The sequence below is a fragment of the Cyprinus carpio genome, chromosome B1, assembly GCF_018340385.1.
Source record: "Cyprinus carpio isolate SPL01 chromosome B1, ASM1834038v1, whole genome shotgun sequence".
Lineage (NCBI taxonomy): Eukaryota > Metazoa > Chordata > Actinopteri > Cypriniformes > Cyprinidae > Cyprinus > Cyprinus carpio.
In genome coordinates, this window is record NC_056597.1 from 36,151,240 (window position 1) to 36,273,690 (window position 122,451).

Genomic DNA, 122,451 nt, shown 5'->3' on the forward strand with positions numbered 1-122,451 from the left:
CATTAATCCACCAATGACTTAAGCTGTTAACTTTTTTAACATGGCTGACACTCCCTCCGAGTTAAAATAAACCAATATCCCGGAGTAATTCATTTACCTCAAACAGACACACTGACTGAACCGAGCCAGATAACGAACGAAACATTGACTCGTTCTCGAGTCAAGAACCGGTTTGCGGTCAGTTTTCGGATCACCGGTAGTGATGGGGAAGTTCTGTTCTTCTCCGCGAACCGGTTCTTTCGGACAGTTTGATTCAATAAACCGGTTGCCGAAAAACGGTTCACCAGTTCTTTTGCGCTCGACGTAATGACTTCATTGGCGATGATTGCCCTTGATTGAAGCCTTCGGTTTACCCCCCCGCTCATAACATTAGCACAGAATCGGTTCAGAATCAATCACCAAAAGAACCAGTTCAGTTCAGACGCGCTGTGGTGTCAGTCTGAATCACCCATGCGCAGTATCATCAGCTCCTCGGTTCTCGAATCGGACGCGTCCGACAGAAACGGTTTCTTGACTCGAGAACGAGTCAATGTTTCGTTCGTTATCTGGCTCGGTTCAGTCAGTGTACTGTTTGAGTAAATGAATTACTCCGGGATATTGGTTTATTTGAACTCAGAGGGAGTGTCAGCCATGTTAAAAAATTTAACAGCTTAAGTCATTTGTGGATTAATGCTTATTCTTGACGCGAACTGTTTCAAACGATTCAGTTCGATTTGGTGAAACTGGTTCAGAAGATCCGGTTACATCGAGTTATTCGTTCGCGAACCGGATGTGAGGTGAACGAGCTCATAACAGACCCGGGAGAGAAGTCAATGCTGCCTGAATAAAGTAGTAGTTTTTGATATTCTTGGACCAAAATGTATTTTCGATGCTTCAAAAAAATTTCTAACGGACCCTCTGATGTCACATGGACTACTTTGAAGATGTTTTTATTACCTTTCTGGACGTGGACAAGTATACCGTACATACATTCTCAATGGAGGGACAGAAAGCTCTCGGACTAAATCTAAAATATCTTATACTGTGTTTCCAAAGATGAACGGAGGTCTTAGGGTTTTTGGAACGACAGAGGGTGAGTCATTAATGACATAATTTTAATATTTGGGTGAACTAACCCTTTAATCCAATTTTAAATGGCTGTGTGCCAATTTAAGGCACTTGGTTTATGCAGATGATAGTCGAGTTGTAATTAAGTGCATGGTATCTTTAGTAACATACCTTAAAGTAAAATTGTACAATTAACAGCAACTAACTGGCTTTTTTTTGTGTGTGTGTGTGTGTGTGTGCTGTATTAACTGTGAATTTTCAGGACAATTATTTGCAGTATATGGCCTTATAGGTAACATATACTGTATGACAATATATACTCAGAGTGGGCAATATATGTCATATATTACATTTCTGTATAGGATATATCAACTTTGCTGCATTATGTAACAGCCACTAGAGCATTCACGGTAGTTTTGTGGCAGACTGACAGCTGTGCATGTGCTTAGCGTGTGTCTGTATGAGATGGAAAGGTGAAGAGATAACTCACTCTACCGACATCTGTTTATATCTTTCTTTTATTCTTTTTCTGTCTGTGACCTGAGTTGGATGCTTATGTACATTTTTTTTCCCCTCACTCATTCCCCATGTATGTGGTCAGTTGTTTTGATGGCGCTTGAGGCGTTTTATTAAACTCAGGGGAATATGCCATCTTCTCATCTCCCGTGCATTATTAGCATCACACAGTTTTCCTATCTGGGCTGCTGAACATTTCAACTTGGTGTTACATCATGTTTAATCACTACAGAGACATCTGACCCAGCATCATATTCCAGAAGATCTGGCCCCACGGTGAGGAGCTCTCAGGGCGGCTTCATGAGCGCAGAACATCTGGAGCTCATCCGAAAACCGTCAAAGCAAATTTCCAAATAGATGTTGTCTGCATTAACAAACTGCATATCTGAACTGTAGACAAGAGTACATTCTCTCCTGCAAAATCTCTTAAAAACGACATTCTGTGACACACAAAACCAGTAATATTTTTTAAAAATGATACTGCGATTTGGGCGTTCTCTAGCGGACCACTCGCTGTAAGCGGGAGTGATACGATTACAAACTGTTTTTTTTGAAACAGCTGTTTGGAGATCTGATATCACTCTAAGTATCACACTCTTATCAGCCAGTCAGGTTCAAGACCAGAAATAAACTGTTGTTCTGTATTTTCGCACTGTAGTATGTATTGAAAACTGAATCACTGACAAATAAAAAATCACCAGAACAGATGTTTGCACGTGGTGAATAATTTACTACTATAATAACTGTGTATTTTAAAATAAAAAAAAAATAATAAAAAAAAAAGAAATCATAAGATCACACTATTGCGATTTATTTGTTTGTTTAAGTCAGTAGTTTGCCAAGCATGTCCAATTGCTGGACATTTCTTCATTTGATGAGAATGTGTTTACAGCACTGGACTGCTGGTGCATGGCAGGCCTGATTTCACATCATAACACAATCATAGATAGATAGACAGACATATAGATAGACAGATAGATAGATAGATAGATAGATAGATAGATAGATAGATAGATAGTATCTGAGATGGTACTGGTTTCTGTTGAAGCCTCTGAGAGAGAGGAGACTGTCGCCTGTTCAGGATTTGCATAAAGGTTTAATGTAGTGTCACAGGCCTCTTATCAACACACAAAAGAGGAACAGAAACTTAAGTGTAAAACAGAATTCTATGATCTTAAAAGCAACAACAAAACTCATTTTAAATAATAACTCCAAGCTGAAACAAAAAGAATGATCCCACAATTGCATTTGTTCACTGACTGAAGGAACTCAGTATACTGTGGACAAATCCTGTCTGAGAAATGAAAAGCTCCACTGCATGTCCGAAAGTTGCTATGAAAATTCGTGAAAAAACTTTGCATGTTGTTCTCTTTTTAACTTCCTCTTTTTTTCCCTTCGACGCTTCACTAATTATTATGCACTGGCCGTATGCTGTTTTCATTGCCCCTGTGCTTTTTATAATGAGATTTTTTTTATAATTGCTTTTACATTATCAAAATACTCTTTGAAATGGAATTTAAACAAAGCTGAGTTTTTTAAGCAGAGTCTGAGACGTAAATGTATGTGAACTAGAAGGTAAGAGCAATAGTTTTCGTCTAATGCCTTGTGAAAAGACTTCTGTTCTTATTGCTATCACCTTCATCCCTGAAAAACGGTAACCTTCCCGAGAAGAATCTTCTCTGTGTTTGCTGGTGCAATACATGTTTAACTGTTGGATTAACCCGAGGACTTAGTCACAACAATATATTGCAGACCTCTTTTTTTTTTTTTTTTTTTTTTTTTTTTTTTTTTTGATTGCTTCTATTGCCCTCATAAAGTTGCCCCCCTTGTAATTTACACCCTAAGTTAAAATTATAAATGAATATATAAAATGAAATATATATTTACCATATATATATATAGATATATATAATATATATATTATATATATATATATAATATATATATATATAAATGAATATATAAAAAATCATTAAATAAATGTCAAAAAAAAAACTTTTATATTTATTGCCATCTTAGAGGGCAAAAATCTCACAATGGCCTGATCTTGTTTCTTGATGGCCATTTCCATGAGATTCACCTAAAAATTTAAGGAAACTAGAGTCACAGAAACTAAAATACCGAGGCACGGGGTACATGGATTGTGTTGCAGGTGTTGCTTATTTATGGTGATGTCAGTCAGAATGGCTCCTCCTCTTCTCTCTGATCTTTTTCTGCTTATGATTCACAGTGAGTCAGGAAAAACTACATTTCTGCTTTTAAACATCCTCTAGTTTTATAGAAAACCCTGTTAATTTGAATAATCATATATCAAAAAAATTTCAGATGTTTTCAGTGAAAATAGTTTGGGTCGTGTGCAGTTACACTCATTCACACATCTGCTGCACTAAAGAACTCATCAGTGATGTAATGAGCGTGCAGTTATACATACCCTAATAGACATCAGATCATGAAAGTGTTCTGGACTAAAAACCCTGAAACATGGTAAAGAGCCTCCAGATCTGTCTGAGGACCCTGAATACAGTCAGGAGGCTTCACGTTCTGCCCGGGAGATAAAACAGAAGAACGCACCATCAGACTGAACGTAATGTGACACAGAAGGAGGATGAAAAATGAGGCTACTGTTTCAGATTCATCACTGATAAACTTGGTGACAAATGGGACCTTGGTCATCCAGGAGTGTATCTTACTGTCACAGGTGCCACTACACTATGATATTAAATTTTCAACATAATGCACAGAAGAAGACGTGAAACCCATCATCAGAGCTGTATGACAGCAGCACTATATATAATGTGTGTGTTGTGATGTTTTCAGATCTTCAGGTGGAGTCTCCTGAGAGAGTGACAGAGGGAGATTCAGTCCGTCTCACATGTAAAAGCAGCTGCGCTCTGACTGACAGAGCAACATGTTCATCTGGTACAGAAACTCACAGCCATTAATGAGAGAAGAGACAGAAACAATCAACTCCTGCTGCAGTCAGTCAGAAGAAGAGGAGGATGCAGGTCAGATACCAGCTGTGCTCCTACAGGAACACACTTACATCTCTCTGCTGTTCAGCTCAGTGTCACGTGTGAGTACAGAATCAATCATATTTTTTGGCCCGACTGATGCTAAATTTTGTTTGAATATCACACAACAAGAGAATTCAGATTATATAAAAGTTTTAGGCTTTCAGCTTTATTGTGATGCGTCCCTTTAACACATTTCTGTTGAGCTACGTATATAGTCACATTGCACCTACATATCTACTAACTCTCATTAGAGTATGAGTAGACTGGTAGGGTGAGGGGTAGAATAAGTTACTTATAGTCAGAAGAATGTCTGGGAGAACCATCACAGAGTAAAAGAGTGAGCAGATATTAATCAGACAGTCTACTAATACTAATGACAGTTTGTTGACAAGTAGGTGCAAAGTTATTTATTGTCAAAAGAGTGCTCAAAAGGGCACGAACACTAAAATAAAAGTGTTACGAAAGTAAAAAAAAAAAAAAAAGAATTAGAAATGCAAAACGTTTTTTATTAATAGGACAATCCTCTTCCTGTTTTGGCATGGACGACGCTGTAGGCTGTGATGTTCACCCCGACTCATTTTATTTGTTTTCTGTGCTTATTATTGCTGTTAAGTTTGTCACAAATGTTTCGTGTCTACTGCATGGGTGTAGATCTCCAAACAATTGCTTCTGATTCGATCACTTTATGCGAGGAGTGGATGGTGGGATATAGTGCACTGGTGCTGGTTTACTGAGTGTGTTTTTCTGCAACTGCCACGTTATATATGTCCGTCTGCACCCAGTTACCTCGCTATGGAAAAGGCCTAATGGGGACACAACAAAGAAGGGCGCGGAGAAAGTAGGAAAGCGAAAACTTAAAAAAAAGGACAAGGTGGACGAGCGGCAAGTGTGCATTTTTAAAATGAGACTCCTAAAAGCTGGGGACTTTTTAATGATGCTCCAGACCATTTATATCTTCGTTCTAAGATCTTTCGGGACGTCCCTAATGGGTTTTGGTCCCTCCTCTGAGCCCCCCCTTGAGAAAACTTACATGGGTCGCAGTGTGTAACGTAGCGCTGTGCACCTGAGCCTCGCCCTCTGCACCAGGTGTTGTTTTCGTCACCCGCTGAAGATGGCTTTTGATTAATGCCTGTTCCTGTTCCCCCCCCCCCCAATTTCAAAACAAGTAATTTCTGCCTCAGTGAAATATTCACTTACAAAATCCTGGATTTTGTGTTGACGCTGACGGAGACATGGGCAAAAGGAGCAAGCGAGAGTTACGGCAGTACATGTCATCTGATCGATGGTTCTGCTCCTGTGGGATTGTTCTTTTATCAGCACTTCCTAGACTCAATGCCCACATTGCCCAGAGAAACCGTCGAGGAACTTGCTGTGGTTTTTAAAAAAGCATTGTATTTCGCCAGTCAGTGACTGCTGGTGGTACGTACGCTCATTTGAACTAACAGATGACTAAGGTGTAGTCGCTTCAAACTACACTTTTATTGTATTTTAGTATTGGCCACCTGAGTACAGCGGGCCTCTTTTCTTGCTAGAGAATTTATTGACTTTTCTATCATCCATTATTAAATTGGACAGACGTGTGGTTTCACACGTGGATGATGAGTGTCCCTGTATGCATGCTTATGAATTTTTAAATATTATGGCAATCTTTTAACTTTAGTCAACTTTGGTCTTCTTGTTCCTACTCAGAACAAGGGTCATACGCTCAATCAAGTTTTCGTCATCATGGTTTAAAACACACTGGCACTATTTGTACTGAAGATGTATTATGTTAGTGATCACAAATGCGTTCTGTTTTATTTGGATCTTGCTTTTTTGTTGTTAACACGAGATCCTGTCTGCTTGTTTTTTTTTCTCCCTGTGAACTTTCATCCTCCTTTTTTGGTTACTCGGCTTTTTTGTTTTTTTGCATGATTAACCAGCGTGCTGTTGAGAATTTCTCAGCCGCCTTTGACTCAAGCTCGGTATATTATCTCAAATGACATTGATGCTTTACGGCTACAGTAGCGCTTTAATTGAAACATTGCATCCTGCTACTGGACAGAGTGGCTCCTTTTCAAAACGCGACAAACCCCAGTGTTAACACCCATCCTGTGGATAAATGATGCCATCCGCTGCTTTCAGACGTGTTTGTCGCGATGACTGAACGTCTATGGCGAAAGCGATTCAGCTCCCAAGCCACAGCCTCCTGCACATCTTAGAGAGCTCTTGTTCTTTTTTTTTTTTTTTTTTTGATCATACTTAACCGAGATGATTCAAGGATGCTACAGCAATCTGTATTTTATGAAACTGATATCTTCGCCTGCACCAAAAGGAATCCTAAACCTTGTTTTGAAACTGATTTAACAATATTTGTTTTGCTCCTGCCTACATCTCTGTCCCTGTGTTTTCTAATAATAGACTGCAATCATTTTGTTGCTCTTATTTTGTGGACAAGATTATGGCTGTCAGGGAAAACACTGCATTAACCAGCAAACCCTCTTACATTTACCCGACAAAGTCCTGTCCAGTTTTGCACGATCCTTTAGTTCCCATTTCCCTAAATGACATGCAATTAAGTTAGTGGGCATGATGAAACCCTTCCCAAAGCCCTGTGGATATTTGCCCTACATATCTGTTTATAGAAATCTATTACATCTATAGATAGTAAATCTGCCCAGTCTATTACCATCTATTGGCCCATGTGTTGGTTTCAATTATAATTTGAATTTGGCCGACTGAGTAAATTGTTTGAATATACCACAACAGAGAATTCATATTACTAATGTAAAAGTTACGGTTTACTTGTATTTGATGGTCCCTTTAACACACATTGAACTATAAGTAACTTTGCACCTACTATATTTACTGACTCTCATTAGAGTATAAGTAGACTGCGTAGGGTTAGGCTGACATGCATACTCGCAAAGTTACTTATAGTCAAATAGAATGTCTTTTGGGAAACCATCACAATAAAGAGTTTAGCAGATATTATTTGTTTCTTTCTTCTCTAAAATCTTAAAAAAGCTTAGTGGGCAATGCAGTCTTAAATATGGTTCTGAAGGCTCATAATACATGGTGAGAAATTCAATCTGGCTTTTATAAAAAACCATTTCGACGACTGAAACTGCCCTCCTGCTTCAGGGTCTCCTTAGGGACCCTGTTCCTCTGTCGCCTGGGGTGTGCTACAAGGTTCTGTGCTTGGCCTCTGCTGTTTTAGGTCTGTCTTATTTAGCTTCCTTTTGACAAGATTATTAGTAATAAATATATCTATCATTGTTATGCCGGTGACATCCAGTTATATATTTTTCTTTTAGTCCTGATAGAGTAGACAAACTGTCCCTTCTGCAGAATTGTTATATTAAATGTATGTCAGATAATTTTCTGCAACTAAATAATGATAAAACTGAGGTGATGATTATGCCCCTGACTTATTTCTAATATTAGGCAGGCTATGGGGGCTTTATCATCCTCTGCCTGCAGTGACATAAGAAATCTGGGGTGTCCTTTTGGACAGGGCTATGTGTTTGAACAGTCATGTAAAATCTGTAGTCCCTTCATGTTTTTTTTTTTCATTTTTTCATCTTAGAAGCATTGCTAAGATTAGATCTTGGTTTAAAAAAAAGAGATGGAGATGCTTGTTCATGGATTTATCTCGGTTACAAACGTTAGACTATTGCAGTGCACTTGTTTGAACAAATCTTCTATGGATCACTCCACACAGTTGTACAGAATGAGGCTTGCAGGCTTTTGACTAGGACCAGAAGGGAGGTCGCACATTACTCCCGTGCTTAAGGCCCTACATTGACTTTCCGTTGGTTTTAGAGTGAATTTTAAAATTTTGGCCATTACTTATAGAGCCCTGCATGGTCAGGCACCCAGGATCTATTACATGCACACGTCATCTGGCCAGTCCTTTGAGATCTTCTGGCCTAGAATTTAAATATATTTGCCAGAACAAGTCCGTGTTGACTGTGCTTTCTGTGTCGTGTATTTGTACAGATGGTAATTAACTTGTTTTGATTTTAATTTTTATTGTAAAGCACTTCGTGACCTATGTCTGTGTGAAAGGTGCTATATACAATAATTTTTACTTACTTTTTACTATATTTTCTTTACTATTTACTATAATTTTTCATTTTCATTTTATATTGGACCTTTAGATCCTTCCCAAGGATTCGTTTTTAGCAGTGAGTCCATCTGGTGAAATACTGGAGGGAGATTCATTGACTCTGAGCTGCAGCAGTGATCAAACCCACCTGCAAAATCAACTGGTTTAAAGGAGGAACATTTGTAGGATCTGGAAGAAACTACAGCATCTCAAACATCAGCTCTGATCACAGTGGAGAATACAAGTGCAAGTCCAGAAATAAACATGGACAGAAAGACTCTTGCTGCTGGTGACTTTACAGTCACGTGTGAGTTGATGACCATGTGTACACTGTTCAAATTTCCAAAATCATCATATTTTCTAATAGTCATTGAGACGTTTCCTTTTTGTTCTTTTTTTAGATCCTCCAAAAAGCATCTCAGTTTCCATAAATGGATCTGGTGAAATAGCGGAGGAGATTCAGTGACTCGAATCTGCAGCAGTGATCAACCCCACCTGCAGAAATCAGACTGGTTTAAAGGAGGAACGTTTGTAGAATCTGGAAGAATCTACCGCATCTCAAACATCAATGCTCTGATCACAGTGGAGAATACAAGTGCAAGTCAGAAAATAAACATGGACAGAAAGACTCTGATGCTGTGACTTTAAATGTCACGTGTGAGTTGATGACCATGTGTACACTGTTCAAATTTGCCAAAATTCATAATTTTCTAATATTATTGTGACATTTCATTTTTGTCCTTTTTAGATCCTCCAAAAACAACGTTTCAGTGTTCATAAATGGATCTGGTGAAAGAGTGGAGGGAGAGTCGTGACTCTGATCTGCCAGCAGTGATTCAAACAAACCACCTGCTCTGAACTTCAGCTGGTTTAAGGAGGATCAAAGCTCCTCTGTTGGATCTAGGACAGAGTTTCAGTGCACTACAGAGTGACGCTTTCTACTGGGAGGCTCACAATCAACAACGGATCTCAGAGATCAGAGGCTGTTACTGTCACTGTACATGGTGTGTGTATCACTGAGTCATTCTGTGACTGGGACAAATATTTCTCTGCTATTGATGAAGCTATGAAAAGAAGAAAATGTCTGTGGGGGGATCAAAGAATTATAAAAATCTGATTAGTAATTAAAGTAATTAATTGTATTTTATAAAATTTCCGAAAGACAGCAACATTTGGTGCAAGGCTCCGATTCGGTGTTTGAACAGTTCCCGTTAAGACACAACTATAGATGCATTTAGTGCTGCTTTCCTTTTCAACATTGTATAATCCCTTTTTGACAGTTACGATTTTCTTTCTATATATGCTTGCCCCTGTGAGATGCGATTCAGATTCAGAATGGTCCAATGACGTCACATAACTGCCAAATTCAAACTTAGCTTTTTGCGCTTTTGGCTGGCACTGAGCCAGAGATGGACGCGCTCTGTGCTTCTCATATAATCACAACTATAAAGTGTTTTCAACCACATGTTGATTATTTTTGGTTTCAGACATTTGAATACACAAAATTGCTCCCTGGTAGCACGTGTATCACAGGTTCATCTGTAATATGTCTATAGGACGTTTCCAATCAGATATTTTTTAGATTGTTTGCTCATCTGTAAAATACCTATACAACCATACCAAAAATATACAGACGTGACCTTATTAATGTCTTTTAGATGTCTATGATTTAAGAATGTAATGTAAAAACTGCCAACCTTAAAGATGCCATAGATATGCTATCTAAAATACATTTAGACTTTGTAAAATACACACAGATGTTAATGGCAAGCAGCAATAACATCCATTCAAATGTAAAAAAAAAGGGGGCGGGGGCACCAGGCATGAAATCTTTGACCATGAAGATAAATGCGAATGTGTTAGAATGCAGCTGTACACTATGAATCATGGTTTTGTTTTCTCACAGTGTATAAAGATAAAACAATTGATTGTCTTGTGACTTGTCTTGTTGTATTAAGGAAGCTTCTGTATGCGGCTGGTGGAGTCACTGGAGGATTGGGAGGTTTAATCTTCATTTTCATCATTGTGTGTGGCTCATGTAAGTTCATGTTTGTGTGTCAGGAAACACAGTTAGTATACCAAACTTATTTCCTTAATGCATTTTAGATGATTCTTTTTTGCAGGAGGAAAAAACCAGAGACCTAATCACAATCGCACAAAATCAGGTAAATCAAATTATCAACGAGTATAAGCAAATGTTATACTCAAAGGTATTAATTATTTTTGCTGTTAAATACAGTTGTAACAAGTAATTTTCTTTCATTTTAGGATGATCTTTATGTCAACGTAAGAAACAGCTCACAATGGGTCTCTGTCTGAATCTGATGCCGCGAAATGCAAAACGATGCCTTGTATTCCTTAATTACTCTCAGCAATTTCAGTCACAATCAGACTGAAGAAAAGGCGTTCTGCATTCTGAAGATACAGGAGAGGTCCCAGTATGTATCTGTCCTGTATCATAGAAACAACGAGATGAAACCAACCGGAAGAGAATGAAATCCAGTACCCCAACATTAGAAAATACACAGACTGATGACTGCAAGTGAGGTGAGAACATAGCATAAAGAACATTTACCATATTTAGATTGAATCAGAACACTTTGAGCACTTTCGAATGTTGTTCCTGCTTTGGTTGAGGTTGTATTAACTTGCATCTGTAAGGGTCATTGATGCAATGATATCTCTGCTATAGCCATTTCACAGATCTACTGATCAGATGGGTGGAGGATCAATCAGTGATTTACAGCGCAGTCAAATGATCAACAGATCAGTTTGGTGAAACTGATCTGCATGTTTACATCGCCCTCGTGTGCTGGGACTGTGGCACTGCTTGTCTGAAGCTGGAATGTCATGTCTTCTTTTTAGTTTTAGCTAAGCACTGGATTATTCCTTGTTTTTGCCAAAGATCAATTTCTCTCATTGTCCTCTGATCAGGAGTTGCTGAAATACTAAATCATTTGTCTAGTTTGTATGAAATCTAAATCTAACCCTCCTGACAAAATGTTGGTAAAAGCAGATTAAATTTTGGCAGAGGTGTGAAGTCCAGGTGTCAAAAAGTAAATGTCCTGCCATATGTTTATTCCACCCATGAACATACGGCAGGACTTTTACTTTCTGACCCCTGGACTTCACACCAAAGATACATAATGACTATGTTATTTGAATATACATTATTGGTTTTGGTAAACCAGCAAATAGAATAAACTACCTCCTCCAATTTGTATGAAATTTGGCAATGTTTTTGTCGAGACACTTCGGACAACAACTTGTGGAGATAAATTATCTGTCCAAAAGCCTTTGGTGGAAATTTTCATAATTCTACAAAATCATTTTCATGACATGCCGTGAGCACAATATCCAAATTTTATCTTAGTATACCCGTTGCGATATACGCAGTAACTTGTCCTATTTGATCTGATTGTGTTAATAAGGATGTCTTTCAAATCGCACAGTTTTTCCATTGTTACTTGTAATTAAGTATTAGTTAAAAAGGCCCATTTCCGTCATTCAGGCATATAAATAACACTGGCGTTGGTCAGTACTTTATGTTTAGTGTGAGTGACTATAAGTCTCACTATAGCTTCTGTTGATTGTCAGGTAAGTGAAACCTCTGACTCCTCCTCCCTCTTATCTGCTCAGATTGGACACAAATGCCTGAATAAATGGGCAACCTAAAAATGTGTTTTAATTTTTCCGTAACGTAATGTTATATATATATATATATATATATATTATATATATATATATATATAATATATATATACATATATATATATCCATACATACATACATACATTATATATTATATAAGATATATATATAGATATATATATATATATAATTATATATATATAATATATATATATATATTAGTGTTACGAGCCAAATGTGTGACTAAAGAAATTCAATTGAATTAAAAAAAATCAAGCAAAAGCAGCCACAAACCACAAAAAACTTTTGCAGATGTGTTTCGACACAACATGGAGATTTGCTCATCAGACGTGCGTATGTGCTACAATCACCAGGAAACACCAACACAGCCACTGTCGCATTTGCCTATTAATGGATTACCACAGAATCTATAAATAATAGCTCTACACGTGGCCCTCATAATGTCAGCAAGATGTATACACAAAAAAAACTCCACTCTCCTCAGAGCTTATTTGAGTATGCACTTAAAATAAACACTGAACACTGCATTTTTTTTTTTTTTTAACTGTAAGGTTATAAAACATGTTTGTTATGGCATAGAAAACACAGCAAAAATGTGTTAAGCTTGCTGTTCATAGTTTTGGTAACATAACCTTGTGGTTATACCGGGTACAATCATCTAACCATTCCATCATTGTAGCCCAATCCACTGATTATATGGGTGTGTTTGTAATTTTAACATTATTGTTAGTGATGGGAGTAATGAACCTTTCCGAAGCTTGGAACTCAACTGAACCAACTGTTTTTTGCCAAAATGAGTCACTGTTTTCAAAGCGTTCAAAAGACCACACACTAGTGATGCCTGCTTGTCAATGTGTGTATATCAACAAAAACAAACTTCAGGCTAAAACATGCATATAAACAGCTTTAAAAAAAACCAAAAAAACATTGCAAATGTTGTATTGAATTCGAAATGCATTAAAGGCAATAAAAGAAATTATAAAATATACCGTATAAATCTGAGTCCCTGTACAATATGTGGTTTTTAAAATTTTTTTTTAAATCGTCATATTTTTTACTGTCACTATCAGAGGTTATAAAGGAGAGAGGAAAGGGGAAATGACGCCGCTCTGGTTATAAATGAGGCTGCTAAACCTTCCTTGTTTCTCTTCATGTATCATTTGCTTTCAGCTGATGCGTTTGTCCTGTGCTACGGTATGACCAGTTTCTTATCAGGGTTTTGTGTGTTTGTTTATATACTTTCAATGCTTCTACACTTAACAAAAAGTGTCTGTTTTATTAATTGTTTTTCACTCAGAAATTGCTAGTAAATATCACTAACTAATTACAATTGACAAATTTGAGGTAGAAAGACTGAAATATATTTTTCTTGTTTGGATCTCAAACATATTGGAAATTCTGTGTTGCAGGTGTTTCTATGGGTGAATGTCAAGTCAGAAATGGCTCCATTCTTCTTCCTCTCATCTTCCTCTCTCTGATTCACAGGTGAGTCTCTGCTTCTCAGTAGGCTTGTTCAGACGTTTCAGATTTTTGTGTCCTATCCGATTGTGTATCCACATATTTTCATTTCCTTCTTATCTTGGTAAATCCTTTTCAGCAGTCTGACCACTCAGATTGGATTAAAAAAGCGTATTTGTTTTTCACATTCTCACGCCACGGAAAACGTAAATACGTCATATGTTTTATTTTTTTTTATTTATTTTTTTTTTTGTAGCAGGCCTGTCACAAAATCGCTGCAATATTCAATTGTAAGCCTATGGGCAAGACTTCCGGAATTAATATAGCTGATTGTACAGCAAAATGACAATAAGAATAACAACGTGCACGTAATGGTGTTCACATAATTAAGATACATGCATTAAGGTAACGACACACCCATCATTGCAATCTCAGAAGCAGGCAAAACAAAGCTTTTTTGTACCAACGAAAAAATAGCTGTACCACGAAGATGATGACAGCAAGGATGGCCAGAACTCACTAAAAATTTAAAATTCCCCCGCACTCCTATATAGGCCAAATCCGGTGGATCATTTTTGTATGGCAGACAGGGTTTGCCACGAATACTTATTTTTCTTTTTTTTTTTGTGTAATTGGACAATCCGTTTAAACATGTGTGCTGTTGGGTCATATTTATATTATTTCTTCGCGTCGCCGTGTTGATAAGGTACGGAAATAGTGCATCATATAAATTTCATTGAAATGCTTGTAGTGAATATAATTATCTGTGGTTCTTAAACGTATGATAAAACTGCTGACTGAATGTTTAGTTTTAGTGAAGGAGTGCCACGGGTGGGGTAGAACCTTGTAGCTGTGTTATGATCGATCAATCTGCACAACAGTGACCTCTAGTACAAAAATAAGTATATTTGAGGTCGGTATGGAAATTTACATACAATTAAAGTTTTTGCTTATTTGTAATAAGGGTCATCTGCTATGCACTCTTTTGGGCTATATGTTGACTGGAACAGGTGGGGCTTTTAATTGGTCACATGCATACTCATGCGCAACACCTGATGTACTAGAGCAGATGCTTTCAAGTTATGCATTTGTAACTGTATTTTTTTCCAACTGCACTACATGATTTTTATTTCTACTCACAATGGTAAAGACAGTGGGGTTTTGTAGTTCAAGTAATGTAATCGTTAATGAGCCAAACCACTGTGTAACATCAACTAATGCAGATAATCCCAGTGTAATTCTTAAACTTTGTTATTCTTGTTAGTGCAAAATCTTGGTTTATTGTCCCCACACTACATTTTCTGACGCCCAGACTCCCGTCCCTCAGCAATGTTAAACTGATCCTGTTCCCAATGCAGCCTTCTAGTAAGCCTAAAGATCTGGCTTGAATACTCCTTAAGCGCATGCATGCTTTTTTTTCTGTGTTGTTGGCCGGTGTTGCGTTCTTATAATAGATAATAGTTCACAAAATCTAACTTTTCAAAACGCAATAAAAGAACTAGAACATTACAAAAAATATATGGGGAAAAAACACACACCCCCACACACATACACCTATAGCCCACCTGAAATCTCACTTGTCCCACTCTTCATCTTAAGACAAAATATAATCCAGTGTAAAGGCCCAACATGTTGTATGTTGTAAGACAACATCTGTAATGCCAAAATTGTACTGTAGTTTATAAAAACCAATGCCAGATATTAAGAAGAACAAAAGAAAGCTACAGTACACACAAATCAGATGGTGAGCAGTTCGTGGCATACACAGTGTGGGACAGTTTTAGTACATCTAGATCAGATTCTAAGCGAATATGCACAAAATTGGATTTCTGGGGTTTTTTTTGACAGTGTAAAGAAGGTTTAATGATTTGCTGTGTTGTGCTTTCAATTATGTATATAAAGGAACTGGGTAGTTACTGATTTCCATGCCTACTCTGGATTATGTAATCAAGATTCCAAAAATTACGTATTTAGATTATATCACATTTTAAAATACTCATAATCAAGATCACAATTGCTTTTTATTGATTACATTTAACAATTACATTACAAACATTACAAAAATTCACACATTGACATTATTTCTTATTTACATGTATGCAGGGATTTCATGTTTTTTGGAAGTCAGTAAACAGATTACATTTTATAAGTAATGCTACCACTGTAAAGGAATAAACCAAATTATTTCTCTTGTATACCATTGGAGCCAGTACAAGCATGAAGTCTGTTTAATCATCTGCTCCAATGCTTTACTCAGTATCTCATTTCTAATGTAAATGTAATGGCTAAAAAAAAAAACAATGCCTATCGCTGTCCAATATTGATTGCTATTACTGACATTTGATAATTTTAGATTTAGTGCTCACGTATTTCACTTCCATTTTTCACAGTGTTGCTGGGTATATCGACCGTGGATATGCAGTATATGCTAAATTAATGGAGTAATAGCATATAAAGCTCACCGACAACAGAACGTGAGATAAGAAAAAAACGGACATGATTTCATCTAGTAGCTATCTCTGCTCATGTCGAAAAGCGCTGCCCTTTTTGTTTGCATCACCTCCCAGCAGACACACGCGAGCAGACATGAGACATCGAGAGGGCGCTCATCGCCTCATCATCCAACATCACCTCTGCTGTTAAACACTAAACATATTCCTCACTTCTTTTGTTTGTCGGACTGACACTGAGGTTGCGACCATGAAGTGAATGGATCTGTGCATCACAGTCATCCCATCACACGATCCACTCACTTCTGCCCAACATTATGATGCTTTAATTTTTGCATTTGTATTGTAATAAACACCTCTCTGAGACCTGCGTTTATGATGAGATCTCCACTTTTTTATTTCAAATCAGCTTACATATTTTATTTTGCATGTTCATTTTGTTTTATTTAAACCTCCATAAAGTTAAGGTTAATCCATAATCGAAGAATTTAAAAATCTGAGTTAAAGATTATGGTGCAACAGGATTAAGTTACAGCTGTATTTCGATGAAATCCCTGTTGTTCTTAAGCTATTCTGTTACGTTAATAAAAAAAAAATAATAGAATTTTTTTTTTTACTTTTACGTTTTTTTTTTTTTTGTTTTTAACTGCTTGTCTCTTGTCCTTATTTTGGCACCAATCCCTAAATTGAACTATGTCAAACATACATCTATCTACCTTTGATATGGTTATTTCTATTAGTATATGGTAATTCTGATACACTAAATTTGGTGCAAAAGAGCAACTAATTGATTTGTTTCAAGACTTGAAGCTAAAAGTTGATGACTTGCAAATTCGACTTGGACTAACTTGTCTTGACTCGGGACTTGACTCGAGAAGTGATTGCAAAGACTCGAGTAATTAATTGTGGTCTTGCAAGAACAACGACTTGGTCACAAACCTCTTCTAAATATAACTTTATTGGGCGTCGCTTCAAACCCGTAGACACTGGAAAACAACAACCCAGTTAACAGAGATAAAGTAAGTCCACGGCTACGGAAAACCACAGACTTGGCAACAATACTACTCACAACCAAAGACCTTCAAAGATCTTGAGAGACTACAGTACTGTTTAGTAACTGGTGCAAATCTTTTCTTCTTAGGAATTCGTGTGCTTTCAGGGGTGGGTGGTTCTGAAAAAAAAAATTTGGGGTGTGAATTACAGACATTCACAAATCTGTGCACTAAAGGACTCATCAGTGATAATGAGCTGCAATTATTATCATACCCAGCTGGATACAAGATCAAGAAAGTGTTCTGGACCAAAACACTTGTTAAAGAGTCACAAGATGAAGCTGAAGATACAAGTGAAGCTGAAGATACAAGTAAAGATGAAAATAAAAGTGAAGAGAAACATGAGGAGTCTATAGATCTGTCTAAGGATCCTGAATACAGTCAGAGACTTCAGTATCTGGGAGATAAACAGAAGAACTGCACCATCAGACTGAGTCATGTGACACAGAATGATTCACACAAGTACTATTTCAGATTCATCACTGATAAACCTGATAAGAAATGGATTGGTGATCGAGGAGTGAATCTTACTGTCACAGGTGACTATGATGAGGTTTCACTCTTCTTCTGTGCATTATGCTGAATAATAATCAGTGTATGACAGCAGCACTAGATATAATGTGTGTGTTGTGTTCAGATCTTCAGGTGGAGTCTCCTGAGAGAGTGACAGAGGGAGATTCAGGTCCGTCTGACATGTAAAAGCAGCTGCGCTCTGACTGACAGAGCAACATTCATCTGGTACAGAAACTCACAGCCATTAACTGAGAGAAGAGACAGAAACAATCAACTCCTGCTGCAGTCAGTCAGAAGAGAGGATGCAGGCAGATACAGCTGTGCTGTACAGGAACACACTTACATCTCTCCTGCTGTTCAGCTCAGTGTCATGTGTGAGTATTTGGTCGTAATTTGAAAAGTTTTAAAGTTTGTTGACTATAAATCTGAAAAGAAAATATTATTTCATAATTAGCTCATCACCTGTGAAATTTTATAAACATTATTTCCACATCCTAAAATGAGTATCTTCTGACAGGAAAAACGAGAGTAAAAAATAACATGAGAACTTGCATTGTTATTGTGACCAAACGGAACACAACAGATATTCAACTGAAAGAAGAAATTATGTACATAATATTCTATGAGCAGTTTTTTTTTTTTTTTTTATCTTTTATTTTTCAAAACAGTTGAAAAGTCAGAGTAAACTGCTGCATGCACAAGTACGGGACCAATAGAGTTTCATAGATTTTCATGAAACAAATAAAATTTCAGTTTCAGCTTGATGTCAGTATCACATTAAATGTATAGAGTTTGGTTTCTGACAACAAATTGTTGTGTTCTGTGTTTTAAGATGTAGTCTTTGTGTTACCAGGTAATAATTATTATGTTTCGGTTGCTTAAGACACATTTGCATTGTAGCTGGCACAGTGGTTAATTTCTTGTAGTTTGTCAGGTGTAGGCCATTAGATAACCCAAACATATAACTTAAGCTTATTATATTGTTTGTTTTTATCATAGTTTCAACTAACCTAACAGCAACCAAAATGCAATGTTGTGAAAAAACTATTTAGTTCCCTAAGTTGACGACGACACTGCGTTTTCTAAAAGGCAGCGGCTATTTGCACTAAGTGTAAATAGCATATTTTCTCAGCCATAGATGCTATTTACACTAAGTGCAGATAGCAATAGACTATATTTACACTATCTTAAAAAAGCAGGATTTTCTGCTATTTATAGGCCTACTACTTACTGCAAATAGTGGCAATTATCTGCACCTCAGTATTATAATACATTTTAAAACAGTATGCAGTAATAACTTTTGAGTGTAAATTATAATTTTAATTCAAATTATTAAATGGATGGCACCTTAATGGGACAATAATGCCCTCCCTAAACTACCCTAACCCTACCAAATATTTTATTTTCAACTTTTTGATTATGTCCTTCATTTTTATTGAAAATAAATGCCTTTCTGATGTGATATGAGATTTGAAAAGGAAGGAAAAAAAGGTAAAAGGCAGATTTGAACCCGGGTCGATCGCATCAAAAAGACAACACTTCACCACTGTAGCTGATGTTTGTCTGCCGTCGGTTATAGTATTGTTGACTATTCCTACAACACATTTGTGGACATTCTGTTTCTAAAAGTCACTTAGTGTAAATAGACATTCCGTTTCTAAAAGTACTGTAGTCTTTTTTTTTTTTTTCTAGACCCTCCAAAGAACGTCTCAGTGTCCATCATCAGTCCATCTGCTGAAATAGTGGAGGGAGATTCAGTGACTCTGATCTGCAGCAGTGATTTCAAACCCACCTGCAGAAATCAGCTGGGTTTAAGGAGAATCAGAGCTCCTCTGTTGGATCTGGACAGAGTTTCAGTGCTCTACAGAGTGGACGCTTCTACTGTGAGGCTCACAATCAACACGGATCTCAGAGATCAGACGCTGTTATTGTCACTGTTTCAGGTGAATCAGTTAAATATTTCTGCAGAGCATTTGTTAGAAAAAAATATGAATGATTGAATGCATGAATGTGTCATTTCCTGATGATATGATGAATCCTTAGCTCACTGATATTAATCAGTTTGTATTGACATTGCAAGGGTAAATTTCCTGGAATTTCCATTCTTATACAACGCTTACATATTACACTGGCTTGTACACTGGCTGACATATATTTTTAGTCACCACCAAACATTTTTCTGATTTTTGCATCTATGCCTCTATTGGCATATATTGTTATTTGTACAGACATAAGATCATACTTTAGTTTTCATTCCTTTTCAGAAGGAGAAAAAACAGTCTGTACACAGCTGTTGCGATCGCAGCCGGATGTGGAGTTTTATTTCTCATCTGCATCATCATGTTCATGAGGTGACCTGTTTAATAATGTGTGATGGTGTACTCATTAATAATTATTAATGTGGTGTTTGAGTTTACATGCTTATCTCTGCACTACAGGAAGAGAAAAAAGTGCAGTGTCTGACGTCAGGCAGAAGCAGGTCAGAACACAGAAATAATTCTGTTTCTGTCATGACAATGAAATCACTTCATTATGTCGTGTTTCATAAAATTTGTTTTATATAATTTTGGATCTGAATCCAGCTCGTCAAAGAATGAGAAATCAGTGAAAATGAGCTAAAGGAATGATCAGGTGATTTTACTTTTATACTTCATTTTTCTGAGAGGTGTCGGCTTCTCTCTCCAGGTTCACTGTGATGATGGTCTGTATGCCAGAGTTTCAATCAAGAGACCCAGCGCAGATCAGACCGCAGGAAAAACCATAAAGACAGTGTACGCAATGATCCAACACGTCAAAAACAATAAGAGCAATGAGAATCTGACAGTGCACCATCCTGATCCAGCTGCGAGGTGAGAGACAAAATTGGCTTGAGTCACGTTTTCTTTTTATTTTGAAATGTACTAATTGCATGATCCCTCAGAACTGACTGACCTTTGATTGGCTCCTGCATTACTTGTGGTGGATCATAAATGGTCATTCACACTTATTAATACAGTATTTGACTGTGTTGTTCCACAGATCCGATGCGATGGTGGGTAAATCAGTGATTTACAGCAAAGTCAATTAATCCAGGACCTGTCACATGGATTGAAAATGAAGCTGGACTCCAGCTTACAAAAAAAATACCTACAGCAGCTTTGAATCAGATGTTTAGAATAGCGTTTTAAATGTGTGTCAAGTCACATGACATTTTCTCCCTGTCAGTAGTTGAACAGGAAGTACTGCTAAAACATACCAATACCACAAACTAAGAATGTCCATGGTGGTTATTTACATGTAGATCATTTTAAGACTGTGGTCTGTGATTTGGGGCGTCTGTGTGGAGAAGTTACAACCTCAGCTAGCTGCATTTAAACGCCTGTCGAAACACTTTCTGTTAATAGCATCTTTTGTAATGTTTCCAAAGATTTGCGTAATTTTCCATGAATTGCAGTCTCTGTGTTACGTGTCTTAGTCACTCTTCAGTAAGCATCCGTTTTTGTCTTTTGTGTCTTTTTTCATGCTTCATAAAACATGTTTGATGCTTTGACATTATAATGCATGCATGTGTATTGGTGTATTTTAAGATTTAAATAAAGTTTATATAAGTATGTTTTTGGTGATGTTCTATCGGTGTCTGACATTAGAAATACACAAATTCGTTACATGTCCATATGCTATGGTTTTTGTATGTTGGCAGAATGAATGATACACAGCAGACAATCGAGTCGTGTTAACTCACATTGTTTTTACTCTGAACTGTTAACTTCAATACATCACTTTATGAGTCACCACTAGAGGGGCAGGCTTATCACAGAATGCTGATACCCAAAAGTACATACATTACGCTTTCCTCCTCCCCTAGATTAATCAACCCAAGAAACAATAAATGCGTAACTATAAACTTACTGCATAACATTTACAATTAACCTGAACAATGTTTCCAACTACAACACAACTACAAATCAAGCCTTTGGGGAGGTTTTCTACATCTCTCAGGATAACGTCTCTGTGAACACATCTGGTTTATCATTGTGCGGTTCAGAATCGTTCATGTTAACTGAGGTAAGAGGGACAGTCTCAACAGCATCATTGACATTGTCATTTACATCAGGGACTTTGTCAGGTGAATCAGGAACAGATAACAGCGAGGATTTTGTCTGACGATCCACCAGCTGATCTGCATGCCGTCTCTATGTGTTGACTCCAACCTTTACTGTGTACTGTACATCAAGGGTCCAGTTCTGGTGGTGATGGTACCTGGCTGCCACTTTTCCAGTCTGTAGTCGCGTGCTAAGACTTCTTGTCCTACTTGGAAGTTTCTTGTTTGTCTGTTGTTCATGTGCACAAATTGTTTGTTTTCCACATCTCGTCGAACATCGGGTTTGATGAGATCCAAGCGAGATCTTAAATTCCTCTTCAGGAACATCATTGCTGGTGTTTGACCAGTCGTGGAGTGGGTGGCATTTCTGTACATGAAAAGGAAGTTGTCTATTTTGTATTGGAGTGAGATGTTGTCATTGTCCATGCTTTTATGCTTTCTTGAAGGTTTGTACAAACCTTTCTGCCAAGCCATTAGTGGCAGGATGGTATGGTGCGGAAGTAATGTGCTTGACTCCGTTCAGCTTCATGAATTTCTGAAACTCGTCTGAGACAAACTGTCGTCCATTATCCATGCATATCTGTTCTGGCAGCCCGTTTCTGGAGAACATTGTTCTTAGCACAGAAACAGTCTTTTCGGATGTGGTTGTCTTCATTAGAACAACTTCAGGCCACTTAGAATCCTTGAATGGTCCAGCAAAGTCGACATGCACTCTTTGCCATTCCCAGGGATGCAAGGGAGCTAATGGTGGAGAGTTCTGGGTCCTCTGACATCCTGGACAAGCCTTTGCCAGATCCTCAATCTGTTTGTCGATTCCCGGCCACCACATGTAACTGCAGGCAAGGTTTTTCATTTTTACAGTGCCCAAATGTCCTTCATGCAGTGTGTCCAACATCTTACTGCGCAATTTAAAGGGAATGACGACTCGTAAGCCACACATTAGAGTTCCTTGACACACAGAAAGCTGTTTTCTCCTCGCTGCGAATGCTGGATACAGTGAGTTCCCTTGTGTCGGCCACCCCCACAGTGATATCATAGACCTTAAACAATGTTGGGTCATGTGCGGGTTTCTCTCTGAATAGTGGCATTTGTCACAGGAAACTCACAATTGAGGTTTGAAACACACAAACTGACTCCATCGAGGTTTGAAATCTGCATCAGCTGTCAACCTTAGACTCTTCTGTGACTTTAGTGGATCAGCGTGACAAGCCATCAGTTTGGTTTGGTGCCTTTGTACTCGATATCATATTGGTGAGCACCCAAGAAGAGTGACCAACGCTGCAGCCGTGCTGAGGCCAACGCTGAGACCCCCTTCCGAACATTGAAGATCGAGACCAAGGGCTGATGATCTGTGATCAGGGTAAACCTTTGACCATACAGATAATGGTGGATTTTTTTTACACCCACACGAGACTAAGTGCTTCACGGTCTATTTGTGCATAGTTACGTTCTGCTGTCGTTAGTGATCTAGATGCGAAGGCTATCGGTTTTTCAGTGCCATCTGGAAACTTGTGTGACAGCACTGCGCCAATTCCATATGGTGATGCATCGCACGCCAGTCTGATAGGCATAGATGGGTTGAAGTGTGTGTCAGCACTACATCAGAAGTTATGAGCCTTTTGGTCTCTTGGAAAGCTTGTTCACAGCTGTCCGACCATTTCCACTGTGTCTTTGTTTGCAACAATGCATTCAAAGGATGTAGTACAGTGGAGAGGTTGGAAGAAATTTGTGGTAATAGTTCACAAGTCCGAGATATGATCGCAGTTGAGACACATTTTGTGGGTGTGGCGCCTTTAGCACAGCTTCAATTTTGTCTTGTGACTTGTGTAGACCATCTTTGTCTATCACATGACCACAGTAAGTAATCTGAGACTTAAAGAACTCACATTTTTCTTTGTTGGCTCTTAGTCCATACTCACACAATCTCATCAGCACCCGTTGCAAGTTTTGGAGGTGATCTGAATCATCCTTCCCCGTTACAATGATATCATCCAGGTAACACTGCGTTCCCGGGATACCCTGCAACACCTGGTCCATTGCTCTCTGCCACAAAGCAGGGGCTGAGGCAATTCCAAAAACAAGACGGTTGTACTGATAGAGCCCTTTATGTGTGTGTTGATGGTCAAGAATTTCTTGGATTTCTCATCCATCTCCATTTGGAGGTAAGCTTGGGCTAGGTCAATTTTTGAGAAGTGTTTCTCCACCAGAAAAGGATGCAAAAATGTCTTCAATGCGTGGCAGGGGATACTGTACTGCTTGAAGTGCTGGATTAATTGTCACTTTAAAATCCCCGCAAATACGCACATCTCCTGCTTTCCCCTTTTTGATCACTGGGACTATGGGTGTTACCCATTCACTCCATTCAACCTTTGTCAGAATTTCCATTTTTTCCAAATTATCCAGCTCTGCCTCCACCTTGGGACGAATTGCGTACGGGACTGGGCGAGCTTTAAAGAATTTTGGAGAAGTGTTTTCTTCCAACTCCAGATTTGCTTTTATTCCCTTAAGTGTTCCTATTCTTTTCTGAAACACAGGTTCTGCATTTTCTAAAATTTGCACTAGGGTATTTTGTGTCTCTTTGTTATTGACTTGCTGGGACACATCCAGGTTTTTTATTGTGTGCCAGTCCACAGGTATTTTCCTCAGCCACTCACGTCCGAACAATGCAGGCCCTCCGTTTTCCAACACATACAAGTTCAATTGCTGCTGATTTTCTTTGTACTTCACAATTACTGGTAATTTCCCTTTCGGAGACACTTTTTCACCAGTATAGGTCTTTAATATCACTGATGTGCTTTGTAGTGGTATTTTTGAGAACAGTCGCTGGTAATCAGCTGCTGAGATGACCGATAAGGCTGATCCGGTGTCAAACTCAATTTTGAGTTTGACTCCTGACACTTCACAGAATGCTGATACCCAATAGTACATACATTACACTGAATGTTGATGGTTTTGTTCTGTAGCCTAACGTTACCTGAACCAGCTTGATCACCGCACGGTTTCACCTCGTCAGCGCCGATGATGATTTTGAGACGCCCCTCTTTATTTGATACGTTTAAACAGGAAAATACTGGACATAAAAAAATCCCTCTTTTTAACAACGTGATTTTGTCGCGCGCCATTTCTGAGTCAGAGCAAACACTTCTGCGCATGTGCAGAGTAAAAGCAGCGCTCATCATTGGGGGAAAAAATGATCCCAATGCGTTCTTCAGTGTTCTTAGAGCGATTTTTAAAACATTTGTGTTAACAAGTCAACTTTAACCTGATGTGTGACCGCAGAAAAACAATGTGTTCAAATTACACTGATTTTCAGATCGATTTTATTCAAGTAGGTAATAGTACAGGAGGAAAACAATTTCAGTAGAGATGTACTTACCTATCCTGTGCACCAGAGCGCAGTGTATAGTCTATGAGTAGAATGGTTTTTGAGTGCAGTGCAGTCCTCTTTAATTTCTGAAACCTGACCTGAGGTCTCAATAAATTAAAATAATGCAACAAATCATAACGGACTGTTTATGTATAACCAAACATTATTTTTTAATATGACAAAAAGTATGACACTGGAAGCCTTGCATAATCAAGTTACAAATTGCAAGCGCTCTTACATTAAAAAGGCAAGTGCACAAAAATCTCTCTTGTAAAAACTATAAAAACTGAAACAAATTAAAAACAAAACACCATGAAAATACTGATAGTTATCAATCATGAACTAAAACACGTTTGGTTTGTAGATATGCATGACTTCACAAGCTGAGGTTGGTTTTTCTTGGGTTAAGGCTAAACAGCAGCGTACTGTTGAAACAAACAATTGAGGTTGTATTGATTTTACTGGCTTCCAGCAGAAACCACAGAGACGCAGAGACACAGTTTCTGCATCAGGTCAGTGCTGTTAATAATAACCCGTCACACACACTCAGAGTCACGTCTGAGTTATCTGTGCTTTCATTCCAGCCGTGCTTGAGACAGCTGAGCGGGAGAAAGTCTTTAGACTCAAGACAGATCAGATGAGAGCTGGGAGATCAGCCCACAAACGATGGGAGGAACAAAACCCTGAACAATCACATAATGACCATGGAAGCACAGTTATGACATGGTTCTGGTGGTCCAGTGTGAGATGAATAGAGGGACATTTGCCCAGGATATATGCGCAAACAAACACCAGATTTGCTATCTGAAAATACTCTAATGCTCTAATCTGCCAATAAAAATGACTTTAATTTCTTAATGCATGCTCCTGGTCTTATTGTGAATGATTCATTAGTGCATGTTATTTTCAAATATAAGTATGCAAATATAATAATGCACAACACTTAATATGAGCCTGGCACAGTGTGCTATGTTATTGAGAACTGTAGGCTAAAGGTGGCAAAAAGTGAACGCCAAGGACCACATGCATCTGCAATGCATTTCTAAAAGCAGAAATAAGTGATTTGTTTGGTTAACAGTGTTTCTCTGTGGACATTTAGGCAACTGGTCTTGGTTAGTTTAACAGAAACATCTCAGAAGTGGGAAAAACTGCTGAAAAAATAAACATTCTCTTTAAAACAAAAAGCACTGATGAATTGTGTATTACAATACCAACGCATTTATTAACGCAGCAAACACAAACCGTTTCCTTCAGAGTTCTCATGCGTTCATTTTTGGGAACCAAATAACATTTAATGAACGCTCTCTGTTGGTTCTTTTTTAATCCAGAAAAAAACCTTCCCAGAATATTCTAGGAGACAATAATTAATTAGCTGGGAAGAAATAATAATCATCATTATTTTGGCCATTTTGATATAATGTCTTAAGATCTAACCTAACCTAAATTAACACACAGAATTATTCATACACAATAACCATATTTTCTCAAGGCTTTGTTCAACATTATTTAATTTCATACTTCAAGCTTTTAAATCACAGTACTCAGGGGGTGCTAGAGTTTTCTTCAAATGTATGTTTGATTAAACCAGATGTGTTATCATTACAGCTAGCTATATATCAACATTTGTCTGGTAGGGTTAGATTGATAATTGATTAAACCAACAGACTGTTTACTCAAAATCCTGTTATGGCGTTCAGGTAACATACTTTGAGCAACGACATCATGGCTTGTGTAGCTGAACTCGCTTGCCTTCACATGATAATATGAAAATTTCACAATTTTCTCCACAGTTGGACAGTTTGTACAGAAAACTCCCAGCAACACAAACACAGAAAATGACCATGATGTTTCTATTAGGAGTGTTTTATTCCAGACTCGGAGTCCAAGGAAGAGAAACAAACACACACACACACTCAATCTCACTCGTGAACACATGAAAACAGTCCCAGACGTCAGTCAGAAGAATTGACCGCTCAATAACAAAGCTTTAAACAAAAGCAGCGTTCATCGTCTCGCAGCAGCACACGCGTGCAGGCAAGAGCTCATCACACGGATCCGAGTGTTACCACACACTGTCTCTGTATGGCTTTCAGACGAATCAAATCAGGCAACAAGAACAGACAGAAACACACAAACACAACTTCTGTCTGTAACCAAGAACAGCAACTTCAGGGAGGACTGATGACTTGGATCTGACTTAGAGCCATCCATCTGGAACCACTGGACATCCCGTTTGAAAAACCTGAAAAAACAAACTCAGGCCTCATTTCACCCCAAAATCAACATAAATAAAGAAGAAAGATTTGGCATAAAAAATTAAAAAATTAAATTGTGACGTTATTGTAAGCAAAAAAAAAAAAAAAAAAAATCCCCAGTTTTAAAAATATTATTATTTAAATTCAGCACTACAAATAGAGCAATTATATACAACTATTTCATTATTTAAATACTATGTTGCTGTGTTACTATGTTACAATAACAACAACAAAAAATAATAATGATGATGATGATGATGATTATTATTATTATTATTATATCAGTAATTTTAAAGTAAATTAAATATTGAAATAAGTGAAATATTTTTACATAATGGTAGGATTTAATTAAAATTTAGTTTATGCTGATTAGTAGTATTACTGCAAAATTAAAACATTTGACAGTAATAAACCTAAAGAAACCCCAGCTGAAAATTATGAATTATAAATTAAAATGAAAATGTAAAAATATAATAATATTAATAATTAAAAAACTCTGGATGAAATGCAGTAATGAGAATTTTAGAGGGGCAATTTATTTAATTATTATAACAATTATTTCAAAACCTGGTTATAAAATAATCCAACTTTTATTTAAGTATCCTAAAGGTAATATTTATTTTTTTTGATTTTGGGATAAAATGTGCCCTTGGACCAAGGCATGTAAAAAATTTGTCAGAGTGGGTTCAGTTCAGCAGAGGATTGTTGTGTGTGTCTCAGTCCGTGTGTATGTGGCAGGGGTTTGTTCCCTCGTCCAGAGCTGCGTGGTACAGTCTGATGAAGTCTTTATAAAGCGGAGCACATCTCAGCCAGGCTTCCCCGAACCGCACGGCTCCCGTGAAGAGGAACTCGCCCTGTCCCGCTCGCGGGCCGCACTGCTGCGGCATCTTCACACGACCCGTCCACCGGCCGCACCCCCGCCCCCCGCCGCCGGACACAAACACACGGCTCTTCTGACGGTACACGTGACTCAACGACACCACCACTGACGCCTGATCTTCATCCTCCTCCTCCTCCTCCACATGATGAATACTGCCGCGCACCGCTGAGAGACAGAGAGCAGTGACAGAGATTTACCATGATTTACAGAATAAACATCACAAACTTTAATATCTGAAACCTGCTGCAGCTGACATAACACAACTAACATTACACAGGCAAAACATGCATGAAGTTTTTTCTTTTCTTTATTAACTTGTTTTCCAAAATTCAAGTTGAGTTTTTTCCAACATCTGAAATGTGCTGCGACTTTTATTCCAAAGTGGCTTAAAAATGCAATTAACATCAAGAATGCAAAACTGGTTTTATTGTATTAACCAGCACAACTTATTTTGTAACTATGTTTTTTAACAATGCAGTTTTGACTCTGTGTGACTTAAGGTCCTTTCACACGGAGTCCGAAATTTTCTTGTACGTTTTTTTTTTTCATTTTTTTTTCGTATGCATCATTCGGAGGCATTGATGCGAAAACTCGGAAATTCAAACCTAATCTGAATTTTTTTATGACGGATGAAAATTTCAGAGGCATTGTGTAAACATGATTGACACAATGTGAGGTCATATTTATTTTTTAACGTGCAAAATTTTCGGACAGGAATTTCAGACTCAGTGTGCAAAGACCTTTCAGTCAGGTATGACTTGTTTCCAGGAAAATATGGTACATTATGGCAGGGAAACTAATAGTTTAAAGCAGTAAGAAGCAGATTTGTCTTACCAAAGTCGCTGGTGCAGATCGCCATCAGCAGCTCGTCATCAGCGCAGGGTCTGCATGAAGCTAAAAACACACACACACACACACGTTAAATGAGTCTGAGACTGCAGCTGTGTCACACACATGCACACACACACACACACACACACACACACACACACACACACACACACACACACGTTACATGAGTCTGAGACTGCAGCTGTGTCTCACACACACACACCGCAGGGAAATGGAGACACATTTCCTCCTCAGACGCGTCGGGCCTGTGCTGCGTCACACCCGTCACACTCCAGCTGTGTCTGAGTCCTGTGATCTCTGACCTTTGCCCTCTGACCCCGTTCAGATATTATCATCATTATCTGCCTTTCCTGCTTCAAACCCGGCATCTGACTGAGATTAAACCACATTACATCATGCTAAACATCTGTAAAAATAAACACATGTACATTTAAAAAAAGGCTTTTATGGTTGATTTGTATAAAATATTTGAAAAGTCTACCCAAAAATCCACCAAATCATATTAGAGCTCCTCCAGTGCCTAATACTTTTAAAGGCTGTGTATTTGTGCTCTTTATAGCCTTTTAATATTTTAACACAAGTTTGTTTTTACTGTTGTAATTGTAGTTTGTGTTACTTACAATCGCGTCGCCCAATTCACGTCACTCCCATCGCCCAACGCGAATTTGCTTCTATTCACGTATTTGCAAATGACTTTGTATGTAATCTACTCAAGCAAATGATTTAATTTGCTTTTGGTGTGCACACACCATTACACTTTTAATATAAACCATAAAAATGCATTGTGAGAACCAAACGTTCTTGCACATCCAAAACTGATTCCTCAAAACAAATGCATTAAAAAAAGATTGACACTTTAATGTTATAGGTGTATTAATGTTATTTAATGTTGATTAAAACTACTATTTCATTTATTATAAAAAATGTTGCAACAGGCTGTCATAGTTCACTCGAGAGAGTCATATGTTCTGATGAATCAGCAAAGGATTCGTTACAATGATTCAAACAGATCAGAAGTGAATCAGACTACACTGGTTGTGCTGCATGTTTCTTTTTGCATGTTTTAGAAGATAGTATCTTATATTTATCGTCTTTTCTTCATCACATTCAGTTAAGACTCACAAACTGGGTAAAATGTAAACGTAAAGCATTGATCTCCAGACTCGCCCTGTGAAACGAGTCAGTGTAAATGTGATTTCTCACCTGATTTTACACATGAAAGCACATTCAGACTCACACTTGCATACAGATCCCGACTCAAAACCGCTCTAAAACTGCTCTTTAAACGACTTTCAGCAGCTTGCACCCGCGGCTAACGGCTCATTAGTGTGCGGAGCTGAGATTGTGATGGGGAAGGGACTCGTTCTCTCTCACGAGCACCGCAGACTTCAGTTAAAGGGTCAGTTGAACCAACAAATCACAGTTTGATAGCCCTATGATGAACAGAATGGGATTCATTGACTGAAAATCTGGGCTTTTGGTCACATGGATGACTTTTATGGTACTTATTTGGAGCTTGAGCTTGTATAAATCAGGCTCCACTTTCATTGCTTTCAAGAGAACAGTTTCAGACATTCCTAAAAAAACCTCTCTTTAACACACACACACACACAGTTTTCTCCCCTGTAGACTCATCAGACGCCTGTCCAAGCGTGAGTGTGAGTGAGACCAACAGGTGAGGAGCTCAGGACACCTCAAGACTTACATGTTTATGAGTCTAAACTTTAAAGCCTCTGGGAATGGAGCGGGAAAAGAGAGGGGGAAGGGAAACAAAAGAAAAAGGCATTCTGAAGGGAACTCCAGGTAGCTAAGTGGAAGAAATGAAGGACTAGTTATTAAGATTTCAGTATTTAGCCTGTGATTCTCTACAAAGAGAACTGAATTATATCATTCCAAACCCCTCTTGAAACTATTACGCTCCTCTGTTAGAGCTCTTCTCACCTTCACAGACAACACAACAGCGTCTTTCATATCAAACCAACCAATGAGAGTGGACCTCAGCGAGCATCAGACCAATCAGACGCAGCGCTGGCTGTGATTGACAGCTCTACAGGCTGCTTGACCCCGGCGGGACCTCCTGATTAGACTGTTTATTTTCTTATGTCAGGCTGAACATGGATCTGGGGGAGCGGCGGGGGTGGATGGGTTTGTCTGGGGTTTAGGTTTTACAGGGTCAGACGTTTTTACAAGCGCTCTAAACCAGTCTTTCATGTGAATGACGGCCATTTGACCGACAGTATTGTTATTCGACCCCCCACACACAACACTCCCGCTCTCTCTTTCACATGTATTCCTGTATTCGCTAGAACTAAGTATTATGGTGCATATTTATCAATATTGTATTTTTTGATTATATAAAATTCAGTAACAATGTAAATATTATAATGATCACATTGGTGATCCAGTTTCAGACCCACTCCTTATCGGGAATATAAGACTGAAAAAATAAATAAATAAATAAAAATCAGTGAATCAGTGCAGAACTGATTATTCATTTTGCATCCTAAAAAAAAAAAAAAAAAAAAACAATACACAAGATACAGTGTAGAAAACAACTTCAACAAGTAGGAAAAAAGCTTAAATAACTTTTAAAAATATATAAAAATGACAAACGCACAAAACAAAATTACTAAAACTTACACAAAAATGAAAACAAATATATACAAGCATCTTATAGTATGTATTTAATACTGAAATACCATTGTCAAGATGTCCAAGCGTGGTATTTTACATGTTTTAATTTTGTATTCAAAATAGTTAAATATTATTATTATTTTTCGTATTAAAAAAAATAATATTGTGCATTGCTAAATCGGTATATATATATATATATTTTTTTAATAATAGTAATTTTGTTTATTGTTAAATTGGTGTATATAAATAAAAATAAAAAAAACATTAAATACATATTTTCTGCATAAATTAAATGAAAATTGTGTAATAATCATGTCTGATTATATTGTACTTCTAGCATTGAATGTATGTTGTCAACAACGTGATTATGTTTGTGATTATGATTCTTTTGTCTGGGAAAAATAAATAATAATTAAAAAAAAACAAACAAACATGTTTTAAAGTGTCATTAAACCCCTGTTTCAGCACGGGTCTTTCACACCTTACATCTGAAAAAGACTCCAGAAATGGGCGTGTAAAACTGTAAAACTTTTTCCCCTTTTCCCCTAATAACAGACACAATGAGTGCTATTGCTGTTTTCACTGATGTGCAACCTGTTCATATGAGTTAACATCTCAGAAAACTGTGTTTAGGGTTTCAGAACATTTTAAAGGGATTTCAGGTAAGTGTATAAATATCGAGGTAAAGTCTGAATTGAGAGGTGTTGTTGTCAGTACCTGTCTGTGAGTGGGGCTGGTCTCCGGCTGGCGTGTGTGTGGAGATCAGCTGGTACTGAAAGGCAGTGATTCTCCGGCTGATGTCCCGGCGGGCCGAGGCCTCCACGAACAGCGCCCCCTCCTGCAGAGAGAAGCAGCGCACGTGTCCGGCCGCCTGGTCCTCCTCCGTCAGCAGCAGCCGCAGCGCTCCGGCCCGCTCCACATACAGCCTGGCCCCGCGCGAGTCCGGCCGCGGCTTGACGCAGGCGCGCAGGTGACCCTCCGCAGACGGCAGGTTGGGCCTCAGGTTGACGATGACGGCTCCTGGGGGATAGAGCCACTCCAGAGAGCCTTCGGCGCAGCGCAGGTACACCTGCTCTACGTCCCGCGCGTGAAACTCGTGCATCAGACCACTGCAGACAGAGAGCACAAACTAAGCCTTTCACAACAGAGACATACTGACACAAACCCTGCTGGACAGTCCTCCTGTAGAATCACAGCGTTTCAATATCAGACGACTTCACACAGACTCCAGGAGAACTGAAAATCTTATCTTGAAATTCATGCATTTGCTTTGAAATGACTTTAAAAGATTTTTTTTTTCCCCCGGTCAAGAGACTCAGAATCATAGCTGTTTTTAAAAAACAGATTCAAAATATTTAATGCAAAAAGTACAAATAAAATAATAATCAGATGTTTTCCACATATTTTTCTACTAAATGAGAATAAACTAAACAAAAACTTAAATAATACTCAAACAAATGTAAACATAAATAAATAAAACACATTAAAAATACTAATAAAAATGACAAAAGCACATAACAAAATTAGTAAAACTTTAAATAATTTAATTAAACAATTGAAATTATTTAAATTAATGCTATTTTAATAAATAAGAAAATGTTAAATTAAATATTTAATATTAAATACAGTATTTATTAATATTAAATACTGTAATATAATAGAGAAAAAAAAAACTAAAATACCACTTGAAAGACAGAATGTTTGCATTCATTATTTTATTTATATGCACCAATTTAGCAATACACAATTTTAGCAATACAGGAAAAAAAGAAAAAATACCTTTAGAATGTAAAACTTTCCAGTGTTTTTCTAGTATTGTAACTACTATCTGGTATCATTTACCATAATATATTTTGAATTATCTTCATATTTTCATAGTTTAACTACTTTTATGTGCTTTTGTCATTCTTATTCCTTTTTACAACATTTATTATTGTTATTATTTTACTTCAAGCCAAAGAGGAACGAATTGCTCGTTTTTTAAAACGACTCTCAGAAATCTGAGTTTGACAAATTGTGACATCCACAGCTTTGATCCCGTGACCTGCTCCTCATCAGGAGAGATCAGGTGTCAAACGTGTGAGATATTAGCTCGACCTGAAGCCATGAAGCTTATGGTTTATGAGCAGGATTACATGCAGACGACAGATATGACACAAGCTGTCATCCAGATGTGACGTTTTCATTTTCCCCGCCAAAGCGCTTTCAAGTGGCTGTGGTTTGGCTTATTTCGGGATGATTACAGTGTCTGTTCTGGCTGGATCGAAGAAGCTTTGAGATTTACACTCTTCAGGTGTACAGTATGAAAAATGATGACCTCCTTCTATTTTTAAAAAGCATCATTGAAAGTCCACTTCACTTTACCAGCTGAGTTTCTTCAATACCATGGATTTAAAAAATAACTGGCTGATTCCAAAATACAGATTGATCATATTCCTGCATTTCCACCAAATATTGAAGCACTGGGTCTTCAGGAGGGTGAGTGAATGATGGCTGGACTCCAGCTGGGGTTCTGGATGGCCATTATAATTAAACTGACGGGGTTGGGTTTCTGCTGAAATCAGTGCCAAATGTCCTCAGAGGAAAAGCCGAGTTTCGCACTCATGACCCCGAAATTCCCTCCCATTTCATCCGGCTTGTTTTTAATTAACGTTATTAAATCATTTTCTGGAGTCAATTAAGCTGTGCGGCGCGTAATCGAGGCCAGATTCGGCGCGGTCTGCTTCAAAGAGTCAAATGAAGGAGTTGAAAGAAAAAGTGCGAGTCAGCTACTAAACCAGAGAGAGAGAGAGAGAGAGAGAGAGAGAGAGAGAGAGAGAGAGAGAGAGAGAGATATGAACGTCACCGTGGGCGCAGTTTTTCGTCAGTCATTTTTCGCTTCAGCGCTGAGTATTCGAGTTCATTTTAGTGAATCGATTCTTTCGAACGGTTCATTTTTTTTAATTCGTGAAGCGTTTTGCGTATTATTTTCTTGAAGTGACAAAACATATTGTGACAGATGCGATCTAATGATTCACACGTTAACTTTTTTATTCTCAAACAAAGCTGTAATCCAGCAGAGTAACAATTTATGAATCAGCCTTCGCGAATCTGAATCGTCCCGGCGGCAACAAGAAGTGGTTCAAAAGAACAATGGGTTCGCGAATCAGTGTCTTCAGGTAAAATGTAATAACTTGTCCAATAAGGGCATGCCCGGACCTTCCCCATTACCTAGCTCTCACAGGATTTCACGATTTAAACCCATGCATTTACACTTCTTAACAGTTATAGAGTATTGCAAGTCTTAGCATTTAACATTTCTTTGCATGACCAAAAAACAAACAAACAAAAAAAGTAGACTAAAACGTACAAAAGTCTTCCTTATATAAACATGCATAATGATCAACAGGATATTTCTTCAAATATATAGCTTGTTAAAAACATTTTGTATGCAATGCGATCATGCGAAGTACTATGCAATAATAACAAGAATGATAATAGTTTTTAATGTGCAGTTAGTTGTTGTAAGCATTTTCTGCGGACAGATTATTGTAAGACCTTTATAATGATTTAATTTGAAATACAATGCAAGGCTCACCTTCCTCTCCAGTTGCACTGGTCGCTGGAATATTGTGTACATCCACACAGGACCAGAGCTGATAACAGAAAGAATAAAAACATGCTCAAACCCCGACAATCTCTTCCAGTGTGTAGAAGATCTCAGTCCCCGCCGCTCTGGGTCACTTCAGAAACATGACCGGATCAAGAGCAGACAAATCCGGGATGAAGAGCATGACTGCGCGTGAGTCTGAAGCCCAGACACTGTTAGTGAGTCCCGCAGAAACTTTCTCCCTCATACAAACTCAAGCCCGCCCATAACACACACACGACACACCTCTAAGCCACGCCCCCGCCAGCACTCCGCGATCACCAAGCATTTACCTGCACTGCTGTTCAAAATCTCGGATCAGTAAGATTTTTTTTTTTTTTTTTTTTTTTTTTAAGTTTCTTATGCTTATCAAGCCTGCATTTACTTGAAAAAAAAAATAATTATAATAATAATAATAATTTTGTGACATATTATTGCAATTTAAAATAACAGTTTTCTATTTTAAAGTCCTTTAAAATATAATATATTGCTGTGATCAAAGCGGAGTTTTCAGCATCATTACTCCAGTCTTCGGTCTCACATGATCCTTCAGAAATCATTCTAATGTGCTGACTTATAATCAATGTTTGAAACAGTTAACTGCTTAATATTTTTTGGGACCTGTGTTATTTTTGCAGGATATTTTTTCAGGATGAATAAAAAGTTAAAAAGAACAGTGTTTATTCAAAATAGAAATTTTGTGTTACAATACCTACCATTCAAATGTTCATGTTCAGGGTCAGTAGCATTTTTTCTCTCACTTTAAAAAAAAAGAAAGAAATTAAATTAATACTTTTATTCAGATGTGTTAAGTGGATTAGAAAAGATTAATATTTTCAATAAATGCGGTTATTTTTAACCTTTTTATCAAAGAATCCTGAAAAAGTATCACAGGTTCCAAAAAAACAACAACAAACAAACAAACAACAACAACAACAACAACAACAACAAAAACGGAATCACAGGAATAAATTATATTTTAAAATATATTAAAATAGGAAACCAATATTAGAAAATGTAATATTTTACAATATCCTTTTTTTTATCAAATAAATTTAGCCTAGGTGAGCATAAGAGTCTTCATTAAAAACACTGAACATCATACTGATCCTATCCTTCTGAACAGCAGTATTCATGTTCATTAAGTCCTATTTAAGCCTAAAACTTAAGTCTATAACCTCATTTAGTTGTACTGTGGTCGTACCACGGCACCGAAGAACACTACATGATACAACATCCATCTACAGCCGTACTGTAAATAACACTACCACATGTCCAAAAACATGGGTACTCCTGTGTATTTGTAATTGTCACAAACAATAGGCTACTAATACAGCGATATAGCGAAATGTGTTGCAGGCTCACTGGCGAAAGATATAAATAACGGAATATATGCAGTATTTGAGTTTCATGTGCAGCACATGGCATGGCTTTCTTGTAGGGTGTGTGACTCAGGCGTGTGTCTCGAGGCGGCTGCGGTTATTCTGGGCTCTATAAACACTGCTATCAGATGCTGCTGAGTCGCGCGCTGTTATTACGGCTGCACGCGCCTCGCGGGACACCGACCGCTCACCGCGCACCGAATATAGCCCCGTAACACGAGCACAAGACTGATTCAGTCCGACTCCAAGAGCTAGAAAAAAATAGATATAACATATGCATTCACAAATCATTAAATATTACTATGGTATTCCTAGTAAAATTAAGAAATAAAATTAATTTAATAATATGATTAATGAATAACAGCCTAATATAAAAAAAAAATGGACGGTAAGAAGACAATACTCACATTTTTAACAAAAAAAGGTGTATGAGATGGTTGTGTTGTGTCAGGAGATCCAGTGTTCAATCTACAGACGTGTTTATTTAAGATGGTGTGTGTGTGTGTGTGTGTGTGTGTCACCCTTCAGATGAGCTCTGACCCTCCATCTACACACCATCCTAAATATTTACAGGCCATGAACTGTGACCAGACCCACGCACCATCACCTGACACACACACAAACACACACACACACACACAAACACACACACCTACAGCACACGCTCCATCACCTGACACACACACATACACACACACACACACACACACCTACAGCACACGCTCCATCACCTGAGACACACACACACACACAAACACCTCAAAAGACACAAACAAACAAACACAAACACACAAAAACTCAAAAAACACCTGAGACACACACACACACACACACACACACACACACACACACACCTACAGCACACGCACCATCACCTGACAGACACACATACGCTCCATCACCTGAGACACACACAAACACACACACACACACACACACACACACACACACACACGCTCCATCACCTGAGACACACACACACACACACACACACACACCACAGACACAGACACACACACCTACAGCACACGCTCCATCACCTGAGACACACACACACACACACACCTACAGCACACGCTACATCACCTGAGACACACACACACACACACACACATACAGCACACGCTACATCACCTGAGACACACACACACACACACACACATACAGCACACGCTCCATCACCTAAGACACACACACACACACACACACACACACACACACACACACACGCACATGCACACACACAGACACACATAGGAACGTGGCCGCTGACCTCAGATAATGTCTTAATGCAACACACACACACATTCCAGTCTCTCACACACACAGAAATGAAGGACTGTTGAGAGGAAGAGAGATAAAACTAACCAGACCTGTCAGAATCTGTCAGGAATGATTAAAGTTGGCTGCTAACACAAACACACACACACGACAAAAACATGACAGAAACCAGTTTTAAAAATCCTACATTTCAGAAGCATTTGAAACAAAATATAATACTAAAACAGTGATAATTAAAACTAGTTAAAATCGCTGAAATAAAATATAAATAAAATGCATATATTAGATGAAAACTTCATCTAATGAGAAATATTGGCTTAGAAAATAACTATAAATTAAATTAAAATAAGTTTAAGCTGAAGTACAAAAGCTGCTAAACATACTCTATTCTAAATATTGTGAATAATAATAATAATAATATCAAAAACTACAGAAAATTATAGAAAATAAAATGAAAACAAAATATAAAAAATAAAATAGTCAAAATATGAATAAATACTTTAACAGTAAAAATTGTATGAATTGTATGAAAAATGAACTGAAACAATGGCAGGATCACTGAAGTACAGCCTCAGACTGTAGAAAATCACAACTCTGTGATCACATACACTCAGATTCTGCCTCAGCCTGGTTATTAATCATGAACTGGTCAGGAGTGGAAACTGCACTTCACCATTACCTGCTATAATTACACACAGCTGAACATCGTCAAGTCACCTGTTCGGGGTAAACTGCAGTATTTGCCACTCAATCTCGCTTCAATAATGTCTTAAACATGGACTGAGTTGCTGTACCACCCCAGCGCTCTCTGACATCAAGAGGACCTGACTGAGAGCAGCCAGCAGCACACTCTAGTCAGTGTGTTGAGATGGATGCGTCTGTGGGTAAAGGGTTTATTCTGAGCGTCACTCGGGAACAATGGAGAAATCCAGTGACACGGGGCTTCAGGAATGCACACAGACACCTGAGTGTGTGTGTGTGTGTGAGTGAGTGTGTGTGTGTGAGTGAGTGTGTGTGTGTGTGTGTGTGTGAGTGAGTGTGTGTGTGTGTGAGTGCGTGAGTGTGTGTGCGTGTGTGTTTGTGTGTGTGTGTGAGTTTGTGTGTGCGAGTGTGTGTGTGTGTGTGTGTGTGCGTGTGTTGTGTGTGTGCGTGTGTTGTGTGTGTGTGTGCTTGAGTGCGTATAAGTGTGTGTGTGTGTGCGTGTGTGTGTTGTAGTGTAGGTGCTAGAGGGATGTGAGAGGTTTCTCAAGCCGGTAACTCTGGGAAGGACAGCAGGAAGCAGTTTCCAGCTCTCACACACATTCCACAGTTTTGACTCTCCTACAGTCTGACACTCATCTGAAGAGGGTTTCTTTCCTCCAGCTCTGACAGAAAAGGTTGTGTGTTCTTATAATCTCATTAAGACGTGACTCAGTCCATTATGAAATGGTTTTCTAGCAGAAAGTGTTGTCAGCTCCTGCAGTCCCTGAGCTTTCTCTGTACTGCAGCCCAAGCACAGCGTCTTCAGCTGAAATGATAATAATGGACTCCCTCCTTCAGCTGCAGCGAGCGCAGGTTTCCCTCCAGGACTCCCTGTGTCATGTCCTACACAGATTACACCATTATAAATACACACAAATATATAAAATACCTGAATTAGTAATCATAAAAGTGTTAATAAATAATGCTTTTATTCATCAAGGATGCATTACATTGATCAAAAGTGACAGTAAAGACATTTTTATATTGAAAAATATATATATTTCAAATAAATGCATTTCTTTTCAACTTTCTATTCATTTCAGTTTCCACAAAAATATTCAACATCGATATTAAATAATCTTGAGCAGCATATCAGAATAATTACTGAAGATCATGTGACTCTGAAGACTGGAGTAATGATGCTGAGAATACAGCTTTGATCACAGAAATACACCACACACCTCAAAATATATTCACACAGAAAACAGTTATTTTAAATTGTAATAATATTACAGATTTTTACTGTATTTTTGATCAAATAAATGCAGCCTTGCTGAGCAGAAGAGACTTCATTCAAATGAATCTCACTGCCCCACACCTCTGAGTGTCAGTTAATATGCTGTCTATCTAGGGCGCAGACGGCGGTGTGAAGTGTGGAGAAACAGCTGTGTGTGTGATAATATCAGATCCCGCCGCAGTTTGATTAGCAGGAAAACACAGAAGATGATTGTGATTGATACGAGCCTCACAGTCTTTTGGACCACAGCCTGTGTGTGTGTGTGTGTAGCGGGCCGATCTTAAGAGAAAAGTAATTTCCTGTGTGCTATTAAAGTGTGTTTTCACACACACACACACACACACACACACACACACACACACACACACACACACACACACACACACACACACACACTCACTCACCAGCTTCACACACACAGACACACACAGACACACAGACACACACACACACACACACACACACACACACACACACACACACACACACACACACACACTCACCAGCTTCACACACACACACACACACAAACACACAAACGCACACACACACACACAAACACACAAACGCGCACACACACACTCACTCACACACACACACACACACTCACTCACCAGCTTCACACACACGATGAACGGCGGTGATGCGTTTGTGAAGTGCAGCACAGGGATCCTGGGTTTGGGCCGTTCCTGAGAGAAACAGAAAAACGAGCGAGTGTTTAACCACAATATCAGCGTTTCACTGTTTAATTATTGGTTATTAATAAGCTCAAGTGAGGGTTCATCTCTTCATCTTCAACACAAAGTGATTGTTCCCGTGGTGTTTGCGGTGGTTTTGGCTGCGGCGCTGTATGCTTTCGTACGCTAATGTGGCTAATGATGGATTTCCCAGGAAATTAATTAGTCACCGCATGTACTTCTGCAAACAGCTGACGGCTAATCTGCGTCTGAGCATAAACGCTGATTCATTACTAACATTATATTTGCATAACTGATCACTATTCTGCATTTCCATCAAGCACGTTCCCATGAACATGTTCCCAGCTGAAACCCAGCTGTGGTTATATCTCTATATTACTGAAGCGTATATAACCAGTATAATTCTGCATTAAAGCGAGCGGCGAGTGTTTGATCATGAAGAGATTATAATGAACTGAAGTGACTCACCTTCGACTCCTCGTACGTGTAAAAGCCTTTATGAATTTTGTTCTCATCTACATCACAGAAGGCTTTCACCTGCGATCACAAACACAGACAACAGCACAATACAACCTCTTCATTTACTGAATATCAATTATATTTTACTATTATCTTTTTATTAATAAATGAACAAATAAAAATAAATTTAAAAATATATATATATTTGTGTATTTTAAAATCTGTTATCTTTTTCTGTTATCTTCTTGTGATTACAAGTCCCTTTTATAATAATAATATGTATATTATTAATATTTTTATTTATTTTAAAATGTTAGTATTTTTAATTCCTAACTAATTAATAATAAGTGTGATCATGATGGTTTTTCATTTATTTTAATTATTTATAATTCATTATTATTTAATAATTGTAGTATTTTAAAGTGTATTCTGTATTTCCTGACATCATCACTTGTGTCCAGCAGTGCTGTGTTTGGGTCCGGTACCTTCTTCTGATTGGTGGCACTCAAGCTGCGGTAGAGTCTGCGGCCCTGTTTCCCAGCGTTCCATACGGTGAACGACTCCCATTGGCTGAGCACTCGCTCCTGCAGGAAGTGGACGCGGTGACTCCAGATGGTCTCTCTGAGAGCAGAGGACAGGAGACGGTTAATGAAGTCTCTCACATCACTCACACACTGCAGCGACGGTGAAGGAAGCAGAAACGCTTCAGGTGGAAACATGCACTCATCTCTCACCCTGCAGCATCATAAAACCCTGAAATCCATCAATCAGTGCACACACACACACACACACACACACACACACACACACACACACACACACACACACACACACACACACAGAGCGAGACTGACAGACAGCTGCGGCCCGCTGGACCCACGGAGAGAAAAGGAGCGGAATCCCTGAGTCAGAGGATGCCACCCATTCCAGACAGAGACAGATAACACACACACACACACACACACACACACACACACACACACACACACACACACACACACACACACACACACACACAGATGAAGTGACCCGTGAGAATATGAGGATCCTGAAATATTTTTTCCACTGATAAACTGTAACCAAAACAACATTCAAGCTGAATGTGTCACGCAGGATTATAAAACACATGTGCTTTCATTGCATGTCTGGAAAATAATTTTTCAATGACTGACAGTCATAATAATAAAAAAAATCAATTATTCATTACAATTTTTTAAATATTTAATAATAATAATTTAATATTTTAAAAGTCCCTTCAGTCAATACATATACAAACAATATGTAATTTATTCATGTAATTAGTTTGATTATATTTAGCTATTTGTTTATTTTTTAAGTCTCTTCAGCGTTAACTAATAAAAAAATAACACTAAATATTATTTATTTATTTGTTTGTATTTATTTATTTTAGTATTTTACATCCCTTCAGAATTTAAAATAATTTATAATAATAATACTAATGCTAATAATAATGTTATTTATTCAATTATTTTTTAATTATTAATTATTATACCTTCAGTATTTTAAATAATAACAATACTTAACTGCATTTATTTATTTGTTGTAATTAGATTATATTTAGCTATTTATTTATTTTTTAAGTATCTTCAGTGTGTTAACTAATTAAAAAATAATACTAAACATTATTTGTATTTACTTATTTTAGTATTTTAGGTCCCTTCAGTATTTTAAATAATTTATATTATGTTATTTACTCATTAATTTCTAATTATTTTAATTAATTATTTTTAGTTATGAATTTTAAGTCCCTTCAGTATGTTAAGAATAATTTATAATAATTAAGTCACATGAGAAAGAAAACAAAAACACACTGATAAACTGCATTAACTGTATTCACGTGCAGTGCTCATCTGGAAGTATCTGGCATGCCTGTGTTTCTTTGACTGACAGCAGTGTGTTGCAGTAGTGACTGTAAACAGACTCACTCCAGCACTGAATGAGTAGCTGCGTGTTCATGATAACGATAAACCAGCAAACACTCGTCCACTCGGATCACGTGACCTCCGCGACGGAGACTCTGGTAGAAGAAGAGCAGATCCTCAGGAACGCCCTGACGGAGAATCAGTTCAGATGAAAGACTGACCAAGAGATTCACAACAGTTCTAGCAGAAGAAGAGCCTCACCTTTCCTCCCTCGTTAAACAGACCCACTTTCTCAAACCAGTCACGAGAACAGAACCAGGTGGGCATGATGACCGTCGGCCCGTGAGACGTGTACACCTGATGCAGGACAGAAATCAATGCTTCATTCACTGAAGATGCACTAAAGTGATGAAAAGTGACAGCAAAGACATTCTATTTTTAAATAAATGCTTCCCATTCATCTGTGAATCCTGAAAAATAACATGCATCAGTTTCCACAGAAATATTTGGCAGCACGAGTGTTTTCAACACTTATAATAAGCAGAAATGTTTTTGAGCAGCAAATCAGCATATGAGAATGATTTCTGAAGATCATGTGACACTGAAGACTGGAGTAAAGATGCTGAAAATTCAGCTGTGCATCACAGAAATACATTTTAACAGATATTCACATAAAAAAAAAATTAAATTCTAAAAAAAGTTTCGGATTTTTACTGCATTTTTGACCAAATAAATGCAGCTTTAGTGAGTAGAAGAGATTAAAAATAAATAAATATATACATAAATAAATCTGTTTTCGTCCACCAATCAGGATGTTTGGTCTCCATTTCTCACTGATGTGTTTAGTAGCTCCGCCCACAGTGAATTCTCATTGGTCCAAAATCACTGAACATTAAACATCAAATATGTTCTGACGGTCTGTGATTGCTTTGCAGCACTTCAGCTTACAGTCTGTACAGACCAATCCTGTCACACAGCGTCTGGCACCATTAACATGCTCTCAACACTGTCTAATCACACACACACACACACGCACACACGCACACACACTAGTCTGATGAGTTTACTTTGGCCCCATGTGTTCAGACCAAGAGTTAAAGATCAGGGAGAGCTAGACACTCAGGACCTTACACACACACACACACACACACACACACACACACACACACACACACACACACACACACACACACACACACACAGAGAGAAAGAATGAAAGATGGAGTGGAGGGAGGAAAGACAGGAATATTTCAATGATGACAAAATGGATGAAATCAGTGATGTGTTTCAGGGCAAAAAAAACAACAAAAACCTAACTAGAGCACTGGGATCTGTGTGCACTTAGGGATGGGCGATATGGACTTAAAAATATATCATGAGATTTTCAGCTATTTATTGCGATAATGATATAAATGTCGATGACTCATATGCATCCACTGAGAGACAAAAAACCCCCGTTTCTTCAGAAAGAAGTATTATCTTGCCTATTATTACCAAAAAAGCACATAGGCCTGTTTCATAACAGAAGTAACAGAAGTGATGCAATCCAAATCCCTAATAAGGGTGATTCCACTTATTTTGTTTTCGATATGATACCCATACCGATACTGCTCAACTGAACTTTTTTAAATTATGACATTTATTAACTTATTACATTACCAAGAGTAAACTGGGTAATGATACCCACTTATATTTATATTTGAAATGCATTTTAAAATTCAATACGCCTTAACTGCAACATATTAGGTTCTATTTTTGTTTACACATGGCTAGAATATGCTTACTGTAGTGGTAACCTTGGAAATCTACAAATACTGTAATTGAACTACTGTCACTTTAGTAAAACCACGGTTGATATTCATAAGGGTGACAGGCTCGCATAAGATGCAACCTTTTTATTCTGATAGTGTATGATTTATACTAACATTACAGAATAGAACATGATCAATATGAACTTTTAACATTCAGTATGTGTTATTCGCTGTTATTCAAACCATCTTGGGTATTTTTATACGAATAAAGTATATTTATAATGCAATGATAGTTGATATTGGCTTTATCATTTTATAGAATGCTAAAAATAGCTGATTTCTGCCTCATTTCTGTGATAAGAAGCCATGTCTGGTCACAATCTCTGTGTTGGACAAAAAGGTGTGTAAACAGGCTCATGTGAAACAGTATCGCACACGTGCTACTGTAGTCCATTTATTCATCGCTCAGACTGATTTTTTGTCACACTGCCCTAACCAAACCAGTTCCAGATTGAGGCAGCTCTACAAGGACGAGTGTGTGTGAGTCTGTCCGTGTTCAGACTGAAGCTGGAGCGAGTGTGTCGTGGCGGAGATGTTGCCCGCTGGACACTGTGTGTGTGTTTCACTGGATAACCTCGTCTGGAATGTGCAAACACACCCAGGAGAAACACGACTCCTTTCTCAGTGAACAAGAACATGCGGAGGAGAAACAGATTTTCATGAAGGAAAAACAAGCGTTTATCTGTCTAACACATGTTGCCATGGTGTGCCAGGTTGCTAGGGTGTTGCTATGCAGTTGCTAAGGTGTTCTGAGTGTGTTAGTGTGTTGTTATTACTATGGTTTTCAGAATGGTTGCTTGTTGCTGCATCCAATCCCTAAGGTGTTGCTAAGATCTCTGAGTGGTTGCTATGCAGTTGCTAAGGTTTTTGCAGTTGCTAGGGCGCTGTGAGCAGGGTGTTGTTAGGATATTCTGTGTGGTACTTAGACAGTTAAGAGGGTGTTTTGCATGGTTGCTAGGGCATTGTTAGTTTGTTTTACTTGTTGTTAAGGTGTTCTTAGCATGTTACTGTGGTTACTATTGTTTTCCATGGTTTCTGTGGTGCTGTGAGGAGTCACATTACTAGGATGTTTTGAGTGGTTGCTAGGCAGTTGCTAGGGCATTGCCAGGCAGTGCTACAATATTCTAAATGGTTGCTAGGGCACTGCCGGTAGTGCTGTAGTGTTATAAGTGGTTGCTAGGCGATGTCAGGACACTGCTGGGGAGTGCTACAGTGTTCTAAATGGTTGCTAGGGCATTGCCAGGCAGTGCTACAGTATTCTAAATGGTTGCTAGGTGACTGCCGGTAGTGCTGTAGTGTTCTAAGTGGTTGCTAGGCGATGTCAGGACACTGCTGGGGAGTGCTACAGTGTTCTAAATGGTTGCTAGGGCATTGCCAGGCAGTGCTACAGTATTCTAAATTATTTCCAGGTGGTTGCTAGGGCAATGCCGCGCAGTGCTACAGGGTTCTAAATGGTTGCTAGGCAGTTGCTAGGGTGTTATTAGAATTTGATGTTGCCGGGTAAAACAGCACTGGTACTTTCTCTCTGTTTGGGATGGTAACAGGAGTGTTTTGGGGATGATTTGGGAAGGTTCCACACATCGGTCTGACCTCACGACCCTCGGGATCCGTTTCCCGCCAACATGTGTGACGCTTTACGCTAACGCACTGTTTCCGTGGAAATATCTGTCTTCAGGTACACATCCTGTTTCTGTGGTGACCTGCTGACCGCATGGCACGCGACCCCTCAAAACACAACACGCCTCGCCTTTCCTCACACACACACACACACACACACACACACACACACACACACACACACACACACATCCTGAATACAGAGATCAAACAGACAGTCATGAAAGAGACACACAAACTTCAGATCCGCTTCCTTCACTTCCTCCATAAAGTGCACAATATTCTGAAGCAAAAAAAAGTACCTTTCATTAATATTTTAATAAATGTCCAACCAACTTCCAAAAATCAACAAACATGAAACAAATAAATTCCAAAACTACATTAAACCAAAACCAAAATTACTAAAAAATACTGGTAACTAAAACGAAAATAAAGCTGAAACAAAATAAAATATTAATTTTAAATGGAAAACTAAATGTAGAAAAACAGAAATGTTCTGTCATTCTCTGAAATAAATATTTTTGAATGAATTAACACTAAAAACTAAATTAATACTAAAATGCTAAGCTAAACAGAAATATAAAAACTCATAAAAAAGACAAAAACAATTAATAAAACAAACTAACATGAGAATAAAATAAAAACGAGGCAGGATCTGTCCACCAGTGGTTGATTGGATGTTGAGATGTGGGCGGATCTGAACGTGAGCTTGGATTGGATTATAAAAAGGGGCGGAGTTTAAGATGACTAAATGATTAGAGAAGAACTGCTTATGATATTTGATTAAACATTACCAGGTCCAAAAAAAAATTGAAAATAAAACTTGTATTGATGCATCATTCACAATAAGATCAATAACATGAATGAATGTTGATTTGATGAGTGTGAGACCTGTGTGAGGAGCTGCTCTGGACTCAGAGAGTTGATCCATCTGGTGTAGCGCTCAGTGGAGCCTTCAGGAACACGACACACTTTACAACCCACAATCTGAAAAAACACACGCACACACACACACACACGCACACAGACACAAACACACACGTGCGCACACACAAACACACACACACACGTGCGCACACACACACACACACACACACAGAACATTAGTGGCAAATATGGGATATAATGTGTTTTTTTTTAAAGATATAAATACTTTTATTCATCAATGATGCATTAAAGTGATCAAAAGTAACAGTGAAGGTTTCTACATTTATAAATGTGTGTGTGTAGAGTAAAGACAACACAAACTCAAGTTACACCCTAAACCAACACACACACACCTTCACCAAAACACAACAGCCGCTTTCACTGGTCCGCCTCATTTCCTGTCATGTGATCAGTTGTGCTCTGTTTGTGTAGCACCGCCGCTCCGCCCGCTGTGACCCGGGGTCAGAGGTCAAAGCAACAAACCCAGCCCTCAAAAAACACTGTAATAATAACTGCTGGCCCTCCTGCTGATGCTGCTCATGACCATGTTTACTGTCATGCTGTATCAAACTGGTTCATATTTCAAATATTGTAAAAATATTATTACAATTTAAAATAGCTGTTTTCTATGTGAATATATTGTAAAATCAAATGTAATTTATTCCTGTGATGCGCAGCTGTATTTTCAGCATCATTTCTCCAGTCTTCAGTGTCACATGATCTTCAGAAATCATTCTAATATACTGATTTACTGCTCAAGAAACATTTCTGATTATTATCAATGTTGAAAACACTATGTTTCAGGATTCACAGATGAATAGAAAGTTCAAAAGTACAGCATTTATTAAACTTCTGTAACTTTATAAACGTCTTGACTGCTTTTGATCACTTTAATGCATCACTGATGAACTAAAGTTTTAATTCCTTTAAAAAAGTGCGTCATTACTCACTGCGTTTGGATTCGCTGCAGCAGCTTCATACTGTAGTCGCACTCTCTGAGGCCTCATGATGTCATCCTGAAACACACATCATCATCATCACAAGCATCAGTCAGGAAGTGTGTTTTGATGTGCATATCTTAAAATAAACAAGCTATACTATAAATCAACAACATATATATGTACATGGACAAAATGACTGCACTTTCTTATTTTTAAATATTCAGTGATTTTTAAAGCAGAATGACGCCTTCGGTTCATTTGTGACCATATCATAACCTCCATCAGCGGATCACCAGGGCGTGTTTTATATAAAGCAGCATGTGGTTTTCTCCTAAGGAATCTGTGTGTTTAAGTGCCGGCAGCTCTGTGATCTGGATTCCTGGCGTTCCTCTGAACCTCAAGGAGAGCTGGTTCTGGCCTCTGGAAACCAGCGCACGGAAAAATCCCTCCGAAATAACCGGCCGCCGTTCCACAGACAGCAGCCATAAAACCACCGACACACAGTAAAGTCAACAGAACTAATGGAGCTACATCTGTAGGAGTGTGTGTCAGGATTATGAGAGGCGTAAATCACAACCAGACACACTTACAACACCAGAAACACCCACAAACAGCAGAAAGTACAGTACAGTGAGAAGCAGAAATCATCTGGACTTTTTCAATTACTACAATCTAGCATGATTTATTCGGCCTCATAAGTTATTTTAAAATTATATATATTATTTATATATTATATATATATATTTAATATATATATTTTATATATTATTTTAACAGTAGTGTTAATTTACATAATATTTTAATAATATATTATTTTAATAATGTATATTTACTACAGAATATTAAATATTTTGAAATAGCTTTTATTTTTTTATTTTCTGTTTCAGTTTATTTTAGGGTTAGAAATGCTGTTACGTGTTTTTGTTATTTGTATTAGTTTTTCCTTTCCCTTTTGTATTTATTTCGGTTTTTCAACTTATTTATTTAGTTAACTTAAGTTTCACATTTTTTTGTATTGTTTTTAGTTTTTTTTTTTTACCCAATATTTCTATTTTATATCATTTCAGCAGATTTTCAACAAATGAAAACAATTTAAATAGCTTTAGTTAACAGTAATAATAATAAAAAGTTTTTTTTTTTTTTTTTTATCTCCAAAAACACCATGAACTCATATAATGCTTTGAGTGAGAAACAGACTGAAATTAGGACTATTTTTAAAGAGTTTTTTGTCTTTTTGGCACTTGATGGAGTCGATCGCTTGTATGGAAATGAGCAGCTTGAACACTCAACTAAACGTCTCCTTTTCCGCTCCACAGAAGCAAGAAACTGACACGGGTTTGGAACGACCTGAGAACGAGTGAAGCATGAGAGAACTGCTCATCTGTGTGAAGCGCTGCTGTGAATCTGAAGAGCGAGGGAAGGCCTGTTAGTCTCGCTCTCACGCTCTTTCTTGCGACAGAGCTGGACGTGATCGGCTCCAGCGGCTCCGCAGGAGAGACTCTCGCTGACACATCAGCTTCACGATCACAGATCTGATTACACAACATCACTGCGAGGGCACATGCTGAGCAGTACAACACTAAATCACTAACACAACCATATATGTTCGGTCTTATCGTCATTATGGACTGCGCTGCCAGCAAACGCAGCACAAAAACAACAGAATTCAATGGAAAGCCTCCAGTATTGTGTGAATTTCTCATGAATTTCACACACACCGCAGGGGACTCACACACTCAATCTAAAGCATGTGTTTCTGTATCGAGTATCTCAGAGACTCACTGGCTCTCCGTAAGAACAGATGCAACAGATGCAATCGTGAACCCAACAAAAAGGTGGAATAGATTTACATGCAGATATGAACATGTTTTGTCTCCTCACACACGCTTCAGTCATTCACTGAGCTCCTCTGACAGCTCTGTCAAACACACGCCGTCATCAGGAGTGTATTTACACTCACAGGTGGTACATCACACACACACACACACTCACCGCGTCCTGAAAGCAGAGGAATCGTCCAGAGCTCTGACGCACCGCCTGGTTTTTAGCAAATCCAACTAAAAAACAAAAACAAACAAAATTATACACAAATGTGATAATTCATTTGTTTCTTGATTAATCTATTACAAATACTACTAATGCATCTCTATCGTACAATATCACACCTAAATACTTTAATAGTTTGCTTTGGTCAATAATTATTTAAACACACACACAGGCAGCACTGATTAAACTATCTCATCTCAAATATATGAGCCTCACCATCGAAATATTACTTCATATTCTGCTTTAAGAAAATAAAGCCAATTTTTTTGCAGTGCAATATTATTTTCTTGATAATGAAGTACAGATCTCCCCCCAAATCTCATTAAAATATATATTTTTAAAAATTATAGGTGAATTACATTTTCAAGTTTTTATATTTTTCGCAGTATTTATTTTATTTCCTTTCATTTTTTGCTGCTTTGAAAACACTGCATTACAATAATAATAATAATCATTATTAAGAATAACAAAGTAATGGTCCTTTATATATAAATAGGCTTTGTTTTGTTTTGTTTTTTTATTTTGGGGTGAAATGTGGCCCGAAGACTCGCCTCAAAATTACAAAAATAAATAAATAAAAAAAATATATATTATATATAATCACGCAAGTAGGCCATATATTACATAAACATGCTGACAATGTTCTTCTTATTAATCTACTTTTGTAGCCAATAAATCAATGTGTTTGAAACAGTTACTGAAACAAATTACTGTCCAGTGTATGGAATCTGATGAATCAAACTGAGTACCAATGAATCCTTTGTCTTGTTTTGCTGTCAACCCAAATATTCCCTCTCTCTCTCACACACACACACACACACACACACACCTCTTTCAGCATTAACACACACGCAGCATCATGACTGACAGGCTGCCGTCACACTCATCGCCTGTTTCTGTGTAAGATCTGCTACATTAGTTGAGTTAATCCGGTTAAGATGGCCTGCGCTCTCTCACACAGATTTCAGTGTGTGTATGTGCGTGTGTGTGCGTGTGTGTGTGTGATGCTGAAAGCTCGGTATGCTGAACAAGGAGAGACTTTGCGCTCCCAACAGCAGCAAAAACACTGATAAGAAACTTCTTTTGATTCCTGAAGCGCACGGACAGAGTGTGTGTGTCTGTTTAACGTCGCATGAGCTCCGCACATGTGTGTCATGATAACCGAGTGAATGTGAAGACAGGAATGAACACACACACACACCTCCGCGTGGGCTGGATGAGCTGTGGCCAGAGATCAGCATGGGACGACCTCGGTCCTCGAACCTCTGCCTCCATCTCTCCAGCAGCTCTCGAGAGTTATCCTGACACACACACACACATGAGACTGTGTCATAATCAGACTGATATTCATATTCAGTATGAGACAGTGCAGAGTGTGTGTGTGTGTGTGTGTGTGTGTGTTTACCGTACTGCCGTCGTCGTACACGGACAGCTCCATTCGGTCCAGGAAATCCTGCTCCAGTATGGCCTGCAGACACTCGTCCAGCCAATCAGACGCATTAAACACGGGCATGATCACCGACTGAACAACAACACAACAGATTAGAATAGAGAACTACAGAATAGAATAGAGCACAATAGAATAAAAGGGAACAAAGTACAGTAAAATAAAATGCATTGAAACAGAATACAACAGAAGAGCGTATAATTGAACAGAACAGAATAGAACAGAATAGAATAGAATACATGTAATAGAAATATCAACATCAACAGAATGGAACATAATACAGCACAATGAAATAAAACAGAATAGAGAACAACAGAAAAGGAATAGAACAGAATAGAATAGAACACAACAGAATAGAAGAGAAAGAACACAATAGAAGAATAAAACAGAAAAAAAGTGCCGTTAAATAAAATACACTGCAATAGAATACAATAGAACAGACTAGAGTGAAGTGAAGCAAATAGAACAGAGCAAAACACAATAAAATAGTACAGAGTAGAATGGAATACAACTGAATAGAAGAGACAGAACAGAACACAATACAAGCATAAAACAGAACAAAGTACATTGAAATAAAATTCACTGCAACAGAATACAACAGAATAGCGTATAATTGAACTGAATAGAACAGAATAGAGCTAAGAGAATAGAATAGAATACAAAGGAATGAAATAGAACATAGTACAATAAAGAAAAATATCAGAAAGGAAAGGAACAGAATAGAGCACATTGGAATAGAACATAACAAGAGTACAACAGAACAGAATATAGCACAACATAATATAATATAGATGAACAGAATAGAATAGAATTGAACAGAATACAGTACAACATAAAAGGATATCAGCACAACAGAATGGAACAGAATAGAGTACAACGGAGTAGAACAGAATGGAACAGAACACAATAGGATAGGATAGAGCACAGAATAGAATAGAATTACCATAATTCTCTAATTCATATATTACCATCCTTAACCACAAGTGTGGACATTTTCCACTAACATATCATGAACGCAACAAAGTATCACAGTTATTTTTATGGTCAATATCATATTTATTTATTTTCACTTTATAATTTTCACTTAATACCCAACAAACGTCACGCTGAACTAAAGACTAGACTTGATCTTTGGTTGAACTCACCACTGCGGCTCTGGCGCCCTCTGCCGGGTCACAGCGCTCGTGAGACGCGCTCGCGGTGCAGAGGCGCTTTGACTCGGGCTCGGAGTCTCCGCCGGACCCGTGTGTGTCGCTCATCTCTCACACACATACACACACACACATGTGCAGCGTTGCTCCAGAGCTTCTGTTCACACAGACGATGTTAAACCTGAGCTCACTGCGCCTGTGTTTCCGCGCACGTGTGCGAATATGCGCAGGCGCACAGATCACTTCCGCTTGAGGGCGGGAACTAAGAGATGATTGGACGAGGGAAAACGCGGACGTGCATTTGTTTCGACCGAAGGGCTGTCACTCAGCAGGCGCAACTCTGATTGGACGGAGGAGAAGGCAACGTCACACGTGACGCTAATTATTCGTTTACAAACAACGAATTAAAAATAAAACAAAATCTAAACTATTTAAATAGATAAAAAATTTTTTAAGACATTCTCTAAATTAAAATAAATTACTGAAAAACTAATAAAATACGAACATATAAATAAGAAACATAAATAAATATTTAACAAATAGTTAAAAATCAAATAAATGCAAATAATTTAGAAATTAATTAATAATATAGTATTGTGTAAAAAATAAGTAAAGATAACTCAAGAGAACGAATAAAATAAAATAGATAAATTCTATATTATGTAAATATGAATTACATCAAATTAATAAAACTTTTTTTAGAGGCATTATTTAATAAATAAAATAAAATAAATCAAAACAATGAACAGAATAAAATATGAATTAAAACTAATAATCCTATCTCTGCTGTACTCAGGACCTGTTGAGCCGCTCATCTGTCCTTACCTGCTCTTGTTTACCGTTGAGTGAAAGTGTGATGAGCTAAAATCACACACACACACACACACACACACACACACACACACACACACAAATGTTACACTTTATAGCTGTAAAGGATTCTTATTAGCATATTTAAACACTGTACAGCTCGAAGCGTGTGAACGTTGCCGTGTCCCCGGGGCCCTTCACACGTGACCTCAGCGGACAGGTAGAGCCAGTCAGACAGGTGAGGTCCTCAGAGCTAGACCTCACCTGTCCCAGACACCTGTCACAGCACCACAGCACAGCAGAGCAAGGTAAGAAGAACATATCAATCCAACAAACTCAACTCCTGAACATGTACTAGGTGTAAAACAATACTTAATAAAACAGATGTGCTTTACTTACAGCTTGACTCAGCGAAACCGACCTGTTTAGGTGCTTTTTACATCGCAGTAAGATAATATAACTATATATATATATATATATATATATATATATATATATATATATATATATATATATATATTAATTAACAATTATCTGGCATGCCTGCTAAAGATCATTGAATTAATTACCTGAAACCTTATTGAGTTTGCTAAATTTCATAAATAGTTGCAAGGCTAACACACTGAATTAAACACGCAGTTTTTAAACAGAAAGACTGAAAATGTTAGTTTCTTCTAAAACATAACATTTTAGACATGGAGTTTGTTTTTGTGCATTTCTAATAACAGCTGCTGGTACTATAACTTGAATTAACAAACAGAAAAATAAATGAACTGACAAAGAACTTTGATGAAGACCTCATTATCATGATTTTACAGCATGCAGTTACTCTAAATTGGTGTAAATTACGTTTATCGTGGCTTATTATAAACAGAGTAATTTTCGAGGTGTTTATGCTATTTTGAGAAACACATGTGGCGTATATTGAAGCAGTAGCAGAAGTGTCTCGATGTAAATCAGAGATTAATCGAGAGGCGACACACGAACAGAACTAAAGTCTGCTCTGAACGAGGAAAGATAAAACAGAAAAATAGAATAAAGCGTCCTGTTGGTCAGCTGTTGAGCGTCTGGACGCAAATGAGCGTGACTATCAAGATGTAGATGAACGGAAGCCTGCTTTTCATAGAGCTGCTCTGATTCAGACTCATTCATCACCTCAGGGTACAGTTTCACCACTGCTTTAAGCGTTTATTCAAATGCCAGACTGAACTTTAAAGGTGGGACAGCAATTATTCAAATGAGCTGCTGCAGGAAAAACACATCAGAGGACATCCTGATAAAATGTTATGTAGACTATATTAAATGGTTTTGTGGATATATATATAAAGTTTGGGATGCTTTTATTCAGCAAGGATGCAATAAACTGATCATAAGTGAGAGTAAAGACATGTACAATGTTACATAAGAGCTCTATTTCAAATAAATGCTGTTCTTTTGAACCTTATTCATTGGTGAATCCTGAAAAATAAAATGCATCATGGTTTTCAAAAAAATATTGTGCAGCACAACTGTTTTCAACATTGATAATAATCAGAAATGTTACTTGAGAAGCAAATCAGCATATTAGAGTGATTCTGAAGATCATGTGAGTAATGATGTGCGCATCAAAGAATAAATTACATTTTACAGTTTTTTAAATGTTTACACACAAAATCTTTGTCACAGTTTCTGAAAGCTGACACTCAAACAGCAGAAACACACACCAATTCTCAGATCTTGACTCAGTTTTCAATTTCATAAAACACTTTTTGCAAAACAGCACACAATTCTCTATGTAACACACAAAACTCTAACAGGAATTGGTGTTACGGCAAAGGTGTTTGCAAATGTTTGCTTTTGAGGTGTGTTTGTGATATTTTGAATGCAGTGCTTCATTTTGCAAGAGATGTGAGGCATTTTGCATTTTGTGTACAATTCTTGGATTTGTGTGTAAAGTTTTGAAAAAAGAGGCAAAGTTTTGAAAAACTGTAACAGATATTCACATAGAAAACAGTTTGTTTAAATTGTACTAATATTTCACAATTTTACTGCATCAGATAATGCAGCCTTGGTGACCAGAAAAGACAAAAAAAAGTATGTTTTTGGATGTACACCACTTTTACACAATCAAACCGGTGATTTACAGTACTTAAAGATTCAACAGAGCATCTCTCATTATTAAAACTGATGTTTAGACAGCAAAAAAATAAAAAAAATTCTGTATGAATTAAAGATTTCAAAGCAGGATAATGAAAAAAAAAAATGTACTTGTACCATTAATGCACATCTCAAACATCTTTCTTTCCCACAAGTAATCACAAACTAAACAGAAAATGATAAATAAACACAATAACAATATAGTAAATAATTGTAAATATATGTAAAAATCATGTCTTGAACTCGGGTGTCCAAGGTTTAAATGTCTCATTCGTCTCTTTGTAGGATAATCGATGTGTTATTGGTTGGAAAGAGGGTCAACTCTTCATCCTTCTCTACAGTCGTAGGATCATCCAGCGCGACCCCCTGCGCTCTCTCCGTCACGATGAGCATCGCTGAGAAAGCGCGCAAGCCGAAGAAGCCTCACTACGTGCCCCGTCCCCCCGGCAAGCCCTTCAGATACCAGTGCTTCCAGTGTCCCTTCACCTGTAACCAGAAATCACACCTGTTCAACCACATGAAGCACAACCTGTGCCACGCCTCCATCTCCGTCAGCTCCGGCCGCCGCGAGCCCTCGAGCCCTGAACCCTCACGTCCTCCAGACGTCTGCGAGGAAACCTCATCTCCTGTGTGGAGACCCCAGGTGCTCCGTCCTCACGGTCCCGGGTCGGTCTGGAGGTCTCCAGCCACTCTCCAGAACGAGCCGCATCTGCAGGAAAGAGCGGAGGGTTTTCCCTGTCATCCGGGCTTTCGTTCCCACGCCGCTCCTGCAGGTTTCCTCCCGCTGTATCCTCACTATCAGCCGTACATCCTCGGACTGTGTCCTCAGATGTTGTTCCCGATGGGAGAGGAGTGTTTGAGGTACTACAACTTGATCCCGGCTCACAGCTACGGTCCGCCGGAGCAATCGCTCCCCTCCCCGTACTCTATGATGTACGTGGGCTCTGCGTATGATCCGTATGCGCTCGTCGTGAATCTGAAGGAGGTTCAGGTGAGTCCACAGATGGGACGCTCTGCTGCCGGATCTCCTGATAGACCAAACCCGTCCCACGATTCACAGCACACACAAGATGAGAGGGGTGCAGCACCAGCCAGCCAATCAGAAGAGAGGGGCGGGGCCATAAGAGCACAAGAGGACAGGAGACTCCCACAGAGGTCAGAACTATTAAATTAAATTAAATTAAATTAAATTAAATTAAATTAAATTATAATCTGTAATCTCACTGAGGTCACAAAGAGGTCAAAGTAAATAATTCATTTAATTATACATTTTATATGTACATATTAAGTTAATTATATACAAATGTACAAATTATTATTGATATCTCATCAAATTAAATAAAAAATTATATTACAAATTTAACAAACTTCCTGAGATCAGATCTAATACAAATTATTTATTTTATAATTTTTTTTTATTACGTTTACAATTTGTTTGATCATCTATTTAAAACATAATAATCATAATTTTACAAATGACTGATAATTTGACAAAGTATTAAAATGAAAATTACATTAAAAAATCTCCCTGAGGTCAGATCGTTTACAAATCACAAATTATTCTACAAATTATTACATTCATTATTTTACTATGTAATACATAATAAAAATCCTACAAATCAATAATAATAATTTCACAAAATATTCACATAAAATTACATTAAAAAAATTAAAAATTCTCCCTACGGTCAGATCTTGTACAAAACAATTATTTATTAAATGATTAATTTTTAAATGTATTATAATTTTTGTATTATTTAAAATCGTATTTAAAATGACGATTATATATATATATATATAATATATATATATATATATATATTATATAATTATATATATATATATATAATACATTCTGTATTATTTATTTATGATACATTATTATAATAAATACAAATTGAATTGGAAAATTTAAGCTCAGATCTTTTATAAATAATAAAATTATTCATTTTGCAATTTATTATAATTTCTTTATAATTTATGCATTTATAATACAAACTATTTTTAAATTAATAGTTAAAAAAATTAAATAGTTAAAAAGCAAAATAGTAAAAAAGGAAATATTTTTACTAATTTCTTGTTTCTGTGCAGGGCATCCTCTGCATCCAGAAAGATGGAGAGAAGGGGAAATGACAGTAAAAATGACAGATTTGATGAGGATATTTTGGTTCCTCTCAATCTCTCCAGGAGAGACAGTCCTCTGAATCTGTCTGTGATGACTCGATCAGACACCCAATCACCGAGCAGCCTGATGAATGAGGGGATTGTGGGTACAGTGACATCACAAGAGGACGATCATTTATCTGTAGAGAAAACAGCAGCGTTCGCTCTCTGTCAGCTGGCTCAGTCCAGCGTTTCACACCTGAGCAGAAACATCAGTTACTCTGATTCAAGTGTCTGTCAGGAGCAAGAAACAAACCTTCTGACCTCAGCCCAAAGTCCAGCATCTGATGTGAGCGAAGCAGCTTCCACTGACTCTAAACCAACTCCAGGTGTGAAACCAGGTGGAGCTGTAGAAGACTCCACCCCTTCCGCTGATGATACAGAAGTCTCCGGCCCCTCATCAAATATTCCACATCAAACATGGACAAAAAGACAAGGAAAACACAACCTGAAGAGAAAACAGAAGCACAACCTGAGGAAGAGAATTTGTCATTAATGTCAGAAAATCAACACAAAAACCTAAAATAAATCCAGTAAATGAGAGACTTTAAATGTTTCAGGGAAACTCAGCTCTTATAAACTATCATGTGAAGCACGGAATCATATGTATTTATACTTTTTTACTCTTAAAACTAAGAGGTTGAGGTTGAAGTTTTCATACTTGAGTGTGAAATAAAAAAAATGTTCTAACTGGTCGGAAATGACTCTTTTTGCATTCATAAATGTTTCAAACCTGCTGGAAGACCATTTAAACACAGGTCTTAGCTTCAGCAATATCTGCGCACAAATGCAAATCTGTTTATGCCAGCATCACACATCGAGTGAAGCAGGTGCATCTGAAACCTGATAAACCGCTAAAAACCTGCAGCTACAGATAAAAAGATGCAGGTTCAGACGTGCCTTCAGCGAGACCGTTAAACCTATCTCTCTCTCTCTCTCACACACACACACACACACACACACACACACTGTAAGACACATTAGCGCTCTAACAGATCAGAATCACTCACTGAAGGCCTTTACAATTACACTAGGGCTGCTTATTAAAGGGGTCATATGATGCGACTTCAATTTTTCCTTTCTCTTTGGAGTGTTACAAGCTGTTCGTGAATATATAAGATCCCTAAAGTTGCAAAGACTCTTTATTCTTTGATATTCTTTATAAAAGTTCAGACTCATCTACGCCCACCTAAAACTCCTCGTTTAAACATGCCCCCACATCTCCACGTCACTGTGTGGGAAGAATTGCATAACAGCACTCAAATGAAAACCAGTCAGGATCTGGTGTGACCACCATTTTCCTCACGCAGCACAACACATCTCCTTCACATAGAGTTGATCAGGTTGTTGATTGTGGCCTCTACAATGGCTGTGTGAAGTTGCTGGATATTGGCAGGAACTGGAACACGCTGTCGTATACACCGATCCAGAGCATCCCAAACATGCTCAGTGGGTGACATGTCCGGTGAGTATGCTGGCCATGCAAGAACTGGGATGTTTTCAGCTTCCAGGAATTGTGTACAGATCCTTTCAACATGGGGCCGTGCACTATCATGCTGCAACATGAGGTGATGGTCGTGGAGGCTGAAACGCCTTTGGAGATGGCTTATGGTAGAGAAATGAACATTCAATTCACGGGCAACAGCTCTGGTGGACATTCCTGCAGTCAGCATGCCAACTGCACACTCCCTCAAAACTTACGACACCTGTGGCATTGTGCTGAGTGATAAAACTGCACATTTTAGAGGGGCCTTTAATTGTGGGCAGCCTGAGGCACACCTGTGCAATAATCATGCTGTCTAATCAGCATCTTGATATGCCACAACTGTGAGGTGGATGGATTATCTCAGCAAAGGGGAAGTGCTCACTTACCCAGATTTAGACAGATTTGTGAACAATATTTGAGAGAAATAGGCCTTTTGTGTACATAGAAAAATCTTTGAGTTCAGCTCATGAAAAATGGGGGCAAAAACAAAAGTGTTGCGTTCATAATTTTGTTCAGTGTATGTCTCCACTGGATGCAACAAATGGCTCGTTTGTAATGGGTTTTATTGTTTTTGTCTTGTCTCGCCAGTGTTGTGACCGAGACACGCATCAAAGTATGGCAAGGGGTGTAATATTTCTGTCACACGTTCAACCAATCACAACACACTGGATAGATGGCCAATCGGAGCACACCTCGCTTTTCAGAACGATGAGCTTTGTAAAAAAAGACACGTTTCAGAAAGGCTGGGCATAGAGGAGAAAAAATAATGTACAGTATGTGGAAAAAAAGTTTTTTTTTTCCCCTTAAACCGCATAAACACATTGCATTACAACAAAATAATGTTCTTTTTAGCAACGTCAAATGACCCCTTTAAGTTAAGCCGTGTTTTGCCCTCTAGTGGAAGTAGAAAGGAACTTTCAAATATGTCATTAAACAACCGCTTATTCACCACAGTAAAAAAAAACCCTATATGAATAAATACATAGTGTACTGGGAAGCCGTTTCGACAGCTGAACATCTGTATGTTTAAAAACAGCATATAATTGTTATGTTAAGAACAGCAAATTCCATTTGACTACTTAAAGGCTAGTTCATCCAAAAAATTACTCACCCTAGTGTTGTAAGACATTCCTTCATCCTTTACAGCCTAGATTTCTTTCCTGTCAAAAATTAAAAAATGGTGGCACTGGTACCTGACTAGGTCTAGGCTATATCTGATAGAAAATAATGATTCAAATGGCTAATCAATAGAAATATTAAATACAAAATACTTATATTTCAATTATAATTATTCATATGTGCCAAATTTTCAGACATACAGTGTACAATTTTCTGAAATCGCATAGGGACTATTTGAATTTGAACTTTTCAAATGTTAAAAAGCACGTTAGTATGAATATGGGTAGTATTTATAAATGAAATTCGGACTCACTACATACTTCACTGCCATTCATAAATCCTCTCCCGTGGCCTCATGGGACTGTAAAGTGTCCATCAAATGCACACTTCAGAATCTTCAGAAGTAGTAGCTCATCCGGGTACTCTTCACCTACTGTTTTTTAAATTCAGACTTACTCTATAGCAGGGAAGTATTCGATTTCAGACACAGCAACAGTGTTTAAAGAATGATGTTAGTGGAAAAAAGAAGTAATTCTCACCTCGCATTCATTGTTTTGATTAGAATCACATCCATTCAGAATAACTTTTTTCCCCTGATTTGTCGCAGTGAAAAGACAACTTGACATGTCTAAATATCAAACTCATTTATTTAATTGTACATCACTGAAATGTTGATCTATATTCATAATCCATAATCCCACAATCATAATCCCTCTGCTGGACACATGATGCACATATGAGAGCTGAGGGGAAAAACAGCATTAAAAGTGAATAACATTCATTTATTAGTGTCTTTAATATACACCATTTAACTCATAGTAGATTAAATGATTAACCTGGTTCTCCTTTACTAGGACAAACTGGATGGCATACATAATAGCAGTGATTAACAGTAAAGCTGGTACTTGTTCTTCAATCACATTTCTGAGTGGAGAACATAACAGCATCAGATAATACAGCATTGACTTATATTGAGTCCGTAGCGATTATAAAAAAGTCCCTTTCAGACAGACGGTGTCAGTGAGATTTAATTGGCTATGCGGGTTCCTGTGGCACTCCTGAGGTCCGAACAGGAAGTGAGGCGCCAGCCCCAGTGCATTGTGAGACTGTCGGTGAGACAGGCACGTGGAGGAGCTTGTTTACAATCAGTGCCGGATCTTATCACGTGAGATCCATCGATTAAAGGCAACAGAAAAGAAACGATGAGGGAGATGTTTGAGGAACTAGGGGAGGACGGTGAGTTTGTTCCTGGTGGAGATTCATTAGTTCTGTTGTGTTCCAGAATTGTACCCCCATTTAGACAGCTTAGGGTGTTTTTGACTGAATTATTGACATTAAACCCCTCCGTAAGTTTACTAGCAGCATGCTGATCCTGTGCAGCAGATGAGCAAAGCATTGAGTCAACATCATAAAGTCAACATGAAACAACATTCATAATGTTCATAATGTGCCATAATTCTGATATTCAGTTTGGATGTTATCCTTCGGTAGTTGAGTAGATGGTAGAAAGTGGATGTTGCATACCAGAATGGCTATTATTGCTGTCATTTGCATTATATTAACCAGCATTAAGTTACTAACTACCTACATTAGTAGTCTTAAAAATTGCCAGGTAACTATTTATTTATCGGTTAAGATTTATTTATTTATTTTTCCCCAGGCGCCCGTAAGAGAGTTTTGAAAAAGTTTGGAAAAGTTTACAGAAAAACAGTGTAAATACTGTTACAAATAATTAAAAAAATAAATAAAATTGAACAAATAAATTTGATTAAAATAAATTTTAAAATTGATTTGGAGATTTTAAATGAACTAAAATATTTAAATGAATAAATAAATAAATAAACCAAGAGTATCTAACTAAAGAAAAAAACTACATATTTAATTTTTACAGTATAAATTGGGTCTTTAAACATGAAAATATATATCTGTATTTAAAATTTTATAATAGGGTTCTCTTACATGATGATGATTATATTTTTGGGGTCCGTGGCATCTAAAAGATTGAAAACCCCAATTGGAAAATAATATTTGGGTCAGAGCATGTTATCGTATTTTGATTAAGACCAAAATTGTTTTGAAATAACATGCATTGATGACATAATAAGTGCACGATAATACCAGGATTGTGTGTTAGGAAAGTCAGTTTTGATTTCATGTTGACTTTAAACTCGATATAAATGTGATAATCCAGGCTGAGCTATTATCACGCAGAATACAGACGAACGCACGTAAGTTAATAAAGTCAGCCAGCATTAACTGTGTATCATCGTATTGGAAAAGTACTTTCACTAAAAACAGACCCGAAATTGTTCTTTAGGCTTCACATCAGCTCTTCGGTCCGTTCACACTGAAACTGAATCACTATAATCCAGTTCCAGTCTCCATTTCCCATTCTTTAGGCTTTAAATTAACTTTTCAGTCTGTTCAGACTAAAACCAAATCACAAAAATTTAGTTTCAGTATCCATTTCTCATTCTTTTGACTTTAAATAAGCTCTTCAGTCTGTTCTCGCTGAAACCAATTTTTTGTATTCCAGTTTCAGTATCCATTTCTCATTCTTTTGACTTTAAATAAGATCTTCAGTCTGTTCACACTAAAAACCGAATTGCTGTAATCCAGTTTCAGCATCCATTTCTCATTCTTTCATCTTTAATTCAGGTGTTCAATCTGTTCACACTGAAACCGAATCACTATAATCCAGATCCAGTCACCGTTTCTCATTCTTTTGGCTTTAAGGGTGCTTTCACACTAGCACTTTTGGTGCACACCTGGGTTCGATTGATGTTAGAGTTCGGTTCGTTTGGATGATGTGAACGCTGTCTTGCGAACTCGGGTGTGCACCCGTAAACCGTACCCGAGTCCACTTAAAAAGGGTGGTCTGGGGTACGGTTCACGTGAACTTTGGTACGGTTCGCTCCAGATGTGAACGCAATCATAACAAATCGCGGAAGTGAACCGCTATTAATGACGTATTATTGGAAAAAAATGTGTGTTTGTGTGTGTTTCACTCACTTTCCAGACGAGTGTGACTGACGGGCTGCAAACAGAGAGCTCATTTCTGTTCACCTTCAGCGTTCTTTAGATCATTTGCAGTACATTCGTAAGACAGACGTAAGTGCCGTTATGTACTGAAGCTTTGTAAACAAAAGTCACGTCCAAAAAGAACAAAACGAACGGTTCAAAAATGTAAATATATAAAAGTGCAGAGAGCAATGTTATGGATTTGCCGCCTTCTCCTGCGCAGCCGTTACTAAGCAACAGGGTAAACAGCTGCTGGCTTGATGACGCAAACGAACTGCGGTTCGGACCCAAATAAAATACTGTGAACACAGTCCAGCGGGGGCAGGGGGAGGGGAGAGCAATCGAACACCAGGCAAGAGAACCAAGTGTGAAAGCACCCTAAGACAGCCTTTCAGTCAGTTCACACCGAAACCGTAATCACACTGGATTGCTGCAATCCAGTTTCTGTATGGTTTCAGAAGAAACTGCAGTTCCTCAGAGGAAGGGGTTGTGGCTTTGGCCGGGAAGCTGTGTTTGTTGGGTGGAGGGTGTGAGGGGCAGCAGTGGCTGGGGCAGGTTGCTGGGCAGGTCCAGCAGGCCGTGGGGTGGCTGTGTGAAGGACGAGGGCAGAGTCTGGGGCTTCTGCTGCAGGACGGGCAGAGGGAGGGAGGCGCTGTAAGACAGAGCGTGAGCCGGCAGCGGCGATGTGGAGTGAGGACGCATCTGATTCAGAGTCAGTCTGGGCTGCTCACAGTGGAAGGGGTTTGTGGGAGACGGTGTGCTCAGACCTGCAAGGGACACAAAATATCATTAGACTCTTCTGCCCACCAAGGCTGCATTTATTTGATTAAAAATACTGTAAGAACAGTAACATTGTGAAATGTTATTACATTTTAAAATACCCTGTTTTCTATGCAAATATCTGTTAACGTGTAATTTATTCCTGTAATCAAAGCTGAATTTTCAGCATCATTACTCCAGTCTTCAGTGTCACATGATCCTTCAGAAATCATTCTAATATGATGATTTGCTGCTCGAGAAACATTTCTGATTATTATCAGTGTTGAAAAACAGTTGTGTTGCCCAATATTTTTGTGGGGAACTGTCATACATTTTATTTTTCAAGATTCACAGATCTAAAAGAAAAGTTCAAAGAACAGCATTTTATGACGACTAATGAGAAAATAGAAATATTTTGTAACATTACAAATGTCTTTACTGACACTTTTGATCAATTTAATACATCCTTGATGAAAAAACATATTTCTCTAATTTTTTATATGATATATTTGTGAGTTTATTTCTTCTTTCCAAATGGCAAACAGTTTTCACTGGTTTTAAGCATAAATCTCATTAAGTTAGATGCCTAAAATAAAGAAATAACTACTGTGCATTCACATCACTTTTATATATTTTAAAACAAAATGTTTTTTTCTTTAAAATATACTGACAAAATATAGATTTTCTCATTAAAGTAACTTTTTTTAATCACTATTTACTCAATGCTGAAAAGGTGAACGTTAAGAAAACAAATCACATGTATGATTTATGAAATCTGATTAAAAAAGATGATTGTTATGAAAGTTATGATGACCTGCAAAATATGCTAATTATTCTTTTAAGGTCTAAATTAAATTGCAAGGAGTGATTTTGCACTGGAAATGTAAGTGCATAAGAGTACTCAGTTTGAAATAAAAGTATTTGGCTTCAAAAGCATTTAACAAAAATCTAAATTCCCCAAAATAATAAGCGTGTTTGAGTGTGTGTTTTCCTACCTGACAGGAAGGGGTTTTTGCTCTTGACTGGTGGTTTGGTGGGAATGAGTGTGTCCAGATTAACGAGGGAGGCAGCGGTGGGGCCGAGGAACGTTTCAGGGGTCTGGCACTGTCTGGGGGTCACTGCGTCCAGAGGAGGACCGAGACGAGAGAGGTCAAAGGTCTCTGGACTGTCATTCCCCCGTCCGTTCACTTGAACACCCATCACCAGCTCACCGAACTGATCGGCATCTGAAATGAGAGATGTGAATGAACTTCAGCTCAACTGAGAGAGGAAAACGAGTGTGAAGAGGGTCTGGTTTGGTGTGATGAGGACCTGCAGGACTCTCACAGCGAGGACTGAACACTTGGTTTGGCCCCGCCTGCTCTGCTATAGGCTCCTCCCCCTCCACTATAAGCCCCTCCTCCTCTGGAATAGTAAATGGGTCCTTCACACTTGACACTGGAATGAAGTGCAAAGAATCTAGAGATGGGTCAAATGTTACAAATATTTACTTATTTAAAGTGAAAAATTGTGCCTATCAAATAAATAATAACTGCAATATATAAACCCGCAATTCTGAGAAAAAAAGTAACAAATGAGATAATAAAACACAATAAAAAACAAAAACAAATCAAAATGTATCTCACTTTGGTTTTTAGCTGTTGTACCCGGTCGCGCTGGGCTCCTCCAGGCTTTTTCATCCATGTTAGAGGTGGAGTTTGAAGGCGGGGCATCCCAGTGGTCAGGAGGTGATTGGCGGGTTCCCCACGGGTGGGCGGGGCTACTGAAGGAAGGGCGGGGCATCCAGGGACTATCAGCCACTGGGTTACTAGACTCAACTACAGCTGAAACAAACAACCAAATCAAAATACATCCGCACAAAGAATCCTTGAAATATTTTTGTCTTACTGTTTGTTTAATTAAAATATCGAACCCCCCCAAAACAAAATGTATTTTTTGATATCTTTACATTTTACCTTGAAATGTGGTTCAAATAATGTCAGTTGTTATTTCAATGTTTGTAGAAATATTTAAACAATGCCGAAACAAGGTTTAATGCTAAATAGTCTTAACCAGTTAACTAAACACTAATAAATCAATGTTGAAATTTTATCATTTTTTTACATTTGAATATAACCTAAAGAAGCGTTCACACTGTGACCGCAAGATATATGCAGTGATGCTGAGGAATCGTGAACTCTTAGACTGTTGATCACAGTATAATGAGAGCGCTCATCACTGACCGACAGACTCCCAGGGGTCAGAGTTCACGGGGCAGGTGGGCGAGGCGTCCCAGGGGTCGTCGCTGACCGGCGCGGCAGGCACAGGACCGAATATATCCACCAGATCGATCATGGCCGACTGCGAGAGGAAATCAACGGTGAGCCGCTCTGAAGCTCAGCAGATCATGCAGCTGTTGAGTGTCTCTCTCACCTCTGAAGGCCGCGGGTCTCGCTCGCCCTTCCTCTCCTCCAGGGCCTCCTGCATTGGAGCGTCGTCCCCCTGACGGCTGCGCTGCTCCTTCAGGAGACAAAACAAGCTCAGCACCAGAAGCTGAAGCCGATGCTGTTCGTTAGTGCAAGGATTAATTAGGAGGAAAAGAGCAGGAGGTTAATGACATTCGCAGGACATCCACAGACAACACTGCAGGAGAAACACCGCTAGAGATTAGAGAAGAGGGAAGAAATAGTCAGTACAAGCTAAGTTAAAACACGCAAAATACAGTTAAAGGTTAATAAAAGGTTAATTAAAAAAAGGTTAATTAAAAGATCTTGTTAATAATTTAATCCAGTGCTTCTCAAGTTTTTTGACTGAAGGGCCCACGATGGCCAACATATTGACTTGTTTTTTATTAATTTACATAGTGGTTAACTTTTTTATCAACACTGGGAGTATTGATATATTATGTAATATTGTATTAAAATAATCAACTATGATTCATTTTGTGACTTAAGAAGTTTCAAGAACTGTATGTTCTTCAATTAATAATCGCAGTTATTGAGGGAGAAAGTATTTTTTTTTTAATTTAGAGTTCGACTACTGTAATATATTAACAATAATGAAACATATTAATTAACAAATAATTTTTCATTTGATTAAATTTCTAATATACAATTAACAAAATTTCTAAAAAAAATAAACAAAATTTTTTAAAAAATCTATACTTACTCAATATATTTTATTATGAGATAATATGGAATATTAGAATAATATGCAATATTATACATTTACATAATATACATTTCTGTTTACATCTAGATTTAGTTTTTTTCCATTTTAATTCAGAGTTTGACAGTTTCAATATATTAATACGATTTTATTAATAAAAAAAAAAACTCCCCCTTGATTTCAAGAATTCTGTGTTATTCAATTAGAAACAAGTTATTGAGGGAAAAAATACGTTTTTTTTTATTTTTATTTTTTTAATTATTATTAATTAATTTTGTTTTTTATTTTAATATAATGCATATTGTAATATTATATATGGACTAAATCTCAGATGACATTTGTTTTTTTCTTTCGAATTTATAGTTTGTTTTTGAGGCGTCCCGGGTGAGAATCCCGAAACACACGGCGGTTCCTCGGATACCTGCGCAGAGCTACAGGACATCTCCATGACAACAGCTGAGCAACACCGCGAGCGGCAGGCAGTGATTGGCTGCAGTGGAGGGGCGTGTCTGCAGTGGATTTGGGTTAATCAGGGTTATTTTCAGCAGTGTGTGTGGTTTCTGCTCCTCCACTGCATCCTGTGGGAACGCAAATATTCCTGAAACAGCAGCAAAACTCGTCTTTCTCCTCACATTTCCTCTGTGCTTACGGAGCGCTGCACACACACACACACACACACACACAGACACACACTCAACCGGCTCTTGTCAGAGATGGAAACGCTCCGGCTGCTGCATGCTGGGAATGAAAAGCCTCTCAAACAGCACAGAAACTGAAGGCACACAGGATCATTCACAGATCATTTAGGAACCGTCTACTGTAAAGAAGAGTGTGTCAGGATTATTACTGTACACTACAGTTAACAAACCTGAAGTTAGTAGGTTCAAAAAATAAATGTTATCAATTGTACTATAATATAATATTAATAAATACAATTATTATAAAATTATAAATAAAGTAAATGTAAAATGTAAGATCAAAATTGTAAATGCATATATTTTTTAAGAAACCTAACAATGACCTAAAATGATTGTAATATAATAAAACATGAAGTTGCAATATAATACAAGTTATAAGTTATAATATAATAAACATAAATAATAAATGTATAATCAAGGACAAGCAGTTTGAACAATAGATGAATAGATAATATACAATTACAAAAAAAAATTTAAATATATTTTAAGACGGCTGATGGTTGAAAAAAGTAATCTAACAAAACAAATAAATTAAATAAAAACGAATGTCATAAACAGTAATAAGTATAAATAAACATATAATTTTAATTAAAATAAATGTAAAACTACAATTTTCTAAAAAAACCTAGAAATGGCAAAAATTAGTTTAAAATAAATAAAATATGTGATAAATTATAACAAAAAATAAATATTGCATTATTATAAAAAATAATTACAAATATATAAAAATGAATAAAATAAAAACAATGTAATAAATTGTAATAAAATATAAATAATAAACTGCACAATATGAAATAAAAGGAGTATCTCTGAATGCGTGTACCGTGTGTACCTCTCTGCTCATGGCCAGCGCCAGCTGCAGCTGCAGCTCTTCTTCTCCACTCGTCTGCGGTCGAGTTTGCTCCAGATCAGACGCTCGCGGAGACGAGGAGGACGCTGACGGACAGACAGACAGGTGAGGATCATTCATCTGCAATATATGTGTGTGATACATATGACTGATGTTGCTCTGAATGCCATCATAATCCATCATCATCATCATCATCTCACTTCGGATTTTATTATACTGTCAGTGTGTGTGTGTGTGTGTGTGTGTGTGTGTGTGTGTGTGTGTGTGTGTGTGTGTGTGTCACAGCCTCATTAGACTGCAAACACTCAAGCACATGGCAGCAGCAGCTGTGATGAGAAAAGCACTAATTTCATCGCTTTATTATTAGATGAATATGAGGATGTCACTTTCAGACAAAAAAAATAACTGTAAATAGTCTGGGGGAGACATCCTAAACATTTTTACACATGCATATGTGTATATATTTTATTTTATAACAGTTTTCTATTTTATTATTGCTAATTCCTTTTTTTATAATTATATTTCTTTCTTTCTGTTCTCTAATGCGATAATATATATTTGATTTATAGATGTACATTTAAGACATTGCCCCTTTCATGTAAATTAATTTAATTAAATAAAGTTTATAAAGCAATTAATTAAATGAATTAACAGTACTTTCTTAGGTTAGTGTACTGTAATTACAGGTAAGTGCACATACTGTAAAACAAAATGCAACCTTTTTCTTTTTTGTTCAGTGTTGGTTTCAAAATCAATTACATTATTCAGTATCATCACTATAATTTAGTTCAAATATTGCTAAATTAAAATAGCATTTTCTACAGCAAAACAAAATCTTATATTTGTGCCAGATTGTTTGAGGTTTTTCTATCTATCAGATTCTTCTGAATGCTACTGCTGTAAGGCTGTGAATGCTGCCTCAAACACAAACTGAAAGTGAAAGCTAACATGAAAGCATGTGATAACATGAACGAGAGTGTTACAGTTGAAGGAGGTGGGTGATCCGTTCATGCTGGGCTGGCTGCTGCGTCTGCTGGGGTGCGCCGGGGGAACGCTGCTCGTCATCCTCTCTTTGGTCTTGAGCGCCTGCGCCCGCTCCTGTCTCAGACGCTCCTCGTCCCGCAGCAGCGCCACCAGCTGCTTGGCTTTCTCGCGCACGTTCACGCCCTGGTCGCGCCCGTCCCGGTCCACGTACTGGAAGTCCCGCAGCGTCTGGATGGTGAAGGCGTTCTCGCGGCACTGCTGGGCCACGCGCTCCGAGCCCGTCTTCACCAGATAGTCCAGCAGCGTCAGCGCCTGAGCACAGATACACCGACGCATCACTGATCAGAGCACAGCTTCTCAGCCTTTTACTCTCTGCTGTCCAGAGAAATATTTACAGATTTCACAGATAAAATATGTAGCTAAAATAATTTGAATTATGATTGAAATAAATGCCAGGAATCCAATTGTAAGAGGTTAATGTTTTTCAGGGTTTTAAACCAACAAATGTACATTTTTTTCAGCTGTTTGGTTTACTAGATTAAGGTTAATAATGCATATTATTTGTATGTATATGTATATATATATATATAGATATATTAATATATAGATATATATAATATATATATAATATTCTATATAATAAATTATAGTAAATTAACATTTTAACTAAAAGTTACTAACACAGTATAGTTTTTATTTTATTATTATTAAGGCTAAAAATCACTAACCCTTTGATTTTACTAGAAATACATAAATAAATAAAAATAAAACATATTCAAGTTAGACTAGAATTTGCGAATTAGAAATAAACTAAAATAACAATTAAAAAAACAAAATAAGGCTATAAATAACTTCTAGAAATCTGGAAATCTCTAATTAGACTAAAAGTAAACTAGAAATTTTACACGAGCGCTTACACCAGACTTTTAAATTAGGCGAGAATCACACTGTAATCCCCGTAATTTACCAGAAATAAACTTAAAATAATCTAAAATTAGCAATCACTTGAAATCATGAATTTGACTAGAATAAACTATAGATAAATATAGCACCTTGTAAATTAGGCTAAAATCAGCTTAAAATCATAATTAAGAAATAAACTTGAAACAAAATTTAACAACAACAAACAAAAATTAACACTTTAAAATAAGGCTAATAACTTGAAATAAAAAATTAGAGTAGTATACATTTGTTTAAATTAATAAAAATATCTGACTAGAAATCACCAATCTGACTTAAAATAAACTAAAAATAAGTTTTTGATAAATTGATAAAAAAGTCTAGAATATATGTGAAATCAATAACTCTTCAATAAATAAATAAATATATCAATAAAAACTTAACAACAAATCTTTATAGATGTTTTAAGAAAATAAACTAAATAACAGTCTCTTAAAAAAAATCAGGCTAGAAATCACTACAGGCACGCTAGTAATAAGTGATTTTAGCCTGATAAAAAAAGAAAGAAAAGAAACGTGCTAGTTTTTTATTTTTCTTTATTTTAACTTAACTTTATTTAATGAACTTATTCATTAGACTAGAAATTCACTAGAAATAAACGTGCACTTAAAATAACCCTTAAAGACAACTAGAAATCACTACTTGGATAAACTTTTTTCTTCATATGTCCTGATTTTCTGAGACTGTGGGAATCCTGGTTCCTCAGAGGTAACACACAGGTGCTTTAGCATCTGCACACCTTGTAGACGTGTCTCCAGAACAAATAGACACAAACACTTTGCAACTCCAAAACAGTCTTGCCGTGCGTTGTGAGGCCCGCTTCCACACCATGGCCATGCATGGACCTCGCTGAAGGCCACCACGCTGAAGGTCAGCTCGGCGATCATCGGACATCAGCGAGATGGACGGGCCCGGCAGGGGTCATTAGAGGTCGCCTCGCGCACCTTGATCTCTGCCAGCGAGAGTGTGAGCGAGCGGCCGGATCCCAGACGGTCAGAGCTGAGAGACACACACACCGCAAACAAGTTTCTTCTGCTCACAAAGGCTGCATTTATATGATTAAAAATACAGTAAAACCAGTAATATTGTGAAATATTATTACAATTTAAAGTAATTGTTTTCTATGTGAAAATCTGTTAAAATGTAATGTATTTCTGTGATGCGCAGCTGTATTTTCAGCATCATTACGCCAGTCTTCAGAGTCACATGATCTTCGGAATTCAGTCTAATATGATGATTTGCTTCCCATATTAACATTTCTGATTACAACCGCTGAATATTCATCTGCAAAACATTTATGTCATAAAATTTAACACAATTAAATATTCATAACAAGCAAACCCACATCAATTTAAAAATAATAGCGCTTATTTGAAATAGAAACCTTTCGTGACATTAAAAAACACCACACTCACACTTTAGAAAAAAAAAACACACCCCACAAAATAAAAAAAACTCTTTATAAAAATTAAATAAAAAAAAAACAAAAATAAAATGTGTAATAATTATGTTTAAAATAATAATAATTATAATAAAATATGTGTCTAAATGGCAATATTTTATGTGTATGAAATATTTTAATTATACTTTCGTTAACTGAAATAAACCTGAAATAATATATATATATATATAATATTATATATATATATAATAATTATAATAATAATAATAATTAAAATTAAAAATTATCCCTATAAATATAAAAAAATCCACAAATTAAAAAAAAAAAAAAAAAAAAACTAAAACTTTTAACATGTATAAAAATTATAATAATAATAATAATTAAAATTAAAACTTTTGCCTTGGCAACAAATGAATATAAAATAATTTTAGGTCAAGTAAAACTTAAGTTTAACTAAATCTAAATAGAATTATTTACAAGAACTTCAATATATAAAAATGGCAATAGAACATGACAAAATTACTAAAACTTCAACTATATTAAAATATAAAAATATGCTAAATTCTTGTTTTTTGTTCTCAATTAACAATGAACAGAAAATAAACAAAACACATATCAAATATATCTTAATCAATTATCAATGAACAGAAAATAAACAAAACACATATTAAAGAGATGGATTTTCTGAATTTTATTAATATCAATTTTATTTTATTTATTTTTTTACAAATAGGATGTGTTTTTTTGTGTGTCCTTATATAGTCCATGGTCATGTATGAATGACACTGAAGAGGTCAGAGGTCATTTACCAAACATCAGTTGTTTGCTGTAGTTTTGTCATCTGTAGAGGGTTAATGAGCTTTTGAACACATAAACAGACACAGTTCTAATTAAAAATGCCCCGCTCCCTCTTCATTTCCAGTGAGAGGAGCGTGATCACTGTTTTCAGAATCATTAATAATTCAGCTCGGCTCTGCAGTTATCACTCGTGTGAAAAAACACGGCTGCAGGAAGTGGGACGGCGGGGAGAGACGAACATTATCTGTCCAAAAACAGACCCCGAATTTACCTGAGCACCCAAACATCCTGCAGATGGGATCTGCGTTCCTGAGCTCGCAACCTCAAGGTGATGGGTTCGGTCCCCAGTGATAAATGCATCTGAAATGTAGGGCCCTATGATTTCAGCAATGCAGAAAACAACAAACCAACCACATCCACATAACTAAACTACAGTGACAGTGACAGTGACGTGACATTCAGCCAAGTATGGTGACCCATACTCAGAATTTGTGCTCTGCATTTAACCCATCCGAAGTGCACACACACAGAGCAGTGAACACACACACACACTGTGAACACACCACCCGGAGCAGTGGGCAGCCATATGCTGCGGCGCCCGGGGAGCAGTTGGGGGTTCAGTGCCTTGCTCAAGGGCACCTAAGTCATGGTATTGAGGGTGGAGAGAGCGCTGTACATTCACTCCCCCCACCCACAATTCCTGCCGGCCCGAGACTCGAACTCACAACCCTTCGATTGGGAGTCCGACTCTCCAAAATCTTCATTGTGATCCTGCTTTCGGGAGACATAAATACATCTACAACATCTCCAAAACTGTTCTGAGAGTACTGAGCATTTCACCATTTCATCTGAGAGAAACTATATCATATACACTCAGAAACTTAAAAGGTAAAAAGTTTGTTTATTTTGACCAGAAAAATGTTAATACACAACACACAATTTCTGAGAAAAAAAATCATAAGACTATTGTAAGAATCAATTTGAATAAATTAAGTTGTTTTTATGCATTCAAATAATTAACATGTTAAAACACAGAATTCGGTAACAATAAAACATATGGTGAGAAAAAAAAATCATAGGACCCTAAATGTCATTTTTGTTCAACTTTTAATAAATTGATGTGAAATTATATAAGTTCATGTTTTAATCAATTAGACATGCTTTTTGATTAATAAAGTTAAATTTAACTATTTAAAAATTAGTCCAGAAAAAAAACTAAAAATGAAATAAAAACTAAAAATAAATGCACTCCAGAAAAATTTAAGTGGAAAAATTTGAAATTTGAAAAAAAAAAAAAAAAAAAAAAAAAAAAAAAAAAAATATATATATATATATATATATATATATATATATATATATATATATATATATATATATATATATATATATATATATATATAATATATATATATATATATATATAATTATTACATTTATGTGAAATTGTATAAGTTTCATGTTTTTAATCAGTTAGACATGCTTTTTGATTAATACAATTACATTAATTAAATTTTAACTATTTAAAAAGGAGTCCAGAAAAAAATTAAATGGAAAAAACAGAATTAAAAAAAAAAAAAAAAAAAAAAAAAAGACTTTGGGAAAAATACAAAAAAAAAAAAAAAAAAATCACGGGGCCCTAGAAATGCTGCTGAAAGCATCTGCTAAATGAATAAATGTGTCTTTGACTCAGGCGTCACCAACGAATCTCTGTTACCCATCAGCCCACAGATCAGCTGTGAATCACAGCGGCACGTTTGAACCCTCCGCTCTGACTCAATGTGTGCTTCATTCAGAAAACACTGGAGTTCGAAGGGTTAACTGAGCTTCATCTGAAGCAGCTGTGAGTTTGCTGCTAATCACACTCCACAGCAGCAGTGGCACTCACTAAAACTCTTAGTTTTGCATAACAAAGAAACTGGTGTTAGTTGTTTGAAAAAGTAAGTCAGATATTTCGTAAATTTAAAAGTAATCATCATTTCAATGAAAAAAAGAATTCTGGAAATGTCAGTTACAGTTTTTCTTATTCTTTTTCACTTCCAAACACTGTAAATGTAACAGTATTTTACTGTAAAATTGATTAAATGAAATGCCCCAGTGGATCTATCGCAGTTTTTCACCATATATAGTAAGAGAACTGTAGCTTTTTACAAGCTTTTATCATTCAAATCACAATATTTTTTTTGTGTAGCGTCAGCTGATCTGAATGAACATCGATCTCTGCCCTTCATACGGCTCTGCGCTCTTTGAGTTTGTATTTCTGTGTGTGCGGCAAAAACCTAATCCTACACGTCCTTCACAGAGCCTCTCTAAGAGCTCACGCTGTTCCTCAGAGATCATCTACTGTCATTTATCTACAAGAGATTTGTTCTGCTTCTGCCCAAAACCTGCTCATCTTGAACCAGGAGCCGCTAACATCAGCACTTTCCTGATCACTTTTTCAAAACTAGACCAACACAACAAAAGTAGATCACTCTCATTAGGATTAATGAAGACGTGCTCCGGTGTTGAGGAAATACAACACACTTTTAATCAGCTGCATCTAAACCAAAATCACATTATTTGGAAATAACACATGCAAATTGATCGCTTATTTTGTATTTAAATTACTTAAGGTATACGTAACATTTAGGGAACTAAAATGAGTAAACGTTTGGTAAAAATCCTCAAAGAATTGCTGTTATCATTTACTCATCCTCAAGTTGTTCCAAATAAATTTTCTTCTTCTGTTGAACACAAAAGAAGATATTTGGTTACCAGCATTCTTCAGAATATGGTCTTTTTGTGTTCAACAAAAGAGAAACTCAAACAAGTTTGAATCTACATGAGGGTGAGAAAATGATGACAGTACTTTCATTTTTGGGTGAACTATCCCTTTAAATTGTATCTAATATCAGCATTATATTGATCCTCACTCATCCTGCGCTTTACATATCTGCCATGATAAACTAATATCGGTTGAACATTGATGCTTTAAATAACCTGCTACTTACAATTTAGAAGTTGAAATTCCCATTTTAACATTCTCACAACCAAAATGAGCCATTTTTAGAATATAAATGACCCGAGCTGAACATAGAGACCACTGGTGCTGATCTGCTTCTGATGCTTTTGGGAAAGGCAGACCTGGTTCATCTGCTGTAGACATGAGAAGAAAACAACAGACAGCCCATGACTGCGGTCGCTGATGAGCGTGATCTCAGCGGAGACATCTGCTCCACAACACGACACACTTTCATCAAGCAGATCCCCACTGAGACGTTTAATTCTGTCAATGGCCTTTTATGCTTTCCTTATTGAATTATTCCTCTCCATGTTCCTGCGGGGATCACAGATACATCTCACATACATATTAAACAGCCAAAAATAGTTGTACAGCCTGATGCCGCAGAAGAGCATTTATAGGTTCAATAACGTGATATGAATTTTAAAATGATGTCCTGTGATGTCATAGAATATTGAATATTATAAATATACAAGTTTCATGTTTGATGTTATTGAACCTTTTTGTCACAGAACAAGTCCCATAGAAGTCAATGGAACGGTTTTAAGTTTTTATGATGTCATTGAAGTTTTTTGGGGGTTCCGCAATGTTACACCACAATAAAACAGGGCATAAAAATATCCCTAAAAATTTCCAAATAAACACAATTAAACATTTTAATTCCATAATTCCATCACGTCTAGAAACAAGTCCTAAAAATATCATAGAACCTGCTCAAGTTCCTGTGATGTCATTGAACTTTCTGAGTTCCACAATGATACAGAAGATTTAAAGTAGTGTAATATTGTTCTTTTAATATTGTTTGAACATTCTTAAAGGCAGTTGTGAAGTTCTCGCAATATTATGTGCTACATTTCAAGAATGTGGGAACCATTTGTTTTCCACATTTCCCAAAGTCATAATGTTTTAAAGTTTTTATGATGTTAATGAACCTTTTTGAGTTCCACAATGTTATATTTTTATTCTTTTTTTTGTCCATATGGTGTTTTTTTTTTTCATATGGTGATACATTACAACTCAAAAAAATCAAAAAAAAAAAAAAAATTAAGTTAATATAAATGTTTTAGTTACACTTTCCCAATAGTCATGGTAGAACCTTTTCAAATTTATGTTATGCCATTGTAACTTTTGAATTCCACATAAAATAACATTTTAAATCCAAAAAGTCATAGTAGAACCATTTTAAGTTCTTTATGATGTCATTGTAAATTTAAGTTCCCATGGTGTCATAGAACATTTTAAAGTTCTAAATAGTCATAGCAGAACCTTTCCAAGTTGATGTCATAAAACAACCTTTTTTGATGATCTTTACATATTTACTGATGCTTTAAAGGGGTCATATGATGTTGCTAAAAAGAACATTATTTGGTGTAATGAAATGTGTTTATTATTATAATGACTTATACTGTCTTTTTAAGGGCATTGCACCGTGTAAACATTAAAACGTCTACATTTGTGATCGGAGAGACAACAAATAACAGGCACTACTCTACACTGCTCAAAACTCACATTTGAATCATCAGTGGGCAAATCCTTTAAATATGAAACCGTACTTACAGACTGTGAGTCAGAAAAGACGGCATTGTAATCTTCTCAACCAGGATCAGGAAACAGTCCTCCATAAAATGTACTGCACACATCTAAATATTTGGTTTGAACTGTTCTGGAACAGTGTTGAAATACAACTTAACCACTGATTTCTAGTCGTGTCCTCTTTTGGAGGCCAAACAAAGTAGTTTCGCTTTCACAACGAAACACACAGTGTCTTCACAACAACAATACTACAGCCAGAATCAAAGTTATGTCTTCTTTCTTTGAGTGAACATTTGGGTGGTGTTATACAAATCTTCCCACACAGTGATGTAGACATGTGGGGGCGTGTTTAAACGAGGCTTTTAGGAGGGTGTGGACAAGTATTAACTTCTATAAAGAATATCTCTTTGGGTTTGAGACTTTAGTCTTTTTAACTTTAGGGATCTAATCTATTCACGAACAGCTTGTAACAAGAGAAAGGGAAACTTGAAATCGCATCATATGACCCCTTTAAAGAAGGAAGATCTGTTTTACTTTTACTTTGGAAATAGATGAGATCTAAGACTAATACACTAATATGAACAATAATGTAACATCAAGAACATTTCTGAATCTCCATAGAACCATATATCCAACATGAGCATCTCCCACACAACAGCATCTGAGCAGAAATAGCCTCGAGACTGTGTGGAAATGCTCCAGTAGGCCTTCAGCTCCAGCATTCAGCATCACAGAAACACTTCTGACACAGATCACACTCACAGACACACTTCTGACAGCAGACATTGACGATAACGCGCTGACAGATGCACGCGCATCATCTGCAGGGTCAATGAGGAAGATAAACGAGTCGCGCTTACCTGCAGCATCTCACTGAGCAGCAGACACCGATCCACAGAGACAGACCCAGAGCGCGACAGGAGGAGACACACGGAGACCCGACAGTCCTGCCGTCGATGTGTGCGAGAACAATCGCGCGGATGCGGGAGCGTTTCCAGTGATGTGGGTGAGATGAGCCATCTACACACGCTCACACATGCGGCGTGGAGGCACGAGAGAGAGCGAGAGCGAGAGAGAGAGAGAGAGAGAGAGAGAGAGAGAGAGAGAGAGAGAGAGAGAGAGAGAGAGAGAGAGAGAGAGAGAGACTGGTGCTCTGCGCACTCAGCATTTAACCACATCACTGCCGGAGTCTCTCAACAAAGCCGAAATATCACTTTATCTACACATATCAGTCTAATTGGACCGAGATGGATTTATCACACTGCTACCCTGTGCATTGCAAAATTACATAAATCACACTTAAACTAGTACATTGATAATAGGCTACAAAATATAGACCTAAATTCATGACTCAATATTGTGACAGTGCAAAGGTACTGTGTCACTGATTGATGCTCCTTTGTTAATGATAGCGAATTAGTAAAACTTAAGGGAATTAAAACTTAACCTAATATTAAAAATATATGTTTTCCGATCTGTTTAATTAGGTAATACTTAAAGGAAGAGTTATATACACATCTCGAAACGATATTTCTACGTACCTGTCTTAAAGGGGTAGTTCACCCAAAAATGAAAATTCTGTCATTAATTACTCACCCTCGTGTCTTTCAAACCCGGAAGACCTTCGTTCATCTTTGGAACACAATTTAAGACATTTCTGATGCATTCCGAGAGCTCTCTGACCCTCCCATAGACAGCACGGTCCTAACACATCAAGGCTCAGAAACTTAGCAAGGACATCAGAAAAATAATGTGTCCATGTGACATCAGTGGTTCAACTGTAATTTTACGAAGCTACGAGAATACTTTTTGTGCACAAAGAAAACAAAAATAACGACTTTATTCATTATCACCATGTATGACCTTTTTTTAATCTGAATGTAAACAATGGTTTGTCGTGATAACGAATGAAGATTTAATTAAAAAATTTTTTTTTAAAATTTTGGCACAAAAATATTCTCATAGCTTCGGAAAAATTACAGTTGAACCACTGATGTCACATGGACCATTTTACCAATATCCTTACTACATTTCTGGGCCTTGATCGTGTCAGGATCCTTGCTGTCTATGGGAGGGTCAGAGAGCTCTCGGAATGCATCAAACATATCTTCATTTGTGTTCCAAAGATGAACGAAGGTCTTACAGGCTTGGAACGACATAAATGTGAGTAATTAATGACAGAAATTTCATTTTTTGGTGACCTATCCATTAATAAGGCTGTAGCTTCGGTCTGTTGACTTAAATTTTAACCATCACCGGTGGCAACCACATTTAACCAAGCTGCTGGTTTGTCATTAAAATAATCTAAAAAGTAAAAACGACAATTTTTGTTTTTAATTTATTTATTTATCAAGTACAGCAAATGGTCATGGTAAAAAAAGGAAGTATTTTACTTATTTATTTATAAAGGTTTGGTCTGCTATGCTGTATTACTAAATAAATAAATAACTCTTTATTTTAATTATTTTATTTTCTGCATGTATGTTACTGCAGTTTTCATAATATACTGAAGTATTTGCAATTTAAATGTTTATTTTAGCAGAAATATACCGATACCTTTGAATGGTCATTAATAAAGACGGTCAGATAGATACAGCAGGGGATAGTGATGAGAACCAGCTAAACCTTCAGCCTTTCAGACTTGAATCGCTTGATGGACAAGCTTATAGATTATCTCATAGATCATAAACCGAATCATCTCATTCAGTTGTTTCAGAACGAGTAGTTTAGATTTCCAGAACATCCAGAAACACACCAAAGGTTCTTCTTGACAAGGAAATTACATTTACTGACATGTGCAATTAAGATCTGACTCTTTAGACAGTAAATGAAGACAGACGGAAGTACTAATATGCTGTCTGAGGAGTGCGTTGAGTGTCATCGAGTAAATCACACAGAGAATCCACCATCCTCTCCATCAGCATATACACCTGAAACACACACACACACATGACTAAACATGACAGTATGAATCATGACTGGATGTGTGAATGCGTGATCAAACATCACGGAGGAGTGTGTGAGGGTTTGAATGTGTGTCATGACAATAGCTGTGATGTCACAATCACCTGCTATAGTCACACAACTATTATATATACATATATATTACTGTTCATTACTGTTATATTTCTATTTCAAATAAATTATGTTCTTTTGAACTTTCTATTCATGAAAGAATCCTGAAAAAAAGTCAGCACTGATAATAATCAGAAATGTTTCTTTAGCAGCAAATCAGTATATTAGAATGATTGTAATAATGCTAAAAATTCAGCTTTGATCACAGAAATAAATTACATTTTAAAATATGTTCACATAGAAAACAGCTATTTTAAATTAAGTAATTTTTCACGGTTTTTACTGTATTTTTTTGACTATAATGCACATGTACCTGTGTGTGCAGCAGCAGTCTGTATCTGTCCTGTAGTTTTTATTAATCACCACTAAAGAAGCAGTATTCCTTCCTCCCCTCCTCTGGCACATGTTTCCTCATGCTACCACATTCCTACACACACACACACACACACACACACACACACACACACACACACACACACATACACACACACACACAGAGTATTGAAAGCACTATTTGTAAGTGTCCAAGTATAGAGAGTCAGTCTGAGTGTTTATACTGCCGCTGTGTGTGTGTGTGTGTGTGTGTGTGATAGAGTGACAGATCAGAGAAAGAGCGAGAGAGAGAGAGAGAGAGGTTCACACTGTTTTAGCGGGTGTGAAAGGGTGCGGCTGTCCTGCGCTGAGAACAGTTAGCATGCCGCCCACAGAACGTGAGTCAGCGAGAGACGGGCACTGGTGAGTGAGGATCACAAACCACACGCTTCACTCTCTGAGCAACACTGACAACTCAAAGACTGATGCTTGATGGTTACTAGGTCTTCTGGGTGGTTGTTAAACAGTTAAGGTTTTGTGAAGATGTTCTTGGTGGTTGCTAGGGTGTTCTGAGTGGTTGCTAGGGCATTATGTGTTGTTATGCAGTAGCTAAGAACTTCTGGGTGGTTTCTGAGATGTTATGGGCATGTTTTGTTCTGAGTGACCGCTGTTTGGTTGCTAGGGTTTACTGGGTGGTTGTTATGCAATTGATAGGGTTTTGCTGAGACATTCTTGGTTGCGAGGGTATTCTGTGCTGTTGCTACACAGTTGCTTGGGAGTTCTGGGTTGTTGCTAAGATGTTGTTGATGATTGCTAGGGTGACCTGACTGATTGCTAGGGTGTTCTGGGTGGTTTATGTGGTAACTAGGGTGCTCTGAGTGGTTGCTAAGATGTTCTTGACGGTTGCTAGGGTGTTTTGACTGGTTGCTAGGGCATTCTGTGTTGTTATGCAGTAGCTAAGGACTTCTGAGTGGTTGCGAAGATGTTCTGGGTGGAGCGAGCATGTTCTGTTCTGAGTGACCGCTGTTCAGTTGCTAGGGTGTTCTTGATCGTTACTAGGGTTTTCTGGGTGGTTGCTATGAGGTGTTTGTTATGCAGTTAATAGGGTTTTGCTAAGACATTCTTGGTTGCTAGGGTGTTTTGATTGGTGGCGAGGGTATTCTGTGCTGTTGCTACACAGCTGCTTGGGAGTTCTGATTGATCCGATTGCTAAGATGTTCTGGCTGATTGCTAGGTGTTCTTGGAAGCTGTTATGTTGTTGCTTAGTTGCATTGAGTGATTACTGTGCAGTTGCTAAGGTGTTCTGGGTGGTTGCTAAGATGTTCTTGGTGGTTGCTAGGGTAACCTGCAAGGTTGCTATGCAGTTGCTAGGGTGTTCTGGGTTCTGGTTGCTAAGATGTTCTTGGTGATTTCTAGGGTAACCTGCAAGGTTGCTATGCAGTTGCTAGGGTGTTCTGGGTTCTGGTTGCTAAGATGTTCTTGGTGATTTCTAGGGTGACCTGACTGGTTGCTAGGATGTTCTGGGTGGTTTATGTGGGTGGTTGCTATGAAGTTTCTAGGGTGTTCTGGGTGGTTTCTGAGATGTTCTTGATGGATGCTGGGGTTACCTGACTGGTTACTAGGGTGTCCTGAGTGGTTGTTCTGCAGCTGCAAGGGTGTTATGGGTGGTTTATGTTGTAACTAGGGTGTATTGGGTGGTTGCTGTGCAGTTGCTATGGTTTTCTGGGAGTCTGCTATGCATTTGCTAGGGATTTCCGTGTTCTGCTTGCTAAGATGTTCTTGGTGGTATTTAGGGTGACCTGACTGATTGTTAGGGTGTTCTGACTGGCTGCTATGCAGTAACTTGGGTGTTCATGGTGGTTGCTAAGATGTTCTTAATGGTTGCTGGGGTAACCAGACTGGTTACTAGGGTGTTCTGGGTGGTTGCTAAGATGTTCTAATGTTTGCTATGGGACCTGACTGGTTGCTAGGGCGTTCTGAGTGGTTGCTATGAAGTTGCTAGGGTGTTATGTGTGGTTTATGTTGTATCTAGGGTGTTCTGAGTGGTTGTTATGCAGTTGCTTGAGAGTTCTGGATTCTGGTTGCTAAGATGTTCTTGGTGATGGCTAGGGTAACCTGACAGGTTGCTAGGGTGTTCTTGATGGTTGCTAGGGTGACCTGACAGGTTGCTATGGTGTTCAGAATGGTTGCTATGCACTAACTAGGGTGTTTTGGAATTCTGCTAAGTTGATCAGCAGATTCTCTAGTGTTCACCAACAGGTTGCTATGCAGTAACTAGGGTGCTCTGGCTGGTTGCTAGGTGTTTCTCCCGGTCTGTGTGATTTTGTCAGCTTTTTTCTGCTCCAGCAGGTGCTGTGAGGGAAGTGCTGTGTGTGTGTGATGAGGTTTGCTGTCCTCTGCTGGTGAGCAGCATCACCTGCACTGCTCTGGTCTCCTCAAGCTCTCTGACACTTGCACGTCTCCTCTCGTCCTTCATCAGCAGGGCTCCTCTTCTCCGCTCCTCTTCATCCTGCTCAGCTGCGGATCAGCACAGTTAATGTCAGACCTTAGTCTTTCATGGGTGTGTGTGTGTGTGTTTGTGTTTTGTCCTCACAGGTGTCAGTCCAGCTGTTGTTCTCCTGAAGGCCCAGCGAATGTCTCAGTCTCACAGACTCACAGACCAAACCGTCCAGCAGCTCCCTCCACAACTGCACACTGCACACACACACATCATCATCATCATCATATTCATCATCTTCATCACGAGGCGTGTGTGTGTTTCACCTGACGTTCCGCGCTGTCACAGGTGCGTTGTGTATCTGCGGCCGCTGCAGCTCCAGGATCAGAGAGTTAAAGCGGCTCAGACTCATCTCTCTGATCTCGCCATCGCTCTCAGACATGGACAACAGCACCTAGTGGACAAAACACACACACAACGAGTTCAATTAAACATCGTTTACTGTTGCTCACTGGCTGTTGGGACTGAATGGAGGCGGGGCTAATTTGCGTATTCATAGATCCATGTATAGTAAATGAGGCAAAGGTGTAGAGTTACATTCAAGCTATATCAAGGCATGAAAAAATGACTTTCACTAGAAAAAAAAAAATTTAAATATGTAATTTTTATGATCAAAGATGAGTTTTAACCGATACAGATTTGGACTACAGGGGGACTTTAATAAAACTACATGAGCCATGTGCACTACTGTTATGCTGGTCTTTTGTCACTCTCAAGCTTTCAAGGTTATTGAAAGTGCTGCGTGAAGATTGTGTCCCACCAAAGAAATAAAGTCATATGAGTTTAGAGATACATGACAGTGAGTAAATGATCACAGGAACTACACACTTATTCTGGGTGTACAGCTGTTGCACTATACTCAGATGTTATTACTGCAGCTAAAATAATGTCACTTTTTCACATTACAGCTTTGAGAATGTAATTTTTTGCATTAAAGTAATGATGATTTTTAGGAAAATGTACTTAAATGTAATGGAAAGTAATGTCAGAAATGTCATTAAAAAAATAAATATTTTTCTCCCTTTTGGTTTTGGGGCGAGCTGAGCGTTCTTAAAGCACATGCAGTCAGTTGATATGAATGGGGCATTGCTGTGTTACCTGTCCGAGTGTGTTCAGTGACAGATCCCACAGCGGAGCATCTCCTGACCCCTTGACCTGCTCCCACAGGCCCCGCAGCGCCTCTACAGGCTCACGCTGGTACTGCAGCTGCCAGGAATAACACAACCAAAGCCAACTGTAAACTGTTAGAACAACATGTTTCTGCCGCATTCATTTTGGCAGGATGGTCTGTCAGTTCCAGGTTCAATAAGGCTGTTCTCCGGCGGGAACATGAGGGACTGACACACACTGAGCTGTACTAAGAGCCTAGCTGATTATGGCTGTTTGTGTGGAGGCGAGTGTGTGTTTAACACTTAATGTAGCTGATTATGTGTGTGTGTTTAACAAGACCGAACAACGAGCAAAAACTAGAGGAAAAGTCCAAATGTGAGGCTGAAGTTCGTGCATGTCATAGTTTACAGAAGACGTACAGATGACCTCGACCTTCCTGCTTATGCATGGAAAAAAAAAAAAATTATGAAACTTTGCAAAACAAAAACGACTGGCAAATATAATACATGACTCATTTATACAGTGACCTGGCTGAATGACTTTGTTATTACTTCCTTTCATATTAAAGATGATTATTATTATAATGGTTATGAATTAATGCTTTATGGTGCAAATATATACTAGATTGGAAACAGCATTATGTTTATTATGTTGATTAAATGTAAGCATCTTGTGAACTAAAGTGCACCACTGCACTGTTTTGTATTTCTGTATGCTCATAATAATGAGGAGAATCTTTTCATCAAGCAGTTTTCAGGGCTGATGAGGATTCCAAGGTTTTCTGGGTAAATGGTTGGCGTCTGACTCACGGCTGCAGTGAAAGCGCTTCAGCTTCTTACTGTGCAGCACTGGATGATTTAATGGCACTTGATATCTGTACATTATGTTGTCTTGTGAAAACACTGATTGATTTCTTGTCTAAGCTTGTATATTGCAGCTTTGCTGTAATGCATTGAAAGGGACCACAAGCCATGAAGCTGTACTTTAAATTGATTTAAATATATGTTTTTATATCATTTTGGAGAGTGTCAACAATGCATTGTACTCCTTATCATGTAACACACAGCATCCTGTGGCTTTCCCCATCACTCTTATAAATTGACAGCAACAGCAAAATGATAAAATTAAAGTTCATCAAATATTATGAAACACAGACATGAATATTATGTATTATAATTGAATATTACATATTATCTATCTTTTAAAATTTATAGAATATATTATTGTGTGTGTGTGTCTCTCTCTCTCAATCTCTCTCTCTCTATATATGTGTGTATTATATATTGTATGTTATATTTGTATGTAATAAATACATACATAAATTATAATATCAAAATATATAATAAAACATGATATTAATAAAATATTAAATGACTAATTAAATAGTATATATGTATCTAAATATATGAGTTTTATATAATATATAAATATATACATACATATGTAACTATAAAATATAAAAAGAAATATAAAAAAAATCATAATAAAAAACATACTGTTTAAATGTTATATAAAATAAACACTTGACATATAGACTGGGGAAAATTTACAGAAATAATATTGTTATAACATTTATGAAAATCTAAAAACTAAACACAAATATTGTTATTAATTAATTAATCATTTCATTAATATATTTTAGACATTATTTTTTTTATTTAATATATTATTCCATTATATAGTTAAAATGTATTTTAAAAAAAATATGACAGTAAATAATTCCTATAGCAACTGATGCAGCCAAAAACCTGGACTTGTATGCATATCTTTAATTTGTTTATATATATATATATATATATATATTTTACAATCCAGATATATATATATATATATATATATATTTTACAATCCAGCAGCTTTAAACACGGCTCATCCAATCAGATTTCAGAGCTATAAAAATCCGTTTCATAATGTGGTTTTGCCATATAGTGACAGCAGGTTATGAGTGGCGTCCTGCGGTGAGATCGGTGTGTGTGATGGTGTGTATGTTGCTGTGATCACGTACATGAGGGTTGAGTGTGTTGAACAGCTCCTCATCTGTGATGTAGAGATCAGCAGGAGAACTGGGCCGTTCTGGAGTGTGAACTCCTCTCAACAGATCCCTGACCATCCGTCCACACAGCGCCACGGACGCTTTCTGCTCCAGCTCCTTCTGCACACACACACATACACACACACACCATCATTTTAACTTAAAGAATGCTTTCATTGCTTTAAAAGAGACACACACACACACACACACACACACACACACACCTCCAGTGCGGCTCTCTGCAGGGCGCTGTTGTCCTGCTCTAAAGCCACGCCCCTCAGAGTGACCCGCAGTGAGGCTCCGCCCATCAGCACCGGGTGTGTGTGCAGACGCCAGACTTCTGTCATGATGCCCGCAGACGCGCTCTTGAAGATGAAGCTGATGTGTTTAGTGCTGCCGGGCAGAATCACCGCTGACAGAGAGCATCAGATAAGAGTTTACAAGAGAGAACAGAGGATCATCAGATTGAGATTTTACATCAAAAAAGACATTAAAAAAATTAAAAAATACACTAGCGTTCAAAATGTTTTTTTTTTTTTATAAATTAATATTGTTAAACACAAATAGAAACATAAAAAATACTTGTATTTCAAATAAAAACATTTATAATGTTTCAAAAGATATCTAGGTCAAAATAATGCTGTTCTTTTGAACTTTCTATTCATCAAAGAATCCTGAAAAATAAAATGTATGACAGTTTCCACTAAAATATTGGGCAACACTAACATTTTCAGCACTAATAAAAATCAGAAATGTTTCTTGAGCAGCAAATCAGTGTATAAAATTGATTTCTGAAGATCATGTGACACTGAAGACTGGAGTAATGATGCTGAAAATACAGCTGCGCATCACAGAAATAAATTAAACTTTAACAGAGATTCACATAGAAATGCAATATAATATTATATTATAATAATATTTTACTGTTTTTACTATTTTTTTTTTTATCAAATAAATGCAGCCTTGGTGAGCAGAAGAGACCTATTTAAAAAAAATTTAAGGTTTCTGCTGAGAGGAGTTCACACTCCCGAACGGCCCAGTTCTCCTGCTGATTAAAAATTAAAAATCATAATGATTCCAATGAGGTTTCTGATGTCAGCGTGTGTGTGTACCTGTAGTGCTGTTGAAGTAGAAGTGTTGAGTGAGTGTGTGTGTTTGCGTCAGTCTCTCCCAGCTGTAGTAAATCGTAGTACTTCCTTCATTCTTTAACTCCAGATCAGCTCTCACACTCTGTCCTGTGACCGTCTCAAACATCAGCCTGACAGAGATGCCCTCCTGCCCCTGACACACACACACACACACACACGTTACATGCTGTATGAGTGGTAATCTTGTATCTTTATACTAGGATACATGAACCACTAGAGACAACCTTGTATCTTTATACTAGAACGATGAACCTCTTGAGACTGCAGTGTTTTACACCGTTATACTGTGTTACTTTTGAAAAAATCTTATTCAAAAATTTGAATCTGTTCATGTCAAGGCTTAGTTACATTATTTGCAGTTGCCAGGCAACATTTCAAATCCTTTAAAAACAGTTTGTCCAGAATTTTGAAAAAAAAAAAAAAAAAAAAAAAAAAAAAGTTCTGAAGGTTTTTAATACTTCATCAACATGGCAACATTACGAATCAATGAACATGTAGATGGAGTGTCTCTGGCTGGTTCTTCTCTCTGAACTGGACACAGAGTGGTGCTGAGTGACTCATGTGGTGATATAAGATCTCCCTCCTGCCGCCCACCTCAGACCTGCAGTGCTGTTTCTCTCTTCATACCTGGTGGGAGGAAGTGCTGCCGGTCCAGAGCGCCAGATCTCCACAGACCCTGAGAGCGGGACGCAGCTCCACGTCCATCAGCACGTCCTCATACAGCTCCAGAGGAGCTCTGGAGGAGAACACAGACAGGTCAAACACAGAGCAGTCACATCAGGACGAGAGTCACAGGAGACAGAGTCGTACTGGTTCTCCTTCTGCTCTTCATCCTCGTCCTCTCTCTCGTCCGGCAGAGGAGAACGTGAAGATACGGGAAGACCAGACCCGACCACCTCCAGACCATCAGCCTCCTGAAACAACACAGATCAGAGCTCTGAGACATCTCAACTGCTCCTCATACACAACACATCAGACTCCAGCGGAGATGTTTCTCCACAGAACAACTCCTCCACACTCTCTTACTGTACGACCACTAGTGACTCATTTGTGTCTGTTTTCATTTCTCCCAGGAGAAACATCTGAGACACACTACATTAGAGCTGTGAGATAGGTTTCAGGAAATCCACTGAGGAATAAACACTCGAGTGAGTGTTTGTGATGATCAGCTGAGAGGTTTTATTTGAGAAAGTAAATCAGATCTGCAGATGAGCTGCAGAAAAGTACAGCAAGTCAAATAGAGTGAACCCCCCCCCCACACGCACACACGCACACAGATCATCTTCTCACAGACTCAACAAATTAATAAAAAGAAATCACAAAAACCATAACTCAAAATGAATTATAGATACAATGTATCATAAAGAGAACGTGATGGATGGATGGATACAATGTATCATAAAGAGAACGTGATTTAGCTGTCTACCTTTTGAAATAGAGCAGAGGGAGTCTATATGTGTAACAGAACACTAGCAGCTGTGTGCCGATGTGTTCCCAGAGCTGGTGTTTCTGTGAAAATGGCTAGTAATCACTGCAGGAGATGCGTGGATCTGCTCTCCGGGGGATGATGGGTACATGTGTGTGTCTGAATACTAATACAGATCACACTATAACAACAGCAGCAGCAGCCTCAGACTCACACTCGGCCCGTCCAGATGAGTAATGAGTGGAGAACATCACATTATAGCCTGGAGAAGAACTCGTCCAGTATTTAGGTGAATCACATGCACGTGAATGAAGTCTTTTAGCGAGCTCGCGTGAGGCAGCGCTTTTAGCGGCAGCACGTTTCACACATGAAGGTATTGATTGGGAACTGAAACATGTGAAGGAAACACTGCTAATGAACATCTTCAAACTGTCAATCACTCAGGATCTCTTTGCTGTGCTTGAAACGGCTGAATGACTCTTCCTTTTTCTCTTCTTCACAAAAGGACTAGTTGGAAACCCTTAATGTACAGATGCCTTTCACACTGTGTTCTGAAGAGACTTTGTGCTTTCATCAGCTTTATATTACAAGAACATTAAGATTAAAGTTTCTATCATCTTCTATCAACTTATAGAAGTGTCAGTAAGATTTTTTTAATGTTTAAAGTCTGTTCTGCTCATTGAGGCTGCATTTATTTGATCAAAAGTACAGTAAAAAAGTGAAATATTTTCTAGGTTAATATCTGTTAAAATGTAATTTATTGCTGTGATCAAAGCTGAATTTTCAGCATCATAACAGAGTCACATGATCTTCAGAAATCACTCTAATATGCTGATTTGCTGCTCAAGAAAGATTTCTGATTATTATCAGTGTTGAAAACAGTTGTGCTGCTTCATATTGTTGTGAAAACTGTGATATATTTTATTTTCCAGGATTCACAGATGAATAGAATGTTCAAAAGAAAACATTTTTAAATAGAAATCTTTTGTACATTATAAATGTCTGTACTGTCACTTTTGATCAATTTAATGCATCACTGATGAATAATTGTAATATTTAGAAAACAAATTAAAAAATCTTACCATTGCAGTATTTTGTTAGAAATGTTTGCCCTACAGAATCTAAGTGAAATTGACAGTCTAAAAGTTAATTTCTTATTTCTTAAACTAATGCATTTGGCAAATGCTTCAATAGAAAATGACTTATTCAAGGTTACATTTCAAGCATTTCCTGGGAATCAGACCCATGATCTTGGCATTGCTTGTGTCTTTCTTTTCTCTTTGAGTTACTGAATGTGTCTATTTGTGACAGTTTCACATGCTGACACAACCAGACAAATCTACTTCACTTCTCATTAAACAATAACACCAAATATTAATCAACAATTTTAAAATCAACAAACACTCAAGTACACTCACGTTCACATTTTGAGCAGTTTCTGCCTACTCATTAGGACCAAATGTCCAAAGAAGGACAGAAAATCCTCAAATCAGTGACAGCAACTTCCATAAACATACTGAATCAAGTCTTAATGGATGTGCAGAAAGGCAGAAATGTTCAGAAAGCGACGGTTCCCAGAAATCAAAGCGGTGTGTCTTACAGGAGGACTGAAGTCTCTCAGCACGTCCTTGAGCTCATGAAGACGCTGCTGCAGGTACGAACTCTGATTCCAGCCGCCGTTCACCTCCTCGCACCCCACATTACCTACAGACACACACAAACATCACACCGCGTTCCTCATATGCTGTGTACTTGAAGATTGTGTGTGACAGGCTCGTGTTGATCATGTTAGCGTGAGCGTGTGTACCTGACTCCAGACGTGTGCTGAGTGGCTGAGCCACGCGTGTGACGGCGGGACGGTTTCCTCTCTCGGTTTGGGTGAGAGTGGCTGTGATCCCGCTCATCTCATCCCCGTAATGCTGCGGGACGCTCCAGAACTCACTGCCCACACGATGACCCTGAAACACATGCGAGGAACAACCAAATACAACATGAGATTCAGCACACAAAACCTCTTTCATTCGGTGTGAGATTCATGTGCTTCCATGCAAACTGACTTATCCACACATTTGGTCATAAAAATGTTCCCTATGAATCAAACTCATGATCTTGACATTACAGCACCAGCTACTAGTCGAGCTAACTGTGCTCTAGTATAACAAATTTACCTTTTTATTAAAAGCCAATATTAGCCATTATATGTCATTTGTAGCACTTTTTTTTGCCCGCATAATTGAATCTCTGTGCATTTGTGTCAGAGGCTTCAGTTAAGTGTGCAAGTGAAATAAATACAGCTGAACATAACTTTAGGACTAACAGAGCTGGCTCTGATGAATGTGAACAAACCACTGCAGAAGAGTTCTCCACTATAACAGCGCTAAATATAAGCAGTGACTCAAATAACGCCTTCCTGGAAACATTCCAGTTTTAGTCTGAACTCAAGTAGAGAAGATATATGCAGCTGAGGAGTCACAGGATCGATCTCTGCCCACATGCTGTGATATAACACTTAAATGATGCACGGAAACGGTGTGGTGACCTCCAGTGCCTGTGGAGGCCTTCTCTCTGCTCGAGATGGACACAGAGCAGGTCTGACAGTGTAAAGGGGACGAGCCTCACATGTCCTGCGCTAAGAGCGGGCAGCGCTGTGCTGATCAGATCCCTCTGCTCCTGAACCCGTCTGAATGTGCTGGAGCGGTTCATCAGTAAAGACCCCGCTGGCTTCTGCAGGAACCCTGTGAAACACACAGTATGAGATCCACACATGACGACAGGAGCAGCAGCAGCCACCGCAGAGGCCCTTTGTGCTGATGCTTTAGATCAGACAGACATCATCACAACACTCTATTACTGCAAATAATCCTGTTACAAAACACCCCATGTGAAGAGTCTGATTATGTGTTTTATGTAATGACACACACAAATAAAGGTTCGCTATAGGAAACGACCTTTGATTGGGACTGGAGTGGCTGGAGTGTTTCTGACTCATCACTTCAGCAGAGCTTCTCCATATATGGAGACCAGAGGAGACCGGTCTGGTTATATAAACATACAGCAGCCCGTCAGACACAGACTTTTTTGAGATTATAATTTATATTGGGCTTTAGAAACTCAAAATGCATTATTTCAGGGGTTTGAGAGCAGTTTGTCTACATTTAACAAATATAATGATAAGTATATAACAGTATATTTGTATATATGTATGTATATATATATATATATATATATATATATATATTAGGGCTGTCAAATGATTAATCACGATTAATCACATCCAAAATAAAAGTTTTGTTTACATAATATATGTGTGTATACTGTGTATATTTATTATGTATATATAAATACACACACATGCATGTATATATTTAAGAAGAATATGTTATGTTTATATATTAAATATATTTATATATAATATAAAATATAAGAATATAAATATATAAATGAATATACATGTAAATATTTTCTAAATATATAATTTATGTGTGTGTATTTATATATACATAATAAATATACCCTGTACACATACATATATTATGTAAACAAAACTTTTATTTTGGATGTGATTAATCGTGATTAATCATTTGACAGCCCTAATATATATATACACAAACGTTTGGGGTAAGTAAGGTTTTTAAATGTTTTTGAAAGAAGTCTCTTCTGCTCACCAAGGCTTCATTTATTTGATCAAATCATACAGTAAAAACAGTAACATTGTGAAACATTATTACAATTTATAATAACTGTTTTTTATGTGAATATTTGTTCAACTGTAATTTATTTCTGAGATCAAAGCTGAATTTTCAGCATCATTACTTCGATCTTCAGTGTCACATGATCCTTAAGAAATATTAATAATTTGCTGATTTGCTGCTCAAGAAACATTTCTGATTATTATAAATGTTGAAAACGGTATATTTTTGTGAAAACTGTGATACATTTCATTTTTCAGGATTCTTTGATATGAAAGAACAGTTTTTAATCATTTGTATCTTATTATTTATATATTAAACTGTCACTTTTGATAATTTTAATGCATCCTTGATAATTAAAAGCATTAATTTATTTAAAAAAAATAGCATTCTTAGTTTTAAATAAAATAATCACTTTAAATTTTCATAAGAAGCATAAAAAATTAAATGTAATACTCTGACATTTGTTGAATTCTAAAGTAAAAGACTCATATGTATTTCATCAGTATCTTAAGCATGCACATTAATTCTGACAGGCTGAAAAACACATTCTTCACTCTATGAGTAATGCACCAGACAGACTCACGTGAGATGAAGTCCTGCTGTCTGCGTCTCTCTGTCATGTGACGGCCCCAGTGCTGGAGGGCGTGGCTCTGATGGCCCTGCCCCGTTTCTGAATGATCTCCGGCCTTATTGTCCTCATTCTCATCCTCCACCCACAGAGGGGGCGGTTCCTGTCGGTCTGGAATCCTCTGCACCAGCTGAGAACGAGTGTAATGGAAGATTTCAGTAAAATATCTCAAACTTTTAGAGCAAGTATAATGATTACGAGCCTGTAATTCTTTGCGTTCCCTAAAAATATAATTGGCTTTTTTGAAAGGATGTGCCATTTCAGCTGTCTGTGACCCTCACCTCTGTCTCTCCTCGCAGCTGCATCTCTGTCCTGAAATCCTCCAGGCTTCCCAGAATGCTGTGCGGCAGCACCATCCCCTGCACGTCAAACCGCGGCCCACCGGGACCTTAGACATACAGAGAAAGTTTACACTGAACTTCCTGTTCTGACCTGAAGCCACGCCCACTTACCTGCATATTCAGATTGATGGGGCGGGGCAACATCTAGTGGGAGGGGCCTCGCTACGGTGACTCTAACCACTCTGCTGACCTCGTCTGGGGGGCGTGTCTTACGGACGTAAACACGGGTCATCGAGGTAGGCTTCTGGGAATCGGAAGGAGGTTTAGGGACTCGCAGCTGCAAAGAAAAAATAACAAGACATGATATGGAAACACCTCCAGCTGTAACACCAGTGTGAATGAGGGGTAAAACACACACACTCACACACTCTCTCACTCACCCTCTCCAGGTCTTGAGCTGTGATGGCCAGACTCTGGATGTCGTGTCCGCTCAGAGTGGGACTGTGGTCTTCTTCACCCACACATGAGGATGATGATGAGATCTCCTCACAGCCCCCCAGCAGCTTCTTATCTGACACACCAGAGGAGAGAAACCACAAACCCACACACCTGTGAAAACTACTAAACCAGGTCTGTCAAAAGATTTTAATTATATATTGTGATTCATATCAAGATATTGTGACATTTCATGTTATTCATTTAACATTTTCAATTGCTTTTCAAAGAAAGCATACTTTGATTTTTGCAAAAACATGCATGTGTTTTTAAACATAACCTATAATTTGCAGTGTTCAATAATGTTCAAAAGTTAAGATTTTGTAATATTTTGTAATATTTTGCTCACCAAGGCTATTATATGATCAAATAAACAAAACCGTAAAAAGGTGAAATATTATTACAATTTAAAATAACTGTTTTCTTTGTGAATATACGTTAAAATGTAATTTATTGCTGTGATCAAAGCTGAATTTTCAGCATCATTACTCCAGTCTTCAGTGTCACATGATCCTTCAGTAATCAAGTATAAAAGAACAGCATTTATTTGAAATAGAAATATTTTGTAACATTAGAAATGTCTTTACTGGGATCAATTTAATGCATCTGCTGAATAAATAATAATAATAATAAAATAAATAAATAAATGTGACCCCAAACTTATGAACGTAGTGTAAATAGTGCAAATTTACTTTCCTAATCAAACATAAAAATATTCTTAACTCTTAACTTTATTAGACACATTTTAACTCACAAAAACCAACTGCTAAAAGGTCATTACAGTATGTAGTTTCTGTTAACAATGTATATACAATCAAGAGTAGAAAAAAAAACATATACCCACAAAAGAAGATAAACACAAGCTCTGCTAGTGTAAATGTCAGTAAGTGACTATCAAAGCAACGAGACAAAAACACTGACGTAAAGTGATGAGGGTAAATAATCATATCTGACATATGATCAAATATGACAGCGGCTTTTAGCTACGGAAACACCTGAAGGCGTATGGAAACACACAACAGGCCTTTCATATGTGCCTTTTATACTTAGCTCTAGTTTGGGAAACAATATTCCCCCAAAGTGGCAGAAAACCAATTAAAAATGAATGCATTTTAATGCAATATAACAACAAATCATTATATTATATTGGTTTAGGGGTAGGGCACTGGAAATATCATTAGTTCATTATAAAACAATAGAAGTCGATGGAAATTCCCACTCTAGAACAAATGTGTGTTTAGACAGAGAGAGAACAGCACACTAACCACATCAGACCAAACACAAACAAACAAACACAAACTCTACACTAACTCCAGCTGACCACTCACACACACACACACACACACACACACACACACACAGAGGTGACATGCTGTTATATAAGCCTGCACATCCTCAGCGTTCTGGAGACGGACGAGCGTTGCCATGGTAAAACACAATAACTTTTCTCCATTCAAACACACACATCCCAATGTCCTCTGCTGCTGCCAGTCTTTCCATCTGAGGAGTCAGAACATCCTGTTTAGTTTCACAGCCGAGTGGAGAAAAGAGGTGAGACTGATCTCAAGAGTACGGAGGATTCACAGGAGGACAACAAATGAGGGAAAGTCTTATTCTGCTCCATCTCTCTGACAGGAGCATCGTGGACCGATTACGGGAAGTGAGAAAGTGAGGATGACCAAAGACCGTGATGTGCTCATATCATGTCATATTCACACACACACACAGAGAGAGAGAGAGAGAGAGAGAGAGAGATAGAGTCTGGTCAGCTATCCTTGTAGGAACTCTCCATAGGTGTAGTGGATTTTGTACTGTACAAACTGTATTTTCTATTGCCCTAAACCTATCCCTTACAGGATACTTTCTGCATTTTTTACTTTCTCAAACAACAACAACAACAACAACAACAACAACAAACTCATTCTGTATGATTTATAATCTTTTGTACAATTCAATTTGGGTCCATTTAGGTCCCCACCGTGACACGAGACCTCATGAGTCTGTGTGTATTCAGGATCTATAAACCTGCACACACACACACACACACACACACACACACACACACACACACACCAGTGTCTCATGTCACATATTATAAACACACAGCGACTTCAAAGAAGTAAGTTAACGTTATTTGGACACTTCAGACACACTTAGATACGTCTTTAGATCATTTCATTAGACAATAAGCAAGTGCCATTTATTGCAAATACACAGCACAGGTTTGTTATTATTCTACACTGTATATAAACCGAATTATAAACTGCTTGATCTGGTGTCGGTTTATTCCTTGAGGGATATTTGAGAAGGACTAAACATGTTCAGAAGTTGATATTAATATGATAAGTTAATACCTGATGGAGATCTCGTTTCTCGTTTATTAATCCTGCTGCTGGATTTCCCGACACTCGCCATGAAGCCAGACCTCAATCAAACAAACAAGATAACACCTAAAACTATGCTGAACCCCAGCAGGTGTGTTATTGCAGAAAGTTTACACGGATAGAGATCCGCTGCAGCTCTGTTTACAGCGCCTTACTTCCGTGTACAGACGCGTTGCCGTAGCAACGGTGCAGTGGCTCACGCGCGCAGCAGTTCGCGCAAAACAAAAAAATAACACAGTGTAAGATGAGCTAAGTTTAAAGATGAGGACCGTTTTAAAATCTTAGTTGCTGTAGATCACAGATTCAAATGAGGAAAAATAAAAAACATAAACCAACAAAGAAAAACATTGTTCCGAAATTCCATTTGCTTAATTGTTTTTTGTTTATTTGATCAATATCGTGACAATGTTAGGTTTTTTATTTTTGTTTGTTTTTTGGTAGCAACTAAAGTAAAAATGCATATAAAAATGCAATTACTACAAAAAAAAGTATAGTAGCCTACCTAAAAGGCTAAAACGATGTGGCTTTACAGAAAGACATTCGAATGCTGTATTTATTTATTTATTTATTTAAATCATTCATATATATATATATATATATATAACAGACTTTAAAAATGCATGGAAGCGAATTTTTAACGACTACTAATCCTCAACCAAAAAAACCTAAACCATTAATAATAAATTAATAATCGATCAATATTGTGGGGCTGTTACGTGTTTGGAACAAAACATTAAAAATGGAATTCTTACAAAAAAAAGTTATATTATAATTAATATAATTAATATTATATTATAATTAATATTTATAATGGACATGTTATGGATATTTCAAAAACTATAAAAATACTTAAAATAGTGTGGCTTAACGGGACTTCATTCTTTCATTCATTCATTCATTCATTCATTCATTCATTCATTCATTCATTCCTTTTTGTTAAAATGAATAAATAAATAAATAAATAAATAAATAAATAAATACCTGCAAAAAGGTTACCTGCATGTCACTTTGAATAAAAAAAGTGTTTCCCTAATGCATTGCCACGTTCGGTAACTTATGCAATTTGTATTTTAAATGTATAATATTTGTAAAAACATTTTCTAATATATGAAAACGATGAACGATTTTTCCTTTTTACATCCTTTGACACACATGTTGAGTGCATTGATAATAAGTTATGGGGGCGTTTGTATTTTATTCCATAACGCTTTCCATTGAAATGAGTTGTATTTTTCTGTATTTATTTAAACTTACTCTGACCTCATTAGAGCCCAGCAGACAGTCTTCATCGCAGCTGTAGTGCTCATTATGAGAGCCGGGTCTATATCATCGCGCACTGCTCAGGGAAACGTTTTGTTCCTCGCGGATACACGCGCGGCGCACCTGTCAATCACACCGATGACGCGCGCGCAGGTTTATAAGCAGAGCGCCGCGAGCGCACAGATACTTCTCCAGAGCGCACAAGCAGAGGTTGATGCATCCGATCAATATCAAACAGATCTGCCTGTTTTCAATGTGTCCCGTCATGGAGCAGAGCGTCAAAGCGGCCGCAGCCCTGCAGGTGATCCAGACGCGCAGCTCGCCCAGCGTCCTGCTCGCGTACAAAAGCGCGACGCAAAGACTCGGCGCGACCGGGTTCAGCGTCAGCACGCTCTCCAAAGCAGGACTGGGAATCCTCAAACTGGCCACGACGCAGCTGAAGCAGCAGGAGCAGAAGGCGCGGGTGGTGCGCGCGTCCAGTCTGGGTAAAGCGCACCCCGCGTCCGTCGATAAAAAGTCCCCTCTGGACCAGCTGGCCGCGCTTGTCCTGCACGGCAACGCGCGCCTCCCGCCGCTGGCGAACGAGTCGCATGTCGCCAAGCCGCAGAACTGCAGGCGCATCGTGGTGCTCGGCGCGCCGCGCGTCGGGAAGACCTCCATCCTGCGCCGCTTCCTGCGCGACGGCTTCGAGGAGCGATACGAGCCCACGAGTGAGGATTTCCACCGGAAACTCTACCAAATCCGCGGAGAGACTTATCAGATAGACATACTGGACGCGTCCGGAGAGAGGAGCTTTCCCGCCAAGAGGAGGCTGTCCATCCTGACCGGTGCGTAAAAGTTTCTCAAACGCTCTCATCAAGAATACTTTCAGCTGTATACAGCGCTCCTGATGAGATGCTCCGAACAACTCGGTGTTCTTCACTTTGGTCCTTCAGATCAGTCAGTGATTTTCCAAAGCACTATTAAACAGATGAAGAGCTAGACAGTGAAAGGTTATTTGTAAAACCCAAAAGCGTTCTGCTTCCTTGGAATCTTGTTTCTGGAAATATTGCATGAAATATTTATTTGTGTATTTAAAAGTTTCAAACACGCTCTTATGAGGAAAAGTTTGGATGTACAGCGTTCCTGGATTTCTGTATGGCTTGACGATGGCTTTATAATTGCTGTATGAGGTTGCTGGTGTCACATTTGGTTTCCAAAGCACCACACACAGATGGAGAGCTAGATAATAAAAAAGTTATTTCTGAGGGAATCAGGTTAAAACTCAATCAAAGAACTTATATAAAAATAATAATACAATTATTCTATAAACAAACAAATAAATAAATATGTAACAAATAACAAAAAAAACAAACAAAAAAAAAAATATATCACAAATAAAATAAAATGAAATAAATTATGACTATTTATTTTAAATTCAATTAAAGGAAATTAATTCTTGAACTGATGCTTGTTCTCCAATAAACGTAAATCGAGTGAATGAATTTCCAAAAAGCCAACGCGTGTTCATTAATTTAGAACACGGAACATAAATCTTAATTATTGCATAAATACATTTAGAATATTGCAATCGCTTTTAAATCATATAATTGATGATGGCAATACTTTGGAGTGTCAAACTTGAGTTGAATCTAAACTTCCTGTCTGCACTTTAAGTTCCAACAGTGCTGCATTTTTCTTAATAGCCTAGAATGATATGTTTCATATGTCAGATATTGACCCTCTGTCGTCTCTTCTGTGTTTTTTAGGTGATATATTCCTGCTTGTCTTCAGTCTAGACGACCGCAGCTCGTTCGAGGAAGTGCGCGCTCTGCACGCCGAGATTGTCGCGGCCAAAACCGCGTTGCACCGATCCAAACAGAAAGCGTGCGTGCCGACGGTGGTCTGCGCGAACAAAGTGGACTTGCCCTCCGAGCAGCACGCGGTGTCTCGGACAGAGGTGCTCCGTGCGCTCGGTAACGGCTGCGCTCTGTTCGAGACCTCCGCCAAAGACAGCGTCAATCTGGAGCAGGTGTTCGAGGCTCTGGCGCGGCGCGGCGGTCTCCCCCTCGAGACCGGACCCTCGCAGCACCGCAAGGTGTCCATCCGCTCGTACCAGGCGCTGCGGGCGGAGAGAGGGAGCACAGCGGCGGCGTGCGACGCTCCGTGCGGCGCTCTCTACCCGCTGGCCCGCAGACCGAGCTTCGGCACCGACCTGCGGCTGGTCCTCGGGCCCAAAGCCAGCAGAAAACAGAGCAAAGCGCTGGACAAGTGTCAGATTCAGTGAAACAAGTCAGACTGAGAGAAAGAGAACCGCTTTCAACAAAGAACACTGAGGATATTGCAGATACTTTGATACGTGTTTACCAAAAACAGCACATTCTATTCATGGAGATGGGTCAGAATAAGCTTATTCATTCAGTTTTCAGATGATATATAAATCTCAATGAAAAAGAGACCTTTATTACTTGTTTTGTGGTCCAGGGTCACATACTGTATATATAGAATTGACCATTGCATTTTAATCCTGGCCTGTAAAATGCATCATGTTGCATATGCTGACATAGCAAAGCCATTAAAATGTTTGTCACTGATGTACAGAGTCATTTTAATTCTACTCAGTGCATTTTAATGTGTGAGGAACTATGAGACATTTAAAGTAAACTTTAGGTTTAACACCACAGATCCCCACTGTAAACCCCCTGTTGAAGATCTGCCATATTTAATGACTTGAATGAAAATACTGTGATTACGTCTGAGACATGATGAACCGAACTGACTTGAGGCCGCTTTTATCAGAGCCTCGTTTATGTCTTTCTGATGAAGATCCACTGAGAATGATTGAAAAGCCTGTTAAGCGACTGCAGTTTGTCTGAATGCACGAGATACTGTATAATATGTATAGACATTTGAAATAAAACATTTTCATACAAAGCGTGTCGTCATGAGTCAGCCTGATGATTTGGTGAAAAGCTGTACTAACAGATGCCTCCTCAGCCTCGTAATGAAGAAGAGAGAAGTGTGTCATGATTCATTCATTCAAAATAAATGAATAATCGAGAGCCTGTGGGCGTAAAGATGAAATGATAGAGCCTTGACTCTCTCTGATTGCATAAGACCCACAGGATGTGCTGTGAGAAAGAGAGGAAACTATCTATCTATCTATCTATCTATCTATCTATCTATCTATCTATCTATCTAAACCCCAATTAATAAAAACAGAATGCAATCATTTGAAAATATCATAAAGCAATATTTTATTCACAACAGATCATAGAAAACATATAGTTTAAACATATTGCAAACTGAGGAAATGTACCATTTTAAGAAAAATAAATAAGGTAATTTGGAATTTTAATAGGCACAGCACATCTCAAAGAAGTTTTGTTAAGTGTATAAAGTATGTGTTCCTAAAAAGAAACAACTGGAGGAACATTTAGTAAATACTTAGGTTAATTGGCAACAGATCAGTAACATGACTGGGCATAAAAAGAGTTTGGTAGAGCGAGGTTCACCAATCTGAAAGAAAAAAAAAGAAAAACAAAACCTTTCATGAATAATGTTCCCAGAGCTAATTGTAGTCCATTACTGATTGCAGATTACATGATGAAAATTGATGCAACATAATCTAGGTTATTCATTTAGGGAATGTAATCTGACTACTATTTTAGATTACTTTTTTTAATTAAACTTGTTAACTAACAATAGTGATATAAAAAAGAGAAAGAAAATGCATATTTTTTATATCAACATCATAAAATGCATTAAACATTACATTAGTGAGTCTATTGCGAGTGAATAGTGAGTGTAAAACAAAAATAATTTAAACACTTGAACACTAACATATTTATTTATTTATTTACCTGCATGTCACTTAGCAGACACGTATTAACATGCAATGTGTTAAATTATTTTAAATATGAACTTTCTTAGGGATATTTCAAGTAAATATTTTATTTTAAGGGGTTTGGCTGACAAAACGTTTGGGAATCCCTGCATTATATGAACAAACATTAGAAACATTAAGAAGAAGAATTAGCTTTCTTCTCCAGATGTGCGCAAACACATGAGGATTTTTTTTTTCTTTTTTCTTAAGGTGCTCCTGGTACATACATACATACATACATACATGAATACATACACATCTGACATGAGAACAGAATAAAACAGCAATGATATTACACACCCAAAAATACTTTTGTCCAGACTTCCATACTCAACAATTACTGAAGGTCACTGGATATGATGATGACATAGTGATTCACAAATATACATCAGTGTTTAGTAACTTGCATAATTATGTTTCATGGCCTAATTGCTTGAGAGATGCTATTTTCTCTCAAAATTCAGAAGCATGGTTTGCAAAGTTATTTACACAACAGTATAGTCAAATATAAATGGTATAACACACAGTAGGATCTTTAGAAATGAAAATTTATAAGAGAAAATATCTGATCAGCTACAGAACATAATAGCTAAGACAGATGCCCGTAATCTTCGGCCCTCGGGTGGCACTGCATTAACACAGGAATGATGCTGTACTGCAAATCCCTGCATGAGCTCAGAAATCACCGTCTGTGAACACAGTTCACTGTGTCATACACAAATGCAAGTTAAAGCTTCATCATTCAAAGAAGAATCCATATGTGAATATGATCTAAATGCTGTCATGTTCTCTGCTGAGATTTATTGCCGTATTTCTGTGTGTTAGTGTGCTCGGTCTGTGAAGGGTTAATGTGTGTGAGAGCGAGCCAGTTATTTGTTTGTGCACCGGCTGACATTTCTGCAGATGAATAGACTGAAAGGCAGTGGAGGCTGTTATTCATCCTCTGGAGAGCAGATTCATAATTACATCTATTCAGATCTGTGGACACAGTTTTTATCTCCACAGGCAGAAATGATGGTTCAGATACATGAGAGCGCTCAGATGAAACACTGACCCACCGACAGGAGGATGATCAGTGTTTCACTTTCTAAAGATCTTCCTGATGCTTTCATCAACCCTGAACATGTATGATATGGCATACAATTCAAATACTTGCACTATTTCTGAAACACACCGCAAGTATGAACATTTTCATATGAAATACACAAGCGACATTTCTCAAAATGTGAATCAAATAACTAATAAACTACACCACCCAATTTGATACCCTTTTGAAGTACACAATATTTAAGCAAAATAAATAAATCAAATCAAATGGCTTTAGCAAATATATTTTGCAGGTTGAAAAACCTATTGAAAAAATTCATTACAAAATGTACACTGAAAGGCAAAAAATATATATATTTCCAACCTTAAAATATATTTTGAGTTTTATTCTACAGTACATTTTAAACAATTTAAATAATTTTCAATTATACATTTACAGTAGATTAAAAAATGGCCAAAACATGAGTAAATCAAAGTAACTGATATATTTTACAATCTCTATTAGCTACATATTTTTGGTATTGCTTTTCATATTTTGTTTCAGGCTGCGGATCACATGAGGAACTCTGAGACTAACATCCATCACATTCAGCCTCCATCATTCTGTACCTGCACACCTACACACGCATCTGGATCTGTGTGAATGAGTGTGCAGAGAAAGAGTGCTTTGTGTGCGTGAAGGTCAGCGCTGATTGAATAGAGTTCACTTATAATGCAGGAGAGAGAGAGAGAGAGAGAGAGAGAGAGAGAAAACATGAAAAACTGTTCCCCTTAAAACCAAAACATCCAACATCCAATCTTAATTATATAATTCAATCTTTGGACACTATATCTAACATTAAACAACCAAACACACATAGAATAAACAAACAAAAAATTAAAAAGAATATGTGGTTTGATAATGAATGCAAACGTCTCAGAAAAGACCTTGGATGACTTCCTAACAAAAAGCATAAAGAACCAGCCAATCAGACGCTACGGCTCGCATGCTCCAACTGTTTGAAAAATTATAAAAAGCTCATTTGTAACAAAAGAGATCAATATTATGAAGTTAAAATTGATGAAATCGATGAATCAATAGACCAAAACAATTTCTGGAATCTCTTTAAAAAAAATTTACTCAGAGCGGCACAGTCTGGAGATCTTACTTTAAAACTCTTTACCAAAAACTAGAACCAGACCTCAACCAGCCCCAAACTAAAACACAGAGAAAACTAGAAGATTTGAAGAAAACAGTAAAAAATTACCAAAACCCACTGGACATAATTATAACAACATCAGAAATATCAGAGCACATTAAAAAATCTCAAATTAAAGAAGGCATGTGGACAAGACAACATCAGTAATGAGATGCTCAAACTCAGCAGACCCTCAATAACTCAAGCTCTGGTAAAATGATTCAATCTGGTGACCTCCCTGAGGCCTGGTCTGAAGGACTGATCACACCTATATATTAAAAAGGAGATAAACTGGATCCCAGTAATTACTGTGGCATTTGTGTGGAGCAAAGCTTTTCTGCAATATAATAAACATTCCTCACAAGACACAACATCCTAAATAAATCACAAATTGGCTTTTTCCACACTCTAATTAACAAAAATCTAAAGGACAAACAAAGAATTTTTTTACATGTTTTATTGATTTTAAAAAAGCTTTCGACTCTATTTGGCATGACGGATTACTATACAAATTATTACAAATTGGCATTGGTGGAAAAACATTCAATATTATACAATCCATGTATAAAAACAGTAAATGTGTGGTCATTATTGGGAATCTGAGAACAGCGTTCTTCCAGCAGGGTCGTGGAGTGAGGCAGGGATTCAGTCTGAGCCCAACACTGTTTAACATCTACATCAACGAGCTGCAGAAGCTCTGGAGCGCTCCGGCAGCATCCCGGGCCTCGCTCTGCACCACTCTGAAGTCAAATGCCTGCTGTATGCGGACAACCTGCTTCTGCTGAGGGTCTCCAGCACAGCCTGGCCCTGCTGGAACAGTGCTGTGAGGAGTGGGTACTGACGGTAAACATGGGGAAACCTGTTCCAGAAGAAGGCCAGGTCTCAGGGAAGCAGATACCAGTTCAGTTACGGAGCAGAAGTCCTCGAGCACAGCACCAGCTACACTTACCTGGGCATCGAGATCTCAGGATCAGGGGGCTTCAGTCTGGCTGTGAAGGGCCTAAATGAAAAGGCTCGGAGGGCATTTTATGCCATAAAAGCACGGTTTGGCCAATTAAAACTACCAATCAGAACATGGATTAAATTATATCACACAATCATCAAACCAATCCTACTGTACGGGAGTGAAATTTGGGGACCAATATTAAAATTAGAAAACTGGGATAAAAGTTTAATAGAAAGAACACAAAGGGTAAACAGAGGCACTTCTAATAATTCCTGCAGGGCTGAACTGGGTTTATACCCCTGACACATTGAAATTAAAAAAAGAGCTGTTCAATTCTGGCATCACCTGACTCAATCTGAAACTGAATCTGTTCAATATAAACCCCCCCCCCAACACAGTTTCTTATCCTCTAAATACACTCGTGCTTCAACTAATGAATGAGTCTGACTCCAATCACAACCTCAACATTCATTAACAAATTGACAAAAATCTGAAGTAAAATTATGATGAAAAATTAATTTGATTTAAAAAAAAAATATTTGACCTCCAAACCAAACTCCAGTGTTATTCGGCCCTAAACAGAACCACAAAATTGGCAAATTACTTATCAATCAAGCAATTAAAAGAAAGAAAAATCCTTTGAAATATCGGCTCAGTGATCATGATTTGGAAATAGAGATCGGTAGACATAAAATATCATGGATACCGCGAGAACAGCGACTGTGCAAACACTGTGAGCTGAATCTAATAGAGGATGAGAAACACTTCCTTCTTGTCTGCCCCAAATACACCACAATAAGGGAAACATTCATTCCACAATTTGAAGCACTGAATTGTTCATTTTTGACTCTAAATGAAACTACACTATATACTTGGAGAGAATGAGACGGCAGTCAAACTAGCTGCAAAATATTTATACACGATACACACCATACGAAATGGCTAATTTATTGTATTCAACTGCTTTATTTGATATACTTAATTGTATATAATTATAAGTACTATTATTAACATTAGAAATATTATCTGCTGTTGTTATTTTAATTGTATTGTATTGGTCTATTTCCTTTTACTTTGATGATGTAATCATATTTTATATTTTATTCTGTATTTAAATGCCTTGGCAATACTCAAAAGCTTTGAGAGAGAGACCGAGTTTATTGGTCAGAAGTTGCTCTTTCAAATCTAAGGAGACTTTATCAGAGTTTTCATTTGGATATTATTTCAGATGTTTCCGACCCATATGAGCTATACAATTCATAAGGGCATGTTTGAAATGCAGTATGCACATTTTTATGAAACAAATACAGTAGGCTAGAGCTGTTTTTGCCTAAATGTGTAGTAAAAGGGTTTCCCAATGCGTTTTCTAACATACAGTATTTTGGAAAATATATGCATATTGATATTATAAATTATTGAGATAATATATTTTGAAGAAGATGGACAATATATAAATATACAGTATATTGAGAATAATAGAAGAAAATATATAACATTAATGATATATAGTGTATGTTATTTTATTATTATAAAAAAGTAAAAAGTAAATATTATGCAGAAACAAACTATTTCTGAGATATTTCCAAAGACTATAATATCAAACACTTTCATCACAAGATATTTGCACGTGTTTCCGTGTGTTGCACAGATGCTAAGGACAGTGTAGCGGCTCTAGTTACTGCTAGTTTCTGTGGATGCGTGGTTGGCATGGCAACAGAACCTCGGTTCTGTTCTGTGTCCTTGCGCAGCGTCCTTCACGCGCCGCTCAGGTGCCTGCTTCCCTCTCTTCTCGTGTTTAAGAGTCCAAAAACCTCTTTCGAGAAGAACTGCTTCAGATTATGGAGACCAAAACAAACACTTCTTGTGCAGAACGAGAGACAAGCAGAAGCATTCATTATTAATACTTTTCTATTGAGTAGAGTAAAGCTTTTACAACGTGTGAAGAAACAGAGTTCACGCTGCATTTGAACTGAGGCAGGGAACATTTGTTAAAAGTTATATGAACATTAGGACAAAACATTTTGAAATTAATGTAAAGTATCGAACATTTATTTAGAACATTTAAAAATTGACATTGAGTAATTAATATCAGGAAATCGATACTGTCAACCCAGCCCTGATGTGTGTGCTTGCAGGAGTGTTTCATGACTCCATGTTAAATGTCAGTAATATTCACACCTGTTTGCCAAATGAAACATTCAGCCCTGTGTTCGCCTGATGCAAAGTTTATTAACCACTAATGAAAAAAAAAAGATCCTATAACAAATGATTACGATTTTATTGTAGCTGTTATTCTTGCAGAAACTGTACATGGTTTATTTTGTTGACTTGTGCAGATACTACGTGAAACACCTGGATCAGATCAAGCTGAAGTCATGGAGATGTTACGCAGAAGCACAGCAGCCTGTGAAGAGACGAGAGACGGACAGGTGTTTGCTGGAGAAGAGGGACTGGCACGCAAGGCCAGACAGAGATCGAATCACACATGAATTGTGGAAAAAAGAAAAGAAGTGATGACAGGACACAGATGATGTAAAAAGAGGTAGAGAGAGACGTATGAGAGTCGACCGCTGTGATTATTGTTTTCGAGGTTTCTCACGAAACCTGTTGAGAACATGTCTGGGTCTTTCATGCCAAAAAAATAATAATAATAAAAAAATAAATAAATAAAATAAATACAAAACAATATATTATATTTTAAACAGTTTTTAGAACATTGCAATTTATTTTCTTCATGCATTGTTTTTTTTCTTCTTTACATTTTTAAGTTAAACACTGTATGACTGTCTTATTTTGTATTAATTTTACAAACATATAAAACATATGTTACATTTAATTTAAAATTAGTTTAATGCATTTAATTTATCTCATGAATAGAATGTAATTTAGATTGGATGCCTGCCGTTCTGTTTTGCTGAGACAGATAAAAGCTTGATTCATTATGATCATTTCCACTATTTTCTTTTACTCACCGATCACACGAGGGTTTGCCGTGTTTAATGACATGGTGACATTCAGTCATGATTTGTGATATTATCCTCAGCATCACGCTAATGGACAGCTTTCTCTAAAACATCCCAGACTGAAAACCTGAACGCTGCGTCGCTCCGCAAATGACTGTTTGTGTAGAACAGGCCTGAAATACAGACCCAGCCCTCTGTATGATTATTCATGATTTTAATGTGAGATATTATGGTATAATCATCTGATGAAAACACCATTGTGCTCGACAGCTCTCAGCGAGGACATGCATTTCAATGTCTCGTGGAGCGCAGGATATCCGGGGCCTTCAGAATGAAAGAAACCATTCAACACATCTCAGACATTCAGTGGATTTCAATGCAGTTCATTCATCTGTTGGGTCGTAAGAAACAGAAAGCGGAAAAATATGAAGACAAGACCTGCCTTACAAACTCACATCCTGCCTGATATCAAAAACTCAGTGTTTCTTTAAAACAAGGCCTTGTGGGAGCTCTTGATCGGTGAAGGCTGCTGCTGGGAGATAAAGTCAAACAAGATAACATTCATTGTACATTACAATCATGTTAAATACTCTTTTTTTACCCTAAAGGTGACAGAAAACATGGACTTGAGTTGCTTTGGTGTTGTGTTTTCATTTTTGGAGATTGTTTTTCATCTTTAAAATGTTCATCCTGTTTGGATGCTGGTCTTGACTCTCAGGTTAGGTCTCTGCAGTGTCTTACTTCGAACATGAGGTGGCGCTGTTGTGTACAAAAAATTGCAACCTGTAAATTGCAAGTGGGTTTTTATTTGTTCATTTATTTATTTATTTTTTATCCTACAGGCTATTAAATTCATAATAATGAAGTCTATAGTGACCTGTATTAAATCTATAATATCATAGCAATGTCCAATGTTTTTAAAGTCTCCACATAGAGACATGGTTTCTTTACTAGGACATGAATGTTGACATAGATTTTTATTAATAGGCATTAGTTCTTTAGTTTCTGTATACACGCCAGCTATTGGAGACATTCTCAAGTTACTTTGTAAAGGGGCTGCTAAATTAAAATGCATAAACATAAATCCAGAAATCTTTGGGTGGATGCTTGTGTAATTTATCAAATAGACACTTCATGTATTTGCATTCATGTTTTAATTCAACTTCTACAAAATAGTTTTAATGCTCAAAATATAATTAGTAAAGGGGAAAAAAGAAAGTTGCACAGTTACAAATCAGGAAGAATCAGCGTTACACTGCCATCAAAATACTTTCATGCAACTTGTGTCATATTTTAATGTTCTGAAGGCATAAGATTGGTTGAAGACTTTGGTTGAAGTAGCCTAGTTAGTGAAAATAGTGACCTTGGCCACACATGCCCAGAAACACACATACAGTAAGTGCAAGACAGAAGGTGCACGCTACACTTTTTTTTTCATAGAATCAGCAGATAGCTGTGCTACGTAACGATACAGTTTAGTAAATGCTATGTAAAGATTTAATGTATGTAGTAATCAAATCCATAGTCAGAACCCCGCTGTGTGTGTCGAGCTTTTCTGTTCAGCCGGGACAGGCGGGTGTTTGTTATTGTATGTGAAGGCCTCCCTTTGAAAGTAAGAAAGTGACGCCCACACCACTTCCATTTTGCTCAAAATATAGACATAGCCTACACTGGGAGTGCTGTTATATGAGGGAAATTAGAGATGATTAGACAACAGGCTTTAATATATGCGGGAACTGGATTCTTCACTGTCATCAACTTCAGTGTGAATAGGGTTGACCATTTTGTCCTCCAACACAACTGTAATATATCACATGTAAACAATATTTTAATTTTAGAGCATTTCCCTTGGGCAGCATCACCTAAAGGAAAACCTCTTTTTAAAGCCAAATGAAATATTATGCTTTTTACATGCACTGGTCAGTTTTTGCCTCCATAACATGACTAATGGAAAGAAAAGTAACAATTACAACATGTTTTATATAAAGGCTTTTTCAAATTATTATTGTTTTCTCAAGCAGAGAGATTTGTTTATATGTCAACCCCATTTATTTACATTACACTTTGATCCTAAATGTTTTTTTTTATGGCTGTTATGGCATTTTTTTTTTTGTTTTTTATGATAGAAAGTGAAAATAGGTGTCCAAAACCTCCTCTGTGAAAACTTCAACACTTATATTTCTTCTATTATCCTCATTTGTAAGTCACTTTGGATCAAAGCGTCTGCTAAAAGACTAAATGTCAATGTAATATATATATTATTAAAGCCTGTTGTCTAGTTAACTCTAATTCCCTATATATATATGTGTGTGTGTGTGTGTGTGTGTTTTGTTTCCCTTGGATGTGAGCGTCTCTCACTACAGCCACTGATTAAAAAAAAAAAAAAACTTTCAAACCAAAATAAGGAAGCTTTTCAATTTTCTGTTTTTGAGGGTCTCTTCTGGTAAATCAGGGCTGTTTCTGTCAGAGCACTGTATTCTTTCAGTTTCACTTTTCACTGCGAAAAAGTTTAGTTAAGCCCAAAGGAGAGCTAAAAACTTCACAAAACCTGCTGAGCACATGCGTCAGGTGAATCTAGACAAGCATGCAAAGTTTTAAGGGGATCGGACCACAGCTGGCGCTATAACATTCATAAACCTTAAAAAACCTGAACAAACAGGATTTGGGCGAGACTCACACTGACACAGACAATGGAAAAAGAAAAAAAAAGAAAAATAAAAAACTAGTTATCGACATGCTAGTGATATATGGAGATTAAAAAAAAGGAGTGGGTAGATTTTTATCATTATAGGGTGATTGTGTATACACTGCCAACACACACTGATGTCCAAACAACATGAGAAAGTGAATATTGCATTAAAGTTCCCTGATGATCAGTGGTGGATAAAGTACCTAAAAGCCATACTCAAGTAAGTTTGGTAGAAGTTGAAGTCACCATTTAGAATATTACTTGAGTAAAAGAGATATTACTTAAGTAAAAGTATGTGATATTTATTGTACTTAAGTATGAAAAGTATTTTATATTAAATGTACTTAAGCATTGAAAGTAAAAGTACAAGTAAATGCAAAATGGAAAAAGAGCAAATGTTTATTCACCATTTTAATAACAAGATTGTTATTAGTTTTAACCCGTTCTTCTATATTGTATCTTTTTGTTTGTGCTCATGTCACCCATGTCTTTGGGTTCTTTCATTGGGCCGATTAGTGGACATTACAGGTGCATTTCCCAAGACAGTAATAGAATTTGAAGAAAAATGAATGTACATCGTTACTTAATATTTCATAACAAACACAGTATGAAAAACTCTGGAGCCGGTTGAATAAAATGCTTACACTAGACAAGTAAGTCATCATATATTTTCTTTAGGATTTGACATATTTTTTTCCAGTCTTTATTGGTCTACTTCCAAAAAGTAAGCTTGATTACCCCTTGAAAAACAGTCTTAATCATGACAAAGTTTATGTACTGGCCCCAGTCAGAACATGAAGAACAGTGAAAGTATGTGAAGGCAGTGGGTTTGTCTGTGATAAGATGTGATCTTATAGTAAACAGGATAGAAATAGAATAGATTGAGCTAGTGTTAGAGGGCCAAGTTATTATTATTATTTTTTTTTATAATAAATAAAAAGGAAAACATGTAGGTAGAATAGAAATAAAAAAGAGAACGCTAGTTACAAGTTTTGTTTTTATTTAGTTTTAATAAACAAAACGCCAAGTATGGAGACCCAGTTGTGTTCTGCAATTAACCCATCCAAGTGCACACGGAGTAGTGAACACACACACACACACACACACACACACACACACACACACACACACACACACACACACACACACACACAGCTGGGACATTCATTTAGTACATAAAATATGTACATCTTTCTGTTCAATGTTTGGGTCAATAGAATTATTTTATGTTACTGATAGATTGCATTTAAAAAGGCAGTAAAAATATTATGATCTTAATTTTGGTTTTGATAAAAGAGCACAAAATATCATCCAACAGCAAACCCAAAGGATATAAAACAATAAACATGAGTATTTCAAAATTGGTTGAAGCAATTTTGGGGACAGATAATGACTTCTTTGTAAAAACAGAGATTTTTATTATTATTTTTGTTTTCATAATAGCAGAGCTCTATGAAGGAACTTTAGCACCACATCTTCACATCTGCCTTAACTGTGTAAAACAGCATCTTCTAGAAAAGCCTAGTTACTAAAGACTGCGGAAGGGAACAGAAATATATGTCAGTGGGTTTTAGACTTTTCACTGAAGAGTAGAATTATTTAAACTTTTATTTAAGCTAAAAATTAACAAAACCATAGGAACATAGTAATTTCCATGAAATGCAGTTTTCCCCCATGACTTACTGTAAAAGCCTTAAATCTTTTTGAATCATCCCAGTTTACAGGAAAGATTAATACATAATCATTGGCTCAGTGGTTCTCCCTTAACATCTCTGTAATAATCTTGACCTTCAGCTTCCCTAATGTGTTTACGCAGAGGTTTTGTTTTGCGTTAGTGTCTCTCATCTTTTGATCTCAGTTCCTCCAGTGATCGTAGTATAAAAACCCTGAGATGATCTGAGAGACACTCAACATTGACTTAAAGGAGCTCAGCTTCAACAGCTCCTGTGACCTCAGGTTAGTATATTTGACTTTGTCATGTTTAGTATGTGTACAGCATGTTTAGCATGTAGCCTAAGTTTATTTCATTTTGATTTACATCACAGGTCTTTGAAAACAACTTTGCAGACTCTTTCAGCTGCTGAGAGGAGGTCTGTTGAAGGTAAGATATCTATGATATGTTAAAATAATGAATCAAATTCTTCCTGTCAATATTGTGTCATGGATTAAAAGCACATATCAAATAGGTCTATAATGTAATCACCCATGTGTTAAAAGTTTTTATTTATTTTATTTTATTTTATTTATTTTATTTAGTACAGCTATGTACTATGATTTTACATTTCTGTTCAGTGTTTGTGTCCAACTCTTTTAGATCTTTGAAATGCTGCATTTATTAGATAAAAACAGTGATATTATGACATATTTTCAGAATTGAAAATAAGTTTTTATGAAAATTAAATAATTTTTAAAATGTATTCCTGTGATGTGCAGCTGAATTTTCAGCATCATTCCTCCAGTCTTCAGTGTCACATGATCTTCAGAAATCATTCTAATATGATGATTAGCTGCTCAAGAAATATTTCTGATTATTATCAGTTATAATAATAATAATAATAGTAATAATAATAATAATAAGCTCTTAACTGCAAACATCTGTTTAGCTTATCATGTCTATCTAGCTGAAATCAAGTGTTTTGAAGCCGTATTAGTTTAAACTTCTGACAGATGGTTTTTTGAGCGCAAACATCCGAAGCACTTGTATAAAAAGTGGCTGCACACAGCATGAGAGTAATGTTACTAAAGCTCTCTTTCACACTCGAGTTTATGTTAAAAAATTATATAAATATAAAAAGCATACAGACGCATTTTGCCATCTATAATTTAGAATGCCTTGGATTTTTAATTTGAATAGACTAATAAGTCACGTGTGTGCACTCTCGTGTGTGATTTGGTGATATACTCGATAATGTCAGATTACATCATTACAACAAACACTTACCATATTATCGCATGAGAAAGCCTATACTGTATATCGCAGGACCCCGGACTCGACTTGAGAGGAAACTGAAATCATCTGCGGTTTGTGTGAGCACTTGACTTGTTTGCACATGAGCAAAGGTGTTTTTTAGGAGTCTAACTTGCAAACGCCGGACCACTGATTAATCAAACCTGCTTTCTTGCAGTCTGTGTTCTTCTGACTTTATTTTGTAGTAAGTAATAAATATGCTTCGGGGAAATGTATGGGAGTAAAAGTATACATTTTAATTAGGAAATGTAGTGGAGAAAAAGTGAAAGTAAAAACTCATGTAAAGTACAGATACTCCCAAAAAATCTTGAAGTACTGTAATGAAGTATTATTACTTTTGTTATAAAAATAACCATGCATACACATGTTGTTTCAATATCCAGCTCGCAGGGAATCTCATATTGTAAGAAGGCAGATAAAAGAGAGACGCCATGGATTTTCTGAAATTCGTGGGAGGCGTGGCACTGGGTGTGTCCGAGTGCGCGGTGGGCGTGACCAGAGCCGTGGTGGACGTTCCTCTGGGGATAGTGAAAGGAGCGGTGTACAGCACCGTAGAGGCCGGCAGTAAAATGAGCAGCGTGGGCTCCGCCGCTGAACTTATTGGTGCCACTGCAGTTCTGCTGGTGTCCCCGGTGACCGGCGCTGTGAGCGGAGGAACCAAAGAGATCGTCAAGGCGCCAGAAAAAGTTGTGCATGGTATTGTTAATGGCGTGAAAAGAGTGTTTGATGATTGAGCATGAAACATAGACCTCATCTAAAAGTGTAAGTTTTTGTTTTTGATAAACCTTTAACACTCATATTGATAATGCACAAACAGCTCCCCCTGCTGCCAATGAGCCTGCACATGTAACATCTCTCTATAAAACCATCTGAGACCATGGACACAAAATGTATATGAAAAAAAATGATTTCATTTCGACTCCCATTTAAAATTCCAGTTAAATATGGTTTGATGATGTGTCTAAAAATTACTTAATATAGTAATATAGACACATTTATTTTTTTATTTTGTGCAGGCCTAAATTATCTCTGGTCTTTCTGTTTTCAGTGTTTGAATACTTGTAAAATAAAAACTTATCAAACGATTCTTTGTTTTTCTTCAGAAAACAGACACTGCACAGTTATCCTCTCTAGACACATTTCACCATCACTTCTATGGAAAGATTATTATTATTTGTTTTTTTTGCAACTTGTGCTTGCAATAATACTGTAACATTACAGCATTTCTATCAATATTGTTCCTTATTATATCAAAATATATTTGCATGTCAGTGAAACTTGTAATCTAGTCGAATCAAGTGACGAATTTTTAAGCTCCATTTCAGGCTAAATAAATATTTTATTGTTAATACACCTGAAAGTATGTAGAATTTGCTCTCATTAATAATGTAAAGGTTGGAATTAAATAAAAAAACAATGTTCAGTTTTTCACTAAACATTTGCACATTTTGGTTCAGACAAATTAAGCCCACAAATAATAATAATAATAATAATAATAATAATAAACACTGAATAAAACTGTTGGACAATAACTGGAAATAACCACACCGAGATGGCAGGTTATTTCAATGTGGACTTTTCAGATGGAGGAATTTCTCATTGGTAACGGTAAGACACTTTACAATAAGGGTACCTGAATTATCATGTATAAATGCCTAAATGAATACTTAATTTATCGAATACTAATGATTATTAAAGCTGGAGTCATGTGGATTCATGCATGAATCCTATCCTTAACTACAACTGGAGTCATGTGGATTCATGCATGAATCATGACAGGCTTAATTACATGTTAATACATGTTTGAGAGTTAATGCATTATAATTAACATTTGGGTCAACAGCCTCTTTAAGGAAGAAAAAGAAATACTCTGACTTTGATACAAATTAAAATAATTTAATATCATAATTTGAGCTTTTGAAATCTTCAGCTTTATGATTGATCTTGTCTGTTTTGTTTTTTTGTTTGTTCTCTTTCCCTTTAAACTTACCCTGCTGTGACTTATAAACAGCTAAATAATAATAAAACCTCAAATCCACAAAGAACATTTTTAGAAAAATCCTGAAGAAATGCCTCGGACACAGTTCACTGTCCATCCAGACACCGTCATGACACTGTTCCTCCACTCCTCTGACTTCTTGAAAATCCACTCCACATCTCTTAACCAGGCTGACTACTCGCTGGTTAGTACATGTGTATTTGATACGACGTATTAAGTAATAAATCATGAGCTGAGTTTTAGTAGTTTAACTGTGAGGTAATAATGATTAACCCAGACCCCCCCCCCCCCCCCCAAGTAAAGTCAAAATGATTAACAACCACGAGTTCATGTTAGGAATGGGTAGTTAATAATGAGTTAGTGATTGGCCCTCTCAAGTAAAGTCCCTGACAAAATAATGCATTAACAATACTTATAATAGCATCATAATACTATAAACATTAAGTATGCTGTAAGAGTCATCTTTATTCCTTTACACCACACTGTCAGAAATAGGGTACAGTAGGGATCCATTTCTGTCCCCCAAGGAGACACAACAACTAACCGTCCCCATAGGGCTTATTATGGACCTGCAAAGGGTTACAAAGGTTCAAAAAGGTATCATATATGTTCCCAAGCATTAAAAGGTAACCTATACATTACAGTACAAGGTCAAAAGTTTGGAAACATTACTAATTTTTAACGTTTTTGAAAGAAGTTTCTTCTGCTCATCAACGCCTGCATTTATTTTGATCAAAAATACAGAAAAAAATGTTAATATTGCTGATCATATTATTACCAATTTAAAATATTGTTTTGTAAATGTATTATTACTTTAAATTCACATTTATTTACTGTGATGCAAAAGCTGAAACTTTTTAGGATCATTAATCACATGATCCGTTTATGAAATCATTTCTAATATGATGATTCATTATCAAAGTTGGAAATAGTTCGGCTGCTTAATATATTTTTCAGAACATGTGATACTTTTTTAGGATAACTTTGATGAATAAAAGTAAAAAAAAAAAAAAAAGAAAGCTATGTTTTTTAAAATATAATATATTTTGTAATAACAATATACTACTACTGGTCAGTAATTTGGCGGTCATTTTTCATTCTCTTTTTTTTTAAAATAAAATCAATACTTTTATTCAGCAAGGATGTGTTAAATTGATAAAAAGTGATAGGTAAATAACATATATTATTACAATATTATTATTAGATGTTTTTTTTTTTTTTGAATAAATGCAGTTCTTTTTAACTTCTTTATTCATCAAATATATTATTTAGACAGCAAACTGTTTCCAACACTCAATAAAATCAGAATATGTAGAATGATTTCTAAATGCTCACACTGTAAAACCTGACTGACAGTCACAGTAACTCAAAACCGTTGAGTAAACCAGATAGCCTTAAAAGACCTGAGAAGTTAGGTTTACTCAAACCGTTTGAGGAACCCGATTGCCTTAAACCATTTAAGTTTTTAAAAACTTAACAGTTATGAGTTACTTCTGAACTTAATTCCAGTTGAGTTCACTGAAAGAAGATATACATTGCAATTAAGTATTAAGTGATTAACTGAAGTGGATAATTGAGCATTAGTGATGAACACCTGCTGTTAACAAACAGAATTACTGAAGAAAAGAGAAGAAAAGGAACTACAGCTGACTTCAGACACATCCTCACTAAAACCTGTCAAGTTGTGTTAACTCAAACCGTTTGAGGAAACCGATTGCCTTAAACCATTTACGTTTTAAAACTTAACAGTTGTGAGTACTCTGAACTTAATTCAGTTGCGTTCACTGGAAGAAGATATACATTGCAATTAAATAATTAAGTGATTAATTGAGTGATAATTGTGAAATTAGTGATGAACAGCTGCTGTTAACAAACAGAATTACTGAAGAAACGAGAAACACAAGAACACAACTGACTTCAGACACAGCCTTAGATAAAAATAAACTGAAATAAAATACATTAAATCTCTCAAGATCTGATTAAACAACCCTACAAACAGCATCACCGCCAGCTCCCCTATCAATAACCGTTACTGACTTTATTTCTGTACAGACCAGTCTACAGAAGATCTTATTGAGAATTAACTAAGTTTAGATGTTGATTTATTGTTTCATTTGAAGTAACCATGTTAGAGGTCAGTGTTTGCTTTAGTTGCGCTCTTGCACCCTTGATTTCTGTCTTAGTTTTTTCTTGGCTGTTGTAACCATTTGTTTTGTACTCAAAGCCCAGAGAACCCCCCAATATCATCAGGTGTTTATACACACACTCACGCTCTTAGAACGCTGCTTTTATCCAAAGCACTTACAGTGCATTCAAGTCAGCTTTTTTTTTTATCTAACCTTACCTAGATGGTTGGTGTTATACTGTAACATATTGGTGATGATAATCATTGATTATTGAACTGTTTTGGAGTCTAATCTCTGATGAAATAGGTGTTTTTGTAATTAGTTGTATGTTTACAGTAAAAGTGATTCTAAGAGCCAGTGATTCTGTGATTAATTCTGTTAATATAAAGAACTTTCCAAACAGTTTGGTTTTCTGTTGTGTCACTTAGTCACACACAGACATCAATAATCAGCATATGAACCTCAACAATGGGTGACGGAAAAAAAAAAAAGAAACAATGCAGCAGAGAGCTTGCTGGGAGCCATGGATGTATTTTGTATTACAATAGTACCCAGCATGCATTGCAGCATGTTTTTTTTTTTTTCTCGTAACCATTGTTGAGGTTCATATTCTGATTATTGATGTCTGTGTGTGACTAATTGACACCATAGAAGACCAAACTGTTTGGAAAATTCTTTATGTTACTGAGTATGAAAGAACCACTGACTTTTTGAATGACTTTTCAATTGTAAATCGACTGAACTAACGGGTATAGAACACCTATTTAGTAAGATTTTTGAACTCTATAACAGCTCCATAATTGATAATTATCATCACCAATATTTGTATAAACCACCAATACCTGATCATATTTTTTTCTGGGTTTGTTGAGTTATAACAAAACATGTTTCCAAAACACATGGTTACAACGTCCAAAAAAAAATAATCTAAGACGAAATCAAGGGTCCAAGAGCCCAACTCAAAGCCAACACTGATCTCTAACATGGTTACTGTCAAATGAACACAATTAAATCAACATCTACACCTTAGTTAATTCGCAATAAGATCTTCTGTAGACGTCTGACAGAAAATAAAGTCAGGTCGTGGTTATTACTAAGTGGAGCTTGGTGATTCTGTTTAGTTAACAGCAGCTGTTTCTCACTAACGCTCAATCCGCACGTAATGTAATCGGGCTTGACTTACATAACTGGCAAAGTTTTTAAAACTTACATTGGTTTTAGTACAGCAAATCTGTTTACTCAAACCGTTTTGAGTTACTGGTTGACTTGTCTGTTTTAGCAGTGCCTGTGATAGACTGGATGTTACCTGTGACCACTGAAAGGCTGGGAGTAAGGATGCTGAAAAATTCAGCTTAGGCATCAAAGGAATAAATTATTTTTTTTTAAAGTATATTCGAAATGCAAACTATTATTTAAGTTGGAATAATATTTCACAATATTACTCTGTTTTTTTCTGTAGTAGTTTTGGAAATCAAATACATGCAGGCTTGATGAGGCAGAGAGAGACTTCTTTTTCAAAACGATTAAAAATTGTAATGTTTCCAAACTTTTGACCTGTACTGTATGTACCGTTTCTTTTAAAGTTTAAGTACCATATTTAGAGCCATCCTGCTTGCTGCTTGAATCTCAATTTAAAAGACTCTGTTTTTCTTTCGTGTTTTCTTTTCTTTTCTTTTGGCGGAACAAGTCATAAGCCGGTACCATGGTTCTAACCAGATTTGGGTATTCGGGACAAAAGATTAAAAGGTCTGCCATATATATTTTTGCGCCACCCAGTGAACTCTCAGCGCTGATCATCAGAGAGTGAACACGTCATTCCTTCCAAGTCACAAACGAGTCTTGATTCAATCCCAAGTCCTCAAAGAGTTAAGTTAATTGATATAATTAGTGATAATTAAATGAAGATTGTCATTAGTGATGAACACTCTTGCGTTAACAATGAACGCATGAAGAAAATATCAACACAAGACTACAACTGACTTTAAGAAATGCAACAGCCTTGATGAAATCAATTTGAAAGGAAAAAAACTTTTTGCGACCTTAGTTTGTGGTGAGGTATTTGCACTTGCAGTTGAGCTCTTGAGCCTTTAAGAGCCATTTTTTATAAATTTGGCTTTTAAGCAATTACATTACTGTTGTATAGTATAACATTGTGCATGTCTGATCCAAATCTGAAACAGCAGGTAACTTGCTTTTGAGTCTGTATGATCAGATTTAAATAGCTTGATATAGATTTAAAGCAGAAGAAATTGTGCTTAGTGGTTAGATAGTACCTGCTGTATGATCACTTTGGATGGTGTTAAATTCATAGTATGATTCTAGTACGGGGTCACCATACTTAACTTGTGTGTCCTTCACAAAACAAGAGAGAAATGTCATTACGCAAATGACACCCTACAATGCTTCTATATTTAGGAAAAACAAACATTTGGGATTAGGCATTTAGGCCATGAACATTTAATCATGTGATCGCTCAACAGTGTGAAAATAATTATTCATACTGCAGTGCATTATGGGAGTCTTTTCATGTATTCAACATGAAGCATTTGTGGTTGATTTGTCACATGTGTAGAGATTCATATGCTGTTTCTTGATATCTGTGTGTGTCTAAAAAAAGCACTGGGCGTTCCAAACTTCTATATGTGTTACACAAGTTTAAATTCATTCCCTGTAACTATTAGAGCAATTTTTTTTGTGTGTGTGTGCAGTAGTTTTTACTGGGATTATTAAAACCTAAACATGTAAGAAAACAAAAAAAAAACATTATATGAGATATATATCAGATCATTGTGACTATATGTTCTTCAGAGAGAGATATTTGGCACAACAAGTCAGAGTCAAAGGCGCCCAACTAAATCAAACACTGATCTCCATGATGGTGAAGATCATTTTAACCAATAAAAAAACATCAACATCTGATCCTCTGTAAATCTCTAAAACAGCAGGTGTTAATCACTAATGCACAATCTTCATTTAATTAGTCACTTAATTATCCTTGTCCTTTTAACTCCTTTGAGGACTTGGGATTTAACTTGAGAGTCGTTTGTGACTTAAGGAAGGAATGACTTGGTTCCTCCTGGTGAAATCGGCTGCTGAGTTCATGAGGTGGAGCAAAAATATGGCAGGACTTTTTACTCTTTGGCTCCCCTGGACTTCCCACCTCTGGTTCTTACAGGCTTTCAACCAAGGAGGTCCTTCAAAATATCAGAAGCCGGCATAGGGCAACCGGACGCCCGAGATGTACTGCATTCTGAGTCTATTCCATTGTTTTGGCCAATTAAGTACATCTTTTAACATAGACGCCTATGTGGCTCTTTTGTGGAAAAAAAATGTTGATTCCTTTGTTCTATGACTGTCACTTTCGTGCATGCAGTCAAGCGTGTACGTCTGCAGACTACAAGACAGGGGCGTAACTTGAAAGAGGCGTAACTTGAAGTAGGAGGCGTAACTTGAAGTTGTCGAAATCTCACAGAATCACGCGAGATGTCAAAATGATAAGTTGTTGGCAATATGGCTGCTTTCAGTAGGGCACAGAGTAGAATATTGATTACGTTTTTTTAAGGAAAGCAGGGGTTTTAGGCAGGATTTGATGCATAAGGTGTGTGTAGATATTAATGTTAAGAGGACAATGGTGAGTGACATGTGTAACGTTTATATTAACACCTATTATCTGATCCACACTCCTGACATAAGAGGGCGGCTATTGCACCAATAAGCTGGAATGCCAACCGCCGTTACTGAATAAAGTTACAAGGAGTTACAATCGATGGTTACATGGTGAGAATTATTTTTCACGAAATAATTAGTTAATTTAAGAGTAACGTTATTTTCATACTGTTATTGATTTTGGAGTTAAATAATCTTTTATAACTAAGGTGTAAAGTCAGCAACATATAGCCAAAGGTGTAAAGACGCTATCCTCGCCTCCGGGTTCACAGACCAATACTAATTGAGCTATGGCCTGATCCTGGCTTAATCTAAACCCTGTTTTTTACTTACATAATATAGCATATTTGTGATTGTGCTGTAAAAACACGTTTTATAATGAATAACTAACAGGGGAGCTCCATTAAGTACACTTCTTTTAAAGTGGATTTACATAAACCATATATACATCTTGAAGACTATTACTAATTGTCTATTTATCATCTGACAGGATAATCTTTAATAAGTATTGCAGATAAGCACATTTAACAGACATGAAACAGGCATCTAAGTGATGTGTGTGTGCCATTATGTAGAATTCACTGTCAACACTGGTTTAGATGTGTGTAAGTCATGTAAACAAACAAATCTACATACAGTAACTAAACACTAGTTATCTATTTGTCCA

At 37.2% G+C, this 122,451-nt stretch overlaps 5 protein-coding genes, 1 long non-coding RNA gene and 1 pseudogene across 9 annotated transcripts; 3 read left to right on the forward strand and 4 right to left on the reverse strand.

The window, feature by feature from the left end:
* Window positions 1-27,102: 27,102 nt before the first annotated feature.
* On the reverse strand, window positions 27,103-35,807 carry metrnlb (meteorin like, glial cell differentiation regulator b). Its single transcript, XM_019087736.2, has 4 exons — window positions 35,459-35,807; window positions 32,599-32,990; window positions 29,230-29,289; window positions 27,103-28,560 (listed from the first exon to the last, which is right to left on the reverse strand). The coding sequence occupies exons 1-4, from the start codon at window positions 35,539-35,541 to the stop codon at window positions 28,232-28,234; spliced, it is 864 nt and encodes a 287-aa protein (XP_018943281.2). The 5' UTR covers window positions 35,542-35,807; the 3' UTR covers window positions 27,103-28,231.
* Window positions 35,808-39,290: 3,483 nt separating this feature from the next.
* On the reverse strand, window positions 39,291-53,343 carry b3gntl1 (UDP-GlcNAc:betaGal beta-1,3-N-acetylglucosaminyltransferase-like 1). 4 transcript variants are annotated; one of them, XM_042717296.1, is made up of 12 exons: window positions 53,125-53,343; window positions 51,938-52,054; window positions 51,734-51,833; window positions 50,479-50,543; window positions 48,496-48,561; window positions 47,510-47,605; window positions 43,452-43,547; window positions 43,254-43,378; window positions 41,793-41,928; window positions 41,317-41,385; window positions 40,765-40,839; window positions 39,292-39,756 (listed from the first exon to the last, which is right to left on the reverse strand). In XM_042717296.1, the coding sequence occupies exons 1-12, from the start codon at window positions 53,236-53,238 to the stop codon at window positions 39,676-39,678; spliced, it is 1,140 nt and encodes a 379-aa protein (XP_042573230.1). In that variant the 5' UTR covers window positions 53,239-53,343; the 3' UTR covers window positions 39,292-39,675. The 4 variants fall into 4 exon arrangements, with proteins under 4 accessions (XP_018943280.1, XP_042573232.1, XP_042573230.1 ...); XM_019087735.2 differs by lacking the exon at window positions 47,510-47,605 and having other exon boundaries at window positions 39,291-39,756; XM_042717297.1 differs by lacking the exons at window positions 51,938-52,054; window positions 53,125-53,343 and adding an exon at window positions 50,337-50,404 and having other exon boundaries at window positions 51,734-51,798.
* A 2,578-nt stretch (window positions 53,344-55,921) lies between these two features.
* On the forward strand, window positions 55,922-59,112 carry LOC109071248 (zinc finger protein 750-like). The gene is made up of 2 exons (XM_019087730.2): window positions 55,922-57,231; window positions 58,168-59,112. Exons 1-2 carry the CDS (start codon window positions 56,339-56,341, stop codon window positions 58,733-58,735), a joined length of 1,461 nt encoding a protein of 486 aa, XP_018943275.2. The 5' UTR covers window positions 55,922-56,338; the 3' UTR covers window positions 58,736-59,112.
* A 3,551-nt stretch (window positions 59,113-62,663) lies between these two features.
* On the reverse strand, window positions 62,664-72,181 carry LOC122135814 (annotated as a pseudogene).
* Window positions 72,182-80,334: 8,153 nt separating this feature from the next.
* LOC109071247 (mycbp associated protein) lies at window positions 80,335-97,249 on the reverse strand. The gene is given in 19 exon segments (XM_042717300.1): window positions 80,335-80,927; window positions 81,386-81,499; window positions 83,801-83,901; window positions 83,978-84,078; window positions 84,148-84,275; window positions 84,980-85,087; window positions 86,997-87,143; window positions 87,248-87,435; window positions 88,136-88,304; window positions 88,799-88,907; window positions 88,982-89,085; window positions 91,198-91,301; window positions 91,405-91,555; window positions 92,217-92,332; window positions 93,873-94,047; window positions 94,199-94,305; window positions 94,370-94,535; window positions 94,639-94,769; window positions 97,048-97,249. Coding segments are annotated over 19 exon segments (2,364 nt in total). The 5' UTR covers window positions 97,109-97,249; the 3' UTR covers window positions 80,335-80,843.
* Window positions 97,250-98,479: 1,230 nt separating this feature from the next.
* si:dkey-27j5.5 (GTP-binding protein Rhes) lies at window positions 98,480-101,271 on the forward strand (the record flags this gene model as incomplete). The annotated part of the gene is made up of 2 exons (XM_019087728.2): window positions 98,480-99,164; window positions 100,086-101,271. Coding segments are annotated over 2 exons (1,203 nt in total), but the record flags the coding sequence as incomplete, so codon positions are not given.
* Window positions 101,272-112,849: 11,578 nt separating this feature from the next.
* Window positions 112,850-114,762, forward strand: LOC109071255. Its single transcript, XR_006153915.1, has 3 exons — window positions 112,850-112,981; window positions 113,071-113,126; window positions 114,377-114,762. It is a non-coding gene; the product is annotated as an uncharacterized LOC109071255 (long non-coding RNA).
* Window positions 114,763-122,451: the final 7,689 nt, after the last annotated feature.

Coding starts and splice junctions, on each gene's coding strand:
- b3gntl1 (XM_042717296.1), bottom strand. CDS start 53,238: ATGAGCGACACACACGGGTCCGGCGGAGACTCCGAGCCCGAGTCAAAG. Junction 40,840..41,316: donor ACACGTACGAGGAGTCGAAG/GTGAGTCACTTC, acceptor TGTTTCTCTCAG/GAACGGCCCAAACCCAGGAT. Junction 39,757..40,764: donor TCATCGTGTGTGTGAAGCTG/GTGAGTGAGTGT, acceptor TAATCTGTGTAG/GACATGACACAGGGAGTCCT.
- metrnlb (XM_019087736.2), bottom strand. CDS start 35,541: ATGTTTTTATTCTTTCTGTTATCAGCTCTGGTCCTGTGTGGATGTACA. Junction 32,991..35,458: donor CAGTGCAACTGGAGAGGAAG/GTGAGCCTTGCA, acceptor CTCTGTCTGCAG/TGGTCTGATGCACGAGTTTC. Junction 29,290..32,598: donor CCAGCCCCACTCACAGACAG/GTACTGACAACA, acceptor GTGTGTTTTTAG/CTTCATGCAGACCCTGCGCT.
- LOC109071248 (XM_019087730.2), top strand. CDS start 56,339: ATGTCTCATTCGTCTCTTTGTAGGATAATCGATGTGTTATTGGTTGGA. Junction 57,232..58,167: donor GACAGGAGACTCCCACAGAG/GTCAGAACTATT, acceptor GTTTCTGTGCAG/GGCATCCTCTGCATCCAGAA.